Source organism: Desarmillaria tabescens (assembly GCF_030435595.1).
Source record: "Desarmillaria tabescens strain CCBAS 213 chromosome Unknown EV420scaffold_89, whole genome shotgun sequence".
NCBI classification, from domain to species: Eukaryota; Fungi; Basidiomycota; class Agaricomycetes; order Agaricales; family Physalacriaceae; genus Desarmillaria; species Desarmillaria tabescens.
Window position 1 is genome coordinate 1 of NW_026848388.1, and position 138,281 is coordinate 138,281.

The window sequence follows — 138,281 nt, forward strand, 5'->3', positions numbered from 1 at the left end:
TTCTAGACCACGCAATATACTAGCAGTGGAAGCTCGTAGCCACGGAGCTACACTGAAGAACTCGTTCACACAGATGTGCAAGGAACCAGCTCGGTATTCGTGAGACGACGGTACAGATGGTGGTGGTAAACTAAAGAGACGTGACATGGCAATCCCTCGTATCTATGTCACATCGGGAATAGCCGATGTAACCGGCATCCGGGTTACAAGCAGCTTCTTTCGACAACAAAACACAGCCTATTGATATCAGTACGCGCTTATCCTTTTGCGAAGGAGCATCAGCGAGGCAATCAACATACCAACTTCAAGTGACTAGTCTATTCGCGAGAGGCCTAGGCGTAGTCCACAAACTCTCTTCTTCGCATGTTTGTCTTCGTCTGGGCATCACGCAAGCGGATCACTGGATAGCAAAGAGAGAATCCAATCACACTGCGGGGAAGAACTGATCTTGCTGCCACATTAATATTAAAACACGCTAAAAGGCTGCAGCCCGCAAGATAGGTTTCGCCGCTAGACTAGACCATAAGTCTTACCATTACGACAGACTTATCTCATGTTCTCTCGGCTTTATCTATCTGCGTGAGAACTCACAATCACTCTCGAGTATCTGACTCGCAGTGCATAATGCCGTGGATCAAAACACATGCAAGTCCTCTCTTCCACTAACCAGTCATTTCGAAGAATGTACAACTTATGAAGAATCATTCATTAATCATTAATCAACCGGTATATCACAGTCCATCCATCGAGCTTCTTTCATTTTTCATTTTAACGTTCAGCAGCCCATGCGATAGAAGTTTGCATGTGGAAGTTGAGAAACACTCCACACCTCAACGTGAGAAAGTATCACACTGTTGGTCCTCTCTTCACTCTTCAGGAACATGCAAATCCATCCGCAGTAAACGTTGCGCAACGAACATATGGTACACTCGTTACTAAACCTACCACGCATCAAATCAACATCTTTTTTTTTTCTCCAGAGCAACTTAGTGGTGTGCAACACGCGTTATGTCGTGGGAGAGGCATTTCTATATTGTCCGAGCGGCTCGTGGGAAAAGGCGAGGCGGGGGATAAGTGCGCCCGAGTGCGACTCGACTCTACCATCAATCACATTAGAATCCAGACTGCGCATGCGAGCCACCGTTATTTCTCCCCTCTCTGGGTGGTATAAATCTGGTGTTTGCCGAGCGTGCGAAGGGTGTGGCAAGAGGCGGGGGGGATAAGTCCGCCCGTCCGACTCACCCATCAATCACAGTGATACAGTATTACAGGACCTAGACTGCGCAAGCATTATTTCTACGTTTGATGCGTAGAAAAGTATCTCCGAAGATTATGTTGTTGCAACTAACGTCGGGATTCGTGGCGAACATAACGGGACTTTGGTGAGAAGCAAGAGCGGTATCCCCGATAATAATACATGGCTGGACCGGATACCCCAGACGCAGCAAGAGTGTTTTATCGACGTTGATGCGTTAGAAAGTCCGTATGGTCGGCGCCCTGATTAGCAGGCTGGGTTGCATATGACGAGGCGGCTAATACACAGGGGTTAAAGCTGTGATTTATACGTATATTATGCGGACCTACGGAAACGGCCAGAGATAACACCTGCTGCAAAGCTCATCGACATCAGAAAGCCGGTTGTTGTCAAGCGGTTCGGTGGGAAAGGCGTTTGGGTGGGTGGATTGTTGTCGCGGATATAAGGTCGAAACAGCCAGGTAAGTAGAGACCATGGGTTCCTAGATGACGACACAAGGCAGTTAAAGCAATTTGACAGTATGTATCTTCGAAGAGAAAAAGCTCCCAAGTCCACGGGCTCACCTGTAAGTAGATATCACCACGACCTAGAACCTCGCCGTCACATCATGGGTTTTACCCACAATTGATGAAAAGAAGCGGAAGGCCATTCGCGGGTAATCCGAAAGCCAATTAGAATAGGACATGAGGAGAGAGAGAAGGTTGAAATTGCAACAGATTAGTAGTGGAGAGTTATGTAGTATCTTAGGGGCAAGGGCGTGGCGTGGTGGGAATTTAAATGCGCTGACGTTTTGGGAAAGACCAGGGCACGGCGGCGTTTAGGCGGAGGGTGAGGGAATTTCATACTATGACAGGTTTCATGACGCTCGCAGGAATGCAACGGTTTATTCGAACCGTTACTAATATACCACATCACACACCTTTTTGTACAATTAAACACCAACTATATAGACAGGGACCCTAAGTAGTAGTAATAACGACGAGAGGATAGTAAGAAGCTTGAGCATGTCGATGGTGAGGGTGTTGTACTTTAGACTGCAGCAACAGCAAGACAGAAGAGAGGGGAAATGGTCATATCTTACTCCACCGCTTCTATGTTATGTTTGTTGGACCAACCGCCTTTCAAGCCGCCTTTCCACGCCCGTGACCTAGACTCACATCTGCTGGTCATACGGGCCTGGGGCTGGATGGATATAGTGGCCTCTCTGCCAACACCCAGGGGAATCTCTCCGCCCGCCCTGTATGGGAGCCAACACCGGTGGGGGGGCTCTCGTACCGGTACTCCGCCTGGTCGTACACCGCAGGATAGGACGCAGGTGTCGGTGGGCCCAGAACTATTGCTCTCTGGCGAGGGAGGGGAGATATGGGATATAGAATGCCGCGAGGACGCCCCCGAAGAAGCGACCTCGTAGTACTGTGTCGGGGGAGAAGGTGTCGTGTGGACATAGGTGTACCCCGAGCCAGGCTGCTCCTGATACGTAGACGTGCCATTCCGATATGAATAATTCGTAGCGGACGTCGGGGTGGGCGGCATGGAGAGATGGGAGTAGGGCGAATCGGGAGAGGCGGGCTCGGAGGACCGGAGGGCGGCGGCGGTGGCGGGGAGCGTGGCTTGTGTGAGCGGCGGTGGGGAGTCAGGCGGGGATTGGGAGTGGTGGGCGTACAGCCTCGCAGGTTCTAGAGCAGGAGGAGGGGACACGCCGCGTTTAGCACCGCCACCCGTGGGACTGTTCATGACGCGTGAGATGACGGAGCGCGCAGAGTTGCGCCGCGAGCCCGGAGAGAGATGGATACGATAACTTTGAGCGGGGACCCGTCAGCGGGCGGTGCAAGGATTAGCTAATGCAACTCACTGCTGTTGGAGGTTGTCCTGCCTCGAACACCTCGTCTCACAGCCTGGGAACGGACACTTGTGGTTCCGCTCCCCAGTGTGGACACGCGAGTGCCGTGCGAGATGGCCGCTCGTCGTAAACGCGCGGTCGCACGTCCCGCATATGTGCTTCTTCTTAGCGCCACCAGTAGTAGTCGCAGTCGCAGTCGCTACCGTCGAAGACATTCCAGATAGTGTCAAAGTCGTCGTCTTTGTGGGTTCTGCTCGGGGCATAAGTCTGGCCCTGCTCAGAGGTGGTATTATAAGAAAAACCAGAAAGAGAGAGAGAGGTGGAAATCGAGATACAGCCTCAAAAAGGCGCGACCCGTTTATGTTTCCTCCTCCGTGTTCTCTAGTACGTAACTCTTCCAATTTGCATTTGGGTACAACCAATTCAATAAAAAATCATTTTCTCAAAAAGTCCCGGTGAACCGAACTGGTTCGTTTGGCTTCTCGAAGTGCCTCGCGACCAAGTTACCCGTAGTTTCACGTGTTGGATGGAGGGTGCTTCATTTGTTTCCCTCGTTCATTGCCGACAAACAGACATCGAATCGCAGCAATCCACCATCCGTCCATCTCTTCACCCACGTTTTCCCTCCTCACTCTTCCTTCTTTCCTTCTTTCTCTCTCCAACGTAATAGCGTCATTCAATACTCCGTCGACGACACCACCACCCACCTTCCTTGTCTCGTCCTCATATACATTTTACGACAACCCCACACACATCTATCCAAACCGAAATGTTTATTTCCCTCCACGCACGCCCAATTCCTGGCTAAACCTTTTTCGGTGGCGGACGGATTTTCAATTTTGGTATTCTGTCCTTCCTGTCGTGTCGTTTTTTTCCCATCTGCCAAAAATCCTATCGTGATCAGATCTCGATTCTCGATTATTTCTCAGGTAGCCTTTTCCAACTTTTTTTTTTTCGCTCCCTTCTCGTCTTCTTTCTAAACTTCCTCGAATGTTCTCATGTAAGTAATGTGTGCAACTCGCGGGTGCTTTGGTCTTCGTAACGGAACCCTCCGAATTCATGCTCCCCCCCTCCATCTCAATTTCCAACGCCTCCCCCTCTTCTGTCACCGGCCCCAATGGAGCCTCCCGAAATTTCGGAATATTCCTTCTTCGCACTCTAATGCGGCAAGTGGGAGCCGACGAGTTGGTATATACTCGTTGCAGTCGTCTATCATTGTTCGAATGAAAAATCCATCTCCTGCCTTACCTTATGACCGACGACGACATCAGACCCTGATCAACAAAATCTAACTGGCACTGTCAATTAGTTGGTAAGTTGTATCTGTCTGCAACATATACGAACGAGTCCAGAAGGTTCGAGAGCAAAAACCTTCAACCCGTAACGTTTTTTTTTATTCAAGCTTCGGGTGGCGCAGCAGAAGTACCTTTCTTTCGCGGCAGAAGGTCGTTGCAATCGTGGGTTCACCCTACGAAGTACTTTTACAAATTCGACGGTTCCGTTGGAAAAGATGTGGCCACGGTATCGTTTGCCTAAACTTCGAACCTTGAGATTTACGCGACTTTTGAATCTTGGAGGTAATACCTTGGAAAAACATGCCCGCTTTCCCCGGTGGGGGCGGTCCATCAAATTACGGTATTCACAACGGTGAACGGTAGCTTGTTCTCCCGTCGCATTCGTGCGCCCCATGGAGTCTACGCTCTCCTTAGCATTGGGCACGACGAACACGAACGCGAGCTTGAGGCGAACCCCGAGTCCAAAGATAAAATCCTTTCTTACGACTTGTCCAACCCGGGGCAGTGATGCGCCTCTGACTTCCGCGCTCCTTGTCAATTGCTTTCTTGCTCTCCCCCCTATGAACGATGCGATATTAATAGCGTCCTTTCACGTTTTAATTATGGCTTGTCAGAATACGTCGCTGGAGCATTGCGTGAGATTGGGACGTAAATACATGGAATGAAATTGAAACGAACTTTTTTGGGAGAGCTGCTGCTGCTCCGCGGCTGGTCAACCGCCACTGTTCACAGTTCCTCGGTTATCCAGAGTACGTATTTGAAAAGTCAAACTCCTTACCATCTGCATTGTGATGGCGCCCTCTTGGACCCGCCTCTCTGCCTTTCGGAGAATCCTGAAATTCCAATGATGTCACAGCTCTGATGTGAGTTCGACCCTCCCAACGACTGATAACCGTGGGCTCGTTCAGGCACGCGCATCATCAAATGACTATCGCATCCCTTGCCTTGAAGGAGATAAATCCAAGGGAAAGCGGAGGCTTTTAATTTTGATTTGCATGGCTTGGCTGAAGGTGAAACCTGTAATGGACCAACATTCAAGTTTCGCATGGGAGGCTAGTAAGAAAGAAAGGAAAACAATATTGACCATTGTTCGCAACGCGATGTCGACATGAGAAGAATCGCACGCTTGACGTTCCGGGGCCCATAGCACTGGCATGGAATGGACTTAAAGCTGCAATAGTAGTACATACGTCCAAGTCAATCACCGGTCCGAACATCCTGACAACGAACGTTTCACTTACCCATAATGGGCAGCTCAGACTGAATACATTGTGAGCGAACAGAACGGACGCTTTAGCCAGATCGGCGTGTACACTCCATAGCGGCAACCAAAGAAATTAAGAAGAAAATGAGCTTCGCTGGAGAGACGTGAGTGCGTCAAACAACACTCAGTAACGAAACAGTTCACCTCGAACATCTCCGAGAGAGGCGGAATTGAGGAGGTACGCAGCCTAACGACAGGCTGCAACGAGCTCCCTGATTTCCCTGTCCCTGCCTTATGACCGACGAGAATGTATCGACATCAGTCCCTGAACCCTGATCACCCAGATAGGCGCATCGAGCAAGAATAACGCCCTGAAGCATTCCTGAGCCCCGTGTTGCTTATACGAGTTCAGGACACGGGACCGACATTCTGAACGTTTCACTAGGGAAAAAAGCACGTTGGAGATAAGATAAGGACATAAGTAAACCGTGCATACTTGGGTCTTGATGTTTCACGAACGAAAGAGGCCTAACTCAAAAACCAGTTCCAACTGCTGTGCTTTGATATCATAAGAATCAGATGGTGGGAAGAATCACGGGGTAAACGTACATAGATATTCATGATCCCTTATCCCGTAACCTCTGCTTCTTTTCATCTCTTGGCGGCGAATTCTCTGGTGCGTATTGATCACCATATATAGAGAGAATCCTACGCGGAGATTAGAACCAATATGAATGCCTTCGATAAATTGGATGTCACTTGCGTCCTTCAGTCAAGGTTCTGCCAATGCCAGGAGATGCACGGTCCAAATGTCCGTCGCTATAACACGATAGCCGGGGTAGGCTCAGACGTTTGCGGACGCTTTCATGAAAATGGTCAGTTTATGACCCGAAGTACTAGTAGCGTGTATATCACTGTCAGAGTGAGACTTTGCAAACAAGAGAGAGATGCTCACAAATAAATGATGGAGTGCATCGTCGGGGGTGATAGCATTTCCGTCATCTAGCCCTTGATGTGAATGACTGTCCCACACTATGAGGCACTAGATGATACACCACAATCCTTAGCACTCACACATATCCGCAGATAAGATCTCTCGCTTATGTCCTTGGAACACTTTCATTGGCCCCAGATGGCATCGCAGCCGTTCAACCGCGTAACAATTGATGTCGAATCCAGAGAGCAGAATCTGTCTAAAATTGCCGGCGCTTGAAAGTTATATAATGGCGATATTTGTGTGCGCATATACGAGCGTCGGTGGAGATAACGAAGAGTACGACATGGCAACCTGGGGCCTAAACTACGACGACATGAATCGGTTTGAGATATCCAGAGCCGGCGTCCACTTCGACGTCCGGCGGCCATGAGGAAGTTGTTGGTATTTCCAGAACCGAGTCCGACATCCCGATATCAAAAGAACTAAAAAGAGCGAGTTAGTGGAGACGCCGGCTCAGTACGAACAAACAATTCACGGAGCTTTTTCCCAGATGGATAACCCCAGATTCCCCGCCGGTTAGAATCGCAACACTCCGGTAAAATCACGCTATGACAGGATCATTACAGTGCCCGCTGATGCAGATGCTCCACTGCATGGACGAAAATGAAGTCGCCGTAGCGTGGAAAGAGGACGTTACCAAGCCATCGGAGAGTATCATAGTTATGCAGCGGGATTCATTGACAAAGCGAGACGAGGGAGAACATCAATGGAGGGAAGGAAGAAGGAATCAGAAGAGCCGAGACCAGCTACGTCACGCGTTGTTTGTCTGAGCTTGGCAGATATGTGGCCAAGTACAGGCACTGACGCGCCACTTACCTTCTTCCATCCGCAATGAACAGGGCGGCAAACATCCTTTCTTCGGCAGTGCTATCCATATCACTGCAGGAGACGGTACAACTTAGCGAGAACGAATACCACACCTCCGTTCATAGCACTCTCAATTCTGGCTAAAAACATCCATGCGGTAAAAAAAAGTCTAGCCCTTGTAGTGATATACATTTCTCTGCTGCAATGCGACGTCTTTCTCTCAATTGGGTAACCGTTATGATCATCATTCTCAAGGTTGCTTTGTAAGGTAGCAGGACAAGGGCTCTCTCTCGGTGGCGAATAGTCGGCATGGAGATGTCAGAAAGGCAAGCGTGGCTGTTTCCTTCCCTTTGTCTTCATACTCATATAAAAGCCTTTGCAATACTGTCAAAATCTACATCTGCTCTTTCCCACCTCTTCCCATTTCTGCCTTTGTCTCTGGTAAGGACGTGTTTCTGTCCGCCATTTCGTATCTCAAGAAGTTTGACTCTAGTGCTCTAATTGAGAAGATCGAAGAACCATGACCGGGAAATCATCGCAGTACGTTCTTCTCGAATAACTCGATGGGTTTTGTACTCACGCCGGTAGTAGGACATCCCATGAGCCTATTGTTCTTTGCGATCAGTGTGAACACGCATTCTTCCCATCCGATACTCGCTCGCCTGCTTCTTTTGTAGACCAATGTCGCGGTTTCTACACCCCTTCGAGCAGGCAACGCGAAGAGATCCTCCGCGAGAAATCGCGTCTTGAAGGCGTTGCCGATGATTACGACCGCGAATTAACACGACTGCGCGACCTCGTCACCCAGCTTGAATCGGGAAGAGCCCAAGTACAGACCCATATCGACGACTACACTAGCCTAGCTTCAGCGCCTATCCGTCGTCTGCGCAATCCCCTTTCCCAGTCAAATAATTATCAGCCTTTCTTTTCTTCACTTGCGCAACATGACCCAGACAAGATTCTCAAGCGCATATTCACGTTCGCCTGCTACCGCGGCGAAGACGACGCCCTCGACTCTCACCTTCAATGGCTGAATCCTTTGGTAATATCACACGTCTGCTCTCACTGGCGCAAGGTATCCTTGGATATGCCTGAGATGTGGTCATACCTAGACGTCACCTGGGACCTAAACCCGAAGTCCAATCTGGAACTCTTACGCATGTATATCGCCCGCACTAAAACGGACACGCCATTATCGATCAGGATTAATTCGGACATGGAGCTCTTCAACCTCCACTACCACGCCTTTAGTCTCGTCCTGGAGCATGCCAAACGTTGGAGGGAGGCAATCATCATCGTTGATCATCAGCTACTTTGGCAGTTCCTCCCTGACTCCTTTGACATCTTGGAGAAGCTAGTGCTTCGTATTCTGAACATTCAAAGAGACCAAGTTGTCGAGTATTTTAAATTTGTCCCGAAACTTCGCCATGTCAAAATAGACGCAGCGTTTAGCGATTTATTATCTCCTTTCTATGCGGAAAGCCCGGGCCTAATGGGTGGGACAGATGTCCCGGACGTTGTTTGTTTTGAGTCATGCCAACTCGATGCACCAGGTCTTCATCTCTCGCTCTTCCCCCCGTTCCGCAGCGGCTCTCTCCAGTGGACCAACCTACAAGCGCTGACCCTCCATTCCCTCTCTTCCGACTTCGAGATGCTCTTAGACACCATAACCATGCCCAACTTGGATCGGTTCAGCCTAGTCTTAGACCGAGACTACAAGTTCGACATCTCTCTATTTCTTTCCCTTCTCTCCCTTGTTGAGCGCTCCGAATGCAAGCTTAGCGCTTTTACTCTGGACATGACATATTGTCGTGGGGAACACGTCCAGTCACACATAGAGAAACTTGAGTATGAAAATGAGCTACGGGAATTTTTGGAAGCGATTCCTTCGATTACGGAGCTCCGGGTCGTCGCGCCGCTAGGCTCGGGGTGTAGACATTGTGGTCATATATTATCGTTAGTGATCGAGTGGCTCCTCGTCTTGGGTAACGATGATCCAAGCATGATTCTCCCCCATCTGAGGAATCTGGAGTTTGTCTGGGCGGCTTTGACGACTCGGAATGTGATGCCGCTCAGGTCTATGGTGGAGAGTCGGGTGGAAGAACGTGTTATGTTTGGAGATGGAGAAGACGGGAAAGCGAGTGGAGACGTAAGTGTGGGCGGGTTTGGAGATGACATTAGCATGGGTGATGCTTCTTCCGAGACAAGTGCTCTTTCGAGTGAGAGCAACAGCGGTGATCCTGTCGTTGTCAGCGCTCTTCAGTCTCTCGTTATGGAATCACGAGGAGAAATAGATGTGGACAATTTCCTGTGGGAGTGGATGAAGGATGTAAGAACTCGAGGCATGGTTGTGTATCTACGGTAGTCTTTACCTTCTTGTTCTTCAGTCGCATGTTGATTTACATTTTCATTGGTACACTATGACTTAATAATAATGGCATCATACGAACTGTATAGTATACGTCTTTCGTAACTGATGCGTTCTTACAAAATAACCGTACTTTCTGTCCATCATTGAATAGCCACTAGGGATCGTCTTTGCCTGGTTCCTCGGCGCGATTCACCACTCGTTATGTCGCTCTCACCATCGGTCAGAGACCTGGTTTACAGGTTCAGTCAAGTTATACATTTTCCATCGTCTTGAGCTGCAATGCGACGCCAAAACCCCTATGAAGCCGAAGGGCCGAAGATCACTTACGTCACGCGTTGTTTGCTTGAGCTTGGTCAGTCAACAAATACCCCAGCCCATCTTTCCTCTCTCTTCCATCTCACCGCATGACAGACAGCGTCTCGACTCTTGCTTCAAGCATCGATGGTTACAGATCAATATGCCGTGCTCCTTGTCCAACGACGATGCGGTATGTTCTGCTATGGTGATCTATTTTCATCGCTGAAGATTCCGTTTAGGTAGCAGGACAAAGGCTCTCTTTCAATCAGGAGATTAGACGGCGAATTTTCTTTTATACGCGTTAAGATGGAGATAGGGAATCATGGAAATGAGTCAGGTGCGGAACCTTTTCTCTCCCTTTGTCTCCATTCTCATATATATCGCCTTACAGGACTGTCGACTACCTTCGCTGCATCTGCACTTTCTCACCTTTCCCCATTTTCGCTCCCATCTCAGGTATCGACCTATTTATCTGTACCATCTCATGTCTAAAACAGTTTAACTCTAGCGTTTCAACTGAGAGGATTGTTCGCTTCTTTGTACCATGACCGGGAAAAGAAAGTCAAGGTCGCGGTATGTTCTTCTTGAATAACTCAGATGGCTGTTTTACTCACATTCGCAGTAGAAATGTTCCTCATCCTATTGTTCTTTGTGATCGATGCAAACATACATTCTCCCTAGCCGACGCTCGCCCACCGGTTTCTTTCGCAGAGCAATGTCGCGCTTTCTATACCCCATCAAACAGGCAACGCAAAACTATCTTCCGCGAGAGATTGCGTCTTGAAGGTGTTGCCGCCGATTACGACCGCGAACTAACGCGATTGCGCGACATCGTCGCTCAACTCGAATCAAGAAGAGCAGATGTGCAAACCCACATCAACATCTGCGTCAGCCTATCTTCTGCGCCAGTTCGTCGCCTGCGCAATCCCCTTTCCCAGCCAGATGATTCACTTACCCTTTCCTTATCTTTACAACATGACCCAGACAAGATTCTCAAGCGCATACTCACCTTTGCCTGCAAACGTGACGACGACGACGCTAACTCTCATCTGCAATGGCTAACCCCGTTGGTAATATCACACGTCTGCTCTCACTGGCGCAAACTATCGTTGGATATGCCCGAGATGTGGTCATACCTCGATGTCACCCAGAACCTTCACCCAGATTCAAATCTGGAACTCTTACACCTGTACATCGCTCGTGCTAGAAGGAACACCCCATTATCTGTCAGGATCGAGTTGGACATCCACCACGCTTACGCCCGTCGGCACGTCCTCAATCTGGTCCTGGGTCATGCCGGGCGATGGAAGGAGGCAATCATCAGCGTTGATCACGGACAGCTGTGGCGCTTCCTCTCTTGCCCCTTTGACATCCTAGAGAGTCTGGTGCTTCGCATCGGGGGCATCCCAAGCGATCATCCCATCGAGCAATTCAAATTCGTCCCTCGGCTTCGCTATGTCAAAGTGGGCGTAGCGCTGGGCGCTTTGTCACTTCCGTACGGCGTACGATGTATGGACCTAAGGGGTCGGGCAGACGACTCCGAGGTGGTTCGTCTAGGGGCATACCAGCTTGACGCACCAGACCTTCATCTCTCGTTCTTCCCCATATTTACCGATGCGCCCGTCCGGTTGATCCATCTCCAAGCGTTGACCCTTCATGCCCTCCCCTCGAATTTCGACACGTTCACACAGACAGTGACTATCCCTTTCCTGGACCGTCTCAGCATCGTCTTCGGCGAAGACTATACATTCGACGTCTCTTCCTTCCATTCCCTTCTTTCCCTCATTAAGCGCTCCAAATGCCAGCTTAGCGCGTTCAGCCTTGACATGACGCAGTGTCCAGGGGATCACTATTCCTCGCACATCTCGCACATACAGAAGCTCCAGAGCGGAGACATCGTGTTGTGGGACTTTTTGGATGGGGTTTCTTCAATTAGGGAGCTCCGCGTCATCGAACCTCGCGATTCGGAGTGTGTACATTGTAATATGGTTACGATGCTGTTGCGGTGGCTCGTGGTCGATGATGCACGTAGGACTCCTCTGATTCTCCCCCATCTGAGGATGTTGGAGCTCGTTTGGACGGCTTTGCCAGATGTGGATTCGCTCAAGACTATGGTGGAGAGTCGGGCGGAGGAGCGTGTCGTAGTAAGAAGGAACACAACTCCGGTCGACGTCGAAGCTGAGGAAGGGAGTAGAAACGCGAATGAGGGTGACGAGACCAGTATGAGCGATGATTCTTTCGAGACTTGTCGCTCGAGTATCCCTTCGAGTGAATGCGACAGCGACGATGATGTCATTGTCAGCCCTCTGGAGTTTCTGGTTATCGGGACTCGAGCAGAAATAGAGGGGAACGATAATATGGCGGAATGGATGGGCGAGCTGAGAGCTCGCGGTATGACGGTGTATTTATGGTAGTCTTTTTTCTCCTTGTTCTCTCAACATGTTTACCCGATTTCTTACTGGTACATTATATCACATTATACCTCTAGGATACATACACTTTTCGACGTTTAATTAATTATATGTAGCCTTCCGATAACAGACCCTTGTGTCGCGTGCGTCATTGGATGACTAGGACCGGTTTCGAACGGCTTTGATAATCGATCTCTACTTATGACGAGGAAGAAGGATCATGGTGACGTTTGGGGGGCTTTGTCTCGGGTCTATGCATACGCCTGGAAACGACATATGGGTTCACGGGATGGGTCAACAGTGAGCCTCGCTTAAGCTTTAGTGCGTCAACCACGGCGCACGCTAGCCTTGCAAACTGGTTCAGTAGTATCAATCACTGTCCAGAACGCGTCGAATGCATCATACATGGCTTTGTCGGCGCGTGCGTGACTCGGTACTTCTGAAACCGACGGAGATTGCGGAAACCTCGCTAATAGCCAGTGGCCATATATTACAAGGGTGACTTCTATGGATGGGTTCTCTCTCGGAGCTCAAGTTCCAGTGTCGATGACTTTGATCTGCTACTAGGCCGAGAAGCCTCGGGAAATGGGATACGACGGTCCTGATCTCTTGGTAGTTCGTATTCGCGTGCTAGTAATGAGATTCGCAGGAAACTGGTAAGCGGGCCCGATCTCAAGTCGTCGCACTTTTTCCGAAGCAGGTGATATTGTCGGCTCCGAACAAGTCATTAGGTATGTACTACATTTCTATTAGTGTTGTTAGAACAAGTAACTTATATGTACTCTAGATATTACTAAGTTATCTCTTTGCTATCTCCTTAAGCCGTAAATGCGACACCATAAAATCAGTATCGGCCATTAATACTCCCCCGCCTTCCTCTCCCCCAATCCAAGCGGATGCTTCCGCCCTAAACGCCCTGGTCTGCTTGACCCTGAACAGCGAGACAGGTATGGGTATCATAAATTTGAGGTACCACCCATCCTGCATCAGCTCCTCCGCGTCATCCCAGTCCTCTTCCTCCTCCCCGTCCGAAAATTCGAATTCGTAATTCTTCCGCACAGGTAAACACCTAACTTTGCAACGCCGTTTTCTCATAAACCAGTTCACCCTGGTAGTCTTCCTCCACACGGGGAACGCGCAGATGCCTTGAGAGCCATCGGATTTTCCCCATGCAATCGGCCCTCGATAGTCGACGTAGAAGTCTGATTGCATGTAGTTGGGTTCAAGATCGGGATTCGGATTCGGAGGAGTCTTTGAAAGCGCAAGAGGATCGTAGTCGAACGACTGGCATCGAAAGTCGATGTACCGAATGTCTGGGGTGTTCTCCATGGGGACACCATCCCACCGTTCTGGATCTTTGAGAATGAAGTGCATTCGTGCTGGAACCGCGATCACTTGGCTAGACAGGAAGCGCAGATCAGTACAGGAAGAAGAATATAGGAAGAAAACACACAACGAACCTGTCATCCATATCCCAAATATCAAAGAACTGTCCGCTCTTCTCGTAGAATGTCAGAGAGACATTCATATCCCAGACCGTCGGACGGATAGGAGCGGTCTTGGAACGGCAGGAACCGCTATCTTCTGCATTGGGTTCATTGTCGTCCGCGCAAACGTCGTGCACACGAAGCTTCTGGGGGAGACTGAACCGCTCTGGAACAAGGCGCTTACTCGTCAGGGAACAAAGATCGGCACGACGAGAAAAGGGTAGCTTCTGGCCGAAAAAATGGGTCGGTAGTGGTAGTCTGGGGACCAAGAAGGTTCTGGGTGGAGGAATGGGGACTGGAGGACTGTCTTCGTCAGGGATAGTAGGAATGACATCGTCAGGACAAGGATAGACGACGATGTCATCTCCATTTTCGAGAGCGCTGTCTTCGGTATTAAGCCCTTTCCCTGGTGGTTTTTGACCACGAATAGTGTCTGTGGACGAGCTTCTCTTCTTTGGGAATTTGTACAGAGATTCTTCATCTTTATGGCCGTTTAATGTTACGCGGCTTCGTGAATGTTGTCTATGTGGGCGTCCTCGATTACGAGTGGCAGTGGCACGGAGAGTTTCCGTTGGGTCCGTTCTTCGAAGTGGAGGTAGAAAAGGCTCTGGAGTACATGGACGGTCATAGATCTCTGGCTTGAGCGGCTGTGCGGGTGTAGCATGGAGTAGGTTGCTCGAGGCGTACGTTCTGATGATGCGGGCCATGTAGGGAGCCAGGAAATCGAGAGCAGATGAAAGTCAAGGCTTAAAGCCAAGTGTTAAAGGTGGCTACTGGTTAACTATAAGTAGATTAACAATCGGACACAAAGTATACATGTCACTCACGGAACAAAGGCCAGCCTCAAGGCCTTTGTTTGTGTATTTGCTGTTGTAATATACTTCCCGTGATCACGGACATGAGGCGTGGATATATGTACTTTGGAGAGAAATTCCAGTGGGTGGTGTCGCGGTGAGTACTGACCATCCTCCAAAGCAGCGGAAGCTGCAACTTGCGATGTGCCGCCTGTCGGAGCCGTGCGGCGCGAGCATTTACCGTCGAAAATGTTGATAACTGTTTCTGGGACCTCGTTGCCCCACAAAAAGATACTTCTGTTATGATACTGATCCAAGTCAATATCTGATGGTGACCAGGCTATTCAAAGATCGTCATGGCAGTCAAGTTTTCGATCGTTTACTTGATCGTGGTCGCTGCGAAATTTCGTCGGCCCGGCATCTTCCGATCATCCATGCCGCGCCCACTTCGTATTACGTGAGTGACCCTGATCCTCCCTTTAACCACCAGCACCGGGACAAGGAAGTCAGGACCCGGATAATCTTCTTCAGTACTACCTACATTCATTGTCTCTCGAACGCTCTCCGGACATATTGATTCATGTTTTTCAAGGGCTGGCCTATAGTGCGCACATAGTCGTCGTCTTTTCAAGTCAAAAGCATGTTTCCGAGAAGCCTGCAGTTCCATGGTTCCCGAAAGGATCTCTCCAACCTACAACGCGTCGGTAGTACGTGAGCTCGCGTGCGGTACGATCATCCCTTCGCGATTACACGAATTAACAACGTAATACGGGAGCCTTGTTCCGGGCGCAGTAATAATGGAGCCGGGCATATGTAGTTGTCCTCGTGCTGGACTTCTTTCTCACACTGATATATTTTCACTCAGCGCCTCCAGGACCCGAGATACAGCGTCATGCCAGCGGGCCATTCATCTACGCAACAGCGATTGTCCTTTTCGCAAAGGATAACACTTCTCTCCGTAATCTGTCGTCTTCGTGAGTGATCCTTGTTGGGGAAATGAAAATCAGCCGATATTTCTCGAATTCAGTGGTCTATCTTCCATGGCGTCTCTTCGCTTCGTTCTTCACATACGAGCGCAACAAGAGCTGGCGGCAAATCTGGTCTTTGGCGGTATTCAACGTTTTTCTGATACATGGCAAAGGATTACCTATGCCGGATTCTCTCAGTAACTATGAAGCCTGGACGACGACGACTGGTCTGAAGCCATCCGTTGAAGAGCTTTGTAATGGCGCCAAGCTTCTCTGGGTTGGTCCAAAACGTCTAGATAAGGTGCTCTTTTACTGCCATGGTAAGTTCTTCCTCGTGTTCTCTCTGGCTAAGGCGGCTTGTACATCCGAGCCTAAGTGTGGACCAGCCTTTCTCACGTCGGTTGCTCTCGTGACCACGAATCTCCTCTGCCTTCTAAATTAAACAACGTCGCTGTAAATAGCAAGTCGTTGACGCGATTGGGGTTACTAATGTATCTTCACAGGAGGAGGATACAAGCTTAGCCTTGGCGAAAAACAGCTCTCTTGGTTGCGTTACATGCAGCTAGAACTCGAAAAACGAGGTGTCAATATCGGCATTGCCATCGTTTCATACAGTACGTACAACCCTCATGAACTTCTTCTAAACAGGTACTAATTACATCCCATTGCAGATCTCCTCCCCAACGCCGTTTTCCCCAGCCAATTACGCGAGGCAACAGACGGGCTTCAGCACCTCATAGCTGCCGGCGTCTTACCGGAGAATATCATCATTGGCGGTGACTCTGCAGGAGGGAACCTCGCACTTCAGCTCCTCTCCCACATACTCTATCCCTTACTCTCGATCGAAGCACCCCCAGTCCGCTCGGATGCGCACTTTCGTGGACTACTCCTCGTTTCTCCTTTTGTCGGAGCGATGGAGGACGCACAGATGCCTCTACCACTCCTGGCGCCCCGACACGAACGCGACTTTATCCCGGCCGAATACCACAGCAGCGTCTGTCAGGATCTTCTCAGGGACGTCCCTAAGGATGACATCGCGTACGTGGATGTATTAGAGGCGCCAGAGGAGTGGTTCAAGCCTCTGAGTAAAACTGTCGGCCGCGTCCTCGTTACAGCGGGGGAATGGGATTTCCTTCGGGAGAAGGGCGAGCGGTTTTATGAGAGGTATTTGAAACCATTTCATGGCGATTCCAGGTTCGTGCTGGAGAAGGGTGGGATTCATGTTACGCCGATATTTGACTTTATCGCGAAGGAGAAACGGTTGAGCGAGTTGACACCGTTAATGATCGAGTGGCTTGCTGATACTATGAAGGAGTCCTGATGAAGTTGTAAAGCTCATATTGTGACAGATATAAGCTGTAGATACTATTTATGTACAGAAATATGGTATTCGATTCTGTCATGTTCTCGGGAAACAACTTGTACCCGTGATAGAGGGGTACTGACTTTGCCTTAGTTCGACACTGCTGATTGAGAGTATGGCGCAGGAATATCATGGGCTGAATTCTCGGTACACGATAAGCACGAGTGCAGATGCGTCTCAAAAAAAGCTCCGTAATTAATAATCCTGAATATCTTTTGCAGTTTCTCATTATCAGTTTTGGCGATCTAAATCCCAAAGTTCTTCCAATAGTGTGATCCCTGGAAAATCCTTGGAAAGAACGAGTTGTGCGAGCCACGGTCCACCATTCGTCATGCAGAAGAATAATAACCTCATTCGCAAGACAGGCACACGGCAATAGGTTTACAGAGCAAAGTTAGACTCAAGTACTTATTTCTCGTCATTCGCCTTACCGACACCCTATGTAACATGACTACTCAATAATATTATCTCCAATGCGACAATAATACCTGGGATAAAATTGACTTCAGTGTGGATTTGAATGTCATCAGTGTACGGTTTCCCATTTCTCCGTGCTTACATAGATTCGAGGAAGGGTCCGCCGCATCCACTCAGGGCATGGAACAGTGGTGACCTCATGTCCTGGCAGCCTCCGGGACCAAACGCGAAGGGTCACAGGCATCGCGATCACGTGGATTCTGTCACGCTGGCAGCACACAGAGGATAGCATGATATTGGCATGATATGAAACGGTATTATATATGACGCCATATTTCAGGGGACCTCACATTAATTGTAGTCTCAAGGTTTCGGAGAACCATCTTGGACTGCTTGCTTAAACAGTAAACTTCGCTATAACGAGACCTTCGTAGGTGTAAGAGGTGTGCAGGATGCCAATGATAAAAATGAGGGATCAGAATTACTAGTATAAAGACAGCGTTGTCGCAAACTACGGGAAAGAACCAGCCCTAACCAGTGACAGAGAGCCAGCAAGTCAATTCCTGGTTTATGAGCTCATTTGAGTACTGCTTCTGTGTCGTCTTCAGAATTGCGATGGCCAACGGAGAAGGAAGGAAACCAATAGAATACGGAGCAAACGTCGCCGCAGAATAATTTCGGATTTCATGAGGGCCTGGAAAACGGGAAATGAATTGGGATGAACTAAGTCGGAAAACACTCAATATGGATGCAAACGCATTGGCAGCCTCGCGGCACATGTATTCCACGTTGTAAGTAAGGCACCGAACACCGCCAAGGAATGTGAAAGGCCTAAAAACGTGTTAGATCGTCTAATAGTTAAGTACTAGGATCTCTGAAGAGGCCGTTTATAGTCAACGGATGGGAGTCGTAAGCGATTCTTGAGCCAGTTCTTGTATTCCATAGTGGTCCAGATGTTGCGGATTTAGAAGTGCGAAGTCGTCAAATGAACTGGAAATTATTCCAGCAGGTTTGTGCGGTTTAATGACGAAGGAAGCCAATCGGGTGCAATTAGCGTCGAGAAGACGGCTGTCCCGAATCGGAATGTCAGTAAGCGTAGAGTAGAAACCAAGACTAAGGAACTGCTTTCTGGTGTACATATAACTCGACTCTTCTGCTTGGAAGAAATCAGTCAATGTGGCGGGGAGGGACGGGAGGAAGCTAAGAATATCAAGGCACTGATGATAGCTTCAAGGGGTCCATGCTTCGAACTCAAGGGTTCAAACTTCATCGACATCTGTGAAGATATAATATGTTTTATGAATAAAGCGTGACGCAGCATGGATAGCTCAAGACCCACAAGACTGACTGGCGTTTTCGGGTTTGAAATCAAAAGGTCCGAGTGTCTGCATCAGGCAAGGACATATCGAAGGCCTGAGTCGAGCTTGGTTAGCCCAATTGAACGGCTGCCGTGATTCGCAGTCGTGCTCACAAGCGCCTCGGTTCGTTCCTGCAGGGTAAGAACGCTAAGATATCGTGTCTGCGTACAAACCGGAAGATCTGGTGACTGAGATTCGATGTTAAAAAGGCGTAACATTCGCGTAGGATATCAGGCGACATATGAGATTTCTTCGCGGAAACATATGGGCATGACACGTTCTTAGTCGAAGGTAAGTTGTCATAGTCATCGACCGAGACTAAATCGAGGCCCGCGAACCTAGCAACGCGAGGCACCATGCCATCTACGTGATGCGAGTCCGGATGAGACGCCGCGTCCGATAAGCGGCGTAGAAAGCTACACTGAGTCCGATATACCATCAGTTGCGCTTGTAACCAGTGGAAGAAATATACCTAGCGTTCTGTAGTATGTCAAACTGACCGGGCTATGACAGTGGACTAACTCGCGCCCGTCACAGTAAAAGGAGAATGAGCGGAACCAAACTTATGAACAAAGAAATTGTTTCGTACCCTTTAACGATAAAACTGGGGGATCTCCCTATGTTTTCGATAGGACCAAAATAGTTGCCTGCCAGGAATGAGCTCGTCATGGCTAGCAGCTACTCAGATAGGCGTGCCACGTTAAATTAATTCCTTCATCTCCGAGTCAGGGTGACGATGTCCTATACCTACTTATGTCGAAACTCGACCATAAGAGGTACGGGCGAAATGACTGGTGCAGGAAGAATCGGCGGCCCTGGGGAAAAGAATCGGCAATGGAAATCGCATTTCCACCGTATTGCTGAGATATCAGATTATCGCTTTATGTTTAGTGGATAATGACGGCGATTCGTTCGGTGGATCAAAATCTGGGCATGTGGCGAAGCATAGAAAATGTGGGGATACGGAGGAAGATCTTCAGAGTTCGGCTACTAGTAGGACGTGTATCGTCATTGCTACGGTCTCCCAGAGTCATGACATAAGGATGAGTACAGCTCAGATGATATGCAAAAGGAAAGGTGGTCCCAGCGCCATAGATATCTGGTGTCAGTCCGCGGGAGATCCGTCGGAACGGCAAAAAGCAGAAAATAAACCTCCACCATTGTAGTAGTCGCCATTTTCAAGGCTGTGTATGGCGATGAGTGTGATGAGATGCGGCGCCCATCACTTCGGCTGCTGCTCGACTACATTGTCAACCAGCGCGATAAGCAACGGGACCGGAAAGCGTCCGTCCCTAAAGCAGCGCCAGCCGCGATGACAAAAGGCTCTTGCCTTATCCAGGCGGCGCGCTGCAGCTTCCCCTTCGAAGAGGTCACAGCACGGTCTTTGATGCAATACCTGACAACGAGCATAAAGCTACCCGGCTATCTGAAATCTTTTTTCCTACTCAGAGAAAGGGGCCGTAAGATACGGCTGCGAATCGTCGGCAAGGAGCAGTCACCGTGATGGGTACAATCACAATCGAACGCGGCTAGCGCTGTGTGGAACTTCTGACAGTGTGTGGGCGTGGCCGAGAAACAGCGTCTCGCGAATGGTGATACAGCGGTGCTGCACTAGCCGGAGAGCGCGTTCCAAGAGTTACATGTGGCCTGTCCCATGATGAGTCCTATCCTTTTGAATACGGCCATTGAATCTCCCCGTTGCGTATTTCTTCAAGTTGTAGCAAAATTGCATGACCATTTTCAGAGTTTGCAGGTGGTCGAACATTCGTGATACACAGAAACACTCGTCGATCAAAATGAGAAAGCTGCTGGCACCGTCAACGTCTTAAGGAAGACTGGGGGTACGGTCAATGTCACGCTTCGAGCCGGCTAATGTGCGAGTAACTCACTTGCACTAATGAACCGTGCCAAAAATATAATGCTAAAATGCCGAGATACATCATACACGCCTTCCGGTGTGAATACGGCCGTGGTCATTAATCCAGCATGGTGAAGAAGCTCTCTTCTTCTAGACAGATGTCGTCGAAGATACGCGCAACCAAAAATAGTGGTAAGGACGCTCTGGAAACTTCACCGACCAACCCCAGTGTTGAATACCGGCATTCCAGGAGGTAGCACGGGGTGAATAAGAGCCTGCGATGGCACACGCCGAATGGTAGGCTTCACGATGAAGGCGAGGTATCCTGCTTAACACAAAAATCTTAGCGATAGTTACAGAATGATACACAAAACACGAACCGATGAGGAGGAACAGATGCGGCAGGCCGCTGAGGTTAAAGCAAGGGCAGAGTAAATCTCGTTATCTCTGCAGGATGCCACGGCTTTGAGCAATTAGGGCAGCTGTGTAGGCTCGATATTCCGATTGGTCACGGATGAAGCCGACGAACATAACAATCGGCCTAGTGCTAGGGCTTTGTGTGGGTAATTGAGGCAGGAAGCGGTTGATTTGAATCGGTTTGAGAGAGAAGGTCCAGTATTACGGGCTTCTATTTGCACTGATTCACGAGTAGTTAGTTACTCTCTGAAATGAATGTTCCTTGTCGGCCACTATAATAGCGAGCCTCAACTGAGAAGATCATCAATATCCTTCTAGCAGGACAAAACACGGAAGTCTACTTGCCCACAGCCCCGCCGCGAGACATGACTAGTCGTTGATGGCTTTCTTGCGAAGAGATTGTGAGTAAGAAGTCTGGCGCCATTATTCATGACTCGCTGTGTGATCTCTAAGCATAGTTCCCTTGCTAGCATCAATGTTATCACGTCGGCAAATGAGTGGGATATGGGCCTCATTGCGAGCTTAATGAGGGTGGTGATCGTCCGTCTGTATGTTGGGATGGGGATAGCACTTCAGCCGAGAGGAAGGTTTACAAAGCGGTGGAGCTGTTCGCACTCAAGGGTGACTAAGGAGTCACAAGAGAGATGAAAGGTTACCGGCCGTCTCTGCTGAGCGTTATTAGAAAACGCGTCCTCGAACTATGCGCGTCTTGGCAGCGAACAGGCATGGTCATTCCTAAGATTTTCGGAGGATAAGGTTTGGGCCGTGAAAAGACGCAATAACCCTTCACGTCTTCCTTCTACACGAAGGAAAAGGGTCATCCCTTGCTGCTTGCGTTTCCTCGGGAGTAGAAAGCATGGCTATCATCAGAATCGTCTTATCAGGCCTCCAGCTTCGATCAAGAGAAGTGCTGGCGTAGATGCAGAGATCTTATTGCCTCAAGGTGATGTACATGATATGACGGGCGCTTGTCGTAATAAGCGGCGCGTCGTCTGACTTGTGAGTTTGAAAAAGCTTGGGTCCGGGGACCACAGGCCATCCACGTCCACTCTACTCGCATCCTTTCGGAGACAAGACATTGGCAGACGAGAAATGGGAGGCTGAGGAGGAATGACAACATGTACAGGATAATGCAAGACAGCATTGGAACCTGCAGGCCGCGACTGCCTGGTGATTGTTGTCTTCGTACGTTTGGAGTACCGATGGATAGTGCCAGAGAACGATTCGATACGGTGTAACAGAATGATGAAGGCAACCAAAAAGACTGAGCTAGAGCCTGCAAGAAAGGTGTCAGTTGACATAAATTTCTGTTAGCATTCGGCTGGTTGACCTTATCAGAGAAGCGATCGTGGTGAGGCCGACATCATGAACCCTTCATCTCGACGGGTCGGAATAGAAGTTTAATAACGAACTGTCAGCTCTGTTGTAACTAGTACCCAGAAGGAACCTATGGCGGAAATGAGCGTAAGGTTCAGAAGCGGTGAAACCACGTACCGACAGATGCCAGACATCCGTCTCGATGGAGACGCAGAGATGACTGTCATCGACGAACGACGAAGGGCAATACGATAACGGGACAAGTGTTCAGGGCTATACACAATGGTTCCGGTCATTGACACAGATTTTCATGACGAAAGCCTCAATGCTTTCCAAAACAGACAAACAGACACGCCTACAAGAATGCCCGCCACTGAACCTGAACGTCACTGTAAACTGGGCAGAATCTGACGCGGACGGATGGTCACACGTACCTATTATCACGTTCCTACAGTTATTTCGGGTTTGACGCAGACAGCTATGGCTCGTTACGATGTCTTGACTTCAAAAGGTCTCTTGGCGGTAAGTAGTCGGCTACACCTGGTGTCAGCGAGAACGAAGACATGAATGACGGATGTACGCACGTTATACCTGCTGCTTCACCTAAGAATTCAAGTTCAATAGATGTGCTTAAAGTTCTTTCTTTTGGTATCAAACAACGGGGGCTAAATGAGCTCGAAGAGTTGGGGTCCTTCTTGCTTGATGACCAAAGAAGAAAGATTTTCCAGGGAGCAGAGCGATGGAACAATTGCCATAATAAAAGTGAGGAAAATTTGGGGAACCTCGACATTCGACCTTTCTTTGTTTTTACTGTGTCACAAGAGACTCGCTCAATCCTGCTCAATCGCAACTTGAAAAACTAGCATTTTTCCTGCGACGGCTTGGCCCATTCCTGTTAAGAGATGTACGAGCCATAGAAGGAAGAGCTTAATAACATCCGCCATACTCCCTATACGACAAGGATGTAGAGAAGGACACTGGGAAGAACAATGTTGGGAGAAGACAAAAGGCAAGTCATACTAGGGTTAGGGTTACAACTGTTCAATGAAAGCGATCAATTGGAAATTATATCCTCCCACCCTCACGCGAATTACAACGATCTGGGCGGCTTAACTGTAATTAGCCCTCTTACTCGTGTTGTTGATTCAGGTGCGCAAGCGAACTAGCTGGTGCTAGCATACTTAGTCTTGCTCCCGGGCTCAACTTTATTCTGATTGTTTCGCAGAATACAATGGCAGACGCTCAGCCTTGGCCGCAAAAGTTTTTAATGAAGTCCTTTCCCTACGCTGTTCATGACAGCACCACTGGCGAGAGCGTTTTCTATGGTCCGTACATGCGTCTGCTGTATCATTTTCCCCCCCTCGATGGACCGTTTGAGATCATTCCGCAATTCCGTGTTCTTGCTACTCCTCGGGACAGCGTCGACAGCGTCGTAACGTTTACTGTCGAATTGAACAAGCACCCGGTCCTGTTCATTCTGATCAAACTGCTCGCACCATTTCGTCTGGATTCCAAACGCCAAGAAGCTGACAGACAGATGCGGGAGCGTTTCCGTGACCTCCACTCCGACGTCGTCACTCCAGCTCTCCCTGGCATCGGAACTCTTCTCTCATTCTACCGCCATGACAAGGCAACTAAATCCCTCACCTCTCCCCCAATTGCTGCTGATCCCAATATTATGACCGATGCAGTGCCCAAGAGTCTCTGGGATTGCGAGATTTTGGATGCTGCTAGTGCAACTCGTTTTCGCGAGATGGTCAACGAGGTTAAGGGAGATGTGTGCTCATACCGGAATATTCCGCAGATCTAGTGACACAGTAGATGGCTCGACGTAATCGCATTCAGGGATGCAGACTTCAGCAAAAACGGCTTCCTGGACCAAAGCGGTGGAGAAAGCTCGTTTTGCCGCAGGAAAAGCTGGAATTACAAGAAGCTCGTGCCTTTCGTTGTCCGCGCGCCTATGTTCAGATGGGAAAGCATCTGCATGGACGGCGCGGTCGACATGTATACGTTAATAGAATACCCATGCAGCTTTCAGGCCGGTTTCGTTCACGTAAACGAAACTTCCTCCCAAGATACTGTCTATGAGTACCCACGTCAAAGTACGAGTTGCCTTCATTTATTTTTGTGTCCTGATATATCGTCATCTCTGTGAACTTTGAAGGCTCGCATCCTCCATGGACTAATGAGTCGCAGGATCTCCTTATGATGGATACTTTCTAACCATTTATGAGATTTGATTTTTAGACGACCGACCTAACTTCTGATGATTCTTATACTACTATCACTTGATCACTTGATACCAGTGACCGGGTCATTATTCAGGCTGTTGCTAGCCGCAAAGCGTCGAACCGCATCGGACCATGAGGACCGACATCGCGCTTTTCTTTACATGTTCTAGTCTTAAAACTGTGCAAGCGGTAGTGGCTCTTGGGTCTCCATCATTGATGGCCCTTACTCTGAGCTGGCTCTGAATTCGAGGCTCCCGCCGGCAGCTAGCCACGGGCACTAGTGGTATATATTCTAATGACATCGGATGCATTAGCCCATTACGAATCTCTTTCCAAGGTTAATCTCCTCATCCGATCTTTCCTGAGAACCATGCCCGTCTAATCTTGGGGAGATAGGTTTTCAATCAGTAATTTCTCAATCTCTTCACTTGAACTGAAACCGTATAGACTTGCTGTCCATTCGACAAAAGTTGGAAATGTTATTTGGCCAAATACGGCATTGGCTACTCTCACAGCTGCGTAAACATTTAATTAATCGCCTATTCTTGCGAAGGCTATTGATTCTGGGATGCTGTCATCTGCAATTCGAATAACCGATCTAATTTTGACTGTGATAAAAAAGGACTCAGGGGTAAACAAGGCTGTGAATCCTTGTTTCAGGATCTTATGCCGACCTAGAAGCGACTGCTCGAAACCTTACCGTTACGAGATTCGAAAGTGCCTTATTTCCTCCTAGATTTCACTCAAATCTCACTGAACACTTCGAAGGTCCGTCGTATCCGAAGCCTGCTTCTGGGAGAGCGAAACGATGTTGACTTCTATTTCAGATGGTCACAGCAAGTGTTTACACTTCAACGTATCAGAGTTTCCGTCCCGCACTGAATTCATACCCAAATTATTCTCCGTGAGCTGAGCTGAATTGACTCGATTCAGCTCACGCAGAGATCATTTTGCCTCAGATTCATCCATTTCCCGTCGAATCCTGAATTCTGATCCAATTTTTGTTACACGCAGTCCACAACCCGTAGGATTTTTTCGACTTGACAACCGGTTCTTGGAACCTTGCGCGTGTATACAGCTAATAGAAATCAGTCACCGAATATCAAGGCTATTTTGATCCAGTATGGTGATTCACTATCTCAGCCAGAAGGATAGACAGGGAAGGATCGCTATGCTCCAGCATGCTCTGACTACGCCTGGGAATCAGTCCTTCTCCTTTTCCTTTTCCTCATATGTCCCGCATTTGGAGCACTGGTGTCTAACTCCCATCGCTGGACCTTTGTTTCTCCCTCAATTGGGCAAGGACTGATCTCGGGATAGTATTCGGTCTATGGAAGGTTTCCGTCTCTAAAGCTATCTCAAAGTTCGCAACGTCTTTCCACTCTGTCATGATCCTCTATTCGCTGCCTTCCATGTTCCAAAATGCTCCAAACCTAACAGTATGTGAATCCTTATCGATGAACGGCCTCATTCTTCCGTCTCTGGATGCTGTTTACTTACGCATACCCTCCCCAACCGAACTGGACGTATGAACGAGGGGCTTATTGTTTTACACCTCCTTATAGAAAGATTCAGCCGCTCGGTTGTCAAATTTCCTGTTCATGACGTCGAAACTAACATTATCGGACAAAAGAATATCGTTAACATACTAAAGTCAAGCCTACACTTCCGTGAACTAGCCGTTGAACGGAACCAATTGCGGTATTTAGTGAAGGAAATATCAGCTGTGCAGGATATTGTCCCGGGATTGGAGCGTTTCACATTTTACATACATACAACTCCGAGTGGAGACCCATTTGTTAATGCCCAAGTCCGTGTCAATATCGGCAAGGCATTCGTCGATATAATCTCGCTTCGTTCCAGTTTATGTATGAGGATATCAGTGTGGGTCATGGGTCTTCCGTTGGAAGGATTATGATTGCGGATGAAGAAAGTCCGGCATTTGAAACAGTTGAAGGAGAGTGGAAGCAACATTTCTATCGTTACATACGAGGAAAATATGGCTGCGACTGCTCCTTAGTACAAGTCATTGTTAAACTGTCGGCTACCATGACTACAGCGTGAAATATTCTCGCGCCAGTTACGACATGCGTACTAGAGTTTGCAAGATACCGAGACCTTGTTTAGTTAGTATTCTGTGTTGTCAGCACAGATGGTCTTTAGTTCAATACGATACGACTCGTGACCCCTGCTAGGAATAGAATATGGAGGACACGGGAGGAAATGCAACTTGTTAATAGTTACCTGGTACGCGATGACGGTTGTTCCCTGCAACGGTGCTAAAACTTTCGGCTTTCAAATCACGATGCAGTTGCGGCGAGGTCTGGTTCAAGGTGGATACGACGAAGATAGACAAGAACTGCTCGAGTGGAAAATTTAACAATTATTGATAGCCAAAGATATTAGACGATCGTCACCATTGCTGTGATATATCAGAGCTGTTAAATAAAGATGCATACATGACGATGTGTCAGATATGCGGAAGGAAGCTAATCCACGCGATATCCTGTGATACGCCAGCTGGGAGATCCCTTAGCGCCAGAAACGGCTCCACGAGTGAAAAAGCCCTCGCCATATCATGCACTATCCAGAGTAAGATATAGAGGGATCGATACGTGAAACTGAACAAGTGACTATCCCTCTCAGGTTCGTTAAAACCAAACCAACCGGCTGTCTTTTCAACCACAAATGTAAGTAGGATGGCAGAGGGAGGGGCAAGCATGAAGATGAAAGAGCACCCCCTCCAGAGAATTCGCTCGATGGATGTTACGAAGGGGTAGTGCCAGGCAGCGCAATAAATGGCGCCGAATATGCCAATGCAATTTCCGCATGCGACAATATAAAACAGCCTTGTGTTGTTCGGATGTCCTGACCAAAGACGGGGGACTCCTTCTTCGCTAGAGGGACCAGCGACATCTGGGATTATGTCCCCGCCGAAGAATATGGACAGAAGGCGAAAATTCACCCAGTCCTTAAGATGTTCGGCGTCTAGGCTCGTGGGGAAAAGGCTAGGGAGTGGCCGCGGTGTTTTCCATCCTTCAGGTGGGTAGTCGGAAGTCATGGTGTTCACTGGCGTGGATGGAGTATTCAGAGTCGTCGGTGAAGTGATGGCTACTCTAAACGGGACAGAAATTCCTAGAGGTTTGTGCCACCAAACTGCATAGTTGATAATAGTGAAAATGGCGTAACCGACGGCTACTATTTCGAGAACGGTGAGAGGGAGGTGTTGCGCTACCCTGGCAACGCATTGCAGGAGGAACCATGTGGCTTGACCCACGGCCACTGCTTCGGACAGACCATCGCCTTTATCTCGGTCATCGATTTCCTTCTTTTTTATTTCACCGAGCGACTTCACGAGGCTTGTGTGTTGTTTCAGCTTTTCCAGAGTTATCGGACATCCATCAGAGTCCACAAACGCGCCCATGGAAACGAGGAAACCGTGCGACATACTGAGCTTCTCCGGACAAACTAGGCTTACAGTCAGTATCCTGCTCTAAGCAAACATCGGATTAGAGTGCTAGTACTCACGCGCACGAATAAGCCGAGCGACAGAATGTTGACGTAGAGCCCAGATGGTGACGTGCTCTGGGGAGAAAATAGTGAACACCATTAACTCCGCGTGACGAAGAACATTGAAGTAGAACCATCCTTTCTTCTCCATTTTTGGCCCTGGGACGTTCGGATGGACAGAAACCCAAATACAAGCGAAAATGGTGGCCAATGAACTCCAGAGAATGGATAGTACGGTTCTGCCACCGCCCAAATCGAAAATGGGTTCTTCGTTGGTCGGCGAGTCGGTCCCCTGAGTGTCAAGGGGCAAGCACGAACCAATGATGGAATAGAGTAGAAGGTATAGGGGTGCTAGCCTCAGTGCAGATGCAAGGCTCTTCCGACGAAGGAATAAGAATCAGCAGTCATCAAAGGATGATACAAAGAGCTCACCAGAGAGGAGGATCTAGCCATCGGTTGTACTAAGCGAGGTGGTAACAGTGGCGCACTGAAATCCCTTTAAAACGGATAGCGAGGCCCGTTCTAGGGAGACTGTATGACTTTGGTGCGGTCGGGTCGATCTACGGCCGTATTGTAGGTGGCTGTTATATCGGTGGCCGGGCGGTGGGAGTCATAGCTTCATTCCAAAGCCTCCGTAACCCGTAGGACGCTGATCGGCTGCACGGAACTGAAAGAATGAACAATTTAAGTACTAGAACTTGTCCTGCATGTGCCAGATTTTTGTATAGGGGAGCGGGCTGCACGGATGACCCATGCTGGTCGGAGATAGAATACGTGTTTGCATCGGTATCCCGGACAAAGGTGATCAACTAGCCCGGTCACTGGTCAATGGATGCATATCGTGTGTACGTGGGCGGTGATGAGCCATTACTTGCCCATGAGTGTTTGGGCGCCTGTTTAGACATATCATATATGCGGGCGATTCAACCGCCTCAGCCCTTGACGCGACGCTGTAGCAGTGACGAATATGAGGCCAGAAAGTGGATCAAATACCGGAGCTTCGAGTTACAAGTGGAGTGCCGTGAAAGAGCACAGACGATCCATGCTGCTGGCATATCCGTCATCGCCGTAGAGATGCAAGTTGTTTCTTTCCGTATTGGAAAAGTGTGAAATTGGAAGATTTCGGCGTGGTGCCCGCGGTGAGGGGTATTCATTGGTCTGGAATGAAGGATATAAGCGCCTTGTTATGCAAACCGTAGTAAGAATGCCTTGGACACTACGTCGGTAATGAAAATCGGGGTGTCTCCTGGGACGTTGAACAGGGAGAAACATACACCCCTTCCCTAGATCCGAAACGAAGGCCACGGGTCATCGGCATCATGGGAGGAGGTATAGAAAGCGCTAAAACGTTACAGCGTGAGAAGTGCACCTTGAGTTTGCATCAGCTTCTTTGGAAGCAGCACGAAAGATACGAAGACTTACGGAATGTCTTATTGGTGCTGTGACGCGCTGAGTTCGTTAGTGAGCACACACAATGGGGAGGAGCATATGTATTGTCCTGATTATTGGAAAATTTTCAAAGTAACGTCCCCGGTAATGCCGTGTTGAAAAGAAAGACGATTTATGCTAATCTTTTTTCAACACGCTGTGGCGAGATTGTACTCGAAGTTTGGCTAGCGAAGGATATTTTTGCTACCAATACTGCAATGCAAAGAAGCATACCCTTTCGAAATCTCACCAAATTAATTGGTGTAAGAGAATTATGAACAAAATCTCACGAGGCTGATATAGCAGATCGCATTTGCCTGCCATTGAGTCGTTTGGTGCCATTCCTGCATCGATGCAGGGTTGCGATGACCACGCCGTTCATATGAAGGTTACAACATAAGCGCCCTGTGAAAGACAGCATTCAGTGGGTGTAAACATGCCAGAGGTATAATAAACTTACGTCGCGTGTTTTCTCTTCCGAGCAACACGAACATGGTCCGAGAGGGTAGTCGCCTACAGGCTTGATGTTTCTGAGGGTAGTAAGGCTGCGACAAGTGCTCCGTTGATTGACGTTCGTCATGTGTCTGCGTCCTTCACTGATTCGGAATGATCCGTCTTCGAAGAGCATAGAGGGGCACCCATACAACGTATGGCTCGTTGTTATTCGCTACAGCGATCCGGGCCGGAGTATATCTCAATGAAAATTCTACAACGGCGGACCAACAACTGACTGTATGGACTTGGTGGGTTTTCTATGGCTTTGTCAGTCTTAGGTATTCTGCGAAAAATATCCAGCCATACCTTGTACCGCAGTCAGGCTCCAGTGAATCAGAGGATTAACATGTGAAAAAAGCAGCCTATAAAACTAAGAGACTGATTTTGTATGCTTGGATGCCAGATGGGGAGCGAAGGGAAATCCTCGCGTAGCCTGTGGGCTGAGTTTCCTCTGCAGAAAGATGCGGTTAGCTTCCTATTGAAGTCGTTAATAGCTGAGGACGCAATGGAGACAATTGCAAGGTCTTCTCTTCCTGGTAAAGCTGCACACAGAGCTGAGAGGAAGGGGGTTGGAGGTTCGGAGTCACAGAGAAGGTCTACGGTACAAAATAATTGAAGAACATGACCTTTAACAAGCGCCGTTCCATCTCGATCCGAAATTTTCATTGGTGCGGAATAACAAGAAAGTGAGTAGAATAATGTTGATTGAGCAGTTGCTGGTGGTGGTTAATGCGCCGGATGGCCGGGCCGTGCATCTAAACAAATCAAAGCAAACAAGACACGCCGGAGCCTCGCGCGCCCCTTTCCTTCTTACCGCCATCATCTTCTCCCTCATATCAGCGTTGTCTTTTCCTGGTATCCTCTTCTCCTAGGCGAGATATTGTTAGAGTCTCACTATGAATATTCGCTCAATTCAGTTTGGTCGGGGTCGAGACACATTAACAGTACGACATTCAACAACGGAATAGTCAGGTATCGGTATTATCAGGGAGTTGTGACGCGTCGTGATGTAACTTGTAGTGTTCTCAAGCCAGCATGTACCGTGCCGCACTACTTCGTTGGTGAGAGTCCCCGTGCATCCACCCTTTTCGCCTCTCATACCCTCCGCGCTCCTTTAGGATATTCATTACCGAAGCAAAGCTCAAACTCGTGTGAAGGACTTTCAAAGTGATGATGCCTGTAGAAAGGATCTTAGAAAGGTGCGTGAACCTCACTCCGCCTTCGTTTGGTTTCCTCACCTTCTCATAGACCGTTATGATTCGTCCTTGTTGCCTTGATACTAACTTGTCCGCAGAGCGAGAGCTGGAGGCATGTCGAATCTTTCCCTGGATGCCCGTGTGCAACACTGAACTTCTGACTTTGGCAGTGACAATCATCCACCAGATTGCGCGGAATCCTCCGAGAACTAGGAGAGAAGCGACATCATTAGCGTGTCAACAGAAAGTGTGACATCATCGGCTTGCCACCAGTATAAAGTGCCTATGGCAATTCCTGCTTTGTTTGGGCTCTCGACCTCTCTTTACGTCATCCCAAGTCCATCGTCTTCTATGCTTTTCTCCGTCCTCGCCTTTCTTGTATTATGCCCCGTCGTGCTTGGCGCCATATATGAAAGCTATGATAGCCTTCCCAGGAAAGATTTCCATTATATCATCGTCGGAGGTGAGTGGTACAGACGTACGTGGCTCCTCGCTAATATCAAGTTCAAGGCGGGACGGCAGGCAATGTACTTGCCAATCGTTTAACCGAAGATCTGAATGCCTCTGTTCTTGTTCTCGAAGCGGGCGAATCGTGTGTATGCTCTCTTTCCAGCCGTTCAATGTTTGATGGGTTCCATAGAACAGCAGACGTCCTTCTCTCGCAGGTCCCGTTCTTTTCTCCTCGTGCAATAAAATCATCATTAGATTGGAACTTTACCACCACGGAGCAGCCAGGATTGAACCGACGGTCTATCCCATACCCTCGTGGATACGGTTTGGGAGGAAGCAGCGCCATCAGTATGTCGTCTTGCCTTTGAATGTTAACTGGACTGATGATGTGTATGTTTGTGTGCTCTCAGATTCTATGTTCTATACCCGTGGTTCCTCGCAAGACTATGACCGTTACGCTCGGATCAGTGGTGACCCGGGATGGGGATGGGACGCTCTACGACCGTATATTCGTAAGGTAAGTCGTAACTTCTTTTACTTTACCCATTGCTATGCTGACCTTACGATAATCTGTCAGAATGAACGTTTCCTCACTCCTGCCGACCATCACAATGCTACCGGCAAGTTCAACCCCAAGGTCCATGGCTTCAATGGAGTCACGTCCGTCTCTCTGCCCGAATATCCGCGTGCCACGGACGACCGCGTCATTCAAACAACGATGGATCATGCTAGCGAGTTCCCGTTCAACTTGGATTATAATTCCGGGTACCAGCTGGGTATTGGTAAGAAATCCTAGTTGACTGGACCATGAGCTTCGCTGAGTACGACGTAGGATGGGCACCCTTAACGATTGGAAATGGTACCAGAAGCAGCTCACAGACGTCGTATCTCGGTCCTGAGTTCATCGACCGACCGAATCTGCATGTCTTGATTCGCGCCCGTGTTACCCGGATTCTCCAAAGCAAGAACAACAACGCATCGCCCTACCTACCCTCATTTATCGCCGTTGAGTTTACTCAGGATGCTGGAGGCAAATCATCATCCAAGGCATTGTGACTACTAGCTGACATGTGCTTCCTAGTAACCAAGCACGTCCTGGCACCTTCGGGTTTGAAAGAGATCATTCTCTCTGCCGGATCCATCGGCACACCGCATATACTCCTTCATTCTGGTATAGGTGATAGCGACCCTCCTTTCAGCTCTAGGAATTGCTTCCATTGTTCACCTCCCCGATGTTGGCAAGAACTTGTCGGACCATGTCCTATGGGACATCCCCTTTATCGCTACCGACCCCAATACGATCGACAACATTTATTACAGAAATACTACTTTCCAAGCGGAGGTTTTGGCCGAGTGGCAAGCCAATCGAACAGGCTTTTTGACAGCGGGTTCGGCAAACCAGTTAGCCTTCCTTCGTATCCCCGATACTGCCAAAGTTCTGAATGAAGAACCGTCCGCGGGGAATGAAACGGCGCATTACGAGCTGGCCTTTTTGGTGTGTTGAGTGTTTAATAAATCTTGCATAGGTTGAATCTGTGCTGTAGAACGGTCTTGTCAATGGTCCTACCAACGCCGGGAACTTCTTTGTAGTTGTATCCTCACTTCTTTGTCCTTTGTCGCGTGCGTGCTCAGTATAATACCCTTACTAATACTAATGATTATGTGAATATAGGCGGGGATGTTACCATCAACAGCTTGAACCCATTGGACCCACCTCTGATCGACCCGAATTATCTCTCACATCCACAAGACCTCGCTGTCATAAAGTATGCCATCGAGAGCGTGAAAAGGTTTGTCAATACCACGGCGTGGGAAGGATATATTCTCGAGATGGCGACGAATACCACCGATGATGATATCAAGAGTAGGGCATCAAGCGTATATCATCCGGTTGGCACTGCGAGTATGTCCCCGGTTGGTGCCGACTGGGGTGTGGTTAACCCGGATTTGACGATGAAGGGCGCGATGGGGGTGAGGATTGTGGATGCTTCGGTTTTGGTGGGCTTTTTTTTCGATTGGGTGTATTTCTGGCAGGCTGACGTTGCGTCTTAGCCGTTCGTGCCTGCAGGACATACTATGGCGCCGGTGTATGCCTTTGCGGAGAGGGCAGCGGATTTGATCAAAGCTAGCTCGACAAAAAACAGCGGAAAATAGAGATGTTGTTTGGCGCTTATCGTACACATTTTGTACTACTGTTATCTGCTTCTTTGGCTCACCACTTGTTCTGTCATTGAATACCGCCTCTCTTGACTCTGAGCCCTTACGTATTTGAGAGCTCTCAGCTCAATGTCTAGTACGGATGGATGCCGGAAAGACGTAAGTTATTCGTTAGACCTATTCAGACAGCTCTAGAATGCTACTGCGTGCAACACAGTTTTGCCAATACTAGTGGATTTGAAGTAACATTTGAACTCGAGGCTCTTTCCTTAGAGCCGTTTTAGGCTTCGAGGAAGGTATCCTAAATCTCCGACGCCGTCCTTTAGTAAATTAAGGTAACTAATAACGATCTTTCTTGTACGCACTGTGTTCTCAGGGTCTGGTACTGTCTCTGCAACAGGGATCACCCTTCAACTCGATGTTGGCATGCCGCTAGAGCTCGAAAGACAAGGTATCGCACACATTAATACGTGTGAGACCTAACCAAGTATCGACTGCAGCTCTTTTCTCCCCAACGCGCGTTTCCTGGCCACCCAGCGTTGATTCTATGGGGGAAAAAGGTTTCAAAGCCCCTTCGGGGCGACGTCAGATCTGTGCTAGGGAAGGATAAAAGGTATGTTACACCAATGTGTTCGACTTCATTGCGAAGGAGAAGCGGCTGAGTTGATACCATAGAAGAGTCCCTATGAAGGTCACGATGATTCTAGAATGACAACATATTATCTGTATGCAGAATGATATTTATCGGATTTGATCGTACAGGGTCGTGAATTAGAATACAAGGAAGGAATATACAGACATCAACATACTGAGAGCATCGCATATAGTGACTCGAAAAGTCTGTGCAAGATAACAACAATAACAACAAAAAACAGCGAAAGCAGGTCGAAATCAAGCGAGAACATTAATAATCTTGAACATCTTCTGGCATTCCATCTCTTCTACGGCTCTCGAATTCCCAAAGTTCCTCCTGGACTCCCCGGGAGGAAAATATTGCGATCGTCCGAAATCTATGAGACGGAAGCGTCGATCTTCTTTCTTCCGGAAGATTGGCCAATCAGTCATGTCGCCGTGCTGCATGAGGATGTTCCTTGGGAAGAACGAATTGTGCAGCCACCCCTCGCAATGCATGCGGAAGAGCAAAGAAGCGCATTCGTGTCTGAAACGGATACTGTTAGCCCGGATGTCCCAGAAGGAAGAAACAAACGTACCGGTCATCCAGGTCCAGCTCGTCGACGTTGACAGGTGCGCCGCAATCTTCCAGGAGCATAATTGGACTGAGGTATTCCCCCTCTTTCGCTTCACCCTCCTCCGGAACATAATAGCCGTAAAACTGGGGTACGACCGCAAGCGCAGGCGTAGGATCGTGAAGGGGATCAATAACATTATACCCGCTCCAGTGCTGGAAGAAATGCTCGGGGAATTTTTGGTAGTTCCTCGCCTCGCGTTCGAGATGGCCGTCGTTCTGAACAGAAAGTTTGGCTCCGACGCTGACTTTGAACGTTGTCGGGGCTTGGTTACGTATCTCTTCGTGCTGGCAGAAATTCCCGGGAGTTGTCCACTTGACGTCAACAAGGACCCGACGGGAGGGACCTTCATAACACGTACGGGAATCTTGACCGCCCTCAGTGATGATGGTCTTCCGTGGTTCACCCGTGCCATCGACAATCTCCAGTTCCTCGCCAGGCCTCATCCTTTCCTCGATCCACATCTTTCCCTGCCTCCCGTGCTTCGTAGCGATAGCTATCATCAGGTCCTCGATCTGCATATCAAGAGGCTGCGTCTCGTCGATCTTGGCTTCGGGTTCTTCCTCTCTGAGCTTTTTGAAGAGCGCCTCCTGGATGCATGTTTCGCAGAGGGACGGTTTCATTACCAGGCTGCATGGAATCTCCCACGCGACACGATAGACATACGAGTGGTGGCCTTCGCCAAGGTGGTCGTGAGAATTGATGTACAGGTGAGCTTCGGAAGTAGAAAGAGGTGTAGGTGGGGCGCGGGGGAACACTGCGAAAGTCGCTTCAATGACTGGACCCTCCTTCACTTTGCCAGTCCTTATTTCCTCGGAAGCGGTGGTATAAATGCGAGCTTCCCTGGGTTTGTCTTTAGCAGCCGCAGTGAGCCTTGCTCGTTCCTTGGTAATGGCGTCCTGAGTCTCCTGGGTGAGATGAAGCTTGTAGGTGCGGGGAATAGAGCGTTCTTCCGCGGGTCGACAGTTATCAGGATGTACGTGCAGAGTATCGTCCGGATCATGAACGATTAATTTCTCGGGAAGTAAATGAAGTGGAAGATGGTTTTGGAATTGAACGTAGCGCTGGGGCGGAAATTCTGCCTCCTTCCTAGGAAAAACTTATGAGTTTACTTACAAGAGGGAGATCTTCTAACGTACGATTTTAAACTTTTCATCGAACCCTTTTTGTATGAAAGGTGGTCGATGGTCATCATCCCTGAGTATCAGTGCCATATCACATGGGAATAGCTCCTCAGGTTCCGCCTCCTGCTCAGCCCAGGCGATCTCGTCTTTCGCATGCTCAAGCTCTCCAATCTCTTTCATCCATGCACAGAGCTTGCTCCCAGTAGAGATCGTCGATAGATATGGACAATCTGGCATACGCATCGTGCGGAAAAAATCCAGTACAGTGGCACCCCACAAAGGCTGGTTATTGCCTGCGAATTTACCGGGAGGTGTCGATTTCATGACGGGGCCCTTGGGATCTCGAGGCCAGTCTCGAAGAATGGCACGCTTCCGGACATTCTGAATAGCTGAGCTTGGAGCTTTGGGAAGGTCCTTCTGCTCCGAGTCCTTCTGTTTCTGTCGACTATTGTGATCCTTCACAATTGCTTCTGCAAATTTTGCCTTTGAGAACATGCCTCGAAAACCGGTTTCGAGATCATCAGCGAACATTACGGGCAAGTACCATAGAGCAATGGTAAGAGTGAACAGAGGCAAGGAAGTGGCGAGCACTGCAAATCCAATGGTAGGGAGTACGGATATGTGAATGGAACAATGGTAGAGTGGGTGGCAACTCACGAAACTTCGAAAAGGGGGTCGAAAACGCGAACTGTCACAAGCATTGTCGGGATCACGTGTATTCCGTCACCAATAGCAACGTGTCACGAATCTAATACGAGACCACGAAAGATTGTGCTATAAGAGTCAAGACGGTATATAGGCGAAACTGCACTTCGAATCCCAGATTTACTGTTGTTCCCAAGAACGATCTTAACCCGAATCAAGGCACAACTCAACTCCGTCCTTAAACTGATGTCTGAGAAGAGGCTTCAGTTTTCAGGCATTCTGTATCGGAAGACTGTCCTACTCACTCGTGATTTTGGGTCACCAAAGTACTTTCGACCGTTCTTCTGCAAGTCATAAGACGGGAACGCAAAACGTCAGCGCAGAATCAGATTTGGCATGAATACAATGTCATCGCAAAACACTGCCAAGCATCAGCGGTAAAGAATGGCAGAAATCCAGAAAGTCAATTTGTGTATTAAGAGTATCACACGTCCGCTTCTTTACTTTACTTCTCGGCATGGATAGCGAACGAAGAAGGAAGGAGATCCAACAGAAGGCTGAAGAAATTCTACCGCGCCACCATTTCAGACTCGGATCCCAACAGGGTCTGGAAAATAGCGAATGAATTGGGATCTTCGAAGGATTGGCAATGATCACATAAGTGTTGTCGTGAGCACGCCTCCTCACAGCGATCAGTGGAAACAGGATGATGGAGATGAACCAGGTCGTTGAGAAGTGTTCGAGATGGATGTAACTGCACTGGCAGCCTGGCGGCGTATGGCCTACGCGCTGTGCATCTGGTAAGGCACCGAATATCGCCAAGGAGGAAAGTGAAAAGGCCCCAAAATGCGGCAGATCATCCAATACATCAGTGTTAGCAGAATCTCTGAGGACGCTGTTTATAGTCAATGGATGATGCACAATGGGGAGTACTATTGAGCTAGTTCCTGTATTCCATGCCAGCGGTTCGGGTGTCGCGGGTTTAGAAGTGCGAAGTTCTCAAATGAACAAGAAATCTTCCGGCACGTTGTGCGGAGAGGTGAGAATCCGGTTTAATGAGGAAGCTAGCCAATCGGGTGCAATTGGCGTCGGGAAGACGGCTGCGCTAAATCGGCATGTCGATAAGCGTAGAGTAGGGACCGAGAATAAGGAACTCTTGGCACTGCTTTCAGGTGTACATATACCTTGACCCTTCTGTCTGGATGAAAACAGTAAATTGTGGCAGGGAGGGAAAAGAGGAAGCCTAAGAATATCAAGGCACTGATGATAGCGTCAAGGGGTTAGGTTTCGAATTCAAGGGTTCAAATCAAACTTCATCGATATCTGTGAAGATGTATGTTTCATTAATAAAGCGTGATGCAGCATGGATAGCTAAAGACCCACAAGGCTTACTGAAACCAAAAGATCCGAACATCTGAAAGCATATTTAAAGCCGATTCCTGAGCTTGGTCCAACTGAACAGCTGCCGTGATTCGCAGTTGCACTCACAAGCGCCTCGGTTCGTTCCTGATTCAAGGGCAAGAACATTAAGATGTCGTGCGTACAAACCGGAAGATCTGGTGGCTGAGATTCGATGTTAAAAAGGCGCAACAGTCGCGTAGGATATCAGGCGACATGCGAGATTTCTTCGCGGAAGCACGGACGTAACACATTCTTAGTCGAAGGGAAGTTGCCATAGTTGTCGACCGAGACAAAATCGAGACCTACGAAGCCTAGCAACGCGAGGCACCATGCCGTCTATGCGAAGAGACGCCACCCCCGATGAGCGGCGTGGAAAACTATATTGAAGTCCGATATAACATCAATACAAACTGCAACCAGTGGAAAGAACACACCTCTGTCAAAGTTCCATCCTGACATCGTGGGCCACGGAGAGGCCTATGGCAGGCGACTGATTCGAACCAGTCATGATACGAGGAGAACAAGTGAATTAGAGATAAAATCTTTTGGACTACAGAAAATACATACGTCATTCCTTCAACGATAAAGCCGACAGATCTCCCTGTTCAGTGTTCAAGATGTCTAAACAGAAGCCCGTGTGTTATCCACAAGTTGTCGACGAATTTTCGCCAGTTCTTGCCCCGAAATAGCTGCTTACTACGAGTGAGCTAGTCATGGCTGGTCGGTTACTCAGATGAGCGCGCCGCGTTAAATTAATTCCTTCGCATTCTGAGTCAGGACGATGATGCCCTACGTCTAGCCGTGGACAGAAAGCCGGGGCCGGAAAGAGGTATGGACGAAATCAAGTGGTACAAGAAGATTGTACAGACCTGACCGCTTGATCCTCGTGGAAAGCATGACAATGAGAATCGCATTTTGGCCAAGTTGCTGAGATATCAGATCGTCGCTTCACGCTTAGTCGACAATGACGACGATTCGTCCTGTGGATCATAATCAGGGCACGAAGGGATCATGCGGCAAGACATACAAATTGTGGTGATACAGAGGAAGATCTTCAGAGTTCGGCTAGGATGAATATCGTCATTGCTACGGTCTATGACATAAAGACGAACATAGCTTAGATGATATGTGAAAGGAAAGCGGTCTCAGGGATATTCGGTGAGAGTCCGCGGGAGATCCGACAAGAAGCAAGGAAAAAAAGCTCGGTCATAGTAGTGGAGTCAGCGGGTCGTGTATAGCAATGAGGATAATGAGATGCGGCGCCCATCACTTGGACTGCTTGACTATCCCGCCAGCCAGCGTCCCTAAACCAGCGCCACTTGAGACGACAAAAGATCTCGCCTTGTCCAGAAGCCCTGTTGTCGAAGAGGCCGCAGCACGCAGAGTCTTGGATGCTAGACACACCAACGAGCTCAAAGCCCGCCCAACCATACGAGATCTTTCTTCTCCTGGGAGATATAGCTGCGAATTGTCGGCGAGGAACAGTCACCGTGATTGGCCCCAATCATGGTTCAAGTCGGCTAATGCTGCCAGACTGTGGAGCTGATGACAGTGCTAAGGGAATGCCCGAGAGACAGCGTCCCGAAAATGGTGATACGGCGGTGCTGCGCTGCCGCAGAGCGCGTACCATGTGGCTTGTCTTATCACGAGTCTTGTCCTTTTCTATACGGCCACGAATTTGCTTGCCGCATGCTCCTCCAACTGTGGTAAACTGCATGATCAGTTTTACAGAATTTGTGGATGATCGACCTTTCGCGGGACACAAAAAAAACACTTCGATAAAAATGAGGAACTACTGCCATTGTAAGCGTCTCTGGAAACGATGGTCAGTGTCGTGCCCGGTAACGTGCAAGTAGCTCACCTGTACCAATGAAATGCACCATAAATAATGGACAATTGCCGAGATATCATCATACACGCTTTCCGGTGTGAAAACGGCCGTGGTTATGAATTCAGCACGAAGAAAAATCGAGGCAAAGAAGCTGTCTTCTTCTAGACAGATGTCGTGGAAGATACGCGCGACCAAAAATAGTCGCCAGGACGCTCTGGAAAGTTCATCGGCCATGCAGACTAGCTGCTCGAGCTCCATCAAGGTAACATGGCGAACGGGAGTCTGCGACGGCACAGGCCGAAATGCTTAACCTCAATATGAAAGCGAGGTTTCCTGGTCAACGTAAAATGTGAGCAGGAATCATGAAATGATACAGAGAAATGCTAACAAATGGGGACTAGCAGATGCGGCAGGCCGCTACAGTTCATCTAGGGGCAATGTGAATCTCCTTATGTCTGCAGACCGCTTCCCTACCAACGGACATCATGGAGTTGAGCATTCTGGGCAATTGCATAGCGTCGATATCCCAAGTCTGGTCTGTATTCTTCCACGATGCGTCGCAGGACTGTCGTGGATCAAGCCGAAGAACGAACGGTCCCAGGATTTTCGAAGGTAGTGAAGGCCTGCGGAACTGGCTCATTTGGTTCGGTTTGAGAGAACAAGACCAAGACTGTGGGCTTCTATTTGCATCGATACATGACTGTTTACATTCTCAAATGAATACCCCATTGTCGGTTGTTATAATCGCAAGCTGAGAAGGTCATCAATATCCTGCCAAAAACAAAGAAGTGTATTGACCCATGGAACTGTTACCGATATTATATTGTTCCTTGAGGATAGTCGTCGCCACGTCTGCGAAACGTGGCGAGCTTTCTTTTGAGAAGCGACCGGATGCAGTGAAGGACCGTCGCTCCATGATGAGCTCTGCGCCGACTTGCGCTATCGATACTACTTCGTCACGAATGTCCAGGAGGTTGCCAAAACATCGATCATCACTAATGTGACGGCATTGTGAGCAAGAAGTTGTACATCGTTATTTATGACTCACTATGCGATTCCCCAAGCACATTAAGAAACAGTTCATTGCGTAGCACTACCGTTATCACATTGGCAAATGACTGGTGGTCGTTGGAAATGAGAAAATGGCGGCGGCAGATGCTCAGCATCATACTGACAATCGAGTCAGGTCATTGGTGCATGAATGCGACATGCATCTGATTCCGTGGCTTCGTAAAGGCAGCGCTTGTTCAATGGTGTTTCGTGATGGGGAGAACACTTCATCCGCAAGGAAGTTTCATGAAAAATGGAGTAGTGACCCGCCCTTTACAAGCGAAATGAGAAGTTTTACTGGCGTTTACATCTTCTGTCGAACGAGGTAATACTCGTGAAGAGCAGAACACGCGTCCCGTATGTTTTGCAGAGCGTTCAATACGCTGTGCGAGTTCCACCGGCACAATCCATTGCCATTGATGAGATTTTCAGAAGACAGTGTTTGGAGTGGGAACGGACGGAACTCCTCGCGTTTTCTTTCTAAGCGAAAGAAGAACACACATCCCCTGCTGTGTTTAGGGTTAATGATCACGCCTATCACCGGAATCGTCTCGTCAAGCTCAAACAGGAGACGATTCGTCTACACTTTCCCCAGTCTTCCGTACGAAATTTATCCACGACGGCGGGAAACGAGGCTTAGCTCCAATTCCATCCTTCCCCTCCTGTCATCTCGAAGCGAGTCCAACAGAAGTCTCTCGTATATGTTAAGATCCTGCCGCCTCGAGGCGATGTCCAAGACGCGACTGACGCCTTGTCGTCTTAAGCGACATATCGTCTGACTCATGAGTTCGGAGGAGCTTGGAAACGAAGACAGTAGTTCGTTGACGCCCGCTCTACCTGCGTGCTCTCGGAGACAAGATACCGGTACACGAGAAATGGGAGTTTGGTTCTGTGGGGCGCTCAGTAAAGCGTATGACCGAGGAGCATCAACGTGGACAGCATAGTGCAAATAAAGGTCGGAGACTCCGAAACTACGGTTGCTTGGCGAGTACTGTTTTTGTATCGTTGCGGTGCTGATGGACTGTGCCAGAGTAATCTGATGCGATACTGCAAACTGGGGACAGAACGACCGAAGGCGGCCAGAGAACTGGGGAAATCTACAAGAAAGGATTTAGTCAACATTATTTTCAGTAATTATTCAACAGGCTCACCTTATTAGAGAAGCGAGCATGGGGGTTGCTGTTATAAACCCTGGCCTTCACCGGCGGAAGAATGGTTGAATGATGAACCATCTCCCTGGTTGTAACTAGAAAGTAGCGGGAATGAATATGGGCCCCGCGAGAGATAAAGCCACGAACCAATACACGCCAAACATGAGCGCTTCATGGCCATCTTGAAGAAAATGAGGACATTATCATGATCATTCCAGAGGTCCAAAGTAGGGTAAACGGAATCGGTGCAGTGATCCCTGACGAGGCAGGCGCCGAGGGTAAACAAAATGATTCTAGTCGTTGAACACGACAACCTTCTGCGAGGAACGTCTCGATACTCTCAAAGAAGACATCTAGATACGCCTGTAAGAATACTCGTCACATCAAGGCTGGAGTATATGCGCCTGTACATCGCTGTGAGCCCAGGAGAGCCCGAGGAATAGTGACTAGTCACACATACATAGTACCACTCTCCAATCATTCTGGGCTGAGCTCAGCGTGCACCACGACGGTACTGGTTCACCGCAGTGTATTGACCTCAAGGACCTCCGACTTACGGTGGCTGGCCGCAGCACCGATTTCGTATGAATGTGGCACCGATGAACAGTGTCTAAAGATGCTCTGATACGACGTTGCGATCTGGAGACACAATTGCGGAATGCGGAAAACATTGAGCCAAAGCCTGCAAAGAAGGAGTCAGTTGACATGACTTCTAGCAGATGTTCGATTGGCTCACTTCATGAGAGAAGCAAGCATGACAGGGCTACCGGTATGAACCCCTGGGTTTCACTGGCGGAAGAACGAACTGTCGCCTCGGGTGTAACCAGTGGAAATCTATAGCGGGAATGAATATTGGTTCAGTAAGTGGTGAAGCTTGAAACCAAGTACCGATTGACACCAGACAACCGTCTCGATGGATAAATGGCGCTAGTCTTTGGTACGACAATTCTTTTCCGACAAACGCCTCAACGCTCTCAAGGAATACACCTAGACACGCCCGGAAGCATAATCGTTACTTCAAGAGCTGGAATCTCTCATCCTGCATCCGTGCATCCCTGTGAGCACGAGAGAGCTTGACAAATGGTCACACATACCTAGTATACTGTATTACTTTCCAACATTTTGAGCTGAGCCCTGCGTACACGCGACGGTAACGGCAGTATATTGATTATTGACCTCAAGGGTCTCTTCCTTAGCGGTAATCGGCTGCACCTGAGGTAAGCGAAACGAAGACATGAATAACGGTGAGTACGCACAGTGTACTCTGCTGTCTCAAGAATGCAATACACTTGCTGATTTTTTGTTTCTGTTGGTACCAGATATCCAATCACGCTACACCGGCCATCTGTACGAAGTCAAGATCGAGAGAGACGCGTTTGAAATGCCTTTTCATTGAGCTCGATGACCGGAGAAGAAATGTCTTCCAAGTTCCAGGAAATAGAGTAGTTAATCGGAGTAACTGCCATAGACATGCTAAGATATATCCAAGCTGGAGAATTTCGAGAGGCTTAGCATTCGTCCTTTTTTGCGTATTTTAAGAGGTTTGTTCAAATCGCATTCGGCCCCAGTCGCAATTTGAATAAAAGGGCATTTTTCTGAATCCTGCAGTGTATTGGCCCGGTGCTGTATTCTTTGCGAAAGTGAGCGAGACAAGTATAGAAGGAAACAATAAGATACCCAGGATACAATCCCGTATGGCGAGGGTATAGAGAGGACACTGGGAAGAAGAGTGTAGAAGACAAGTCGCGAGTCAGAGGGTTAGGGTTACAACGGTCACGCGATGAATTGGAAATTACGCCTTCCTCACGGACCGGAATAGCCAGTGCCGAAGGTGCCGGTACCACAATTCAAGGTCCGCATCCGTACGGGCCTATCGGCATCATAGTTGACGTTCATCACCGTCATCAGAATCTAGCCAACGACGAACTGTAGGTGCACTAATCTCGTCATTCTTGTTGTAGATTCACTCAATCCTAGGCAATTTGTAGAAACTATATATCAGGTGTATTTCTATGGCAGCAGTGGGCGAAGTAGCATGCATGAGCTATGTTTTACCTCAAATATGCTACGGAGACATAGTGATTGAATGATTGAATGGAAGGTGTTATGTGAGTAATTCTTCCTTGTTTCGACGCGTTTACATATTCAACTAGGTCAAAGTCAATCTGACCATCACCGGGTGCAGTTGGGAAGTTTTCACCATTCAGGATCCTGTGCAAGCGAGAACCAGGCCTACTAGGGCTAAGGAACGGAACGAGACTACGATAATTTCGGGGAGTGAGTGCCAAATGATGCAGCGTAGTACTTTGACCAGGATGATAATTCAGGTCAGTGCATTTTTCTTGATCATCTATACATCCTGACAGGTATTCTAGTGCGAGGAGAAGCGCCCAGTAGTGACGCTTGAGAGGGAATATCGATAATGATAGAATAATACGATGGTGGAATGTTAGACGGAAAAAATGCCAGCAGTACGTAACTTTCAATTGTGATGAAGTTAACGCTCATCTGTCTGTCCAACAAGGTAGTCCTGTACCCCTTCCCACGCTTTTCACGAATACTGGTTCTCTTCTTCCGCAACTGACGGCTTGCTTGTTCTCTCTGCCATCAATGCGGAACGGCGCTTCCCGCCTGCGCCCCTTCAGCAAGTGCCGGCTCCACCACTCCGCCCAGCAGCACTTTATTTTCGTCTCCATACATGGACGCGTCGCTGGGCGTACTGAACAGCACTTCGTGATCATCCCCGGCCGATTCCCAGCGCCCCACCCTAACCTTCAGCTTTTGGATCTTCAATACCAACAGAGTGGTAAGGATAAGCATACCGATGGCGAAGAATACTGCCACGGTAGCGAGACTGCGCGCAACGGGGTCATGGCACTGTATGATGGTCGGCTGCACATATGCTCCTGGGTTTGGACGAGTGGTTGCCATCGGTAGGGGGGAGACGCTTGGCATGTCAAGAGTTTTTTCAATGGTGGTAGCAGCCTGTGTGATCATCGCAACAGGGGAAACGCTCTGAGAGAATGCTGCGCTCATATTGCAGTGGGGTAAAGTGAGTGTGGGTGCTGTTCTGAAGTCCTTAAATTCTGATGGTGGCGTTTTTGTAGTTTGATCAAACCGGTGCAAGCGGTCCGTTTTACCAAGTATATCATTCCGCACCTGGGCGCCTCCCGGTGCCTCTTTTTGATACAATTCAGATATTTTCTGCTTTTGTCGCGCTTGGCTCACGTTCTCCATCCCATATTGGCCCGGTATCCGCAAGCGGCGGAGAATCAAATCCATTCCAGTCCCAACAAACGGAAGTCTTCTCACTGGCCTCGAACAAAGATACAGCGTCTTTCTTTCATGCTCACGAATTCTTCCCTGCTTCGGGTCTCAACAACCAATTCTACCCACCCACGAAAAGGTAACGCTTGTCATGCAATTGACGAAGCACTTGTTTTAACATGTTTCAGAACCAACATCTCCCCATTCATCAGCATGCCTGACTTCTTGGTCCGCGGGTACCTATCTACGCTCTAGATTTTCACCAGCAAGATCTTCCCGAAAAAATTTCTATTTGTGTAGGTCGAAGGCCAAGCTTTCTTGGGTCAAATTGTCGTTGTCGTTGAATTGGGATATCTCCTTCTGCTTCTTTCAATGGTACCAACTGTTTACCACAGCGAGATAGTTTGTATCAGCAGGTGTTGTTGCATCCTCAAGTACTTCCCGCATCTTTATTTCTCTAGCGGCAGGCTAACAGGTCCTTAGATAGGGTAAACTCTTCAGCACGTATTCGTCTGGCGCTAACAAGATCAAAATGACAAGATTTGGATGACGTGGTGTTGCGATTGCAATACCAACTTTGCACGACTCTCATTTTATCGGATTAGGCTGTCATCATGCTCGCCCCTCCGGGGTAGCGCTGTGTGACTGGGCGCTTGGCGCACTGGTGATTCATGATATACAGGGAAAGCAGACCAATGTCTGTACGGGAAAGACGCGGAGGCCTTTTGACTACCTCACGTTGGATGAAGTGAATAGCAGTAAAAACCTGGAGGGATGCCGACGTACCCCTTCCAGAGAGGACAGACAACCCTAACCCTAGTTTTCTTAGGGTTAAGGGTCGCCCACTCTCAACGTCGTCATCGCCCTTTCATGGGCTAGCATTCACGCAAAAATCACATCAGTGTCGGTAAGTCCTTTGCCTTTTTCTGTCTATCGTAGCTGATGCATGCTTATAGGGCATATGATCGAAGTCTTCAGCTGAACGGATATCCCAGCCCTACCACCCCCACCGTCCATTGTACGCAACACGCCGAGTCTCATAACCTGCATCTTTCTCTTCGCACAAGTCCCTACCGCTGAACCACTTCTCTCTGCATACTTCGGTGTCTTTTCAGAGGCACGTCGTCTTGGTCTTCGAGGAGCGGCAATGTGCAGTGGGGATGCCTAGAGCATGCCATAGAACATTCGCGATGGGAACCGATGCCTCACCTCTTAGCTGTAGAGACAGCGGATGCATAGCAGCCGTTGACGGAAGAGGCGGATTCGTCGTTGTGTCGTTCATGCTACCATTATAATCAACAACTCGGACGCTCGCCAGGCGCTATGGCGGGTCGAATACCATCATCGTCCCTCCACCGTTCGGTCGTAACGGTGAATGTACGACTTCCGGTGTATCACTTTCTGTTTGAGATCGCAGGGGGACATGACGATAGCAGAGTTGAAGAAGAACAGGTAGCAGGAGATCGCGTGATCTGCTGTTGTGTAGGCTTCGTATGCAACGCATCAGGGCAGCGAACAGTGACAGCTGTGCGTCTTCACAGACAGGAACAATGAGAGATCCCTTCCGATCGACGTGGTTGCCAGTGTTAGATGCAATTTAGGCACACACTGCGTTGTCATCTCCGCCACCATCGTCTTCGCGTGGTGGTGAGTTCTCCTCTTATCCATGACGGAATAAAAGGCTTACAGACGAACAGAAGATTTGGTTGGCTGGAATGATAAGGAGTGGGAGGCGCTGAAGCATGGTTCGAGGGAGAGTAGCGAAGGCCTGGGGAAGGACGGGGTTTGTATATCTTCTCTCCTAACGTTGAATGTCAACCTTATCTTACGTTTCTCAGGGTTAGGGTCTTGTGAATCAAGCTTGGTCGGAAGCGCATACATATGCCCTTCAAGAAGCTCCTGCCTGCAATTCTGCGAAGGATCATGTCCGCTCGTTCGTGTCAGCCGTCATCGGTGGGCAGTTCTGCTACATGCTATGCCTCGCAGTTGTATATACAAATGTGCTGTTGTTCAGCATCCCAAAATGCTCTTCAGAACGGTGCGCTAGGGAGGACAAGATGTCGTTTTGAACCCCCCGAGTCGCCAGGGTTCAGCGAACCGTACGCAATATCTCATGGAGGAAAAATGTATTTTATCTGTCAATTCAAGATTTCAAGTTGTCGATGTACAGCTGCGCTGACTCAAACCCAATACTCTCCATGAAAAGTCTCAGGTGGTGATGACCAAATCAGGGAATTTCAAATGTCGCCTCACGTCCATTTACGGACGACTTTCTCGTTTGCTTTCGACCACAACCATCTCACTCTCTGTCCTCTCTACACCATGGTCAATCTTTCTGAACTCGTAGTGGACTTTGAGGTGAATCCGCATGATGAGTGTCCTGAAGTACTGCAGACCATCAGCATGGAGGTCGTGCAGCCTGGCAACTCAGGCGGTCGGATAGCTTCTCTGGACGGGTTCATCATCTCTCGAGGACGCTGTGGCGATGGTTTTCACTCAATTCTGGACGAAGAAAGTGATGAGCTGCACCGGTTCTCTGTAGCTCTGTTCGATAAGTACGGCAAGGTCAAGTCTCACATTGTCTCAGAGGGATTTCGGAGTGGTACTCGCTGCTGGGGGAGGGAACTCAATGTTGGAAAGATTATTTATGTGGTCGATGTTACCGTGCACAAGGTGAGAGACTTTCAAGATCTTTTGATAGGTATTCACTGAGAACTTGTGCAGGATCGACGACAAGGAATTGGATCGTTCGTCCTTCAGAAGCTATTCGAGTCTGAGTACGTGCAAGACGAAGACATCGTCATATCCTGGCCGGTATCGAGAGATGCTTCGAATGACATCCTGGTTGCCTTTTTCCGTAAAGTAAGTTTTCAAATTACATCTTTCGCATAGCATATATGCTGATAATATTGCAGAACGGCTTTCGCCGGATTGGACGTACAAATTTCTTAGGCTACTCTCCCAATCCAAACCACCCATCTCATCGTATTCTACCCGGGAACGACGTCGAGTCTTTGGAAGACAAGTTTCCAGAAAGCCCCTCTATCCCTTCCAACGAACTGATAGCCCGCGGACTCGATGTCATTAATGAGGAGCGCTGGAAGAAGTATCCTCTCCACTATGCTATCGTCAACAAAGACATGCCCGATATCACTACGGTCATTCAGTCTTTCTACGACAAGGATCCTGCAAGTATTCACGTACCAGATGACCGAGGTTTTCTCCCCGTTTTCGTTGCTGCGCGTGCACAAAATGTTCACGCTCTCAACAAGCTCATCGAACTCGGCGTCGCTGAAGACCTGAACAATACCAACAATGCCGAAGGAGTCACTCCCCTAGAGAGCGTGCTGGATAGCATGCAATCAACCCGCGAATTCTGCGAGGCCATGCTCGGCACGTGGCCGGGTAATTCGGAAAAGGACATCAAAATCGTTCGCATACTGAAGACGGCGATGGAACTTCCTGAAGATAGTGATGGTCAGCTTCCGTTTGGCTGCACATGTGGACAGTGCTCCGGCGGCTGGCTCTCTCCTCGGATGCGATTTGCTTTGCAAGGTAGGATCAAGGGATATTTTCCAAGTTGATCGAAAACTGATATCTACCTCTAGTTCAGGCTGCCTTCTATATGGACACTCTACCGATGGACCTAAGCAGCTTCACGCGTGGCGAAGCGCTTGACGCCTCAGAAGAAATGATCGGATGCGGGACGACGGCTTATCTTCCACCGGCGCTTCAAAGAAACATGTTCAAGTCCTTCTACAGGGGGTTCACGACCATATTCGAGGTCATCTATAAGATCCTAAAGAACGACTCTCAAATTCCGAAGCTCCAGGATATTGAACGCGACGCGGTATTTGAGTGGGGTACTTCGTTTTACTTTTCCAAAGGTGGGAGGGTGGAGTATGCTCTGGATGCTGTCACAGCTATTGCAAAGGAGCAGTCAAACTTGGGTGACGGGACGTTCTATGAAACGTTTGGTGGGGATGAGGGCTTTGTTCGGCTTCCCGAGTGTGTGAATGATGAAGAGTTTGAGATGGTGAGAGTGATGCTAGGATTGGATCCGAGGAAGTGTTGGGGTCCGTTCTATTTGGACTAGGTCTCAATGTTTAACCTGTATAGTAGTGTCGATTGTAATTGCTAGCACAAGTATGCCCTCGGTTGGTGCGGATTGGGGATTGGTGGACTAGATTTAATGAGAGGAGTGATGGTTGTGGGTGTTTTCTTTTCAGGTCAATGTTTCCATGGTAGACTGACTATGCGCCTTAGCTGTCTGTTCCTGTATGCTCAGGTGCCGGTGTATGCCTTTGCGGAGAGAATGGCAGATTTGATCATCGTATTCCAATTCAGCTTAGTTTCACGCTTCCTTTGCTCTGATGCTCTTAACAAGCGTTTTCAGCATCATTATCATCAAGATCAATTTCTCTTCAACGACCTCTTTTGCTTCATCCTTTCTTACGCCTTCTAGGCGTTGAGATTGGGTGACTATGACGGTCAACATTGACCTTTTATTTGCTATAACTACCCAGTTAAGGCGATAGCCGCGTATCTGGGTGGCGCTTAACTGAGTACGCTCTTTCCATCCCTGAGACTCTCTGAGAGCCACGGCCGCAACACTGAGTTCAGAAATTCTATGCCCTAGAACGAAGGATGATCCACTGAACCCACGAGATCTTCCCTGTGTTGTTACACATAATTGCGAAAGGCTACGATTGGATGAAAGCTTTTCAACAGCCCTGCTTTCGAAACCACATTCGCCGACCGATATTAATATCATGAGAGAATCAACAGCACTTCAAGCCTGGATTCAATGCTACTGGGCCTCGTGACCAGCTCGCTTCGCACGTGGCTACACTATTTCACCTTCGCAAAAGTGAAATAGTGTAGCCACGTGCGAAGCGAGCTGGTCAGTGGTCGCATTTACAGCATTGATGTGTCATTACTTCTATGCCAGCGTCATTCTCTGGCCTCTGATTGGCTGGACTTCTCATTAGCTGGTGCGTCGTATATATTATCGTCGAACGGACTCTCGTTGAGGCCCATGTTCTAAGAACTTTGGGCGGTGCAGCTTACCCAAGGTATCTCGGAGCAAGTACTACTTAAGAGAAATGATGTTGAACACAACCCTTCCCATTTTCAATGGCTCGCTTCAAGTTGGAAGATTTTGATATTCAAATCCTTTTGTTTCTTGCCTCCATTCTCAACCAGAGCACAGTAATCTCCGTATTTCTTCTTCTCACCCTTGTGGTCCGCATCCTCGTATGGCCTTTGTTGCCACCCTTGATGCCGACCGCACGTCTTGTGGAGCTCAAATCAGTACTGAAGACGATCTACCCACTACTCGAAATGCAAAGCCCGTTATCTAATAATTCACGTATCCACCTTAATGAGTAACTATCCTAGCTTGGCTTTGTGGCGCTGACATTCACCCGATGATCAGGTTCGAGCGGGAGGTCCTTGCATTGTTAAGGGTGCGCTTGAATGTACAACGGCGATTAATTCTCGGCGGGTACTCCTGGAAGGAATATTTTCTTGATATGTGGAATATCTGGCATGGGGCTCAAGCCTGTCGAAAAAGGATCGATGTGTTTCGGGTTGAATTGGAGGTGAGGGTTCTAAAATTCCTGGATCGATTACTGGGCTGGATGACGATTATTGAGTCAGATCGGTATTGTAGAAGACTGGGAGGTTAGGCATGAGGATATTCTGCGCCATTATGGAATGAATGAGGTAACGAGGTCAACCACAGTTTCCCTACAATTCCGTGATCCCTACCGTGCCGTGTAACACTACCTGTCTACATACCAATATTTATTATTGACCATGGAGGCTGACCGGTTTATGAAATCCTTGCGTCGTAAACAACTGTTTCTGAAAGGGCATAGATAGATTACACACGAAGATAATCTGGAATAGCATGCAAGACTTGACAAAAAATAGGGCATTTCGAGAGCAATGCTAGTGCACTAGATGTGCTATGTTTGTTGTTGGGGAAAGGGAGACGACTTCTTTCTTAACAATGTCACATGAACTTGAAATAAGCCAGGCAGATATATGCTAGCACAGAGTCAAGCTTAAATTCGGGGGTGAGGATAAGACAGGGAAATGTACCAATGAAATGAACATGAAGTAAACAAACGAACTAGATGCGAACAAAAGATTAAGAAACGAGTCGCAACCCAGACTCGTACTGAACACACACTCTTGGACTGCTCGAAAGGGCTGAACTTCCAGTGTGCGGTGTACTACGAGTTCGAGCTCTAAAGAGGGGGATTGTGGAGCAAATTCCACGTCGGTGAAATAAAATACAGCTTCTAATGATATGAAGGAGTGGGATGAACCGAGTTGGTACTCGCAAAACAGCTTGAGCGTCTGACTGTACATATTCTCCCTAAAAATTTCCCCCAGTAATCTGGCCATGACGTGAGGAATACTAAAGATAGATGGAAGGAAGTAAGCACCCACACGAGAGTAGGGATGCGCACCGTACCGTATACGGTATACGGCCATAAGGCCATTGTCCCAGACGGTCACGGAACTATCCGTATACTGTGCCGTATGGTCAGTTTCAATGCCTTGTCGGCATCGGTACGGGTACCTTACGGCCGTCTACGGTCGTTGACGACCGTGCACCTGAGTATGGAATTAATTTGCTCATAAAGAAATCAGTCAGATGCCTTTAAGACTGCCAAAAACTGTACAACACATCTGAGTTTAACCTAGTCTTGTAATCAACTATGCCGCGTTGAGCAGGACTAGACATGCCCAAGACCTAAAGGAAAGTCACACTTATTGTCTTGAATGTGTACGAAATTTTGATAAGACAGCTAAAAGAATGAAGTTAGTAAAGCCACGGAATTGAATGATGACTATTTTGTGTCATAAATTTACCCTAAAAAGACTCTTAGCTGAATCAAAAGCAAGATTAAAAAATAAGCCGTATTACGACGTTGTACGGCCGTCTGTAAGAGCTCTCGACGGTAACGGAACAGCCGTACACCGTGCCGTACAAATGGTCAATGTGGTCCTTTCGGCTTCGGTCCGTATAACGGTTACCGAAAACCGTACAATACGGCGACGGCGCGTATCCCCACACGAGAGGGCTGATTTAGAGAAACTTTGAATCTCGCGGACGAGCTAGTTAATTTGAGGTGAACCTGTAAGCTTAGCTTGAACTAGATAGTGTATGTAGGGTGGTAAAAGTGCGAGTGGTCTCTGACAATGGATATGCGATTGAATATATGTGTATGATGGAGTTCAGGTATCCCGGCTAATTCCGGCCTGCAAAGAAACTCGCCCAAACCCTAACCCCAGTTTTCTTTCTGCCACTTAGCTTGCGGTATTTCATTAACTTATGCTCGCTGTCTCTTCCCTAGGGCCCTCATTTTATTCTCTCCTTTGCCTTGAATGGTAAATCCTTCGTTTCCCCACGATTCTAGTAATTCAAGCTTGCCAGTGAGTCCTTGCTCTTTGCTACCACCACCATTGTTGCCTATTCTCCAGCTTCGCTCTGTCTACGCCTACAGCAGCATATGAAACAACACATACCTCTTGCTAAAATATACCACTGTGATACGGTGCTGAATGATTGATTGAACAGATAGCAGCGCCGCCGCAACTGGTAGGCTGTGAGCAATTCTTTCTCGTTTCGACATATTTACAATATCTCATCATTCAATAAGATCACTTGCCACGGTGAAATGCTCGCCATACGGGATTCGATGTGCGCGGTAACCTTGACCAAGGCTAATAAATGGGACTGGGCTTACGGGGAACCTATGTCAAGAATCATGGGAAATAACAACTTAGGTCAGGCATTTTTCTTGGGCATGTACGTATCTGACAAGGTTTTTAGTGCAAGAACAAGTGCCCAGTGTGGACATTTGGGACGGAATATCGATAATGAAGAAGTCGGTAGATATGCAGGTATGCAACTTCCAATAAGTACTGTGGTGAAATCAGCGCTCATGTCTATCCGGTATGACAGCACCGTACCATAGCGCATGCTATGTCCGCAAGCCGGTTTCTTTCTCTCTCAGCCGATAGCTTCAATTTCAAAGCATCGTCCTCCTGAACGTTACTCCCCGCCTGCACCTCTTCAGCAAGTGCCGGTCCACCACACCACCTAGCAGCGCTTTATTATCATCCTCATACATAGCCACGTCGTTAGGTGATCCCAATGGTACCTCGTGGTCATCCCCCGCCATTTCCCAGCGCGTCACCTGAGCCTTCAGCTTTTGGATCCTCGATACCTCTACCAGTAGGACGATAATGACAAGTAAATCAACGACTACGGTGGGGAGACTACGCGCAACGCGGTCGTAGTATTTTACGATTGGTCGGCCGCGCATATTCCCCTGTGTTTGGACGAATAGTCGCCATTGGTAGAGGGAGATGAAACATGGTGGTCCTAACCCTCGGTGAGAGGAAATCGTATGGGGAAATACTGCGGCCATGTCGTAGTAGAGCAAAGTGAATAGTGGGCGTTGTTATGAAATACTCGAGTTCTAATGGCCGCGATTGTGTAGCGAGCTCGAGTTGCCTTCCGGATGCGCTCTGAGATGCCCGTTCTTATGATGTACAAGGTCGAGGGCGAACTACCGAAAGCATCATCGCGTATGTAATGTCGGTGGATGTGGACTGGGATATCAGGATCTGATGCTGTCCAATACCGAGGCGAGACGAGTGTTGCGTAAGTACTTCTTGTCTGAGTCTTCTTTTGCGGCAAGCTAATGAGTATCCAGAATCTTCAGTACGCCCTAAAACGACACGATTAAAACGACATTGTCCTGCGATTGAAATAATGAAACTCCTCTTACTGTGTTAGGCCGTCGTTATGCTCTCTCCTCGGGATGGCTGCGATGCAGCAGGCCGCTTTATACTGTGGTGACTGATGGTCGGGGGACGAAGACCAATGCTTGCATAGCTGACACGTAAAAACCTTTTCCCTGTCTCACGCTGGACGAAGTGCATCGCAACTGCACAACAAGAACTCGTCGGCAATAGGCGTGTTTAGGCATGCCAGCAATGTTGGGACCGCCGACGTCCAATCGGGTGCTTGGAGATGCAACCCTAACCCTTCTTTTCCTCGAGTTAAGGGTCGTCCGATTCACCGGCCGAACAATACTACTCTCGACAAGCTAGGATTCAAACACGAAATCACGTCAGCTTCAGCTCTTCCAAAGGTAGCCCTTCGTCTTTGTCGGTAGACCTCGGCTGATACATGTTGTAGGGTGTAGTGTCGAATGCTCAGCTAAATACGTAAATATCCCGACCACAGCGCCAATCAGTTCTCGAGCGTTACTTTCATTTGCATGGTGTACCATGAACCACGTTCCTTCCCAAATACACCAGGCTCTCGTTCTTCACCTGCCCACTTGCGCATTCCTGCTTTTCGAGGAAGAGTAGTGTCCTCAACAGAACACGCCATGGAAGCAAGCAACGGAAGAGACGGGTTGGTTTCCGCCCTCATAACCAAGAAGTCGTACATCTGTCAAACTCTGGGCGAAGTCGAAAGTCGAGCTCTGTCATCACCTCGATCGTAACAGTGGATGTACCACTGTCAGGCTACCACTTTCCGTTCGAGATGTTTCGCATCGTGAACCTCGAATGAATCAGATAGCAGTTCTACGGTAGATAGCTCTCATGGTGTATCCCGTAATCAGAATCAGACCTCATGAGTTCTGAAAAGCGAGTCTATTCTCGAATGAAGTTAACGGTGCACTACTAACCTACACCCGGAATGCGATAAATAGCAATATACAATCATACAACAAGATAAATAACAAACAAATAAATAATTCCTTCATCAAAAGATTCGTAAAATGACCTAAATAGACGCCCAGAAAATACAAAGAAACCCAGAAAAGCGCTATGACAATGGCGCCAAACAAACCTTCCATGCCCCTGGCTCATCCGTAGCCTCGATCCCGACGAACCTAGTATACCCCAACAAGAAGTCAACTCTCCTAACACCCTTCCTTCTCTCCTCATCCCCCATCCCTTCTACCCGGTTCGCAAACGCCCTCATTACGCCCATCCCTCCTACAGCCTTCAGCTCCTCCTCCGTCACCCTTGTGCGTAGCGCGGTATATAGCGCTACAACCACATCGCTGACCGAACTGGGGGAAATATGAATCCGCCATGGGAGGTATTTGGAAACCAGAATCATGCCTCCGGGAAGGGGAGGAGAGGTAGCAGGATCGTCAGAGAGCTCAGGGATGTACGGCGAAATGTCCTTTGACAAGTCGATGCCGAGGTGAGGCGGGCGGAGGAATTCATGTAGTTCAACGGTGATTGGCTCAAAGTCTTCCTCTACTGACGGGAGGCTGACAGAGTTCCGGAGACCATCGGGCGTTGGCGGTGGGTGGAATGAGGACGACAACGACTGTGAGGAAGGAGAAGATATGGAATTTGGGAACGAAGAGAAGCTCGGCAAAGATGGTAATGGGGATTGATAAAACTCGGGAGACGGGGTATCATTCACCGACCGAGAATGATAATACATGTTGGGTAACTCCTGGCTCACCAACGGGTTTCCAAATAGCCTCTGAGACGACCGAGTTGCGATTGGTGAAGGCGCCTGGTCCGAATCATACGAGTACGTGTCATTGGGCGAATCCGCGAAACGAACTGTCTTCGTAGTGGGCATCTTGGAAGAGATGTGGCGGGGCATTGTGGAGCCGTTCATCGAGAAACGTGGTCTTCTTTTATACCCCGCCACTTTCTCTATGTTGAAAGGGCGGTTCCGATATAGCCTATTAGCAATGCTTAACAGGACGTCATTCCACAGCTTGTGTCCGGCGCAACACAGCCTTGTATGACCCAGTTGAGATGATGGCGCTTCGATGCGCACCGCGCCCCTGGCGTAATGTAATAATGTAGGGATGTTCCCTTGACGACGGAGAGCTTGTACCTTGAACAGTCCTAATGTGCCGTGGTACCTGTAACACCATCTTAGCTTCTATCTAGGTTTGAGAATACGTAGCTATACCACACACCAATGCATAAAAGCCTCATCACCAGATTCTATGGCCCTGGCGGGATACACCAAGTTTCTTTTGTTGATGCCCAAGCTTTCCAACAACGGACGATCCTGACAATCGGGGCTATGCCCGTAAATCATATGCCGATTCACCAACCCTGGGTATATTATCAGTGATCGTGTCGTTTTCAGTCATTCAGATCTTTACCGTAGGTAGTAATGGATACAGAAAGAGTCATCACGACGATTACTGATAGCAATGCGGTACAGTAACACGGGGCAGGGCACCTGTTCATTCTATACAAGCACTACAACAGCGTCATCAATAAATAGTTCGTCAGGGGGTTGTGAAGCGCCTACGATAGGCACTGTCGAAAGCGATGAGGCGCAAGTCGCCGTATCAATCTGGAAGTTCCAATTCCTCATATGTCTGTATAGAAGACGACAAACAGCAGCGGCCGTCACCGGGCATCCGAGCATTCTCGGACCATAGTCTAGTGTTCGAATGACCTCAAACTATCGGAGGATCAGATAGCTTTCATGATGACGCCGTCCTGTTCGAACTGTGCCTTTGTTGTAAGCGCCCATCAGGTTTCCCAGGACATCTTGGTGAAAGTATACAGACGGGATAGGCTGACAATCTCCTTCGTCCTCTATTAGTCGCGAAGAAAGGATACATGATTGCTGAAGACTGGGTGACAGGAAAGGTTAGATCAAAAACGCTGAAATGGAAAACACTCACGGCATACATATAACGTGCTGTTAGCAGGGACTCGGCATGCTAGTCATCGCATCAGACTCTTAGAATACACCTTGATTCATCGGCAAAGCAAAAAAAGTGCGAAGTGAAGAACAAAACGTGGGACTTTCGGAAGTCGGGAGCTCGGGTAGTCGTCCCAAACGATTTGTTGGTGATCAAACATTGATCGCCCATACCAACAACACTTAAGGCTTGGGATTAATGGAACAATGGGGTAACAAGATGTCTAGAGCGTCGCAATGTCTGTGACGTAAACTTGACAATTTATCGGAGTGACTGCGAGAATCGTATTAGCATTAGTGTCATGATAGACAGAGTTATAAACGAATTTTTTTCGGTCTAAACATTCACAGACGAGAGCTTCTGTGGTTAAAGTTACGAATTCGACTTGGATTCTCTGTCCGAGGTTCGCAGCTTTGTTAATCGAGCAAAGAGCGTGCTCAGAATACCGCTGATCATGAGAAATACCTGTGGTAAGCCAGTAAACTTTCAAAAAAACGACAAATACGCACCAGTGCCAAGACTAACAGAACGGTGAAGTTCCACTTCTGTCTGTCGGTGCAAGTCTCCTCATCCTTCTCGTGCTACTGCCCAATGTTGCGATTTGAGTGGTGTATGCCTTCGGATACGCGCATATTGAGGGCAGGGAGTCGCTCCCCGGGGAAACCTTCTGTTATGTCTTTTCCTTCCAACAAGAGTTGGTGAAATAGAAATGACGGCTTTATCGACTTGCACTGATGTAGCCACATTTGTTTTCAGTGGTTTCAAGAAAACGCAAAGGAACCTACCTAGGACAGTATATTGAATACGCGTCGCTAATGATGGACATCTAACTCTGTGACAGAAGCGAATCGATACCTGCCAGAATGTGGGTAAGATAAGAGAAAGAATAAGACAAAAGCGCACCTGCAACATGCGAATCAATTGTTGATCCAATCAAACCAATCCGTTCTTCATGGATATTCCCCAAAGCGCTGATTCTGTGCAAGGATGTGCTACACTTCGTCATGACCTGAATATATGCTCTTCATCAGGAAAGGCCAAAACAATTCAAATATGACAGGGATACATATCGGCAAGATCATGGCAAGTCCTGCATCAACTAGGTCACGCCAGAGTTCCAGAATATAAACACATATCCGTCGTATCTAGGGCTTTCCCAGAAGTGTTTGCCCTGGCGCATCATCTTGGGTCCGGCAAACGCTTGATCTGAAAACTCGGGGCGACAGCAAGGCTTTGTCGTTGACGAGGATATCCTAGACCATCTTCATGCATAACACAAGGATCCAAGGCCACCGATATCTGCGAAGATGTCCTGTGTATCACATTTCCTGCACTAAAAATCAGGCCTGAAGGGCAGCGCAAACGGACCCAAAGTACGAGACCTCGTAGCTATCATTTTCGCTAGTGAACTCTGGAATAGCGTAAGGGCCACATTGTACAGGAGACGAGGTCACGAAAAAGCCGACAGAAATGAAATTTGGTGTCACGGTCGTGGAAGTAGGAGGAAGGCCGCGTTATTTGGTTGAGCTTGGCTGAGATGTCAACAAACATCCAGCCACCGACGTGCTAAGTAGTACTACGGACGTCCATCACAGCAGATACAGACAAAACAACTACCTTCCCTCTACTACCAGTATCGATGCTACATCTTACCATTATCTTCAGATGGCGTGAATCTGGCTCTCCACCTTGAGGCGGACCAGTACCTCAGCGATATGCCGTTCCGTCCTTTTGACGGGGCCTCTTGGTAGATGGCGCTGATCGATGAGTGCTTGTTTTACTGGGCGGATGATGGCGCAAAGTCTTGGGGGATGCATGGGCAGAGGATCATGGTGGTGACTAATGGTGCGAAATCCTTTTCTTCCTTTCCCTTTGTTTCAGTCTATGTGTTGTTTGCCATTGCAGGCGTCATAGATCGCGTGTGATCTTCCTGTCTGTTGGCAGATTAGCCATCTTTCTTCCACAAAAACTATCATAACTGATACTATTAGGTATGCTTGTTACCTTGTCATACTCCTCGGAATTTCATGCAGTACAATTTAGCGATTTGAACAAGAACGTCGAAGAATCAGCGACACGATAGGCGAGGGAAAGTAGGAAGCAAAGTACGCCTGCGTATCACTCTGGTGACGCTTTACTCACCTCGAATCGATAGTCCAAAAAGCTCCTACATATCCTGTCGACCGCTAATCAACATGGCTCCACCCTCTCCTTGAAGCAGGAAGAGCAAATTACAAACGCATATTAACAAGCATGCAGTTCGCTTCGGGGGGGCTTCTCCTCGCCTGCGCAACGTACCCGTTCACTTCCTCACGCGCACCGCCCGAGTCATCCCTTCCTCCCGACTCCAACACGGACTGGGCAGTCAAACGAGGATTCTCTTTCATCTGCTATCGTGATAAGGGCGATATCACAATTCCCACCGCCATTCGCTGACACTATTAAAAGCGTCGCACGGTACGGCCGTTCTCATTGCTGCAAAGCAACGCTAGAGATGGAGTCTTGCTCGATCTACATACTTATTGGGCAGCAGATCCTTCATTTTCGATGACCATACCTCTGCAGCGGCAGCACATTATCAATAGCCGATACGGCTCCTCTCATTGTTGATACCTTTATCTTTTCTTCGTCTTTCAAGCTACCCAAGCCCACCTTCGACGCCCGCTCATAACACGGAGCCGGTAAATTATACGCTCAGAACAATGGCGAAGAGAAATGTCCATCCTCCGAGAGTGCAGCGATCACACACCGTGCTTGTGTCTCTCGCCCTACCTGGCGGCGTGCTTACCTCCATCAGCGTGTCCACACGTTTCCACCTGAGTCTTCTCCAATTTCGGCTCGTTTGAATGGATCGCCACATCTTTGCCTAAACATCCTCCGTGTACCTTCTTCTAACTCCTGACTTCGACCGTGTCGCTCTGACCCAATGCACTCTCTTTCTCGCAGGGAGATATTGTACCATGAGAGCATTGCATATCGTTCAGCCTTACCTTCTGGAGAGGAACTCGCGGATTTGGTACCGTCTGAAGGGATGCCCGCACACACTTTTGCTTCTCTCCCAGTTGCGTGTCTATCCGGTGAAGGGCTGCAATACATAGCCACCTAGTGGAGCGCACTATCACGAGAAAATAGTGTTTCATTATTTTTAGGGAGGCGAACGAAGGTCGCCGTGGGGGGAAAAATGAGAGCAGGAGAGGGGAGCGACGGGACGGTCCTGTCGTGTTCTCTGCCCTATCATCACCGGAGAAACATCAGTCAGCGACTCAACCGAAGATCGGATGAAAAGAGGTAGTCTGGACTTCTTGTTACGAAGGCGCGTTTATTATACTTTACGGTTCACACTTCCCATTGATCTTCTTTTTATTTCCTTGTCCGTTTTACCGAATTTGTAAAGGATACATACATTCTGGATGAACAACCTGAACGTAATATCTTCTGACAGACAAAGACTCGTCTATAAGGTTTCGCGCGACACCCTAACGGTTTCCTTAAGAATCCCAGAAAATCCCTCTCTCACTGGCAATCATAACCGAGGTCAGCATGGTCTCGGCTAAACAAACATCAGCCGATTTCTGAGGCGAGGTTGTCGAGATGTAGGCTCGTGACCAGCCATCCATCGCCACGTGGCTGCGCTTGTCACTTTGGCGAAGCGGCTGGTCCAATTGGTTACGAATTTGGCAGGACCTGCCAAAGATGAGTGCGCACTTAGGATTTCGTCGTCGTATAAGCATGAAAAAAAGTGTCAAAATTGATATAATGAAAAAATGATATTTTTTGATTTCAAGTCGATTGAGACCAACATGTTTTTCTGAAGAAAATGAAAAAATTCTAAGTCTTTCATGTTGAGTGCACCAAAATGGGGTATAAGTGATGTCGTTTGCCTCTCGATATTCCGCCTGTGCTTGTCAGGTATCTGGCAAAGCTCGGTACTGTGCAAACTTCTCATCCTGCACCCAAGAAGACCCCCGCATTGAGGAAGGGGGGGATTTTTCCATGTTGAGGTCGTCAAACTTAGAATTGTTTCATTTTCTTCAGAAAAACATGTTGGTCTCAATCGACTTGAAATCGAAAAATATCATTTTTTCATTATATCAATTTTGACACTTTTTTTCATGATTATACGACGACGAAATCCTAAGTGCGCACTCACCTTTAGCAGGTCCTGCCAAATTCGTAACGTATCGGACCAGTCCTTCGTAGGCTCATGTCCCTTGATCTCGTGACGTGAGCCGAAGATGGAAACTGGTTGCGAGTCTAGTCGAGATGTATGGCCTCGAGAAGGGAGTGCACGTGACACGTCCGTGGCAAAAGGACACGAGAAGCCAAAGAACATGCCGTAGGATCAGAGATACGGTCAGTGGATTTGTCAGTCACCTTGTCCAGTAGCTCTGGAGGCGGAGAGGACATGCCATGTTTAGTAAGTGAATTGAACAACTGACGAACTCGTAATATGTTCTGACAGATGGAGACTTCATAGTTATCACTGCAGAGAATCCTTTCACATGTCAACACGTATCTTGAACCACGACGACGACGACGACTGCTCAAACGTTTATCAGCAATGGCGAAACAACTGACTTTTTCCCAAATAGCAACACTTGCCCTCGCAGTTTGCCACTTCGGTAAGTAATCGTATCGATTCGACCTCAAATTTCGCTGATATCTCTTGGATTCAGCAATACATTTCTCATGGCGTCTTTGCACTTCATTTTTAACAAGCGAACGTAACAAGACCTGGAAGCAAATCTGCACTTCGGTGATCATGACCACCCTTGTGAGATATCGCAAAGCGCTACCTATGCCAGAGTCCCTCACCAACTACACCACCTGGACGGCAGCGACTGGTCTGGAAGCCAACGTCGAAGAGCTATGTAATGGTGCTAAGCTCTTATGGGTCGGACCAAAACGCGTGGATAAAGTGATGTTGTGGTGCCACGGTGAGTCACTCTCGTCTTACCTCATACATCCAAGAGCAAGTAATAATCGAACAATTACAGGAGGCGGGTACACGATCGGCGTTGGTCCGGAAACATTCTCTTGGCTCCGATACATACAATTAGAGCTCAAGAAGCGTGACATCGACCTCGGTATCGCTATCGTCGCATACAGTGCGTATAATTGTCTTAACAAATCCACCCACATGTTAATCTCGCTACCTCAGATCTTCTTCCCAAAGCCGTCTTCCCGAGCCAGCTCCGTGAAGCAACCGATGGCTTCAACCACCTCGTAGCAGCGGGTGTCCGTCCCGAGAACATAATCCTCGGAGGTGACTCCGCAGGAGGGAACCTCGCGCTGCAGCTTCTCTCCCACATTCTCTACCCCCTACCCTCCGCCCAGCCAACGTTAAAGACCATGGCACATATCGGTGGTTTGATCCTTCTTTCTCCTTTCGTGGGAATTAAGAAGACCTTGGAAGTGCCCTCGTCACAGCTAGAAGCCCTATACGAGCGTGATTTCATACCGTCTGAATTCCACCGCGAGGTTTGTCGAACATTTCTCAAGGACGTTCCAGAGGGCGAGATCGCGTACGCAGATGGTTTAGAGGCTCCCGAGGAGTGGTTCAAGCCGTCAGACGAGCTTGTTGGTCGGATCCTCATCATGGCGGGCGAATGGGATTATTCGAAAGAAAGTTGTCGACGGTTTTATGAGAAGCGTCTGAAGCCGTTCCATCGAGATGTTGAGTTTGTGGTGGAGAAGGACGGCGAGCATATTGCACCGATACTTGACTTTATTCTGAAGGAAGAGAAGTTAAGCGTGTTGACACCATTGATGGTCGAGTGGCTGGTGGATACCTTCAAGGCTGCTCGTTAACAAGTTTGATAAATAAATAATGGACAATGACATATGATATTGGCTCAAAGCAATCAACGTCAACACTATCGTTCTTTAGAATTGCGAGGCTGTATAAACTTGGCCACAATTTAGCCGTATTCTATTATTATAAAATGTCCTGCCCTTTTCCCGTCCATTACACGTAGTTAATATTATCGCCTTCACCACTGGCCGCTATGGCCTTAATTTCAATCTCAAGACCCCCTGCCTTGCAATCCTTCAAGACCCGGATTCCCTCGTCTGACAGCCTCTTGAACTTCGCACCGGGAGTAATTGCCTTTACAACCACCTTCGATAATTGGGTCCGCTCGGATAACGCATCCCGGCGCACTTTCGTCATGGCCACAGAGGTGTCATCCACGAAACCAAGCTCTTCATCGAGTCGCTTACTTATCGTCACCTCCAGGACGCTCAGCATTGGAAGGAAATTGAACTGCGGAGAGCCCTGATTATCACATTCGTTATCGCGTCGTCGACCTCGGTCTCGGAAATGGAGAGATGAAAAACGTAGCCTTCGGACTTGTGGCTGGCCCGGTCGAGTGCCTCACTGAGGATGGATGAATAGTCTCTCTTCATCATCTCACCGAGCTGGGGAGTATGGATGCTCATGCTATTCCAGATAACTTGTTTGCTCCGCTTCAGCCATATTCTCGACTTCGTCTTTGAGTTCAGCAAAGCAGCGTAAAAGTTCCAGATATTCATTTAGCTGAGGGACGGTCACAAATGGCTCGGGGAGGAGACGACGACCAATGGATATCTTGAACGGCAGGTTGGAGGTTGGCTGCTGCGTAGTCATACTCTTCTGAATCCGAGGAAGAGATAAGGCCTTCTCATCGGCTCTTTGGACACGATGAGGCATAGGTGTAGTGTTTGTCGGTTAGCGTCAAATGAAATGAGAAAACTGATGAATATCGAGCAGACGGAGGTGGTGAACTAGTGGCTGCGAATAAACTGCGGCATCTTCCGGCACACCAAAATGGGATGTTAGCTTAGCATGGCCGGTCTCGGCTAAACAAGCTTCCGATTTCTGAGGCGAGATGTAAGTATGGCTTCGAGAAGGGTGGTACACGTGACACGTCCGTGGCAAAAGGACACGAGAAGTCAAAGAATATGCCGTAGGATTAGAGATACAGTCGAAGGATTTGTCAGTCACCTTGTCCAGTAGCTCTGGAGGCGGAGGGGGACATGCCGTGTTTACTAAGTGAGCCTTGGTTGTTGATCCCTTGCATCTGGCGAATCTGCTGCGCCTACCAGATGGGTGACGGGTATATATATATCCGGATGAACGACTAACGAACTCGTAATATGTTCTGACAGATGAAGACTCCTTATATACTTAATCTGCAGAGAATTTTTTTTACATGCCAACAGGTATCTTGAAGCACGACTTGAACGACGATTCTATGTCGTTTTTCAAACGCGTTTCAGCAATGGCGAAACAACTGACCTTTTCCCAAATAGCAGCACTTTTCCTCGCAGTGTGCAGCTTCGGTAAGGAATCGTATCGATCCGACCTCACATTTCGCTGACATATCTTATATCCAGCAATACATTTCCCATGGCGTCTTTGCAACTCATTTTTTACACGCGAACGCAACAAAACCTGGAAGCAAATCTGCACTTCGGTGATCATGACCACCCTTGCGAGATATCGCAAAACGCTACCTATGCCAGAGTCCCTCACCAGCTACACTGCTTGGACGACGGCGACTGGCCTAGAAGCCAACGTCGAAGAACTGTGTGATGGTGCTAAGCTCTTATGGGTCGGACCAAAACGCGTGGATAAAGTGATGTTGTGGTGCCACGGTGAGTCACTCACTCTCGTCTTACCTCATGCTTCCAAGAGCAAGTAATAACTGAAAATTTACAGGAGGCGGATACATGCTCAGCGTTGGTCCGAATTCATTCTCTTGGTTGCGATACATACAATTAGAGCTCAAGAAGCGTGACATCGACCTCGGTATCGCTATCGTCGCATACAGTGCGCATAATTATCTTAACAAATCCACCCGCATGTTGACTCCGGTACCTCAGATCTCCTTCCCAAATTCGTCTTCCCGAGTCAGCTCCGTGAAGCAACCGACGGCTTCAACCACCTCATAGCAGCGGGTGTTCGTCCCGAAAACATAATCCTCGGAGGCGACTCCACAGGAGGGAACCTCGCACTTCAGCTTCTCTCCCACATTCTCTACCCCCTTCCCTCCGTCCAGCCAACGCTAAAGACCGTGGCGCATCTCGGTGGTTTGATCCTTCTTTCTCCTTTGGTGGGAGCCAAGAGGACATTGGAAATGTCCTCATCACAGCTAGAAGCCCTACACGAGCGCGATTTCCTACCGGCGGAATTCCACCGTGAAGTTTGTCGAACGTTTCTCAAGGATGTTCCAGAGGGTGAGACCGCGTACGCAGATGGTTTGGAGGCTCCCGAGGAGTGGTTCAAGCCGTCAGACGAGCTTGTTGGTCGGATCCTCATCATGGCGGGCGAATGGGATTTTTTGAAAGAGAGTTCTCGACGGTTTTATGAGAACCGTCTGAAGCCGCTCCATCGGGATGTTAAGTTTGTCGTGGAGAAGGACGGCGAGCATATTGCACCGATACTTGACTTTATTCTGAAGGAAGAGAAGTTAAGCGTGTTGACACCATTGATGGTCGAGTGGCTGGCGGATACCTTCCAGGCTGCCCGTCGACAAGTTTGATAGATAAATCATGATAGACAATGACATATAATGTAGCGGATGTACATGTGACATGTCCGTGGCAAAAGGACACGAGAAGCCAAAGAAGATGCCGTATGATCAGAGAGAGGGTCAAAGGATTTATCAGTCACCTTGTCTATTAGCTCTGGAGTTTCAGCAAGTGGATTATACCATACCTCGATTGTCTGGTCTATTGGTCGCTTGCATCACGCGACTCTGAAGTTGCGCAGGAACGGGTATATTCCGGATGAACAACTGATGAACTCGTGATATGTTCTGACAGACAGAGACTTCTTCATATATTTATTACTGCGATGTCAACAGGTATCTTGAACAGCAACAACAACAACCACGACGACGGATTATGTCTTTCGAACGCGTTTCAGCAATGGCGAAACAGCTGTCCCTTTCCCAGATAGCAACACTTTTCCTTGCAGTGTGCAGCTTCGGTAAGTAATCGTATCGATTCGACCTCAAATTTGCTGACATCTCTCTTAAATCTAGCAATACATTTCCCATGGCGTCTTTGCACCTCATTTTTTACACGCGAACGCAACAAAACCTGGAAGCAAATCTGCATCTCGGTGATCATGACCACCTTTGTGAGATATCGCAAAACGCTACCTATGCCAGAATCCCTCACCAACTACACCACCTGGACGGCAGCGACTGGCCTGGAAGCCAATGTCGAAGAGCTGTGTAATGGCGCTAAGCTCTTATGGGTCGGACCAAAACGCGTGGATAAAGTGATGTTGTGGTGCCACGGTGAGTCAATCACTCTCGTCTTGCCTCATACTTCCAAGAGCAAGTAATAATTGGAAATTTGCAGGAGGTGGATACATGCTCAGCGTTGGTCCGAATGCATTCTCTTGGTTGCGATACATACAATTAGAGCTCAAGAAGCGTGACATTGACCTCGGTATCGCTATCGTCGCATACAGTGCGCATAATCATCTCAACACATCCCCCCACATGTTGACTCCGGTACCTCAGATCTCCTTCCCAGAGCTGTCTTCCCAAGCCAGCTCCGTGAAGCAACCGACGGCTTCAACCACCTCATAGCAGCGGGTGTCCGTCCCGAGAACATAATCCTCGGGGGAGACTCCACAGGAGGGAACCTCGCACTGCAGCTTCTCTCCCACATTCTCTACCCCCTTCCCTCCGTCCAGCCAACGCCAAAGACCGTGGCGCATCTCGGTGGTTTGCTCCTTCTTTCTCCTTTTGTTGGAGCTAAGAGGACCTTGGAAATGCCTTCATCACAGCTGGAAGCCCTACACGAGCGCGATTTCCTACCGGCGGAATTCCATCGTGAAGTTTGCCAAACATTTCTCAAAGACGTTCCAGAGGGTGAGATCGCGTACGCAGATGGTTTAGAGGCTCCCGAGGAGTGGTTTAAGCCATCAGACGAGCTTATGGGTCGGATTCTCATCATGGCGGGCGAATGGGATTTCTTGAAAGAGAGTTGTCGACGGTTTTATGAGAACCGTCTGAAGCCGCTCCATCGGGATGTTAAGTTTGTCGTGGAGAAGGACGGTGAGCATGTTGCACCAATACATGACTTTATTCTGAAGGAAGAGAAGTTAAGTGTGTTGACACCATTGATGGTCGAGTGGCTGGCGGATACCTTCAAGGCTGCCCGTCGACAAGTTAGATAGATAAATCATAATAGACAATGGCATATGATATGGTTCAAAGAAATCAATGTCAACACTGTTGTTCTTTTCCGATACTATAAACTTGAGCACAATTTCGCTGTATTCTATTATAATAAGTAACATAAACTACTTCAAGCACCGATTTATATGATAATGCCCTTTTCTTGTCCATTACACGTAGTTAATATACTTGTCGCCTTGACCACTGGCCGCTGTAGCCTTAATTTCAATCTCAAGGCCGCCTGCCTTGCAATCCTTCAAAGCTCGAATTCCCTCGTCTGACAGCCTCTTGAACTTCGCACTGGGAGTAATCGCCTTTACAACCACCTTCGATAATCGGGCACGCTCGGATAACACATCCCGCCGCGCTTTTATCATGGCCACAAAGGCGTCATCCACGAAACCAAGCCCTTCGTTCATCGAATCGCTTATCGTCACCTCCAGAATGCTCAGCATTGGAAGGAAATTGAACTGCGGAGAGCCCTGGTTATCAGGCGTCGACTGTCCCATGCGCAAGATGACATCCTTGATAACATTGTCATTATCTTGGATCCAAAGGCCTAAGCTGAGCTGCAGCTGTACGAGTCGTGGGGTTATCTCGAGGATAGGAACGACAAACTCGTCGAGAAGCGCGTTCGTGATCTTCAAACGTCGTAACCGGCAGTGTGAATTCATGATGAAGGTATGTAAACCGGAGAGTGAATCCCGAGGGCATGTAAATGCTCCCGGACTAGGAGCGAGTCTGAAGGATCGGAGCGCCGGAAATTCCACGCTCTCCAAGAGCGCGGTTTCGCAGGCAGTGAATTCGCGTACCATGGGATGAACGATTCGCGGCTGCGCGGGTGGGATCATTCCGATTCCCTCTTTCCTGTAATTGGTATTGAATATGACGAGATGTGGGGCGGTTTCGACGATGCTGAGGAAATGGTCATGAGCATCTCGACGGCAGACTTGTCTGTCGTCAGTATACACGACCAACTTGGATGTTTGCAAGCGTATCAGTGGACCATCTCCAAATCCTTTCAGTACAACCTCGCTGAGGTTTGGAGCAGCGGATAAGAAATCAAACTCCCTGTCATGAGCCTGCGCCCAGATGTCTGCAAGGTAGATGTGACAGCACGTCAAAGTGTCCAGCTTGCCAGTGATGGCGGAGAGTGCTGGAAACATCGTCATCGGGATGGACAGTCGGGCGTCTTCCCAGCTGTGTGATCTCTGCAGAAGGAGGTCCAGGACCCCATTCGTCACCGCCTCGTCGGCATCGGTCTCGGAAACGAAGAGATGAAAAACGTAGCCTTCGGACTTGTGGCTGGCCCGGTCGAGTGCCGCGCTGAGGATGGATGAATAGTCTCTCTTCACCATCTCACCGAGCTGGGGAGTATGGATGCTCATGCTATTCCAGATGCTGGGGCAGAAATTGAGAGCAGCGACTCCCCATGTACGGCATACCTGGCTCAACGACCAGGGTTCTGTTGCTAGATTGAAGGTGTTATAGAACGAGGGATTGGTCTCGACCGCATAGAGAAAGATCTCTGTGAGGATCTCGAGGGGAACACGACGCGCAGGAGAAAGCACAGTATCATATTGGGATGATATTTCCTGGATTCGAGCACGCTCAGCTTCTAGCTTTGCAATGGCGACGTTGAGTTCGGCAAGCGAGGCGCGGACTTCAGCTCGACATGCATTGAGAGTGCGGGTATCCGAGGAAGACGGAAGATCGTTGTTCCGTAGAAGGGAAGACAGGAAAGGAGGTGAGGCGAACTCTTTATCGCAGTGGTAGATCACCATGCTCGAGTTGGACAAGACACGATTGGAGCATTGTTCGCACTGTGCCGGCATCTGGTATTAACTTTCAATAGGAAGAAGGCAGCTTAGAAAATGTCGCGACGTCCACAAGAAAAATATCCACTCACCACTACGACAGAAGCTAAAGAGAAAGACAAGGTGGATATTATAAGAAAAGAATGAGTGTGGTTATCTGGGAAGGTGAGAAGTATGTCGCTGAACTGGTAGTTAAAGATGGTGGTCGCAAAGAGAGTATTGGAAGATTCGGAATGGAAAGCTTCAGGGGGGCCTGCGCCGATATGGAAGTGATCGAAAGACTAGCCGTTAGCTCCTTTCACATTTAGATAGATAACCGGTCTAGATCCCAAAAAGGAACGCCGGGGCTCTGTGCCGACACGGAACGTGTCACACAGTCCCTCATGCCGCTGTGATATCCCAATATGTACCAGAAGGAAGACATCGCAGTGAGATAATTGCAGTGTAAGGACTTCACATCGGGGACATCACGGCACTTGTATAGAGCGTTGCTAGTGTAGCATCATGAACGATGCGGGGAGCAACAATAAGGACAGTATACTAGGGTGTGAAATACGGAGGTGTGCGATGTCTTCTTTCTGTGTACAGTGAAAAGGCTCAGCAGCTTTCAACGAGCAAAGAGGAAGAGATAGCGCCAAAGACGACAACGAAGATACGAAACCCGTCGACGAAGCATACAAACAACGAATGAAGAAATAGCGTCCAAAGACGACATCTAGCAGAAGGAGTAATTAATTGTGAGCGTGGCGAGTAGAAAGAAAGACCAGTAATGGACCGAGTTTCCGTTCGCCCCGCTCAACGGGGGGAGATGAGATTGAAAGTGTGTGAATCACAGTGATCACTGTCGCTCGCACACCCAGATTCAGGAAGAAAACACTCTCCGGCTATCATCATGAATTCGTCGATATGATCTGTCATCGACCACAGTTGTCTACGAGGGTCTCAGCACGCTGACTTGTAGACCTTTTGTGATTGGGGACAGCGAGCTCGGCCGTCTAAAAGAGAGATGCGAGGAGATGGGTATGATACCTGTATCGAGGTGTGTGAAGGGAATACTATTTTGGTTGTACTGTTAGTGGCAAGAAGTTCGTAATCCAAGAAAATCATGTCGAGTTATTCATATAGATGGGGTATCACGACTGGTCGACGCAGTCGCTAAAGCCTGTTAATAGACTGAGGGTTGGGTGTTACGCTGAATATGTACTGGCACTTGATGGAAATTTTCTCGATTGGGGTTCCCATGAACTGCAAGTGAATCGTGGACCTGAAATATGGGAACGGTTTTGGCATGGAAAGCGTCCTCGTAATCAATTGACTTGTTTTTCGTTGCCCTGCAGGATATGGATTTTAGCATGACACACTTTCGCCAGGATCTCAAAAGTTACTTACCTTCGCAATTCAGCTCGCCTGGCTATTGCCAGAGTGTACATTTTTGAGTGCTTCAATATAGCCCATCAATTTCATGTACTTTGCCGGGGACGACGAAACGCCTTTCCCTCGCGCACCCACGAATTCTTCCAGCTTCGCGTTTCCATCCAAGCCGGTCTGATATTCTGCCATATAGGCATTCAAGGTCTTGTCCTTCAATCCAGAGAGCTCCTTGCGTGGGAGAACACCGAGAAGTGTCTGTGCTCGTCCATTTGCTGTCAATTCCTCGGGGTGAACGAAATAGCGGTAAGGCTGGGATATGAAATCCACCCGGGGGTGGGTAAGAGATGCTGTGGTGCCAGGATGGGAGAGATCGAGGCCGATGCGAGGGGATTTATATATGTGGGGTGTGTGGTTTACGATTGGGATTGGGCAAAGGAACATGCACGTTTTTCTTTCACCAGCATATGCGCTTTTGAACGCGTTAATGTCGCTCTCCCAGAGATTCTCGACCAGGTCTGAGATCCTTTCTGCCCCGCTGAGATGTAGGATATGATCCACTAGAAGAGACGGACCAGAGATGACTGTTCCAGAACTCAAGTTACGGAGGGTGCGTAAAAGCACGCCGCCGTATGCTTGGTTCTCGTCAGGACGCGACCCTGAAGAAAAGTATGGTGATTTGGTAGGGGCGTTGCAGCTTATCGTGAGATCCAATCCCTTGCGCGTCCCGCCTCTATATCCAGAGGTGCTAATCAGAGTCTGCGTAGAATCGTCAGACCGTCTTGGAGTGCGGTGAAAATACCTGTACATCGTTTTGCTGGATCAGTTTTCGCGTAGGTAATGGCAGCAGAAAGAGGTTCCCTACCATTGACCTGCGGTTTTCTGCTCCTGGCTTCCGTGAGTAAACGGGTCACGATGGCAAGCTGAATTCCAGAAATAAAACTCCATCTCCATGATTTGAAGTTTGGTTTCTACGAAGTCTAACTCTCTGTCTGATCCCAGACGCGTCTGAACCACAATGAGAAAGTTGTGTAGTAGCGCAGAGCTAATATCACTGAAACGTTGTCGGATAGATGACGGCTCCTGAAGATGAGAGAAGTCAAGAAGACGCTGAAAGGCATGCAAGCTCTCCTCGTCAGAGTTGTTCTTTGCCTTCTTTGTTGGATTTGGAGGGTCTGATAATCCTGGAGACGTCTTCCTCTTGCATCTGCTCGTCATTATGATTTCGCTTCAACAGGCCAGGTGACGAACCGATACACAACTGAGGTAAGTATGCTCGTACGGCCGGGCCGAAAGACCGAAGTCAACAGTGCGTGCTGCCAAATAGAACCAAATACCTTCAAAATTCGGAATTTTTGGTCCGTGCTCACTCTTGGCAGCGAACGACGCTGTTGTATATTTCCTTTTGCTTCTTCCCCAGATTTCCTGCTAGTTAGCTGCGTAAAAATGCTGCCATTTTCTCTGTTGTGCCTTGGCGATTCCTATCAAGTACGTTATCACGGCTGTGAATCTTGCTTTTCATGATGTGCAGCCTCCAGCGGTAGCCGTAAAGCGTGCCATCAGACTGAGCACGGCAACTCTTGTGGAGTACTGGTGAGAAAAATCTATACCATGCTTGTTTTATTTACTCAATGTGCATATGTGCACTCTAGGGCCCGATATATGCGCATGTATTAGGGTATAAGGGTCATAGCCCGGAATGCACAGCATTCACAGTAACGCCGTGTTGGTACATGTGCATGCTCCGCTTTCGGAACTACCCTCGAAGAGCAGATATTCCAGGAGAGGATTGCAGATAATAACGACGCTAGCGCTGTTTATCGGCTGGTTGACGGAAGTTAGTGTTTGCGCCATTGCCTTCTCCCTCCGAACGCAAGCGTTACTCTACCATCTGGTGCCCGGGGCAGTTGCCACATCGACGACACGCGTGACGGAATGGGATAAACGGGCCTGATGCATGATACTCCGAGATACTTGTCAAAAGCGATGAAAAAACGTTGAACTCGACAGCAATTCCATTCGTAACGGCAGTGCTTTTTGTTTCGGAATATCCACTGATATTGCTTTTCCAGGCGTCGAGCAGACAAGTGATCCTTGAGACTTGAGATTGCCTTTCGGAAGAATTGAGCTCTTTAATTCGGGTACGTGGGTAGTTCGTTTTTCATTTTCTCAGATGTATGTTGTACTGATGTTAATCCGGCAGGTTAACATGGGTTAACAGCTCGATATGGTTTCACCTGGCATAGTCATTTGTCATGTGCATCGCTTTAGATGCCGTTAGACGCTTAACCTCAAATGGTAATAGGAGCAAATAATATAAACCTTTGACCATCTCTCCCACTCAATCTAATGGACGTCCCACCAACATATTCCGCACAACCGAGCCGTGGGGATGAAGCCGCCGTCGAGCCACCCTCATATGAACTACCTTATCCATTGCTTGTGGGCCGCCGTGCCGTTCAGACATCCTTTGTCAGCATATCTCAACTTAAGGGTCACCTATCCCTCTTGAAGCACTTTGCTTCCCTCAAGGAACGAGTCGAAGGGATGGACCGATCCAGATACGGAGACGCGCCTGAAGATAAGGAACGTAGGTGGTCATGGTTTGTTGGATTGGCTGTCGAGAGGTATGTTCCTTGATAACCGATAGACTTTCGAGAAACCAACCTTGTTCATTAGGTTCGAAAGGTGGTGCAAGGAGCTGACAGTTTACGACGCATTGGATTTCGCTGACCACCGGTTGCCTCCTGTTGATGTTATCATGGTGAGTAACGTATTTTGATATTTAAAACTTTGTTAATCTAAAGATTTATAGGTGTGGCATGCCTACTTATTAAATCCTGCGTATGTTGCACAACGTTTCTTCTGTGATGTAATGCTGATAGTATTCCAGGCGGTATTCTGAGGACTTCCTGCGAAACGAGCATATCAAGATACTTGCAGGTATGGGTGACTGGTTCCAGGCCCTGGTATGCTTCCTCGCATATATTTGCTCAGCCCTTGAGCTGATTGGGCGCATTAGGAGCGGACATGCTATACCATTGGCTCACCTCCATCGAACGCTCGAGCTCAGGACTGGCTGCAGAAGACCCATCTCCCCTACGATCCTTTCGAGTCGGCAATGGTGTTGACACAGCGAGAAATAGTGTGCCCTCAATGTCTCACGAAGACCAACGTTCGTGAGTAAGGTTTCCGGTTTTGATAACAATCTCTGAACGAGATCTAGGCCTGGCAAATTCTACCGGGAGCGGATATCTCCAGCAGGACTTCAAGGGCAACTGCTCGGGATGTTGGCTGACGATTACGAAAGAAAAATTGGCTTTCCATAAACTCGTGAAGGACTTGGTAGGGACCAATGCTGTCCTTGCGTACGTTCTGACTGTTACCTTTTTCTTTCTGCTGACTGATATCTTTCACTCTAGCGGAACTCTTCACACCTCTTATAATATAGACAATTCGCATCGTGCGAAGGTGATCAAGACCGGGATTTTGGAGTTAAGGCCGCGTGTCTTCCAGAAGGGAGATGCGAAAACCGAACAGGAATGGGCGGTCAACATACAGAAGCACATGGATTATAGTATGCAGAAGATTCAAACCGCTATGGCGCAGCGGATGAGAACATATGGAGGACACTTGTACGTCAGTATTTTTCATTGCTCTAGCTGTTCTAATATCAAAACGATAGGTTATCTCGGATCATGAGCTCATACGAAGACGATAAGATATTTTCATTGGATCTCGTAGGAGCAGTAGGTATATTCGTGACTGTTGTACGTTCGGAGCGCTCACATCATGAAGGTACTCCGACAAGGCTCCTTTGTCGACAAGATGCATAAGCTGGGTTGGACTGATCCAGAATTTTTTTCGTCATCCGAGGATGAAGTGGCCTTGAAGCACTGCATGGCTCGTTATCATGCGTAAGCAGAGCTTATCCTTTTGTACTTCTTCCTCAATGAAATTGGCACTTCAGATTCTTGGATCTCATGTCTTCGTCACCGGCTGGTTTCTTCGTCCCGACACTGGACATTGATCTAGTGTGGCATACCCACCAGCTCATGGCTCGACAGTACTCCAGCGACTGCCTCGAATATGTCTGTCGGTTCGTCGACCATGATGATAAGGTTGCTGAGAACAGACTTTCAAGAGCTTTCGACATCACTTGTCGGGCGTGGCAAGTACGACATTGACCACCTCCCCTTTCTCAGCCTTACTGACGCTTTTCAGGACCGTTTCGGGATCCCATATACGCACTGTGGGTGTCCACTCCCAGGTGATACGATTGGGCAGAAGATAAGCAGACTGGTATCGATACATAAGCAGTCAGGAACGCCGTCTCACCTTGTCCCACCTCGGGATCGCCGTGATCTTCTGGCAGCTACCCACCCGAGTGATCATAATGCTGTGTATTCGTTTCAGCACCAGGGGCAGGTCGATGCCATGAGACGGGCAAGGCTGGAGAAGCGGGAAAGGAGGATCAGACGAGAGGAAGGGAAGGGAATAAGTCGGAACAGGAGTGTTGGTCATGATCCAGCTTTTTTGGTGCCCGTGCCGTTGTATTATGGTGTAGGCTGTGTAGCGACAACGGGGCATGTAGTTGGTGGGGGTGGTGGTGTCGGGGGATGTGTGGCTGCTGTGGGTCGCTTTTCTATCATGATTTTGTTCTGCTTGGGACTCACTTTTTTGTTTCGAAGGGCGCTGGTGGTTGTGGAAGTGGTGGTGAGTTTGAACGTAGGCGAATGTTGAGTGACATCTAATTTGATTTTCGTCTAGGTGCTGGATGTGGTGGAGGAAGTAGCGCAGGTTGTGGTAGTAGTAGTGGTACTGGCTGTGGTGGAGGCGGAGGAGGCTGCGGTGGAGGTGGTGGGGGATGTGGAGGAGGAGGCGGAGGATGTGGTGGTGGCGGTGGTGGAAGTTAAATGTTCAGTGTCTGCCATTCGAAGTTATCGACTGAAAATGTTTTAAATATTTTTTTGGCCACCCACACACGATCGTTCTAAATAATATACGGTTGTATATTATTTAGAACGATCGTGTGTGGGTGGACAGTTGTAGAAAATATGTACGGATGCAATTTAGTGTAGTCTTAGAGCACCCTTAGCACCGCGTCATTTAGTTGCCCCCTGAACCCACCTGTGTAGCGACGACGGGGCATGTAGTTGGTGGAAGTGGTGGTGTGGGGGGATGTGTGGCTGCTGTGCGCCGTTTCTCTATCATGATTTTGCTTAATTGGGACTTACTTTTTGTTTCGAAGGGCGCTGGCGTGGAAGCGGTTGTGAGTTCGAACGTAGGTGAATGTTGAGTATCGTCTGATTTGATCTTCATCTAGGTGCCAGATGTGGTAGGGGAAGTAGCGCAGGTTGTGGTAGTGGTGGGACTGGCTGTGGTGGTGGTGGAGGCGGAGGATGTGGAGGAGACGGCGGCGGCGGAAATTAGACGTTCGATGTCTGCCATTGCATCGTTCTCATGAGGCCGAAGTTGTTGACTGAAAATGTTTCCAATATTTTTTTCGGCGTAATTTTACAGTAAAATCATATTCAGATTTAGACCTTTCTGCAGGTCCATACCAGTAGCCACGTCCGCGCGTTCTGGCGCCAGGTCGTCAATCTCCCATCACGAGCGATGCAGGGATGGGTTCTACTTCTACGTAGCCCTTAAGCATCGAAGTCGCAGGTGGGGAAGTATCGAGCGATGGAAGGCCCGTTTGGAAGAAAGACTGGACGAGAAGGCGAAGAATGTGATGTACGAGCACTCTGCGAATTTCCCATGGGAACAAAGAGGTTGCAAACCAAAAGGGAACCCGGAAAATCAATGAAGTGAGAAGGTATGCTGGTACAACACCTTGAGTGGCTGGCGACGCAGTCCAAAATCCATCCTCTGGATAGGAGGGAGCCTAAGATGCACCGGATAAGGCCCGTTTCATTAATGAAACTCTCTCGTAAGACTCGGAGCTTCTAAGTTTTTTAAAAAACGCCTCTCCCTCTCAGCCTTCATCAACATCAATCATCGATTCATCATTAATGAATCCCTCTGAGGCTCAGAGACTACTCTCCTCCCTATTCCCATGCATCCCATCCTCTGCTCGGAATTTTGTATTATTATCAAATAAAATGGATATATTTAAAATACAATACAATACAAAATGTAAATAAAATGTGGTGCAGGCGGGCGTGGCGAGACGTAAGTGTCGATAGCACCCATGAAGCCTCGTGTAGAGGGAAGCAATGATATTGGTGGCGGGGTGGTCATTGCATTGTTATGGGGGGTGACGTGAGCGGAAAAAGGCGGGCGTCGGGATAGGGAGCGGGCAGACGATGACGACGGCATCGAAGGGGTAAACGGAGCTCATATCCATGTTACCCTATCCAAATAATGGGGGATGCATGAGTTTGAGGTTGGTGGGTGAGCTGGGCGGCGCGCGGGAGGCCGATGTTGGATGGGATGCAGCAGGCGGCGGCAGGGGTATCCGGGATCGCGTAGCCATGAATGTGGGTTCGTTCACAACGCCTTCGAGCCCTCATTCGATGCCTTAAATGGCACGGTCGTCGTCAGTGTCGTTCACCGTCAGCATCCCGACTTTGCTCTCGCCCTCCTGCCTGTACCCTTTCGCCCTCCCAGCCCTCCCCAGCCCCCCCAACTTCCACACCATCCTTAATCTGCTATTTGGCATGGTCATGCACTATACTCTAGTCCTCCTACCCCTCACGCCATCACTGTTGTCGTCGTCCTGGTCATCGTGACGGTTGGTTGTGCATATATACACCCTCCTAGCGGCAGATGGAGGTAGATCTTGCGTTATCGAGTGAATGAGGCATCGTTAACGCATTCGGAAGCCGTAGTGAACAGCGATTGGCCCCGATTTCGATGTGGGGGATGCTAGGTGGGTCGCAACGGCAACAGGACGGGGTTTAATGGCAGTGGCAAGAATTGACGAGCACCGTAGTAAAAGGGTGATGGTGGTAGTGCAACTCTCCATCGTTTGGAGGGGGGAAATGATGCTGCCTTGCAGGAGGGCTTACGCGCAAGTGAGTGGGGCACGATGCACGATATCCAGGCCATCTGGGGCCACCAGATGGATGAAAAGTATCTATAAAACTTATGTTAGCATTGAAAGTAATGAAACATACCTTTATTCCATTCAAACAAGCAGCGGGGGCAGGCAGGCAACTACGCGATGGACCGATGGTGATGGTCAGACCAAAGGTCAGAAGAGAAAAGAAGGGGTACAGCCACTCGATCACTATACGGTTTACTGGACCGGAGCAATTGAGCGAGCGGAATGGATGCTCGGGATGCATCCTCTGCTCGACTTCATTGCTCCGAAGTCCTTTGAACTGATGGAATATACTATACTAGTGCTCTACTATACATTTATGTACTTTTTAGTATATTTAATGTATCACAACCTTGATTAATCTGCCTTTTGCAGTGAATATCACAAATTTCAGGACATTTCAAGGATGCATCCTTTGTACACAGATGTGTGCAACCTTTCCAAAGGTAAGATTGGTTTAATATGCAATAGTATATATTCCATTGTCCAAAACATGTGTCTGATCCATGGCGATCTGCCTGCATAGGCCTTGTAATCACTTTTCTCATCGAAGTGATTTCTTTGAGAATGGTATATGCACAGTTTCATCTGGTGCAATTTTGTCTGACTGAAGAATATTCTGGTCAGGGCAGGCATGCCTATTGACATATAACACTTTAAATAAGTACAGACTATGCTTTTCCGGGCAATATACTTCAATTTGAGCATGTACTGTGGGATATGTCTTTCACACATGCTTGTTGTATACTTTTCACATTATAATTCATGCCTATGTTGGCATAGGATAGAAAATATGTGCTGAGACGATGCCTAGAGCATTAAAAAAGACAACATACTCTCTACATTATATATCCAAGCACTGAGAAAGGTTTGGGACCATACAATCTTGACCTATTTGCTTACTGGGACCGAGTTAGGGGTGTTTTGAAAACTCCGGAAATCATCAAAATACTTTTTGACCTTAACTATCCATGCATTAAGAGATATAAACAAGATGGAATAATTATACATGACTGCCATTATCATATTACATTTTGAATAAGTGCAATGTACTATCTGCTATCCCAGAAAATTTGCCTGCTTTCCGAAATTCCAAAGCATATACCAAACTGAGAATGGTATATTCCCACAGTATGTTGCCGATGACTCAGCTTGAATCAGCTTAACAATGAAGTCGTTTTCGAGCCGTTTGCTCTGGGTGCATTGATATTAAAAACAGAAATTGATTTGATGTCTGCATTTAATCACTGGACATACTAGTAGTATTAGTTACAGTGTAGCTGCTAGTCCTGTCCTTCTATCATTAACAGCTTGAAATTGACTTTGGCATTAAGCCGATTCAAGCTGAGTCATCAGCAACACTATCCCACAGTAAGTACATCCTAGCCACACCAGCATTCAGTCAAATATACAGTAAGCATAGATGTAGAGTAGTACCAGCATGTGAAATAAGATTTTCTGACCTGCTCTGTTTTGGGGCCCCCCTGGCAATGAGCAAGAGGGCGGGAAATCCATTGCCACCCAAGCCGTTATCAAAACAGGAGCATTGAATATCATGTGAGTGAAAAATGATGTCAATAATTAATCATTGGCAATTGTGCCCAGTGCCGGGTGTTTTTGAGGGCTGGGACTGAGAGGCTTTTCTTAATAAAACTAATTCCTCTCGCTTAGAGGTTTTCATTGATAAAATGGTCCTCATGGGTTGTAAGATGAGGTTCATACACACCCTGCAAGGTCACATGATCAAATCATGACAAAAGGTGATGAAATCAGTATTTTGCTATATGATACTGTGTTAGCCACTAACTCTATCGACTTAGATCGTACTAGGATCGCTACTCGCACTTCGGTAGACGATACTCTAGCAAGTCAAAGGCGATGAAAGTCGATGGGACAGATAGTCACGAAGAACGGAGTTCGATGTTAGGTAGATTGAACCTTAGCCGAAGCTGGGGTTTAGACCAGCTGAGGCTCTACTTAAATACACGTTGCGTAAGCTAAAAATAGTAACGTGAGAATGTCCGATCAGAACCGCAGCATAGAGTAAGCATAAATGCGTAAGAAAAGGAAGAGAAAAGAAAAAAGAAAAGAATAACCGTAACATTACCCCCTCCTTAAGACTCATTCGTCCCGAATGAGAATATATCTTCATCCCTCCTCAAGAGCGAGACGAGGGGCTCCCTTCTGCTTTAAAACAGCTCTGCTTGGGCCTCCGCTATGCCTCAAAAAAGTCACTTCGTGCGTTCGGCCTCTGACCCGTACATTACCTGGACTCAGGTTCCTATAAATCCTGAGCCGCCTTGCGCCGGTTAGGCCTCGTCTGTCTGTCGGGATCCGCGATCCCTAAGGGTTCAATGCTCGTGAATGAGCGGTGGAAATCCCCTTCTACACCGTTGATATGTTTTTTTCTAATTTTCGCTCATTCCGGTCGATCCGCCGGAGTCCCATTCATCGTCCTCGCCGTCTGAAGATGAGTTCCTGGATTCGGAGTAAAACGAGGATGGATGATCATGATCATCGTTGTCATCATCTTTGTTTTTGTCCCAATTTTCAGCGACTCGTTGTAAGGTTTCGAGGTCGAGCTCGGAGTCCTCATCATCCGAGGTCGTCTCAACGACGGGTACCCCATCTGCCTCCTCTGCAGTAACTTCTTGAATTTCCGCGTACGACTGTGAGTCTGAGTGCCTTGGGTTGGTACAGTCGGAGGAGTAGACGGTTTCGATGTCCGTGGTACATGGGGTATCTGGGTCGTGATAGATCATCCCCACACCTGGGGGTATCTTGTCGTCTCTGCCTACCGTCCTCCCATGCTTGTCGACCTCCCAATGAATCCTTTGGAGATGGGCTTCGTATTCATTTACCAGCTCCTCGGCATTCGCCATATCTGAGCGTTTTACCCAGGAATTCTCCTCTCTCGGGTATCCTTTCCACTTTACTAGATATTCAGTTATGGCGCGCCGGGTTCGGCCGCGACCTATAACTTTATCTCGTTGTTCCACAATCTCCTCTATCTCGTATTCCTCTTCCTCGTCGATCAGCTCTGGCGGCGGTCACTCCGGGCGGGGTTGATTTGGAAACATAGGAGCGACATACGGGGTCAGGAGTGATTCGTTGAAACGGTTGTGAATCCTCCATTTAACTGGGAGAGTTAGCTCATACGCTGAGGCCCCCTTCTTTGCGATGATAGTGAAGGGTCCAACACGACGGTCTCCAAGTTTCTTGGTGGGGCGGGGAAGATTTAGGTTAGTCGTGTCCAGCCACACCTTGTCTCCCGGTTGATACTCCATCGCTTGGCCTTTGTGCTTATCATAAGCCTTCTTCATCGACTCAGCCACCTTTTCTAAAGACGCCTTTGCTTCCCTCTGTGCCTTTTCGATCTCGGTGACCAATTTTGTCGCTGCCGGGACAATGGTTGGCTTTCGGGATGTGGTGATGACCTGCCCGTCTCTCCCGAATACTACCTTGTATGGGGAATAACCAGTGGACGAGTGTTGGCGATTATTATGGGTGAAGGCCGCTAAGGGCAGCCATTCACTCCAGTCGTCTTGTCGATCGTTGACAAACATCCTCAGGTATTTCTCAATCTCCTGGTTCACCCTCTCCGTTTGTCCGTCCGTCTGCGGATGATATGCGGTGGAGGGATTTCCCTCGACATGAATGAGGGTATAGAACTCCCTCATGAATTTGGAGACGAAGACCGAGCCACGGTCAGAGATGACCTTCTCCGGCATTACTCCATAGGGTACGTAGACGTGATCCCTCAGGATCTTGGCAAAACCGAGGGAGGTGAGCTCTTCCGTACAGGCAATAGGAATGATGGTCTTGGAGAACCGGTCGACGATGACCAGAATAGAGTCGAAGCCTTTCGAATTCGGTAATTTGGTGATCATATCTACTGAAATGTGAGTCCAAGGACGGAGGGGAACGTCGTTGGGGTGCAAGGGAGCTTTCTTCGGACGACGATCCGCCTTTGTTCGTTGGCAGACTTCACATCCTTTTACGTAGGCTTCCACATCTCGCCTCATTCTCAGCCACCAGTAATCGTGGAGTACCAACTCTTTGGTCTTTTCAATGCCCGGGTGGCCAGCGGTAGCGTGATCGTGTTTGAGACCTATAATTCTTCCTCGAAGGTCACGATCTACCGGCACGTAGATTCGTCCGTCATACCATAGTAGGTCCTGATCGTGGGAAACCCCTTTTTCGTGATTCAGGGAGTCCGAGATCCCTTTATCCCAACGTCTGGGGTTATGGGTTGCCACCTTGATCTGTTCGTGTAGTTCTTCGGTGCTGGGCATAATTAGGGCTCGAAAATGTTCTGCCTTGAGTACCACGATGTCTCGATTGTCTTCTCTGCCTTGGTCATGATCCGCCCTCCTCGACAAGAGGTCCGCCTTACGATTTTGGGTTCCGGGCTTGTGATGTAACGTGAACTGATATTCTGCCAGCTCCGTTACCCACCGCGCTTGTCGTCGGTTAAACTTCTGGGGCTTACGGAAGTATTGGAGATTGGAGTGGTCCGTCCAAATCTCGAAGTCCTCCCTTGCTCCCATGAGGTACTGGCGCCAGTCTTCGAGAGCAATCATAATGGCTAAGAGTTCCTTGTCGTAGATTTCGTAGTTTCGTTCGGTAGTGGAGAGCGCCTTGGAGAGGAAGGCTACCGGTCGCCACTTCTCATCCTGCCACTGGGAGAGTACGGCTCCCACTGCTCCTTCGCTAGAGTCTGCCTCTACCCGAAACCGTCCCTTGTCTAGTGGGATGGCCAACACCACATCTTCGCGGAACAGCTGTTTGAGCTTATCGAACGCTTCCTGTTGAGCCGTTCCCCACTTCCACTCCTGCTTTCCCGTCAGGGAAGTGAGTGGCTTGACGTGTTTGCTATAATCTCGAATGAAGCGTCGATAGAAGTTGCAGAATCCAAGGAAGGACTGCAGCTCCTGTTTCCTCCTGGGCATCGGCCAGTCCAGGAGGCCCGCGATTTTAACGGGATCCATACGAATCTTGCCTTTGCTAACAATCACCCCCAGATACTCCGTTTCTTCTACCTCGAATTCGCACTTTTCTGCTTTGAGGAAGAGTTGGTTGTTGCGTAAAATCTGTAGCACCTTCCTCACAATCTGTTTGTGCTCCGCTTTGGTTTTGGAAGCGATGAGTATGTCGTCCAGATACACTGAAACCTCTCCTGCCACGATGAGGTCTTTGAAAATGTCATTCATCATCCATTGGAAGGTGGCGGGAGAATTGGTGAGTCCGAAAAACATCACCAAGGGCTCATAGAGGCCGCGGTTTGTTCTGAACGCTGCTTTCCACTCGTCCCCCTGTTTTATCCTCACATTGTTGTACCCCCATCGTACGTCCAGCTTGGTGAAGTATTTGGCATTCTTCAGCCGGTCCATTAGTTCTCCGATAAGCGGCAGCGGATAACGATTCTTGATAGTCATCTCGTTCAGCTTACGGTAGTCCTGTACGGGACGCAGCTTCCCATCTTTCTTTTTTACAAAAAAGAAAGGGGATGCCATGGGCGATTTCGAAGGTTGAATTCGCCCAGTGGACAAGTTCTCGTCGAGGAATTTATCCAATTCCTCCTGTTCCGTCGGGTTAAGAGGGTAGACTTTGCAATCTAAATTGGCGTTGGCATTTGGAATCAGTTCGATGGCATGATCCCAGGGCTTCCGTGGGGGTAGTTCATCGAAACTCCCCTTGTCGAAGATGTCTTTGAACTCGCGGTATTCTTCGGGCACAATCTCTTCGAAGGACTTGGAAGTCTTTTTGGCGTGGGCCCGGGCTGCCAGCTCATTGGCTTTAGTCCCCATGGCTCGTACGTGAAAGGCTTCTTCGAAGTCGATTACCAAGATGGTATCTCCTTCCTCATACTCTTCCCATCGCGCAGAAGGATCGGTATCTGGTAAGGAGAATGGGATTCTGCGGCAGGTGCAGCGGGCGAGAGTAACCGCTCCGGTGTTCCAGTCGATCAGGGGGTTATGACGCTGTAACCAATTGTGACCTAGGAAAAGCGGGGTAGAGCCTAGATCGACTACAGCTAGTTTGATCCGTTCCTCGTGATCTCCGATACGTAGCCTTACTTCGGCATATTCCGTGATGTCCCCCCCTTTGTTTTGAGTGCCGTCGGCATTGTACACCGGTACGGGCTGGGCCGCCTTTTTCAGATTGAGGCCACGTGCCCGAGCCCAGCCTCGATCGATGGAGCTGCCCATCGCCCTGCTGTCTACCAGGGCGCTGACTTCATGAATCTCCCGGGTATCTAGGGCTTCCACTTGCACTTTTATTGAAACGTTCCGCCCCTTTCGCCCTCGTATATACATGGGAGGCTTTCGCAAGTCCTCCATCCACTGCCATTTCTCTCTAGCTTGGACCGCTGTCTCCGTCTGCTCTTCCAGTTGGCGGCACAGTTTGTCGGTGACTTCCCCTAATCGCCGGGGGTGGATCCACCCGTTGAGGACAGCTCTGGCCGCTGCGTCTCCGGGCGTGATACGTAATGCTCGACGAGTCCACAGGACGCCATGCAGCTCATAGTACATTTCCGCGATGACTTTCTTGTCGTTAGGGGTGGCGGAAAGGGACGGAGTTGGTGACGTCGACTTTCTTTGCGGCATGTGGACTGGAATGTCGGACTGAAGGTAAGCTTCTTCATCTTCCACCTCTTCCAACGTGACTGAAGGGGTCTTCCCTCGAAGTGGCATTTGGTCACTGGGACGAGAAAGGTCCCGAGGCGGCACTTGGGTGCCTTTGGTAGTCGAGGTGGTGGGGGAGGGCTCGCTGCCCTTGGTTCGGCCCTGGCCACGGGCGCTTGTGCGCAGCGTTGTAACCCCCACGGAGTTCCTTCCCTTAGCGCTCTTCCTAGACCCAGCGGTACTTCGGGTAACCCTTCGTGGACGCACACATATCGGCTCCCTCGAGGGGTCTGCACTGTTGGCCACCGGAATGCCCTCGGCTACTAGGGGCAGGTGGTCCCTCGAGTTCCCGGCCTCAGCTGCTTTTCCGTCGCTTCCCGCTGGAACAGACGGCTCCACAAACGAAGACGCAGGCCCAGCAGGCTGGGTTGTCGGCCTTTCTCCCTCTCCGGGATGACCTCCCCACGTCTGGGGTGCAGTCGGGACTCGACCTAGGGGGCTCTGCCCTCGAGGGGCTTTCCCTGTGCGGTGAGCCGGGGGTTCCTGAGCTCGGACGGCCCCTAGGGGTTCAGTACTGGGCGCAGGCTGCGCGGAGTGGCGGAAATCCCCTCCTACGCCGTTGGTGTTTTGCGATTCATCATCCTTAGTTTCTTCAATGGGTAACGCGGCGAAAAAGTTGTGATATTGCTCATAGGGAGTACCTACATACGTAGTATAAGTCCGGCTAGAAGTACATGTGTGCGCACCGATAGAAACTAAGTCCTTTGCCGACGCCGTCGAATCGCTTATTTCGACGCCGGCTCATCTTTTGACGACTTCTCCTTCTCCTCCTTGACTTCTTCCACCTTTGTGTCCTTCCCAAGTTCTTCTTTCTCTGCTTCAGCGAGGAGTTGATGGAGGCGCTGGGCGTTGGGCTTTTTGCGAGGTGGGAGTTTAACAGGAAGCCACTTCGATTTGTCATCGGGGCATTTATGCTTTGGGGTCCACCCGGTATTCCCGCACTTGAAGCACCGCTTATTGGACCGCAGCTTGTCGATTTCCATCGGCTGCCCGGCTCCCCCATAGGTCGTTCCCGTGGCATCCTTCTTATCGCCACTAGACCCGCTTCCCTTCCCTTTGATTGATTTTGGCTGCCTCGACCTGAACCGCCTTGGTTCGGGGAGGACTTATTGGCGAGGCCCTGGGCCAAGTCGTATCGATAATTGGCGTCGATCCTTAGGACTCGCGCCTTCCACTGTGCGTAGGTTGTGGGGCGCTCGTTGTCCCCATGCATAACCGTCTTCCGCACCGTCTGCCTGATCACAGCTTCTACTGCTTCAAACATCTGCTTCTCGTCGTGGAATTCTCCGCACTTATGGGCCAGGCGTTCGAACTTCGCGAAGAACTCGACTGCGGATTTGAAGTCCGACTGTCGGACCTTCTTCCATTCGGCCTTCCAGATCGCGAGTTCCGCTACTTCTCGGAATTCTCTGGTGATGTCGTCGGAGAATTCCGCCCACGTCGGGAATCTCCAATGCCCGTTTTCATCCCTGTAGCGATAGTATTGGTCTCCCCACCAGTCTTTAGCCTTCTCCCGTAGGTACCCTTGCGCGAATGTGATGCGATAAGGGTTCTGCCCTTGGCTGTTCATTGTGAAATGAAGCGGGAATACCTGAAAGTACATTTCACAGTGGTGAAGGAACCGATTGATATCGGTTGCCTCCCCAGTGAAGTACTCTGGCTGCGTGATGAGCTTGGGCTTCACGTCGTTCCAGGGATTGTTGTCCTTTCCCCCGGCCAGCGTCCATGGCGGGATAGGGTCCGGGGGTGACGGGATCGGAGGGGGAACAGGCGGATTCGGCGGCCTCGGGAGAGAACGGAGGCAATAGTTGTCACCCGGCGGAGGGTATCCGCCGGGGTACGCGGGTTGGCGCGGTGGCTGAGGCGGCGGCAGACGAGAGAACTCGGGCTGCTTGCCCTTGTCAGAGGGTCCTGCGCCTGGATCGTCCATCTCGTCGTCGTCGGGCCCTGCCCCTGCCCAAAACTCTTCGGTTTCGAGTGGGTTGGGCATGGGCTGTGGCCACCGGTAGGGCTCACACCCCCGTTGCGACTGGTCGGGGTTTGCTATGTTCCAAACTATCGCGGCCCGGTGCCACGTTTCCACTTCCAGGATGTTCTTCATCAAATATACGTCTCCCATGGCCTTCGCGGCGCGATAGTCTTCGCCCGCCTCCATTAGGAGCCACTGGGAGTCCTTCTCCATGTCTTCCATCATGATTTCGTATAGGCCGTGCCATGGTAAAATGTTAAATATTGTCGGACGAGGTTGGTGAGGGTGGACCAGGAGGGTCCTGACCGCCGTCATCACCTCCGTTTCGAGTGCGCTGTTGGGCGGCCGACTCGGCATCCTTTGCCTCCTGCCTCTCTCTGGCGATTCGGTCGTTGATCTCCTTGTTTCTCCTCTGTCTGACGATATCGGAATCGGGGTCGCCGATTTCTGACTCATAGGCTTCCCAGGCTCTTCGACGGGCCTCGAGATCGGTGCCGGCTCGTTCTGCCAGACCGGCGTATCGAAGGGCAGCTGCTCGCTGCCGGTTCTCGATCTCGGCGCGTGTGGCATCGGGCTCGAGAGGGAGGTCGTAGAAGGCGTTGGGCCTGATAAGGGCAGCAACCTCAGCACGGCGAGTGCGTCGGTCTGCCGCTCTTGCTCTGTCCATTCGGGCCTCCCAGTCTGCGGACTGCCTGGTGCCTCGCAAGTGCTGGAGGGACTCGACGAGCGTGTGGTAGAGGAGCGTCCAGGGACGCTGGGTATCAGGGACGGGGTTGGCAAATGCTCTTCCTGTGACCGACGGCTCCCAATCGGTGACTCCAGCACGTCGCTCGGAGGCGGTAATTGTGCTAAGGTCTTCGGTGTCGTACTCTGGGAACTCGCCCCAAAGCTGCCCACTCATCGGCTCGTGCACGGTGACGGCGGGCTCGACCGCAGGGGTCTCGGTCCTTTCAGGGAGCGGGTCGGACTCTCCTCCGGTCTGGACTCGGGCCAGAGGAGTCTCTTCCCTCCGGTCGGCGTAGACCCAACTCGTCCTAGGGTGCCAACCGACAGGCTCTCCTCGATCGGGTGGCCAGGACCCTGAAACAAGGTGTGGCTCAGTTGTATGGGTGGTAGCCACGGAGGCTCCGAGGCCAAGCTCTCCGGAATCACTGTCGTAGTCATCCTCTTGCCTCTGAATAAACCTCCTTCGCTCAGCTCCGAGGTCTGGGTCTCCCCAGTTGGCGGCGACCCGCTTTGTGGAGGACCTCCCACTCCAGCTGTCTCCGGTATAGGCTGCATCTTCCTCCGTGTTCGGATAGAGGTCGTCGAGCCGGGTCTGTTCCCACTCGGTGAGCTCGTCCCCTTCGAACTCGGTGTCAGGGCTTTCTTCGCCCGCGACCAGATGCCTGGTGCCTTGTCCTCGGATTCCGTGGGTGCTTGACTCGCCCTCGATTGGAGCGACATCGAAGAGGCCTGGTAGGGGCGAGTCTCCTCTGTCGAGGAGTACGCCCCTGGTATCGGTGATGTCGACGGAGTCGGTTGACTCGTCGGTGGCGCTTCTGTAGGAGTCGGTGCTCGACTCTGAGGATCGCGAGCTGGGTCGCGACGATCCGTAGAGGGACTCTCCATAGAGGGAGTCTAGCTCTGAGTGGGGTGGTTGTAGAGTTTGTTGAGATGCCGTGGGGATATCGATTACCGGCGGCGGGTATGCGGGTTGGCTGGGTACGTAGTGGAAGGGTAGTTGCGGTTGAACCCTCCTTTGTCGTCGACAGCAATGAATAAGACGGTACAAGAAGAGAGATAAGAAAAAGGCGATAAAAGTGACGAAGATGATGGGAATGGTGTCGGACCAGGGCATCCGTGCGTAAATCTATCCTTGTCGTAGGTCGACGATTGACCATGTGAGCTGGTAGACCGCAAGGATGGTGAGAACGATGAGGATGGCGATAATCAGGCTGAGGTCGGTCTCGTAGTTAGAGCCGTTCATCAACAAGATCTCGCAGTCGTCGGAGGTGCTCGTTAATATCAACAACAGAATTGTTAATATCGAGGCGAGCTGAAGGGCGAGAACGAAGGGTTGCGTGTTTTTAGAGATGATGTAGAGAATGTTGGGCAACGGTGAGTCGTTGGGCAACAGAAGACGAGCTTCGGCTAAATGTTAGCCACTAACTCTATCGACTTAGATCGTACTAGGATCGCTACTCGCACTTCGGTAGACGATACTCTAGCAAGTCAAAGGCGATGAAAGTCGATGGGACAGATAGTCACGAAGAACGGAGTTCGATGTTAGGTAGATTGAACCTTAGCCGAAGCTGGGGTTTAGACCAGCTGAGGCTCTACTTAAATACACGTTGCGTAAGCTAAAAATAGTAACGTGAGAATGTCCGATCAGAACCGCAGCATAGAGTAAGCATAAATGCGTAAGAAAAGGAAGAGAAAAGAAAAAAGAAAAGAATAACCGTAACATACTGGTATTACGATTCTGCAGCTTATCTTATTTTATCCATCTCATCGTAATCCTCATATGCTAATACTCCAACTCCAATCGCACAAAACATCCTGGAACCGCGTGTTTAACATGCCACTACAGACTCTTGTACTATATTTAGGATACCCAAACTTGTATATAAGTATCTTGACTGCAGGTCCTAAACCTCAGTCTCAAACTAAAGTTTATTCACCCAATAACTTAGTCTGAACTCACTCTTGATTAACTAGTCGAAAGCTCCCTGCACATAAACCTGCGAGCAACTCATAAGTGCCTGACCAAAGTGCAAGTCATGCTTAGTTGTTTGATCTTGTTTGTGTAATTGGTTGCTAACAACTGGAATTGGGCATTTATGCCAAATTGGCTACAGCCAGATTGTTAAAAAAGTCCTGCTGAGCAACTTGGCCATGCCCGATCATTGATTTTTGCACACCTCATTGAGTATGGAGCAATCAGCTTAGTCATCACTATTTTTGGACAGTGGCCATTTCGGGTTGGTAAAAAATTTTTTTGTGAACATCTCTTATTCTGTGTGTACCAACTGTAAACTGCACCTTCATTCCTCATAAGTGCTGTGTTGGGATTTTGCTGGAAAGTTCTAGAAGAGGCAATCTGGCATCATGCTGAGAGTCACTGAGTAAGCACAAGACTAGTAGAATAGTGTAGTACATTCTAGATTACATTGTGAAGTAGTATAAATACAGGCTCTGTAGGAGCCTAGGAATAACAAGTTCATATCAACTGGCCTTACCATCCAAGAGTCTACCTTGTGCAACACTGAGGATTCCAACATGCTGTTAAGACATTCTGCTATTGGGAATACCACACACACAGATAGATAGTAGTCTAGTACTGAGATGGTTTGTCAGCTAAGGATACATCATGTGGCTGAAACCCTAACCTTATACTTCCTTTTAAGAAAGGTGTGGCCATTTCAACTAAACCAACTTTATTAATTTTCATTGTATGGTTAATTGCTCTTGTGGTGATGTGGATACATCTAAAACAATGTCTTTTACAAGAGCAATTAATTTTCCGAGAAAAGTTGCCAGACTAGTTTCTGTTGTTTAAAAGTAGTGGTGACTAAGTTGATTACTCCATAGATAGTTTTTTCCTTGTTTTTCTCCCAATGTAGTCATTTCTCAGAAAATGCTGTCTCCCCTGATATGCATTGTGTCCCAACCAATTAATACAAAGTAACAGGCTTGATGCCAGGTTCATGGATGCATATCACCATGGGCTTGATGGAAAATGGGCCACTTGGGCAGCAAAGAAGTACTGAGGCCATTATATTCTCCCAGAGACAATTACTTATGGATGAGATAGAAAAGCAGAAAGAAAAGGGAAAAAAAGTAGTCAACTTAGAATTATCTATGCTCATAATTATGTACTGTACATTAGTATTATCTCGCTATGTGGGCATGCTATGTATAAAGAATACCAGACTGATACTTAATTAATCGGGTTTAAAATGGTGTTTACACAAGGCTAATTGGTAAGAGTTTTGTGATCGCTCTTTTCTCCTTCTCACATCTGCCATGCAGACACTGTTTCTGCCATCCTGGTGCATATCTGCTGTCCAGCATGTATTCAGACCTCCACTGAGGGCTGATCTTTCCTTGATGTCATGTGAGTACTGAGTTTCTGTCCTTAGCATGCTTGCTGAGGTCTCAGATCTCTGTCATAGTCTCACCTTTTGTCATGGATTTTCTTCTTCCAATGGCATGGTCATCGCCCTGAAGTGTTTGGGCATTAGGACTACGATATCTTGGTTGTCTTCCTTTCCTTGTTCATGATCTGCTCATCTACTCAGGAGGTCGGCCTTCCGATTTGCACTCCCTGGCTTGTGGTGGAGCGTGAAGTGGTATTTGGCCAGTTCAGTCACCCATCGAGCTTGCCAACGGTTGAGCTTCTGGGGCTTGCAGAAGTACTGGAGGTTCTGATGGTCGCTCCATATCTTGATGTCCTGCTGGGCCCCCAGTAAGTAATGGTGCCATTCCGAGAGCGCGAGCACGATGGCTAGTAGCTCTTTGTCATAGATCTCATAGTTGCATTCCGTGGTGGTTAGCACTTTGGAGAGGAATGCCAGTGGCCTCCACACACCCTCCTGTTTTTGAGATAATACGGCCCCAGTGGTGCCATCGCTGGAGTCGGCCTCTAGGCGATACGGTTTGGTTACGTCGGCCATACCCAACACCACCCCTTTCTCAAAGCAGGCCTTGATGCCCTTGAACGCCGCTATTTGCTCAGGTCCCCATTGCCATGTCACCTTTCCCATGAGTTTGGTGAGAGGTTGGACCTTGTCACTGTAGTGCTTGATGAAGCACCGGTAAAAATTGGTGAATCCAAGAAACAACTGTAACTCCTGCTTCTTGGTGGGTTCAGGCTTTTCAAGTATACCGGCTATTTTTACTGGGTCCATCCTGACCTTCCCCTCGCTGACTATCACCCTGAGGTATTCTGTCTCCAGTACCTCAAACTCGCATTTAGCTGTTTTAAGGAACAACTTGTTTTCCCACAATATTCATAACACCCTCCTCACTATCTGCCAATGCTCGTCCTTGGTCTTTGTAAAGATTAAAATGTCATTGAGGTATACTGTGACCTTTCCTTCTGCAATGAGGTCCTTGAACAAGTCATTCATCATCCACTGGAAGATGGCTGGTGTTACGGTTTATTCATTTCTTTTCTTTTCTTTGTTTTACTCAGCCTGATTACTCATATGCGATCACCACAGACACATTCTCATGATACCATTATTAGCTTATCAACGTGTATTTAAGTAGAGCCTCCGCTGGTCTAAACCCCAGCTTCGGCTAAGGTTTAATCTACCTAACTCAAAGCTCCCTGCTCCGAGACTATTTGCTTCATCGCTTGCTCGTTCCGCAAGACTTTGACCTCTATCGTATCATCCACCGAAGTGCGAGTGGCGATCCCTAGTTGATCTAAGTTTTGAGAGTTAGTGGCTAACATTTAGCCAAAGCTCGTCCTACGTTGCCCAACGTTATATGTCACCCAGCATTTATCCCATCATCCTAATCGCAGCAGTTACCCTTTGGGTTCTGCCCTTCCTATTGCAAGACCCATTAACCTCAGTGTTGATGAGGGTAGCAATCACCATTATCCTGTGTTGATACTATGTACCGGCCCCCTTACTCGTGGCCTACCTTGTAGGACTCTACATTGGGATCATCCGAATCTAAAGACGCACCTTTTCACCCTACTCCTCCGCCTTGCTTCATTGCTGGCAGTCGTACTGCTGGCACTAACAAGCACCTCTCAAACAAGCGAAATCCTGTTGATGACCGGTTCCAACTATGAAACTGACCTCAGCCTGATTATCGCTATTCTCATTGCCCTCACCATCCTTGTCATTCGACAACTCGTATGCCACTTGCTGAACTGCTACCAACTGTAGCGGTGGCCTTTGGATTACTCGCAGGGGCGCTCCTAGCGCTAGCACTCAGAGCGCTTTTGTTACGGTTTATTCATTTTTCTTCGTTTTACTCAGCTTGATTACTCATATGCGATCACCACGGACGTATTCTCACAGTACTATTTTTAGTGTTACAAACGTGTATTTAAGAAGAGCCTCCGCTGGCCTAAAACCCAGCTTCGGCTAAGGTTTAATCTACCCAACTCAAACTCCGTTCTTCGTGTCTATGTGCCCGCAGTTGACTTTGACACCGCCTTTGACTTGCTAGAGTATCATCCACCGAAGTGCGAGTGGTGATCCTAGTACGATCTAAGTCGGTTATTAGTTGGTTGCCAACATTTAGCCGAAGCTCGTCCTACGTTGCCCGACGACCACACGTTGCCCAACATTTACACTCTTATCATTTTACTCCTGGTGGTCGATTGGATCCTACCATTGGTTCTACCGGATCCCATCCTCACTGTTGCCCTTATCGTCCTAACTGTTATTCTCTTGGTTCAAGTAACCATCCCAGCACCACTACTAGCCGCCTTGCTCATGGTGGCCTATGTTGGTTGTCTTCGAATCTGAATCCCTTCACCTTCCTTTTCCGACTCGTTTCATTGTTAACAATTTTACTGTTGACATTAACGAGTACCTCCGAAACAAGTGAAATCCTGCTGATGACTGGTTCCAACTATGAAACTGACCTCAGCCTGATTATCGCCATCCTCATTGTACTCACCATTCTTACCATCCAACTCCTGATTAACCACCTGCTAAGCCACTACCAATTGTAGCGGTTGCATGGTTAATCGCAACCGTCGAGTTTTACAAAGAATAGACGCCCGAATGGATGCCCTGGTCCGACGCCATTCCCGCAGTCTTCGTAACTTTTATACTCTTTTTCTTATCCATCTCCTTGTACCAACTACTTCGCTGTTGCCATCAGCAGAGGAGGGTACGACCACAGCTACCCTTCCATTACGTGCCCAGCACACCCGCATACCCCCCACAAATAATCGACATTCCCGAAGCGTCCCAACAGTCCCTGCACAATGGATGACCCCTACCAGAACCTCCCAGAGGGCCAGACGAGTCCCTCTATGGAGAGTCCCTCTACGGATCGTCACGATCCAGCTCGCGATCCTCAGAGTCGAGCACCGACTCCTACAGAAGCGCTACTGCCGAGTCAGTCGACTCCATCGACATCACCGATACCCAGGGCATATTCCTTGACAGAGGAGACTCGCCCTTACCAGGTCTCTTTGACCAGTCTCCAGTCCAAGGCGAGTCAGGTACTGATGGAGCCAGAGGACAAGGGTCCGGGCCTGTGGACGAGGGCGAAGAAAGCCCTGACACCGAGTACGAAGGGGACGAGCTCACAGAGCTTGAAAGGATCCGACTCGAAGACCTCCTTGGTGACCTCTACCCGAACGAGGAGGAAGATGCAACCTATACCGGAGATAATTTCAGTGGAAGGTCAGCAACGAGGTGGACAGACACCGACTGGGGGAGCGAGCGGAGGAGATACACTGAGTCCACAAGAGAGGACTATGCCAGCGATTCCGGAGAGCTTGCCCTCGGGGCCTCCACCGCAACTACCTCCCGTTCAGATGGAACAGGACCCGTTCTTCCTTCTTGGCCGGCAGACAGGGGGACCCCAGTCGGCTGGCACCCCAGCACCAGTTGGGTCTACGCCGACCCAGGGGAAGAGGCTCCTGTGGCCTGAGTCCCGACCCCGAGGAGCATCCCTATCTCCGACTGCCCAGAGGCCCCAATGCCCACTACCGCCGTCATCAGGCCTGAACCGACGGATCAGCAGCTCTGGGAGGAGTTCCCAAGCTACAGTCCTGAGGAACTTGGAACAATTGCTGGGGCCGGAGACCTCGCCCCCATCCCCACTTTCACACCGTCGGTTGCGGGTCGAGCATTCACCGATCCCGTCCCTAGCAACCAGCGTCCATGGACGCTTCTCTACCACACACTCGTCGAGTCGCTCAACGTCCCTCGAAATGCCCGGCTCACCCCAGACATCAAGGCCAGAATGGACCGAGCAAGAGCGGCAGACACACGCACTCGACGTGCCAAAATCGCTGCCCTTATCGGGCCCAATGGCTTCTACAACCTCCCCCTTGAGCCCGACGCCACCCACGCCGAAGTCGAAAACTGACAACGAGCCGCCGTGCTCAGATATTCCGGAATGGTCAAATGAGCCGGACTTGACCTCAAGGCCCATTGAAGAGCCTGGCAGGCCTACGACTCCGAAATATCCAACCCCAACTCAGACATCGGGCGGTGGCGAAGGAACAAAGAGATCGACCGAGTCGCCCGAGAGAGGAAGAAGGCCAAGGATGCCGAGTCGGCCGCCAAACAGCTCCCTCGAGACCGAGGTGATGAGGGCGGTCCGGACGGTCCTAATCGATCCAGCGGCCCCGGTGCCAACAATCTTTAATATACTACCCTGGCATGGCCTGTACGAAATAATGATGGAGGACATGGAGCGCGACTCCCAGTGGCTCCTTACGGAGGCTGGTGAGGACTATCGTCATGCAAAATATATCGGGGACGTTTATCTGATGAAGAACATTCTGGAAGTCGAGATGTGGCACAAGGCTGCTCTCATGTGGAATCAGGTGCACCACGATGCCACCAAACCAGGGTGCGAGGCATATCGACGGCCGTAGCCGATGCCTAACCCGCTCGAGACAGAGGAGTTCTGGGCAGGCGCAGGACCTGAGGACCCCGACGATGCCTGGGGCGACCCTGGCGCAGGATCGTCCAAGAAGGGGAAAGAATCCACAGTGCCAAAGCTGCCACTATCGGCACCGCCACCACCAAAGTACCCGGAAGGGTATCCCCCGCCGGGTGATAACCCGCACCTACGCTCTTTATCACGACCGCCCAATGCACCGATCCCGCCGGTTCCGCCTCTGCCCCCGGACCCCATTCCTCCTTGGGAGTTGGCACCAGGAGCGGTAAACAACCCCTGGAACGACGTCAAGCCCAAACTCATCACCCAGCCAGAGTATTTCTTCAGGGTCTCCTCGGACATAACCCGCTTCCTTCATCACTGCGAAGTTTATTTCCAGGTATTCCCCATGTACTACACTATGAACGCAGAAGGGCAAAACCCTTACCGCATCACGTTCACACAAGGGTATCTGCAGGGTGAGGCACAACAGTGGTGGGTGGATCAGTACTATCGCTACCGGGACCCACGGGGGCACTGGCGATTCCCTATGTGGGACGAATTTTCTCACGATTTGATGGTGCAGTTCCGAGAAGTCGCAGAGCTCACAATATGGAAGGCAGAATGGAAGAAGGTCCGACAATCTGACTTCAAGTCCGTGGTAGAATTCTTCGCAAAGTTTGAGCGGCTGGCTCACAAGTGCGAAGAGTTCGGAGACGAGAAGCAAATGTTCGAGACCGTCGAAGTGGCGATTAGGCCGACAGTCCGCAGAACGGTTATGCATGGGGACAATGAGTGCCCCACAACCTACGTGCAGTGGAAGGCACGAGTCCTTAGGATTGACGCCAATTATCAATACGACGTCGCCCAAGGTCTGGGCAGTAAGCCCTCCTCGAACCAGAGTGGTTTGGGTCGAGGCAACCAAAATCAGTCGAAGGGAAGCAGGTCCAGTGGCGATAAGAAGGACGCCACGGGGACGACCTATGGAGGTGCCGGGCAGCCGATGGAGATTGACAAACTGCGATCCGACAAGCGGTGCTTCAAGTGTGGGAATACTGGGTGGAGCCGGAGCCATAAATGCCCGACTGACAAGTCGAAGTGGCTCCCTGTTAAACTCCCACCTCGTAAAAAACCCAACATCCAGCGCCTCCGCCAATTACTTGCAGAAGCCGAGAAAGAGGAGTTAGGAAAGGACACGAAGGTCGAGGAGGTCAAGGACGATAAGTCGTCAAAAGACGAGCCGGCGTCGAAATAAGTGATTCGATGATGTTGGCTAAGGACTTAGTTTCATCTGGTGCGTGCCCCTGTACTACTAGCCGGACTTATACTACGTATGTAGGTACCCCATACGAACAATATCACCATATTTTTGCCGCAGAAGAAACTAAGAATGAAGAATCGCAAAACGCCAATGGCGTAGGAGGGGATTTCCGCCTCTTGATGCAGCCTGCATCGGGAAATGAACCCTTAGGGGCCGGTCCACCTCTGACACCCCCGCCTGACCGAATGGGGGAAGTTCTGGAGTACCCAGCGAGTGCCTCAGGTCAGGACAAGATGGACGCCAGACGTGGTGGTCGTCGCCCTGGCAGGGAGAATCAGCCAACGACTCCGATGGGTGGGCCTTCCCTTCAGGTTGTTTCTCCCATCAGTGGCAGAAAAGCAGCTGAGGCTGGGAACCAAGGGGACCACCTGCATTTAGTAGTGGCCTCCGCCACAAACGATGTCGACCCCCTCGGGGAGCCAATATGTGTGCGTCTGCCTCGAGTTTCTGAGAGTACCGCCGGCGTTAGGAATGAGGATAAGTACAGGATAACAGTGGAGGTTACAACGCTGAGCACAAGCACCCTTGGCCAGGGCCGAACACAGGGCAGCGAGCCCTCCTCCCTCAACTCGACGGAAGGTGACCAAATGCCGCCGAGGGGCCTTTCCGACCGGCCCGGTGACCAACTGCCACCTTGAGGCAAGAAATCTCGCATTTCGTTGGAAGAAGTAGAAGATGAAGAAGCCCACCTTCAGTCCGACATCCCGATCACAATGCCTAAGGGGAAGTCGTCGGTGACCCCCGACCCCGAGCTAACGCCTGAGGTCAAAAAGGCAGTCCTGGATACATACTACGAACCCTTTGGGACGCATTGGACCCGGAGGGCGTTACGGCTCGCTAACAACGAGTCGGCCGCCTTTGCCACCCTTAAGCGATGGGTACACCCCTGTCGAATAGGAGAAGTAACTGTCGAATTATGGGAGGCGCTCAAGGAACAGCCTGAGACCGCCGCAGAAGCCAGGGACAGGTGGGAATGGATGGAAGACCTGAAGAAGTCACCGATGTATATACGAGGAAGGAAGGGGCGTAACATGTCAATTAATGTACAATTGGAGACGTTGGACTCTCAAGAGGTGCACGCTCTAAAGGCGCTAGTAGACAGTGGGGCCACTGGCAGTTCTATCGACTGCGCCTGGGCCAGGAGTCACGCCATAAATTGCAAAAAGGCGGCCCGACCTGTCCCGGTTTACAATGCTGATGGCACCAGGAACAAGGGGGGTGATATCACCGAGTACGCCGAGGTACGCTTGCAAATCGGGGATCACGTGGAAAGGATCGAATTGGCGGTAGTGGACCTAGGTTCCACGCCCCTATTCCTCAGACATGACTGGCTACAGAGACACAATCCCTTGATCGATTGGGACATGAGAGCAGTCACATTAGCTCGCTGCCCTTGTTGAAAGATTCCCTTCTCCCTTCCCGACACGGACCCCTCGTCACGATGGGAAGAGTATGAAGAAGGGGACACTATTCTAGTGATAGATTTTGAAGAAGCTTTCCACATCCGAGCAATGGGCACTAAGGCCAATGAATTAGCTGCCCAAGCTAACACCTGAAAAGCAACGAAATCCTTCGAAGAAATAGTGCCCGAGGAGTATAGGGAGTTCGAAGACGTTTTCGCCAAAGAAAATTTCGACGAACTACCCCCGTGGAAACCTTGGGATCATGCCATTGAGTTAATCCCCAATGCGAATGCCAACTTAGACTGTAAAGTCTATCCCCTTAATCCGGCGGAACAAGAGGAGTTGGATAGATTCCTGGATGAAAATCTCTCTACGGGCCGGATACAAGTGTCGAAATCCCCTATGGCATCCCCCTTCTTCTTCGTCAAAAAGAAAGACGGGAAGCTTCGCCCAGTTCAAGATTATCGCAAACTCAATGAAATGACTATCAAGAATTGGTATCCGTTGCCGCTCATTGGAGAACTGATGGACCGGCTGAAGAGAGCCAAATACTTTACCAAACTGGATGTGCGGTGGGGATATAACAATGTTAGGATCAAACAAGGGGATGAGTGGAAGGCCGCTTTTCGAACGAATCATGGCCTCTACGAACCCCTAGTGATGTTCTTTGGCCTTATGAACTCGCCCACCACGTTCCAGTGGATGATGAATGATATTTTCAAGGATCTCATAATCGCCGGGGAAGTGTCGGTCTATCTGGACAATATACTCATTGCGTCCTGAACCAAAGAGGAGCACAGGCGCATAGTACACAAAGTACTAAAGATTCTTCGTGAGAACAAGCTGTTCTTGAAGGCTGAGAAGTGCGAGTTTGAAGTGGAGGAAACCGAGTACTTGGGCGTGCTCATTAGCGAGGGAAGAATTCGCATGGACTCCGTAAAAATCGCAGGACTGTTAAACTGGCCAGTTCCGTCCAAGAAACAAGAATTGCAGTCTTTCTTAGGCTTCTGCAACTTTTACCGGCGCTTTATTCGCGACTATAGCAAACATGTCAGACCTCTCACCGCCCTCACAGGCAAGGTCGAGTGGAAGTGGGAAAAGGCCCAGCAAGAAGCCTTTGATAAGCTGAAGGAACTGTTTCGTGAGGATGTAGTCCTAACCATCCCGCTGGATGAAGGGAAATTCTGAGTGGAGGCGGATTCCAGCGAAGGAGCAGTAGGGGCGGTACTGTCTCAATGGCAGGAGGAGAAGTGGCGGCCCGTGGCTTTTCTCTCCAAAGCCCTCTCTGTCACCGAACGCAATTATGAGATTTATGACAAGGAACTCCTCGCCATCATGATCGCGTTGGAAGAATGGCGCCAGTACCTTATGGGCACACGAGAGGACTTTGAGATCTGGACGGACCACTCCAATCTCCAGTACTTCTGAAAGCCCCAAAAACTCAATCGTCGGCAAGCACAATGGGTGACCGAATTGGCTGAATACCAGTTTACCCTGCATCACAAACCAGGAGCCCAAAATCGCAAAGCCGATTTGTTGTCGAGACGGGTGGATCACAACCAAGGGAAAGAGGATAATAAAGATATAACAGTCTTAAAACCGGCGCATTTCCGAGCCCTGGTCATGCCCACTGAGGAAGACCTTCACGAGAAAATCAGGCTGGCCATGCATAACCCTCACAAGTGGGATCGAGGTATTGCTGATTCCCTCAATCATGAAAAGGGCATCTCACGAGATCAAGAACTATTGTGGTATGATGGATGCATCTATGTCCCTATGGATCAATGACTACATGGGGAGATCATAGCCTTGCGACACGATCATGTAACCGTGGGGCACCCCAGGATAGAAAAGACCAAAGAGCTTGTTTTACGAGACTACTGGTGGCCTAGGATGCACCGAGACGTGGAGGCCTACGTCAAGGGGTGTGAGGTCTGTCAACGAACTAAGGTGGACCGACGTCCATGGAAGGCTCCTCTTCATCCAAATGAAGTCCCCGCAAAGCCTTGGACCCATATATCGGTCGACATGATCACCAAGCTCCCGAATTCGAAGGGGTTTGACTCCATTCTGGTAATCGTCGACCGATTCTCCAAAACGATCATCCCAATCGCATGCACCGAGGGGCTTACCTCCCTGGACTTTGCCAAAATCCTGAGGGATCACGTTTATGTGCCCTACGGGGTAATGCCAGAGAAGGTCATCTCCGACCGGGGTGCTATCTTCGTCTCGAAATTCATGAAGGAATTCTACAAACTCATTCAAGTGGAGGGTAACCTGTCTACAGCCTACCACCCTCAGACAGACGGACAAACCGAGAGAGTCAATCAGGAGATAGAGAAATACCTCAAAATGTTCGTCAACTACCGACAAGATGATTGGAGCGAGTGGCTACCACTGGCCGCCTTTACCCACAACAACCGCAAGCATTCGGCCACGGGATACTCACCTTACAAAGTAGTCTTCGGAAGGGATGGACAGGTCATTAAAACTGCCCAACGGCCGGATAGCATCCCGGCGGCGTCCAAGTTGGTTAAAGGAATCAAGGAGGTTCAAGAAAGGGCCAAGGAATCGTTAGAACGAGCCGCGGAATCGATGAAGAAGATGTATGACAAACACCGAGGCAAAGCCGTAGAATACGAAGTCAGCAATAAGGTATGGTTGGATTCCACCAACCTGAACCTTCCATGCCCCACGAAGAAACTCGGAGACCGACATGTGGGACCATTCGTCATTACGGCCAAGAAAGGCGCTTCCGCCTATGAGCTCAAACTCCCCGTAGGCTGGAAGATTCATAATCGATTCAATGAATCGCTCCTGACCCCTTACCAACCTCCCGAATTCGCAAACCAACCGTGGCCTGAAAGACCACCTCCCGAGTTAATCGATGAGGAGGAAGAGTACGAAATAGAGGAGATCGTGAAGCAACAAGACAGGGCTGTAGGACGAGGGCGAGACCGCCACCTAATAACCGAATACCTGGTCAAGTGGAAAGGGTACCCGATGGAAGAAAACTCATGGGTAAAACGTTCCGACATGGCCAATGTGGAAGAACTCGTGAACGACTACGAGGCACACATTCAAAAGGTGGTGTGGACGGTCAACAGCAGAGGAAAGGTGGTCAGCCAAGACAATAAAATACCGCCTAATTCCATCGCCCAGTATCATGAACCAGATACCCCATGCGTCTCCGACATCATCACGGTCTACTCATCTCAGTGCTCCAATCCCACACACTCGGAGGAAATTAATGTTGTAGGCGAAGCGGCTGCATCGGATGCAGGCAGGGGCATAGGGCCCATCTCCACTTCGAGCTCATTCCAACGCCTAATAGTCGATATATCTCAGGCGATGAATGACGTGCTCATAAAAGAAAACACCCGATACCAAGAGGAACACCCTAGTGAGGGTTATTCATCACCAAAATCATCTCGTCCCCACGCACAGACAGACCCATGATTACATGATCCCCGAGTAAGGGACTCATATCTAAAAAGGCGAAAGAGGGAAATCGAAGCCTCACGTCGGGAGGACAGACAGTACCGAAACCCGCCAATACTATTCGACCCACCCAGTGACGATGAATCCGACATAAAACTCCTACAACATGTCACCGAAAACTGGAATGACGACGAGCGGACCTCGGATGTCAGGGACTACGAGTCGGAAGGGGAGGAATCCAATGCCTCATTCGGGACGAACGAGTCTTAGGGAGGGGGTAATGTTACGGTTTATTCATTTTTCTTTGTTTTACTCAGCTTGATTACTCATATGCGATCACCATGGATGTATTCTCACAGTACTATTTTTAGTGTTACAAACGTGTATTTAAGAAGAGCCTCCGCTGGCCTAAAACCCAGCTTCGGCTAAGGTTTAATCTACCCAACTCAAACTCTGTTCTTCGTGTCTACGTGCCCGCAGTTGACTTTGACACCGCCTTTGACTTGCTAGAGTATCATCCACTGAAGTGCGAGTGGTGATCCTAGTATGATCTAAGTTGGTTATTAGTTGGTTGCCAACAGCTTTACAGGTGCTGCACCCGCAATCAAAGAGCAAGGCTCCCATTCCACTACATTCCACATCTTCCGATCCCATATCCCATCATGCCGTACCCTCACATTCCGGCCCAGCCGACCCTACATGATGGACGACCCATCACACCCCGAGGAGAATCCTCAAGTTCCGGGGAGTCTTCCCCAACCCCAAGAGCCGCCTCCATTGACATCACAGATGTACGAGGCATCGATACATTCAGAGACATCCATGTCTCGCCCCCAGAAATCATCGACCTCCCTCCCATTGGATGAGAGGAAGGAGGGCATATGGTCAAGGACGAAGAGAGCGATCCTGACACCGAGTTCGAAGGGGATGAGCTCACAGAGTTTGAAAGAATCAGACTCGAAGACCTCCTCAGTGAGCTCTACCCGTCGGAAGAAGAAGATGCAACCTATACCGGAGACAACTGGTCTGGACAATCCGGCAACAGGTGGACAGAAGTCCACCCCACTCCCCGCCGCTACCACCGTGGCACTATCACCTCCGACGACGACGCCTGTGAATACCTGGGTGACTCGGAGGAAGGCCGGAGGATCCTCGATTGGTTTGGAAGAGGTTCCCCCGCCGACCAACTCCCCCGTGTCTGAACGTTCACCAGAAGTGTCCAGGCGAGGGCCTTTGCCACCCCCGTCCCCGTCACCCAGTGGCCATGGCCACTTCTCTACCACACGCTCGTCCAACAGCTCGAGCTCCCTCGACCTGCCCGGCTCACCCCAGAAGAGCAGGCCCGACTGGACTGAGCACGAGAGGACGACGCACGCATCTGAAGGGCCGAGATCGCCAGCCTCCAGGGGATATACCCCGATGGAAACTGGGACTTACCCCTCGAGCCCAACGCCACGGAGGCCGAAATCGCAAACCGGGTTGGAACAGCCCACCTTCGATATGCCAGAGCCATACGAAGAGCAGGAGCCGACCCAGAGGAGCAAAGATATGCCTGGTCAAACTACCAGCACGAGCTCTACGATGAGGATGGGGACCTCTACTGAGCAGGATACTGGGGTGTTCCCCCCGATGAGACCCCCCACTTCGGCGATAGCCCAAGAAATCCTAAGGCAGGTCGGCACCCTCCTCACTAGGCACGTTCAGCAGGTCCCAGCCATACTCGCTTTCATGAGCTGGGACCTTTTATATGAAGTATTAGTGACAGATATGATTCAGGACCCCCAGTGGCTCCTCTCCGAAGGGGGGGAGGACTATGAAGCAGCCAAAGCATCGGGGGATGTAATCATGATGAAGAACATCGTCGAGGTAGACGGTTGGCACCAAACCACCGCGGTTTGGAACCGTTGCCATCCAGAGGACCAACGAGAAGGGTGCGCCCCTTATCGACGGCCAGCCGTCATGCCATACCCGCATCCCCTCAGCATGTATGGTGCCGCAGGAGGCGGAGGGGACCAAGAGTTCACAGACGAAGGAGCGGGACCCTCTACCATCGATAAGGGGAAAGGGTCCATCGTACCAAACCCACCCCCGCCGGGACCACCAGTGCCACCACCTGGTTACCCCGGGGGGCACCCTCCACCTAACCAAAACCTGCGACTGAGGTCATTACCCCGACCACCGAACCCGCCGATCCCACCAGTACCGCCCTCCCCTCCAGAACCGATTCCACCTTGGCAACTGGCGCCAGGAGCGGTGAATAACCCCTGGAATGACATCAAGCCCAAGTTAGTCACCCAACTGGAGTACTTCACCAGAGTATCCTTGGATATCACTCGCTTCCTCCATCACTGCGAAGTATACTTCGCGGTATTCCCGATGTATTATACGATGAACGATCAAGGGAAAAACCCTTACTGTATCACGTTCGCACAAGGATACCTATGAGGAGAGGCACAGCAGTGGTGGGTTGATCAATACTACCGGTACAGAGACCCACAAGGACATTGGAGATTTCCCACCTGGGCAGAATTCTCCCATGACCTCACGGTGGAGTTCCGTGAAGTAGCAGAATTGACCATCTGGAAGACGGAATGGAAGAAGCTCCAACAATCGGACTTCAAATCGGTGGTAGAGTTCTTCGCGAAGTTCGAACGCTTAGCCCACAAGTGCGAAGAATTCGGGGACGAGAAGCAGATGTTCGAAACCGTGGAAGTGGCCATAAGGCCCACGGTATGAAATATGGTTATGCATGGGGACAATGAGCACCCCACAACCTATGCCGAATGGAAGGCGCGAGTCCTGAGGATCGACGCCAATTATCGATACAACATGGCCCAGGGAATGGGCAATAAGTCCTCCCAGAACCAGGGTGGTGGTTCGGGTCGAGGCAATCAGAATCAATCAAGGAGAAGCGGCCAGGGCTTGGGTGGTGATAAGAAGGATGCCACCAGGACAACCTATGGGGGAGCCGGGCAGCCGATGGAAATCGACAAGCTGCGGGCCGACAAGCGATGCTTCAAGTGTGGGAACACCGGATGGAGCCGAGACCATAAATGCCCAACGGACAAATCCAAGTGGATCCCCGTCAAACTTCCACCTCGCAAGAAGATTCCCACTCAACGACTATGACAGTTACTCGCAGAGGCCGAGAAGGAAGAGTTGGGCAAGGACACGAAGGTCGAGGAGGTCAAGGAGGAGAAGTCGTCAAAAGACGAGCCGGCGTCGAAGTAAGCGATTCGACGATGTCGGCCAAGGACATAGTTTCTACTGGTGCGCACTCCTGTACTTCTAGTCAGACTTATACTACGTATGTAGGTACTCCGTATGAACAATATACCAATTTTTTCGCCGCATTACCAGTTGAAGAAATTAAGGATGAAGAATCGCAAAACCCCGATGGCGTAGGAGGGGATTTCCGCCTCCCGACGCAGTCTGCATCAGGAAAAGAACCCTTAGGGGCTGGTCCACCTCTGACACCCCCGCTTGACCGAATGGGGAAAGTTCTGGAGAACCCAGCGAGCGCCTCAGGTCAAGACAAGATGGATGCCAGACATGGTGGTCGTCGCCCTGGCAGGGAGAACCGGCCGACCGCTTCGACCGGTGGGCCTTCCATACAAGTTGTTCCTCCCGTCAGTGGCGGCAAAGCAGCTGAGGCTGGGAACCAAGGGGACCACCTACATTTAGTAGTGGACTCATCCGCAAACGATGCCGACCCCCTTGGCAAGCCAATATGTGTGCGGCTGCCTAGAGCTTCCGGGAGTACCGCCAGCATTAGGAATGAGGGTGAGTATGGATCCAGCATAGAGGTTACAACGCTGAGCACAAGTGCCCTTGGCCAGGGCCGAATACAGGGCAGCGAGCCCTCCTCTACCCACTCGACGGAAGGTGACCAAATGCCGCCGAGAGGCCTTATCGACTGGCCCGGTGACCAACTGCCACCTCGAGGCAAGACCTCTTCGGTTTCGTTGGAAGAAGTAGAAGATGAAGAAGCCTATCTCCGATCCAATATCCCGACTACCGCACCCAAGGGGAAGTCTCGCGTGACCCCCGAACCCAAGCTGGCACCCGAAGCCAAACGAGCAATCGTAGACATGTACTATGAACCCTTCGGGATGCACTGGACACGTCGGGCACTTAGGCTCGCCAAAGACAAATCCGCCGCCATTGCCATCCTAAAACGGTGGGTTCATCCGAGGAGAACCGGAGAAGTGACCGTTGAACTATGGGAGTTGCTGAAGGAACAACTGGAGATGCCCCAGGAATACCGAGAATGGTGGGAGTGGATGGAGGATTTAAAGAAACCTCCCATGTACATACGAGGGCAGAAGGGGCATAATATATCCATCACCGTGCAATTGGAAACATTGGATACCCGGGAAGTGCACGCTGTAAAGGTGCTGGTAGATAGCGGGGCCACCGGAAGCTCCATCGACCATGACTGGGTTCAGGAGCATGGGATCAATCTTAAATGGGCAGCCCGCCCCGTCCCGGTCTACAATGCCGACGGCACCAGGAATAAGGGGGGTGACATCACCGAATACGCCGAGGTGCAGTTGTGAATTGGAGACCACGTGGAGAGAATCGAACTGGCAGTAGTAGATTTAGGTGCCACGCCCCTCTTCTTGGGACATGATTGGCTACAGAGGCACAACCCGCTGATCGATTGGAATATGGGGGCTGTTACTTTAGCTCGCTGCACTTGCTGCAAAATTCCTTTTTCCTTACTGGATACGGACCCCTCCTCACGATGGGAAGAATACAAAGAAGGGGACACCATCTTAGTAGTCGACTTTGAAGAAGCCTTTCATGTGCGGGCCATGGGGACTAAGGCCAATGAATTAGCCACCCAGGCCAACGCCAAGAAAGTAGCCAAATCCTTCAAAGAAATTGTACCAGAAGAGTACCAGGAATTCCAGGACGTCTTTGACAAAGAGAATTTCGACGAGTTACCCTCATGAAAACCTTGGGATCATGCCATTGAGCTGATTCCTAATGCCAACGCCAACTTAGACTGCAAAGTTTATCCCCTCAACCCTGCAGAACAGGAGGAGTTGGACAAATTCCTTGATGAAAACCTGTCTACGGGTCGTATTCAAGCATCGAAGTCCCCCATGGCGTCACCCTTCTTCTTCGTCAAGAAAAAGGATGGGAAACTCCGCCCGGTACAGGATTATCGAAAGCTTAACGAGATGACCATCAAAAATCGATACCCGTTGCCGCTCATCGGGGAACTAATGGACAGGCTGAAGAAAGCGAAGTATTTCACTAAGCTGGATGTGCAGTGGGGGTATAACAATGTCAGGATTAAACAAGGGGATGAGTGGAAGGCAGCATTTCGAACAAATCGTGGCCTCTACGAACCCCTCGTAATGTTCTTCGGACTCATGAACTCCCCCGCCACCTTCCAGTGGATGATGAATGACATCTTCAAAGATCTCATCGTGGCAGGGGAGGTATCCGTGTACCTAGATGACATACTCATCGCGTCCCAGACTAAGGCCGACCACCACCGAATCGTTCGAAAGGTACTAAAGATACTTCGGGACAATAAGTTATTCCTGAAGGCCGAGAAATGTGAATTTGAGGTTGAGGAAACCGAGTACTTGGGAGTACTCATCAGCGAAGGGAGGATCTGCATGGACCCCATAAAGATCGCGGGCCTACTCGATTGGCCAGTTCCGTCCAAGAAACAGGAACTGCAATCGTTTTTGGGTTTGTGCAATTTTTATCAACGCTTCATTCGCGACTACAGCAAGCATGTCAAGCCTCTTACTGCTCTCACGGGAAAGGTCAAGTGGAAGTGGGGAGAGGCCCAACAAAAGGCGTTTGAGGAACTAAAAAGGCTGTTCCGTAAAGATGTGGTCTTGGCCATCCCGCTCGACGAGGGGAAGTTTCGAGTAGAAGTGGACTCCAGCGAAGGAGCAATCGGGGCCGTACTATCTCAGTGGCAGGACGAAAAGTGGCAGCCGGTAGCTTTCCTCTCTAAAGCTCTAGCTGCTACCGAATGCAACTACGAGATCTATGATAAGGAACTCTTAGCCATCATGATTGCCTTGGAAGAGTGGCGCCAGTATCTCATGGGGGCCCGTGAGGACTTTGAGATTTGGACCGACCACTCTAATCTCCAATACTTCCGTAAACCGCAGAAGTTAAACCGAAGACAAGCCCGGTGGGTAATGGAGCTGGCAGAATACCAGTTCACCCTACATCATAAACCGGGAGCTCAAAACCGCAAGGCAGACTTATTATCAAGGCGGGCAGACCACAATCAGGGAAAAGGGGACAACAAGGATGTAGTCGTCCTCAAAGCCGAACACTTCCGGGCCCTGGTTATGCCCACGCAAGAGGAACTCTATGAAAAGATCAAACTAGCTACCCATGATCCTCGCAAGTGGGATCGCGGTATTTCCGACTCCCTCAATCATGAAAAGGGGGTCTCTTGTGACCAGGAACTACTTTGGTATGACGGACGCATCTACGTTCCGATGGACCGAAGACTGCGGGGGGAGATCATAGCACTACGACACGATCATGTAACTGTGGGACATCCTGGGATAGAAAAAACCAAAGAGCTCATTTTACGAGACTACTGGTGGCCTCAAATGCGTCGAGAAGTGGAGGCGTATGTCAAAGGGTGCGAAGTCTGTCAGCGAACTAAGGCTGACCATCGACCCAAAAAGACGCCTCTTCACCCTAATGAGGTACCCAATCGACCCTGGACCCACATTTCTGTCGACATGATCACAAAGCTCCCCAGCTCAAAGGGGTTCGACTCCATACTGGTCATAGTCGATCGATTTTCAAAAACAATCATTCCGATCGCCTGCACCGAGGAACTTACGTCCCTCAGATTCGCCAAAATCCTTCAAGACCACGTCTACATACCATACGGGGTAATGCCGGAGAAGATTATATTGGATAGAGGAGCCATTTTCGTATCCAAATTCATGTGAGAATTTTACACCCTGATTCAAGTTGAGGGAAATCCCTCCACTGCCTACCACCCTCAGACAGATGGGCAGACGGAACGAGTCAACCAGGAGATCAAGAAGTACCTCAAAATGTTCGTGAACTACCGACAGGATGACTGGAGTGAATGGTTGGCGTTGGCCGCCTTCACCCATAACAATCGAAAACATTCGGCGACAGGCTTTTCTCCTTATAAAGTCGTCTTTGGAAGGGATGGACAGGTCATCAAGACGGCCCAACGTCCCGATGTCGTTCCTGCGGCTTCCAAGTTGGTCCGAGGAATTCAAGAGGTGCAGGAGAGGGCAAAAGAATCACTGGAGCGGGTGGCCGAATCCATGAAAAGGGCCTATGACAAGCATAAGGACAAGGCCATAGAATATCAAGTTGGCGACAAGGTATGGTTGGATTCCATCAACCTAAATCTACCCTGACCTACCAAAAAACTCGGGGATCGACGGGTAGGCCCCTTTACCGTCATTGCCAAAAAGGGCGCTTCCGCTTACGAACTCAAACTTCCCACTGGTTGGAAAATTCATAACCGGTTCAATGAGTCCCTCCTAACTCCGTACCACGTCCCCGAATTTCCCAACCAACCATGTCCGGAGAGGCCACCACCTGAATTGATCGATGATGAAGAGGAATACGAGATTGAGGAAATTGTAGAGCAGAGAGATAAAGTCGTTGGTCGAGGACGAACTCGTCGAACAATAACCGAATACCTGGTCAAATGGAAAGGGTACCCCTCAGAAGAAAACTCGTGGGTGAAGCAGTCCAATATGGCCAATGCAGAGGAACTGGTTAACGAATATGAGGCTCGCCTCCAAAGGATCCAATGGGAAGTTGATAAACACGGAAGGACAGTGGGGATTGACACCAAAATACCCTGGAACCTCCCTGTGACATACCACAAACCAGAAATTCCCTGTCTGACTGACATAGTCACAGTCCTATCATCCCAATGCTCAGCGATAGCTCACTCGGAGGAAATTGACAGGATAGTCGGTGACATACCTATCAATTGGCATCTGGCTTTTAATCCGGAGCTAGAGAACGACTTCATTGAAGGAAAATGGCCGAAAGTAACCACAGATGAAGCAGACAGAACACCAGTCATCGACGAAGAAGACAACACAGAAGAAGAGGTAAACCTTCAAAACCTCCAACGTATTCATGAAAACTGGAACGTGGATGAAGAGAAAGATGACAATGATATACCATCTTTCTACTCTGAATCCAAACATTCAACTTCGGATGATGACGAGTGGGAGTCTGATGACTCATTCGGGATGAACGAGTCTTAGGGAGGGGGTAATGTTACGGTTTATTCATTTCTTTTCTTTTCTTTGTTTTACTCAGCCTGATTACTCATATGCGATCACCACAGACACATTCTCATGGTACCATTATTAGCTTATCAACGTGTATTTAAGTAGAGCCTCCGCTGGTCTAAACCCCAGCTTCGGCTAAGGTTTAATCTACCTAACTCAAAGCTCCCTGCTCCAAGACTATTTGCTTCGTCGCTCGCTCGTTCTGCAAGACTTTGACCTCTATCGTATCGTCCACCGAAGTGCGAGTGGCAATCCCTAGTTGATCTAAGTTTTGAGAGTTAGTGGCTAACAGCTGGGAAGTTGGTGAGTCCAAAGAACATGACCAATGGTTCAAACAGCCCTTGGTTAGTGTGAAAGGCAGCCTTCCATTTGTCTCCATCTCAAATCCTCACATTGTTGTATCCCCACCATATGTCCAATTTGGTGAAGTACCTGGCTTCTTGGAGCTTGTCCATGAGCTCCCTGATGAGTGGCAAGGGGTACCAATTCTTAATTGTCATCTCATTCAGCTTTCTGTAATCCTGCACCGGCCTGAGCTTCCCATCCTTTTTCTTGACAAAGAAGAATGGGGATGCCATCGGCGACTTCAATGGTCGAATGTGCCTGCTTTCCAGGTTTTCAGCCAGGAACACATCCAGTTCAGCCTGTTCCTGGGGGTTCAGAGGGTAGACCTTGCAGTCCAGGCTAGCTCAGGCATTGGGTATGAGTTCAATGGCATGATCCCAGGGTTTAGTGTGAGGTAACTCGTCGAAGTTCTCCTTTGCAAATACATCCTGGTAGTCCTGATAGGCCTCAGGTACCATGTTCTTAAATTCCTTTTCTACCTTGCCCTGGTTGGCTTTCACTGCTAGGTCATTGGCTCAGGTGCCTGTGGCCCTGAGGTATTCCCCCCTTGTCATATCTACCATGAGGATCCTATCCCCTTCCTCGTACTCCGTCCATCGTAGGGTATCCTTGTCAGGTAGTTGGAAGGGTACTGGCCTACAGTCACACCAGGCTAGGTGCACTGTTCTGGTGCTCCAGTCGATGATGGGGTTGTGCCATTGTAGCCAGTCATAGCCTAAGAATATCGGGGTCGTCCCAAGGTCTATGATGGCCAGTTCTATGTGTTTGGTGTGGTCACCTATGGTGAGCCTTACTTCTGTGTACTCTGTGATATCTCTGCCTTTGTTCCTCGTTCCATCAGTGTTGTATACTGGAGTGGGGTGTCTTGCTTGTGTGAGGGTAAGGCCTTGTTGGTTTGCCCATTTTTGGTCTATGGCACTACCGGTACAACCACTGTCAACTAGGGCTCGGGTGGGGCACTGAGTTGTGGTGCCTATGGCTTCCAGCTGCAGGTCTATGGTGACGCTGCACCCCTTTCCTCCCTGGATGTACTGTGGGGGTGTCCGAAGGTCTTCAAGTTCCCAGAGGGCAGCCTGGGTTTCCTCAGGAGCCTCTCTGGGTCGTTCCTGCAGTCGCCATACATTGTCAGCAGTAACCTCCTTCTGCTTGGCTGGGTGTATCCATTTCCGCAGTATATCTTTCTGAGTGTCAAGATTGGAGGCCTGCTTTAGCCCCTTGCAGATCCATTCAGGTTGGTCTTGAGTGGGTTGGTAACCTTGTGGACACTTGGTACTGGTATGCAGCAGGTACTCCATGATTGATGATCGGGTCTTCGCCTCCACATAGGCCTCCTTTGGGTGCAGGTAGCTATAGTCATCCTCCTCGTTGGGTACCTCTTCCACCATAACCCTCGTCTGGGTAGGGCTTCCTCGTGGAGTGGAGTGGGACATAGAGGGCTCCATGCTGCAGCGCACTCTGTTAGGGCCCTCAGTGAGTATGGGCTCACCTGTGCATAGACCCAAGCACTTCATCACTCCTCCTGTTTCCCTTATTCCACTGCTGCTGCCCCCTAGACCCTCTGAGGGCACAGGCAATTCTAACTTACTCCTTTCTGATGATGACAGTAGCGATGGTATATTCAAATGCACTGATGTATGTACATTAAAAGAAATTGAAGTCCTTGCTGATGAAGTGGAATCGCTTAGTTCTTCATCGGCTGTTCTTTTACCTCCTCGATCTTTGTCCCTCCTGATAACTCTTCTGGCCTATTTGGATCATCTAGCATCGCACGAATCATGGACTTGGATAATTTGTAATTCTCAAGACCTGTTACTGCTGGCTTGGGCTTGATTTTCCACATGGACTTATCGAGAGGACATTTGTTGTCCTGAGTCATGTGATTTGGCAATCCACATCGGAAACATAACCTGTCCTGCTTGAGGCGGTCTATTTCCATGGGAAGTCCCTGCCCTCCATATGTGGTGCCCGTGGCATCCTTCTTGTGGTCAAGGATACTGGGGTTACTGGGTTTTGGAGTGTTGGGTTTGGGATTCATCATTCCTTGCAATCCTCCTGTCTCCTCAGCATGGTGGACATGGTAGTTTTCGTCGATCTGCTTCACCCTCCACTTCCATTCTTTGTAACTCCTTGGTCGGTCGTTATCGCCATGCATAATGATGTCCTTTGTTTTGATATGGATGGCCTGTTTCACTGTATCCATCATTTCCTCCTCGTTGTCATACTTCTCTGCTTCTATTGCGAGTTCTTTGAAGTCGGTGAAGAATTCCATGGCCATTTTATAATTTGCCTGCCATAATGCCTTCCATTTGATCCTTTTGAGCTCTATCTCTGTGGCTTCTCGGAATCTAGCCTTCAGATCCTCAGTGAACTTGGGCCACGTAGGGTACCTGGTGTGCTGGCAGATTGGGTCATACAAGTGCCCCCTAATTTGGACCCACCACTCAAGCACCTTCCCTTCTAGCAGAGAGGTGGCAAATACTATTTGCAATGGTGCATATGGAATTCCTGGGGGAATATGGTGAAGTAGTCTTCGCATCCCCCCAGGAATCTCTTAATGTTGCTTGATATCCCAGAGAACGGGGCAGGGTCTTCATCATCTTGGGCTGCATGGTTCCCCATGGTAGTTCGCTTCCCTCCAACTCCCAGGATTCTGGACTGTCTGGAGGTGGTCCTGGGGGCTCTGGAGGTAGTTCCAGATCTATTAGCTCTGGTAGGGATCAGAGTTCATAGTCATGGTGGGGATTGTATGGGGGTGATGGTGGCAGTGGCAGTGGGGGTCGTATTGATTTCTGTATGGTTTTCTTCAATTCCGGCTGGGGTTCTGGGGGTATTTCTGGTTCTTCTTCTGGCATGCCCCCTATTAGTCTAGAACCCAGGGGTAGCATGGGTACATGAGCTGGTGGCAGCTTCAGAATGTTTGCCCAATGGTATGGCAGGTAACTCCATTGTTTGAATGGTCGTAAGACATCTGCCTGGTCAGCGTGAAGTCGGTTCCATAGCTTTGCGGTGTAGTGAAGCACTTTATCTGCATATATTGAGTCCCTTACTTCCTTTGGTACCTCCTTTTGATACATTAATTTAGCCACTGCCAATGTTACCCATGATCCTTCATTGGCCAGGGACTGACCCTGCCATTCCAGAAGCTCCTCCCAATCTATTTCCATCACCTCCTTCGTCATCTTTGTCTGCTGGATAGGTGTGAGGGTAGAGGGTGCCCAGGGTCAAGTTGCCCCCTTGGAACCAGTACCTGAAGTTGGTGAGTTCTGCATGCTGCCATGGTAGGAGGTGGTTCCACCGGGTGGTCTCAGTATTGCGAGGCCAGAAATAGAGAGGCTGGTCCTCAGGTCAGGGATCAATGGGTTGTTCAGGGGGGTCCCGAACGATTGCTCCCCCTGCCCGCACCATCTCTCAGTTTTGATTCCTGATGGCTCTGGTGAAGTCTTGGAACCTTCGGTGTAAGACATCCCAGTGGGAATGTATGGGTTGATGGAAGAAGAACTCGGCCAGTTGGGGTTCTGGCCCATATCTCTCTGGTACCCACTGGACATATGGGATGAGTGGCTCAGGGGTCTCATATTCCCCTCATTGGTCTTCAGCAATGGCTTGAAGCTGGCAGCATAGGCCTCCATGGCACTCTCTGTATGGCCTGATGGCATGGTCCTTAAGCTCCTTTCAGATGTCACAGGGGTTATGCTCCTCATCATCGGTGACCCAGGAGTCATACTGGTCCGAGCTGTCGGATGCACTATCAGTGTCTCCTCCCTGAGTTGTGGCTGTGCTGGCACCCCTGGCGATGCTGGGATTTGCCCTTCTGGGGATGGTAGGAGAGTCTGGGTACTGTAGGTTGAACTCTGGAATCTCCCTGTCCTTGAGTGGGGGGAGGCGGTTGGCTTGGTGCCATGTGTCCATGATCTCCCAGTCACACTGGTATATACTGAACTCATCCAGGTTGGGGATCTCTTTGGGGTCTGGGGCTCAGCTTCTGAACCCATCGTAGGCTACAAAAGGTGTTTCCCCATCCCCGGTGCTGATGTAGAGTCGGTTGGAGTAGGGGTGTCTTCCGGGACCAACGATGATCCCTCTGGTACTCAGGTCGACCCTGATTTCTTTGAGTCCATACTCTTGATCTGTTGAGTCTGCTGACAACCAAAGAGGCCCATCCATGAGGACTTGCTGCTCTCTTCGCTCTGCATCTTCTCGCTCTTCTCTGCCAGACCCAACACCCCTCTCCACGTCCTCTTCTTCTTGCTGGATTGGGAGGTCGGCATGGACGTTCTCATCCTGACTCGTTGTAGCGCTGTGTCAGAAGCGGATTGTGCTTGCGGTATGGTAGTGGAATGGGGTTCGTCAAGGTTGTCTGTCGAGCCCATAGTATACTCTCCCGGTAGCAGGGGTCTGCAGGACTCATGCTCAGTGCCTTCACTTGTATTGGAGGTATCCATACAGGAAGCAGAATGCGAGGACAATGATGGCAGTTAGAAAACCAGTGAAGACATTAAATGTGTTGGAGGTCGTACTGCTCATTGGCAATGTTCACTGTCGTGGTTGACAATGAAGATCCCTGAGAGAAGCTTTGACTAAATGTTATCCACTAGTATGACAAACAAGGTCAAACTCATGATGTGACTTGCACTTTGGTCAAGCATGCAATGAGCAGGTGAAGTCTGCCTCCTGGGGGATAGCTTAGATAGCATTCAGTGAGGATGATGGAGTCAACAACTAGGTATATAAACCTTAGTCAAAGCTGGGGTCCGTACAGCATAGTATGTGCTACTTAAATACTAAAGGTCCTGTCCTAATAATAGTATCAATGAGTCTGAGAGTCGTATGATAAGAACTGACTAGAAGGCCTGTGTGTGATGCCCGTGGGCATGGTACTAAGTGGGTATGAGTAAGTAAGGTACGTGGACATGGTCCAATAGAAAAATAAAGAAAATCCATGACACCTTTCCCACATAAGCCTGGTACAAATGACGAGCCCATTCAATGCTCTCCTCATCTTGCCAGGTGTGTAATCTTCTTCTTAGTTATGTCCTCTGTGCTGACACTCTCCTTATCTTGCCAGGGATTTGTTCCTGCACTGTGTTTTTGTCTATTATTGAATAAAATATCAATTTCTTCTGTCAATCCATATTTCTCTTCATGTCTCAGAATGCCAACACTTGAGGAACAGCTGAAAATATGTCCCAATCCACTGTCAGGACTGTCGATGGACCATGAGTGCATAGCGCTACCTCAGGATCACCCCCAGCACTCAACCTAGCACAGCAGCAGATCATTCAGTGCTGTGAGTCCATCATGGAGGAGTTTCAATGGGGGAATACTACTAAGGTCCATGCAATTCAACTCCTGGCAGACCAGCTCTCAGCCAAACCTCTTGAACTGCATGAAGATCCCTTTCAGAGGGAGCAAGCCTTACAAGTCTACTTGAATATGCTCACAGAGCATGAGTGGGATAATGAGGAAGCCATTCATCATGGAGCAGTGCAGGGAGGTCAAGACAGATCAGTTGAAGGATGGGCAGGGGGAGAAGGTCAGCAAGCTCATGCACCTGCCAGAGGAGAAGAACCTCACCATGGTGCAAGGTCAGTCTCCAATGCCTCTGTTGACAATGATGATGACCTTGACACTGATGATGAAGAGGGAACTCGAGTGAAGAGACCAAGGGGTGACAAATCTAACTATCCTTGGGTGGCCGTTGGAGAAATCACTTGAGCCATCCTTCGACCTGAACTCCAGCAGACCCTGCAGCTCATTGACACCTATGCCCTCGATATCTGGACAGCCAAACACAGCTTTCTCAACAGTGTGTCCTGTCCAGATTTTCCAGAGTACGAAGTCCATAACCTTCTGTCCAGAAGAGCAGTCAACCTCAATGTCATGTTTGCCACAACACATTCAACCTCTATCAACAAGGTCAAAACTCACTCAGTGTCTGATAGAGTTGCAATCCGACTCTCGAATGGCATGTCATCATCAGACCTCAAAAAGACAATCAGAACGGCATCAGAGTGGAGTGCCACCTGGCACATATACACTAATGCTGTCCTCATTGCCTTCTCACATCGAGCCCAAGAGCTCAACAGCTATCATGACTATATCTTATCCCTCTTTGACAGCAATGTTGCTGACTTCCATCCCTGAATATTTAACCTGGACTGCACAATTTGCAGTAGAGTCAGGAGATGCCACAACATTTATCTTGCTGACTTTATTAGGTTCATAGACCTTGAGCAGTCACATCTCACCATCTCAGGAACAGCTTACAATGAGTACAACATTGATCAGGCAAAAAAGAAAGGACCTGAGAGAGCACAAAGTCAGAACCCATGCCATAGATGGAATGCTGGTGTTGTGCCTGCAGCCTGTTTACGCATGTAATTTTGCAATCTGACACATTATACATGCATACTGAGATACAGTGAATGAGCAGGCTAAATGGATGCATTGACACTGAAACTATGCAATGTATGGAGATGATAACTAGTGGTATCATAAGAAGCATGGGAACATTAACAGGACTTAGCCATAGCATTGTACCTGATGGGCATGCTTGACAGGAAGGCCACACCATAAACCCAGTTGCTGCATGATATGACTAGAGCTCACTGTTATGGGAGCTGAGAAACCAACTCAGATTGTATAAGGATTGATGATATTTAGCAAGCTCACTAACTATGACACATCATACCTGAAAATCTGGAAAAATCCTTATGCAAGATGACAGATATCACTGGCATGAACTTGGACAGTGGGTTTTGGCTGAAGTCCATGAGCCTGCATTCCATTGTCCTGAGTCCCATTGTTTGAAGACTCACTTGTTGCTATGTCTACAAGAAGCCTCTGTGAATCCAAAAAAGAAGTACTGAAGGACATATGCTAGAACTGATAGGTCCATATGCCTAGACCTGTCAGTTGTCAGAGAACAAGCCTGTGGGTGTTGGGAGAGCACCTCTTGGCATGTGATTAGCAAGCTCACTAGAGAAATGAGACTAAAACTGGGAAGTCCAACTCAGATGCTCAGTAAGGTGGTGGTGGCAATGTGCTATGCACATAGGAGTCTGGGTACTGCACAATGTTTGTAATTCTAAATTCCCTGTAGTATAAGTAGGATGGTTCCAGTAGATAGAAGCAAAGTTTCGAGCCCCTGAGTTCCTGTGCATGTGTTGAAGGCGGTACTGTAACAGAGGATCAGTTTGTGACTTCGAGCTTTGCATAAAATTAGCAAGCTCACTCAGAGAAATACGAGATACCCTTTTGATAAGACTTTTGAGAACTTAGTCAGAGTGAATATGAATCAGTGATGCTGTTTCTGTTCTGTTAAGTGTGATAAGTCTGTTTGGAGAATGTGTTGAAGTGGAAATCTGAGTTCTGTTCTGTTCTGTTCTGTTTCAGTCTGTTCCATGTCAGTTCTGTTTGAAGTTCCATATCAGTTCTGTTCAAAGTTCCATTTCTGAATCTGTTTCCGAGTGCTTCTGAAGTGTTCTCAAGTCAAGATAACCTGCTGGAGTTAGTTGGAGAACCCCTACATACAGTTGTGTAGTGAGTGGGCTAAGTCAGTGCTTGCCTGTGGTGTTCTTTTAGCGAGCTCACTATTGTTTTGACATGTATCATCTCTGTTTCTGTTGGGATCAGTGTCCCTTGTGTATTTTAATTTGAATCTGCCTTGAAGGCTGCATCATGCCAGTGAATGACCTTCCTGTAAAAGTTCCTAGACTCAGGAATTCATTAGAGAAAGTTTAGCTTTGTTAAGAGCATTGAGAATAAGAGAAACTCTTTGAGATATTGAAGTATAGTTGGATCACATTAGAAATAATTGCTCCCCCTAGAACTTACGAGGGTGATTGTAGTTTGTGTAGTTGTGTGAGTGTGTGTGTGGGTTTTTGAGGTTTGCCTTTTAGCCCGCTCACTATTTCACAGGTGCCCACAGCCAGCCTCTTCACTGGGTGATGCCCATCCTCTGCAGCAAAGTGCCAATACTGATATGTGTGCTCAATCTGCAAGGGCTCACACACCTCTGATAAACACCCTGGTGGATCCACTTGAGTGTCCAGTGACATGCACACAACACATTCATATGTGTAATTTTGTGAATCCTGTGAATCCAAACATGTGTCAATCCACTAAGTAATATTAGAGTGCATACCTGGCATGGAGTGACACCTGTTGAGGCAGAAGCAGCATATAATAAAATAATCTGAGTGGAGCGCATGGCTTAGACTTAGAGCGGCACACTGGTGTCATTTAAGTGTGGAGTCTCAGTGCCCTGACTCACACCCTATGCATCCCTCAGCAGCGTCTTGCTCAAATAAAATATACTGAAAAGATAATATATTTATGGAGCTTCGTGCAACATTGATCTATGACGCATGAACCCTGCCGATCCGGCAATCACCGAGAGATGTCATTCAGAACCGAGGACCACCCAGTCCAAGCCTCCTGAGAGGGCTTCGGCTGACACAAGAGAAACCCTGTACCCAGAATGAAATATTAAACTAAGAAAAGGTTGTGCAGCAACCAAATATAAATACCAACTCACTAGCGATGTGCATGACAGAGGAATTAAAAACAAGGAGCCAATTAGGAGAAATATTCTGCATGATGTGGCAACTCTAGACCTTGCCAAGAAGAAAGAGCAGCATGTTATCAAGCACTAATTCGGATGATTGACTCAGGATATTAATTAGTGACCATGCAGTTGACGTGTCACAGAGAGAAAATGGCTCCAGGGTGGAGCGTATCTATTTTCGATATTTATATTTATATAATTAGCTGTAGATAAAAGCACGGTAATTAGAAGTAGGTAAAAAGCTTTCGAACCCCCGCAGTTGTGACACGAAGCAGAGAGCCTAGTGTGCAACCAAAGGAATTGTGTTTGTAGCTTTGAGCGAGAGAATATTATTGGATCTAGAATTATTTTGAAACTCTTGAGAGGTCGCGAGGTATGCCTTGCTTGCATGCGATGCTTAGCTTGATTCTGGACAATAATTGATTGTGCTCAACTCGGAGAAATATTGTATTGTGATAACTTGAATGTGCATTTGTGTTTGCAGAACGTGTTTGTGAATTCTGAGTTGTTGCAAGTGGCAGAGGTTTGAACCCTTTGGCTTGTCAATACTCTTTGAGGGTTTTTGGTTTATTCCCAAGTAGCATAGGTTCAAACCCTGTGGCTTGCAGACGTGTTTCTGTGTTTCTGTGTCTCTGGATCGCATAGGTTTGAACCCTGTGGATCTATGAAAGGTTTCTGAAGTGTTTTCTGCTTAGAGCGTGAAGCTTTAAGTTGTGGGTAATTTGTTTGATGGGTTGTGGCCACCTGTGTGTTGCGCGCAACATCAATTGAGGGTTGTACATTCTTGTGGGATGTTTGTGGGCTTGTGAAATATTACTTTTGCCTCGAGGCCGAGCGATACATATTGCTCACCTCCTGTCCTAAAAGCATTTGGACTTAGAGAATTCTTTTGAGCTAGCATGCTATTATATCTTGAAGAGCACATGTAACCCACTAGTATGACAAACAAGGTCAAACTCGTGATGTGACTCGCACTTCGGTCAAGCATACAATGAGCAGGCGCAAGTAGTCTTTGGTAGGTAACTTAGACAGCCTAGGTGAGAGCAATAGAGTTGATAACTAGGTATATGAACCTTAGCCAAAGCTGGGGCTTAAGGCCACAGCTTGGCTGGTTTAAATACATGAAGGAGGTCCTAAATATAGTAACTAATGGATCCGTGAGTCGTACGATAAGCTGGTACTTTGGTCCGAATAGAAGTGTGAATGTGACATCTGCATGTCGTAGTACTAAGCACGTATGAGTCAGTAAGGTACCTAGAGAGAAAATAAGAAACAAAGGAAATATCCGTAATATTACCCCCTCCTGTAACGAGCATGCCGATGGAAACCTGACTTCCACTCAACCCAACAAACCACAGCCCGGAATCCTACGGATTCCAATTCCCACTTTCTATTTCAGATTCCATTTCATATTCCTTTTTATATTTCACTTCTCCATTACAATTTATCAATAGCCCGACATCGGTAGCGAACATGTCATCGGACCCCATCGGCTACCAACCGGTAGAATACATCCTCCGACAACCCTAGAATGTAGACCACTCTGAGTAGGAACTAGATCGGACTCCTAACTAGTATATAAGCCTTAGAATTACACTGTAGATACTCAGTTCGAATATCAACTTGGTTCAGCCCAATCTCTCTCTCTGACTCTAGTCTAAACTCTCGTTCTCCAGTCCGCGGAACTCCGATCCGTTGGACTTATCTCTTACCTCGTCTCTGCCACTCCGTGGACTTCCGTCTGTATCCATCTTAGGGCTTCGGCTCAGGGGTGACGTTGCTAATAGCTTCGCCTATGCCCAACGCATCCCACGGCATTCCGCTACGTGCACTCTCTGCCACAATCCTATTGGCACGATCCTAACACCTCCTCAAGACTCAGTCATCCTGATTGAGTCCATGTCCCCGACACTGTCTGTCTCCCCCTCATCATCTGAGTCAGTAGCATACTCGCTATTGAGGTTGTTGATAGTTTCTCCTATCCAGGCCTCATAGTCCAATACTAGTTCTTCCGCATTTCCTAGGTTGGCCTGTGTCACCCAGGAATTTTCCTCTGGACCGTACCCCTTCCATTTGACTAAGAAGTCAGTCATCCTCTTCCAACCCATCAATTGCGATTGTTGAGTAGTTCTTCAATTTCGTATTCCTCTTCTCCGTCTACTAACTCTGGTGGTGGAGCCGGGGGTTGTTGTTGGTTAGGAAACTTGGGCTCGTGGAAGGGGGAGAGGAGAGATTCGTTAAAGTGATTGTGGATTTGCCAAGCAGTCGGTAGTGCCAGTTCATAAGCGCTGGCACCGTATTTGGCCATGATCGTGAAGGGACCAACCTGTTGAAGAGGCTGGCTGTGGGCACCTGTGGAATAGTGAGCGGGCTAAAAGGCAAACCTCAAAAACCCACACACACACTCACACAACTACACAAACTACAATCACCCTCGTAAGTTCTAGGGGGAGCAATTATTTCTAATGTGATCCAACTATACTTCAATATCTCAAAGAGTTTCTCTTATCCTCAGTGCTCTTAGTGAAGCTAAGCTTTCTCTAATGAATTCCTAAGTCTAGGAACTTTTTACAGGAAGGTCATTCACTGGCGTGACGCAACCTTCAAGGCAGATTTGAGTTATAATACACAAGGGACACTGATCCTGACAGAAACAGAGGCAATACATGCCGAAACTTTAGTGAGCTCGCTAAAAGAACACCACAGGCAAGCACTGACTTAGCCCACTCACTACACAACTGTATGTAGGGGTTCTCCAACTAACTCCAGCAGGTTATCTTGACTTGAGAACACTTCAGAAGCACTCGGAAACAGATTCAGAAATGGAACTTTGAACAGAACTGATATGGAACTTCAAACAGAACTGACATGGAACAGACTGAAACAGAACAGAACAGAACAGAACTCAGATTTCCACTTCAACACATTCTCCAAACAGACTTATCACACTTAACAGAACAGAAACAGCATCACTGATTCATATTCACTCTGACTAAGTTCTCAAAAGCCTTATCAAAAGGGTATCTCGTATTTCTCTGAGTGAGCTCACTAATTCTATGCACAGCTCAAAGTCACAAACTGATCCTTTGTTACAGTACCACCTTCAATGCATGCATGGGAACTCGGGGGCTTGAAACTTGGCCTCTACCTACTGTAACCAGCCTACTTATACTACAGGGAAATTAGAATTACAAACATCGCGCAGTACCCAGACTCCTACATGTGTAGCACATTGCCACCGCCACCTTACTGAGCATCTGAGTTGGACTTCCCAGTTTTAGTCTCATTTCTATAGTGAGCTCACTAAACGCATGCCAAGAGGTGCTCTCCCGACACCTGCGGGCTTGTTCTCTAGCGACCGACAGGTCTAGGCGCATGGAACTATCAGTTCTGGCGTATGTTGTTCAGGACTTCTTTCTTGGATTCACAGAGGCTTCTTGTAGACACAGCAACAAGTGAGTCTTCGAACAATGGGACTCAGAACAATGGAACGCGGGCTCGCAGACTTTGGCCAAAGCCCATTGCCCAAGCTTGTGCCAATGATATCTGTCATCTCGCTTAAGGATTTCCTCAGATTTTCAGGTACGACGCGTCACAGTTAGCGAGCGCGCTAAGTGTTCTCAGTGTCAGTGCAATCTTCAAGGTTTTATCTAGCTCCCACGAGTGTGCTTGTAAGTTAGAGCCTAAGGCATTGGGTATAGGGTTTGGCCTTCTCATCACACATGCCTGTCAGGTACAGTGCTGTGACTAAGTCCTGTTTAGAATCCCATTGCTTCTTATGCCATAAGTTATATTCCATATCATTGCACCACGTAGCATTAGTGTCGACACGTAGTTTTAGTCCGCTCGCTCACTATATCTCAGTATGCATGTAAAACACTCTAGATTGCAAAATTACATGCATAAATAGGCTGCAGTCACAACACCGTTTATCGTCCAGCTTTTTCTTTGGGCATGGTAGATGTAGATTTCTTGTGTCCAACCACACTTTCTCACCTATCTGATATGGCTGGCTGGGGCCTTTGTGTTGGTCATAGTTTCATTTCATGGTTTTAGCGGCCTCCTGGAGGGCAGTTTTTGCAGAGCAATGGATCTCGGTGATGTAATCTGTGAACTCTTGTGCAGCAGGGACATTGCTCTGATGCGAGTGAGTGTCAGGGAATAAATCTCTGTTTCTCCCAAATATTACTTTGAATGGGGAGAATCTGGTAGCAGAATGCTGTTGATTATTGTGGGCGAATGTGGCTAAGGGTAGCCACTCACTCCAGTCATTTTGGCGGTATGAAACGAATATGCGTAGGTATTTTTCGACCTCCTGATTGGCTCTCTCTATTTGTCCGTCTGTCTGGGGGTGGTATGTGGTGGAGGGGTTACTCTGGATTCCTAGGAGTTGGTACAGTTCTCAAGTAAACCTGGCGACGAATTGGGGTCCACGATCTGAGATAATTTTGGAAGGTATGTGTCTGTACTTGCAGCAGACTTCATCTTGGAGAATTCTTGCCCAGCCTTTTGCCGATAGCTCCTTGGAGCATGGGACCAGTATTAAGGTTTTTGAGCATCAATCGACAATGTTAAGTATCGCATTATGACCATTTGACTCGGGCAGGTCAGTAATTAGGTTGACTGTAACGATGTCCCAGGGTCTGTCTGGGGCCTCATTGGGATACAGGGGAGCATTGCGGGCTTGAGTATGGGCCTTGGTACATTGACAGGTCTCGCATCCTTGTACATAATCCTCCACATCCTTTCGCATTTTGGGCCACCAGTATTCCTGGAGTATTAATTCCTTTGTCTTTTCTATCCCTGGGTGGCCTGCCAGTATGTGGTCGTGATGTCGTGCTATGATGTCACCTCGTAGAGGGAAGTTGTGAGGTATGTAGATGCAACTGTCATGAAGGAGTAGACCCTCCTCTTTAGTCACTCCCTCGTCGTGGTTTAGGGAGGTGGTGACACCCTGATCCCAATTGCACAGATCTTGGCTCGCACGGCAGATACAGCCATGAATCTCCTCTTTAGCAGGCATTTTCAGGGCCCGAAAGTGTTCTGGGGTGAGAACAATTATGTCCTGATTGTCGTCTTTTCCTTGCTCATGGTCTGCCCTGCAGCTGAGTAGATCCACCTTTTTGTTGGACGCTCCTGGTTTGTGATGAAGACTGAAGTGGTACTTGGCTAGTTCCGTAACCCACTGAGCTTGCCTGCGGTTGAGCTTTTGTGGCTTTCGGAAATACTGGAGATTTTGGTGGTCGCTCCAGATTTTGAAATCGAGTTGGGCCCCTAGCAAGTAATGTCACCATTCTGACAGGGCTATTATGATGGCGAGAAGCTCTTTGTCATATATCTCATAATTGCACTCAGTGGTTGTAAGCACTTTAGAGAGAAATGCTAAGGGTCTCCAACGCCTGTTGTCCTCTTGAGATAACACTGCCCCTATGGCCCCGTCACTGGAGTCGGCTTCTACTCAGAAGGGTTTGGTGATGTCAGCCATTCCTAGTACTACTCCATTTTGAAAACACCTCTTAATCTCCTGGAATGCTTCCTGTTGCCCCTTTCCCCATTCCCAGGGTACTTTCCCTGTCAGACATGTCAATGGGTGTACTTTATCACTGTAGTGTTTGATGAATTGTCGGTAGAAGTTGGTGAAGCCCAGGAATGACTGTAGTTCTTGCTTTTTGGTGGGTTCTGGCCATTCTAGAATTCCAGTGATCTTGACAGGGTCCATGCATACCTTTCCTTCGCTGATGAGTACCCCTAGGTATTCGGTTTCGAGTACTTCGAACTCGCACTTTGGTGCTTTCAGGAACAATTTGTGTTCACAAAGTAGTTGAAGTACCCACCTAGTCACTTGATGGTGTTCTGCGAGTGTTTGAGTGAAGATGAGGATATCATCAAGGTAAACGGTAACCTTTCCCTCGGCGATGAGGTCTTTGAATCTATCGTTCATCATCCACTGGAACGTGGCTGGTGAATTAGTGAGCCCAAAGAACATTACTAGTGGTTCAAACAGTCCTCGGTTGGTGCGGAACATGGCCTTCCACTCATCTCCTTCTTGGATCCTAACATTGTTGTATCCCCATCATATGTCCAGTTTGGTGAAGTATCGGGCCCCTTGGAGCTTGTCCATCAGTTCTCCAATCAGGGGTAGGGGTACCAATTCTTTATCATCATCTCATTGAGCTTTCGGTAGTCCTGAACAGGCCTTAGCCTCCCATCCTTTTTCTTTACAAAGAAGAATGGGGATGCCATGGGAGATTTAGACAGACGAATCCTCCCACTTTCTAAGTTCTCAGCAAGAAATACGTCCAGCTCCTCCTGTTCTCAGGGGTTGAGAGGGTACACCTTGCAATCTAGACTGGCTTTCACATTGGGGATCAGTTCGATGGCGTGGTCCCAGGGCTTGTTGGGGGGTAGTTCATCGAAGTTCTCCTTGGCGAAGACATCATAGTAGTCTTGGTATGCAGTGGGTACAATTTCTTTGAATGTTTGGTTTGGTTTGTTCTTGTTTGCCTGAGCTGCTAAGTCGTTGGATAAGGTTCCCGCAGCCCATAGGTGCATGGCCTGCTCCATGTTGACTACCAGAATTCTATCTCCCTCCTCATACTCTGTCCAGCGTAAGGAGTCCTCATCTGGTAGTCAGAATGGGATAGGCCTGCAGTCACATCATGCTAGGGTTACAGCCCCCATAGTCCAGTCAATAACCAGGTTGTGTTGTTGCAACCAGTCGTATCTGAGAAATATAGGGGTGGTCCCCAAGTCCACAATGGCTAGTTCGATGCGCTCTTCGTGGTCTCTGATCACCAGCCTAACCTCTGCATACTCTGTTATGTCCCCTCCCTTATTTTGAGTTCTGTCCGCATTATAAACCGGGGTGGGGCACACGGTTCGTTGTAAGTTCAGGCCATGTGCTTTAGCCTATTCTCGGTCTATGGCACTCCTGGTGCATCCACTGTCTACCAATGCCATTACCTGGTGGAGATCCCAACTGTCCAGGGTCTCAAGTCGTAGCTTGATGGTGACATGGTGCCCCTTTTCCCCACATATGTACTGCAGGGGCACGCATAGCTCTTCTAGTTCTTCCAACCTCTGTTCCCTCTATTCTTGGCTTTCTGTCTCCTTTTCTTCCAGCCTCCATACTGTCTCAGCTATCACATCTTTGGTCTTCGAGGGGTGCATCCACCGCCGAAGGATCTCCTTCTTGGCTTTGAGGCCCTGAGTGTTTCTTAACCCTCATCGTATCCACTCTGGTCGATCCTGGTAGGGGTCATATGCTTGTGGACACTTGGTGCCTGTCTGCTGAGGGTACTCCACGATCTTGGTTTGGGTCTTTGCCTCAGCATAGGCTTCCTTGGGGTGTAGGTAGCTGTAGTTGTCCTCTTCATCGGGTATCTCTTCTACCATGACTCTCGTCTGGGTAGGGGTTTCACATGAGGTGGAGTGGGACATAAAGGCCTCCGTGTCGTGGCATGTTCCATTAGGGTCCTCGGCAGGTATGGGCCCACCTGTGCATAGACCCGGACCTTTCATTGGCACTTCTGTTTCCCTTATTCCACCATCAGTGGCCCCTTGCTCCTCTGAGGTGTCAGACAATTCATTCTTCGTTTCTGCAGGATATAACGGCAATGGGGGTATATTCGAATGCGTTATGGGACGTACATATAATGCAGAAACTAAAGTCCTGGCCGGCGAGATCGAATCGCTTACTTTCTCACCAGCTAGTCTTTTACCTCCTCTACTCCAGTAGTGTCCACCAGTTCTTCGGGTCGGTTGGGGTCATTGAGCATTGCACGTATCATAGATTTGGATAATTTGTACTGGCCAGCCCAGGAGTGGCCTTCGGCTTGATCTTCCACAGGGATTTGTCAGTAGGGCACTTATTGTCTCTCGCCATGTGGTTGGGAAGACTGCAACGGAAGCATAGCCCATCCTTCTTGAGGCAGTCTACTTCCATTGGGAGTCCCTGGCCCCCGTAGGTGGTCCCCATGGCATCCTTCCGATGATTGGTGGTGCCGGGGTTGCTAGCTTTTGGGGTGGTGTTCTTGGGCAGTGGTCCCTTACCTGCTCCCATCTTTTCTGCCCAATGTACATGATAGTTTTTGTCAATCTGCTTTACTCTCCATTTCCATTCTTCATAGTTGCGGGGTCAATTATTGTCTCCGTGCATAATGATGTCTTTGGTCTTCATTCAGATGGCCCTTTTCACCATGTCGGTCATTTCCTCCTCATTTCTGAACTTCTTGGCCTCAATGGCAAGTTCTTCGAAGTCCACAAAGAATTCAACAGCATTTTTGTAATTCGCCTGTTGTAGTGTCTTCCACTTGATCCTTTTTAGCTCAATCTCAGCTGCTTCCCTAAATCTTTCCCTGAAGTTGGCATCGAAGCTGGGCCAGGTGGGATACCTGGTGTGCCAACAAGTGGCATCATACAGGTGTCTCTTCTTCTGGACCCACCACTCTAGTACCTTCCCTTCCAGTAAGGAGGTAGCGAATACTACCTTAAAAGGGGCATAGCCTCTGTTGCTCATTGGGAATTCTCAGGGAAAGATCGCAAAATAGTCCTCGCACCCAGACAGGAACCGTTTTACATCGCTCAAGGCTCCTGAGAAGGGGGCCAGGGTCTTCATCATTTTTGGTCTAACGGCTCCCCAGGGAAGCTCGCTTCCTTCTAATTCCCATGGTCCAGGGCTATCCAGTGGGGGTCCTGGCAGCTCAGGAGGTAGCTCCAGGTCTACTAACTCGGGTAGAGATCATAGTTCATAATCATGATGGGGATCATAGGGTGGTGATGGAGGAGATGGGGGTGGTGGGGGCCTTCGAGTGGGACAGACATTCTTCTTCACATGCTGGGAGGTTTGTTCTATGGGGACATCTGACAGTCCTTCTTCTTTGGTCGGCATTCCTTCCAGAAGTCTGCTTCCCAGGGGTAAGGTGTGTCGTTCCAGGCTGGGGTCCTTGGGAATTAGTGCCCAGTGATATGGTGGGTAACTCCGCTGTTTGAAGGGTTGTAGAATGTCTGCATGATCATCATGCAGTTGGTTCCATAATTTGGCAGCATGGTAACGGACTTCATCTTCGTAAATAGCATTTCAGACTGTATTCGGCGCTTGGGGTTGGTACATTAATTTAGCGGCTTCCATAGTGATCCATGCTCCCTCATTAGCCAGGGATCTACCCTGCCATTCCACTAGTTCCTCCCAATCCATTTCTGTTACCGCTTTCATCATTGCGGGATTCAGGGGTTGATCTGGGGTAGGGTGTAGACTCCTCAGTGTTGGGTCCCTGGAGCCAGTAGCAGAAATTGGTGAGGTCTGTGCACTGCCATGGTAGGAGGTGGTTCCAGCAGGTGGTTTCAGTATTGTGAGGCCAGAAATAGAGGGGCTGATCCTCAGGTCACAGTAGTATGGGATGTTTGAGTCTTTCCAGTACATGGGCACCTCCTGCTCTCGTGAGGGCCCAGTTTCTGTTTCGTATGGCATGGGTGAAGTTCTGGAATCTTCTGTGTAATACATCCCACTCTGAATGGACAGGTTGATTGAAGAAGAAGCTGGCCAATTCTGGCTCGGCTCCATACTCTCCAAGGGTCCACCTGACATAGGGGACAAGGGGCTCAGGTGTGTCATACTCCCTTCTTCAGTCCTCAGCAATGGCTTGAAGCTGGCAGCATAAATCTCCGTGGCACTCGCCATATGGCCCAAGATGGTGGGTGGCAAGCTCATCTCTGACTGTGTAGGGGTTATGTTCTTCATCGTCAGTGACCCATGAGTCATAGGGGTCTGACTCAGATGTGTCTCTGGGGTTGGGTCTAGTATTCTCCCCTCTGGTCACGGTGTTGCTTCTCCCAGTGGCAACACTGAGATCTGGGAAGCCAGGGATAGTGGGTGAGTCTGGGTACTGGAGGTCAAACTCTGGTATCTCCCCATCCTCGAGTGGGGGGAGCCGGTTGGCTTGGTGCCATGCATCCATGACCGTCCAGTCACGCTGGTAGGCATTGAACTCTTCTGGCTCGGGGACCTTGTCTGGGTCGGGGGCATGGGGGGGGAATCCATGGTAGGCCATAAAAGTTTCTTCCCCGTCATTGGTGCAGGTGTAGAGTCAGATGGCATGGGGACAAGTTCCTGGGCCAATGATGACTCCTCCGGTGCTTGGATCGATCCTGGTTTCAGCGATCCTGTATTCTTCGTCCGAGGGGTCTGCAGATGCCCAAAGAATCCTGTCTGTGAGGACTTGCTGCTCCCTTTGGTTGGCGTCGTTTTGCTCTTCGACTCCGCCAACCTGAACCTCGCCTTCCATGTGCTCTTCGATTCACTCGACTGGGATGTCAGCATGGATGTCCTCGTTCCTTGATGTTGAAGCGCTGTGCCGGAATCTGAAGGTACTGGCATTTCAATAGTGGAACGGGGTGCGTCTGGGTTGCCCGTCGAGCCCATAGTATACTCTCCCAGGATTGGGGGTCTGCGGGACTCTGGCATGATGTCATCATTTGTATCGGAGGTATCCATATAGGAAACAAAATACGAGGATGATGATGGTGGTTAGGAAACTGGCAAAGACATTAAAGGTGTTGGATGATGTACTGCTCATAGGTGACGTTTACTGTCGTGGTTGACAATGAAGGTCCTTGAGAGAAGCTTTGGCTAAATGTAACCCACTAGTACAACAAACAAGGTCAAACTCATGATGTGACTTGCACTTCAGTCAAGTATACAATGAGCAGGCACAAGTAGTCTTTGATAGGTAACTTAGACAGCCTAGGTGAGAGCGATAGAGTTGATAACTAGGTATATGAACCTTAGCCAAAGCTGGGGCTTAAGGCCACAGCTTGGCTGGTTTAAATACATGAAGGAGGTCTTAAATATAGTAACTAATGGATCCGTGAGTCATACGATAAGCTGGTACTTTGGTCTGAATAGAAGTGTGAATATGACGTCCGCATGTCATAGTACTAAGCACGTATGAGTCAGTAAGGTACCTAGAGAGAAAATAAGAAACAAAGAAAATATCCGTAATAGCACAAGACATCTTTTAATTCTACTGTTATTGTGTGCTTGCATCGCACATCTCCCCCAAACTACTGAGATTCTGTGTGTGTGTGAGAGTGAGAGTGGGTGTGTTTAGTGTGTCTATGCTATCACATTTCGAGCTTGGCATGCACAGAGCCTCTTCACCAGCTAAGAGGCCTCCATCAGATGTCTATCAAGGGTTTCATTGCAATTGGTTGGACTTGGATGGTTTCTCTAACTCTTTTTGCACTAATGATGATGTTGTACCAGTTTCTTATGCACCATGGTCTATGCATCAATTAGTCTTTTCACCTTGTAGTAAATATACAATTCAAACAGCAGCCTACACCAAACATGATCCTCTACTGCCCAGACCTCTGGCGGTGGAGTATCAGAATGAGGCCATGGTTGCTATGATTCATGACAATCCTGAATTATTCAAGGTTGTCACTCCCATCAATGTCAATGCCTTTGAGGCAGCCTTGTCTCAACACCCTAACCAGCCTTTTGTAAAGTCGGTCCTGGTCAGCCTGCGAGAAGGCTTCTGGCCTTGGGCTAACACCACACTGACTTCAGACTATCTGGTAACCTGGGACCATTCTCGCATGCCCCCATGCTCTGAGATGGAACAGCAGTTCATCATCAGATACAGGGACAGTGAGATGGCTGCAGGCCAGTTTTCTCCAGTGTTTGGACCTGACTTGTTACCAGGAATGTACAGTACACCTGTGCATGCTGTGCCTAAGCCTCACTCTGATGACCTATGCCTAGTTTCTAACATGTTGGTGGGTACTTTTTCTCCCAATACAATGATTTCTCATGATGATATTGTGGGAGCTTGTCTCGATACACTTCACAACTTTTTTGCTGCCTTGTTGAGATTCAGACAGTCATCACCAGCCAATGCAAATGCTGACTTAGTTGTCTGGAAGTTGGATGTCACCAAGGCATACTGTAATTGCCCTATGCAACTGCTCTGGCAGCTCAAACAGATTGTTACAACTGGCTATCTCACAGATGAGCAAAAGGCCACTGGCACTAAGGAAGTTATCCAGAGGTGTGTGGACCATGACAACAACTTTGGTGGGCACGGTTCATACAGAGTTTGGTACAGCATGAATGGTCTCATAACCTGGATCACGATCCATGTAGAAGACATCAAGGACATTTTTACCTATAGCAATGATGATGATGATCTGGATTGGTTACTCACAACATGCCTCATAATGGGTGAAGACGTGGGGGTATAGTATACTACTGTAATGTAAGCCTATACCACTACTCATTTGAATGCTCTTCTACTTTTCAGCTCTATGGACTGTATAATTATCTGGTAAAATTCTACATAACTTTTTTTTTGTGGTCTCGTTGTTTCCATTGTATGGGTACTCTAACTACTGAGAGGGAGAAAAATAAATAAGTTGGGTGGGAGATGGGCCTTGCTCAGGCCTAGTTGACGCTGCATTGGTTCTATCACTCTTCATCTTCTGGTTCATGTGGCTTGGGCTTGTCTTCCCATAGCAGCATGCCCACTTCTTGCCTCAGATTTCCGGTCTTCATGAAGGCTCCTGACTCTGCTAGGAAGCTCACCACTGCTTTGATGCCTTCTTTTGTACCCAAGAGGTCACACATGATTAGGTTCTGTGACTCTTCCCATAGGATGTGTCGATAATTGCTGTATCTTGGGCACGTTCATATGATATATTCTCGTGTTTGTAATTGCTCACCACATTCGCAGTCAGTTGCCTCTGGAATATTGAAAAGTTCATAGTACTTGCCTATGTGTGCATGTCCTGTTCTGCACTGTACAAGTCTCCCAAACACCTCACGTGGTGTGTCCTTAAATCTCTGCATCAGTTATAGCAATGATGACTTCTCATGGGAACTTGCTTTGGTGAAGTCGTTTTATGAGCCATATGGAGAATACTTCCCTACCAAGCAAGCAAACCTACTCCACCCCTGGGACCAGCTAGGTATCCCTCATACTTGCCCTAAGCAGGTGTCAGGCAGAGTTCTTGGTTTCATTGGGTATGATGTTGACATCAATGAAATGATGGCGACTTTGTCACCTGAATCCAAGTCCGACCTCATCTCAAATATTCATGTGTTCATCACATCTACACGTTGTCCTTTGAAGGACTTTCAATGTATGACTGGTTGGTCCAATTGGTCATTCAACGTGTTCCTGCTCATGAAGCCAGGATTGTGCAACCTCTATGCCAAGATGTCAGGCAAGCAGAATGGTCATGCCCTCATTTGAGTCAGTCAGGCTATCAAGGACGATCTCAAGTGGATGGCTGAGCATATCAAGAAGTTACCCAGTGTGCTCTGCTTCAAGTTGTGAGATTGGAATTCTTACTTGGAGTCAATAACTATTATAGAGTGTGATGTATGCCTCACAGGTATGGGTTTTTGGGTGCCTGACTTAGGTGTAGGGTTTGTCTGCCCAATACCAGGAGTAGCAGATGAAGACTCTTTGATCCTCTTTCAAAGCTTTGTGTGTGTGCTCAGCAGTACATTGGACTGGCCAAGATGTTGACCACTCTCTGTATGGGGTCCATTGCCTCACAGTCAAGACTGACAGTCATGACACCATTGATATCTTTAACACACTCAAAACTGCACTGTTTTACAGTCGATGTTCTCATATCCCATGGAATTGATCTGCATGTTGTGCACTATCACGATCGAAGCTTGACAAAGCCAGGCACCTAAACCCTGGAATCATTATCAATTCTTTTAAACTCCCATCAGACATTATGGTGGGGGCAGGCTCATGTTGATTGAACTCTCACCAGGGTCCAGACAAAAGGTCCATGAGCCTTGGACCCCGGCACATCTGCATCACAAACAAGCTCTTGCCCTTGGCTTTGCAATTGACAAATCTTCATTTTCATCATACACATCTGTGCTCAATTCCTATATCACATTCTGCAGGATGCACAATATGTCCATAGAACTGACCATTGACACTCTTAGCTTCTACACCATTCTATCTTTCCAGTATTTGCAATAAGCTTGAACCCTTTTCCTTGACACTCATTCGATCTGGAAGAGTCCCATGGTCACCTGCACTCTAAAGGGCTGCTGTTGACTGCATGGCACCCAGGTCAAGTGTAAGCTTCCTCTGTCTCATGACCATCTTATCTTTGCAGTCCAAGAGCTCATCCACTCACCACACTTTGATGACTGTCTGTTTCTTGCAATGCTTCTCACTGGCTTCAGTGGGCTGTTGAGACTGGGTGAAATGTGCATGCTGGACACCAAGGCATTGAGGAGTTCAAGGAAAGTCATTCAGTGTGCTTTGGTTAAATGGCTTCCAGAGGGGTATGCATTCTTCCTGCCTGCTCACAAGGCTAACTTTGTGTATGAAGGAAATAGAGTCATCATTTCAGCTATGCCAGATCTCTCCTATGACCCAGTCCCAATCTTCATGAGATATGACCAGCTTTGCAATATCAGATTCCTGCTCATCCCCAGCCTTTGGCTAACCTCTGCTGGTTCTGTCCCACATGATCCTGGTTCATCACCTACATGTGCAAGCTTTTCCCCAATCCAAAATTTGCAGGCCAGTCCATTCATGCTGGTGGAGCCACCGCTTTTGCAGAGGATGGTGTCCCACCTTACTTGATCCAAGCCCATGGCCAGTGGACCTCTGATGCTTTCTTCATCTACATTCACAAGAACCCTGTTCTCATTGCCACCCATCACTAACCCCATTGTTCTGCTGTCTTGTCCTCTTCATGTCCTCTCATATTTCCAACTCCTTTTCTCGACCAACTCTCTGAAATACCCATTAGTGCTCACACACGAAGGTGCCAAGGGTTGTAATTGTATGCCCTGTTGGGCAATTTTTTTCTACAAAATCCCTGAGCTCTCAGCGAATCTTGGATACCAATTAGTCAGGTTTAAAATGGTGTTTACACAAGGCTAATTGGTAAGAGTTTTGTGATTGCTCTTTTCTCCTTCTCACACCTGCCATGCAGACACTGTTGATGAGCCTAAACTTTCATGGCAACGGCAAAAACCAAAACTCTAGAGGAGTTCATGGAAAATGATGTGTAGCAGCAATACAGGCTTCATTGTTGTGCAAGTGTTTCGGTGCACCTCCATGTGATGAATTCCTCAAGAATGCAAGTATACACTGTGACTTTTCAGTCAGCAAAGTAGTATCCTTAATGATCAAGTACTAGAAAGTGTTGGCTGTAAGCCAGGAAGGGTCTCAATAGATGAGAAGGAATGGAATCTGGTATAACTGGGAATACTGGCAAGCCATGAACAAAGTGATGGCAATTAACTAGTAAAAGCCATGGGTGGAATTGGCAGAATTAATGAAAATGCCATCAAAGAGAAATACCATTTGGCAAGATAACAAATACCAGGATGGCAATAGACAAAGACTGTAGTTGGAAAACTGACAGTAAAGCAAAGAGAGACTGGCTGGTGGAAATGTGAAGAGGAAGCTAGTGGTGGCAAAACAATGACTGATACTGGGCGAGGCTGAGACTAAAACTGGGCTGAGGTTAACTGCGGTAAAATGAAACTGATACTGATCCTGAGTCTACATGGAGACTATCCTATACTGAAGCTGATGGCAAGATACCAAATACCATGACTGAAGGTCCTATACTGAAACTGCTATCCAAAATTCCATGACAGACACTGCTGGCAGCAATAACAATCCTAATCTGAGTCCACATGGGGATGTAACTGTACTGAGCTGAACTGGGGTGAAACGATGGCGACGTAGAAAGTGAAGACTGGTAAAATGATGCTGGCTGGTGAAAGTGAAGTGATGCTGGCAGAATAAAAGATAAAAGTGAGTTGTGGACATGAAATTTCATGTATTGGCACAATATGAGCATACACCAATACCGTTTAGAAGAAAAGCTGTGACAGAGAGTATAACTCGGAGTGACTATGCTGTTATTATCTGTCTCCTGGTGAGTACAAACAGTGACAGTGGTCGATAACATGTGCGATAACTTGTGTCCAGTAACTTGTATCTCTAGCAACTACTTATTTTCCATGGTGTATACTAGCTTTTATACTACAAGTTCGGAATAAATTTAGCATACTTGAAGCAAGTCCTTAGTAAGTCTGTAGTACATAGATTGGTAAGAAATGATACAAAACACATGTTCCCAAGGTTCTAAAGTAACAGCACCCATATGGATTTACTGCATATAGATGAAGTGATTAGCAAGAATGCCACTGATCTCCGGAATTTTGAGCTGCTGTGTTGCTGCAGCAAAGTACATTGAAGCAAGTGTACTGAAGTAGATGCTTGCAGCAATCTCTTGGTGGTATAACAGCCTTAGTAAAGACTGAGGAAAGGTCATGGCATTAGAGCTAATGCCATGGAATTGCTATTTGAGCTGCAGAATTGCAGCTGTGCTAGGCAATCAGATGGGATTCTAAATCCATGAGATCAACTGTTATGGTTTATTTATTTTTCTTTGTCTTACTCAACCTGATTACTCATATGCGATCACCATGGACAGTTTCACACAGTACTATTGTTAGCGTACCCAAGATGTATTTAAGTAGTAGCCTCGCTGGTCTAAACCCCAGCTTCGGCTAAGGTTTAATCTACCCAACATCGAACTCCTTGTTTTGTGACTATCTAAGTCATCGATCGACTTCTATACATCTCCTTTGACCTCTAAGAGTATCGTCCACCAAAGTGTGAGTGGCGATCCTTAGTTGATCTAAGTCGATTATAGTTGGTTGTTGACATTTAGCCGAAGCTCGACCAACGTTACTCGGCGCCACGTCAGAGAATGAACACCACCCAACATTCTACCCATCTTTCTCCTGGTCACAGTAGTCATCTGGGTTTTGCCCATTGTACTACTCGATCCAGCGTTCCCGATCCTAACCACCCTTCTTATCATGTTCATCATCCGAATCTATATCGTGGCCCTGGTGCTAGCAGCATTGCTTCTAGTAGCGTATATGGGATATCTTCGGATTTAGAACAACGAAACTCTTTATACTATTCCTCAAGCTTGCTTCACTGTTAGCAGTCGTACTGCTGACACTGACGGGCACCCTCGATCTAAACGATTCCCCATTGATGACTGGTTCCAACTACAAAACCGACCTCAGCCTGATTATCGCCATACTCATCACACTCACCATTCTCGTCATCTGACAGCTCATATGCCACTTGCTGAACTGCTACCAACTGTTGCAGTAGCTTTTGGATTACTCGCAGGGGCACTCCTAGCGCTAGAAATTAGGGCAGTCTATAGGTGTTGTACCCACACTCGAAGAGCAAGACTCCCATTTCACTACATCCTGCACCTCCTGATTCCATACCCCACAGTTCTGTACCCGCACATCCCAGTGCAACCCACGCTACACGATGGATGACCCATCACACCCAGAGGAGAATCCTCAGATTCCGGGGAGTCTTCCCCAACCCCAAGAGCAGCCTCCGTTGACATCACAGACATACGAGGCATCGACCTACTCGGCGACGTCCACGTCTCACCCCCAGGAATCATCGACCTCCCTTCCATTGGAGGAGAAGAAGGAGGGCCTATGGACCAAGGCCAAGAAAGCGATGTCGAAACCGAGTATGAAGGGGATGACCTCACAGATCTCGAAAGAATCCGTCTCCAAAATGTCCTTGACGGCCTCCTCACAGAGAATGAGGGGGATGAGGATGATTCCGGAGAGAGGAGGATCGACAGAGAAGGAGGCTACTTCAGCGGAAGCTGCTATGAGGAGGGTAATGGAGAGCTCAGCCTTGGGGCCTCCGCCGCAACTACCGCCTGTCCAGTTGGAGCAGACCCCTATAACGGTCGAATCACGCCAGGCATGGGAAGAGAGTCACAAGGGATTCCCATGGCCTGGCACCCCGCCACCAGTTGGGTCTTCACCAGGGAAGAAGCTCCTGTGGCCAGCGTATCAACCGCCGCCACAGGACCCGAGGACACCCCCATCTAGAGGGCCATTACCCTCCCCGCCGAAACAGAAGAATGTATCTGGAACACCATCGAGGCATACTCCCCAGATACTCACCCCGATTTATATGTCCAAGGAACTGCCGACGCCGCAGGAAGAGAGGAGATCGAGTGGACAGAGTACCCAGGTGACACTGAGGAAGGAAGAAGGATACTCCGTGAGTTTGGAGGAGATTCCTCCTCTGACCAACTCACCGGAATCCCCCCTTTCACTCCGTCGGTCGCACCAAGAGCGTTCGCAGTCCCCCAGCCCATCAATCAACGTCCCTGGACCGACGAGTACAACACGCTCGTCCAGTCCAACTTCGACCTTCGAGCTGCCCAGGTCACCCCAGAAGGAGTGGCCCTCATGGACCGAGGAAGAGCGGCAAGCGCACGGACTCAAAATGTGGAGCGAAGGGCCGTCCGAGACTTATCATTTACCCTCCCTATCGAGCCAGATGCAACGGATAATGAGGCCTGCCGAAGGATCGGGGTCGCAGAGTTACGACTATGTGAAGAGTCCCGACGAGCCGGGGACAACCTCGAGCAACACGAGGAGATTAGGGAGGATTTCCTCTTCAAGGTCCTCGATGAGGATTGCTCCGCCTTATCAGAGTGGAGGAGGGAGTACTGTCGAAGGCAGAGGCAGAGAAGAGAGCATCCAAGCCCGTGGAGGACCCGAGGGAGTAGACAGTGGAGCCCCGAAGAGGTTGCCCAGTGGAATGCCGAACAGGCCGCCTCTCAGCGTGATAATGAAGGAGGTGATGAGGGACATCCGGAGGGTACTCACTGAACTGATAGCGGTGGTACCCCCCGCCCTGAACCTGCTCACCTGGGATAACCTATACGAATTAATAGCAGAAGATATGGTAACCGACCTCCAGTGGCTGCTTATGGAGGCAGGAGAGGATTACCTAAATGCTTGACTTGACAGGGACGAGTATTTAATGAAGAACATCGTAGAGGTTGACACCTGGCACCGGGCAGCGATAGTGTGGAATATTTGCCACCCCAACTATGCCAAGCAGGGCTGTGCAGCCTACCGACGACCGGCACCAATGCCGCACCCCCTTGAAACGATGAAGTTTGTGGCAGGGGGAGGTGGCGACAATAAAGACGAGGGATGGGCAGATGCGGGGGCTGGACCCTCTAACCCTGACAAAGGAAAGGGGTTGACGGTACCTCCGCAACCACCAAAAGGACCGCCACTGCTACCGCCTAACTATCCAGGAGGATACCCCCTGCCAGGAGACAATCCACATCTACGGTTGTTACCACGACCCCCGAACCCACCCATACCGCCTGTACCACCTTCGCCACCAGACCCTATTCCCCCATGGCAGCTGGCCCCGGGAGCGGTAAATAACCCCTGGAATGACGTTAAACCCAAGCTCATCATGCAGTCAGAATACTTCACTGGGGTATCTTCAGATATCAACTGCTTCCTTCATCACTGCGAGATGTATTTCCAAGTATTCCCTATGTATTACACCATGAACGACCAAGGGCAAAATCCATATCGAATTACATTTGCCCAAGGGTACCTACGAGGAAAGGCCCAGGAATGGTGGGGCGACCAATACTATCGCTACAGGGATGGACGGGGGCATTGGAGATTCCCAACATGGGAGGAGTTCTCTCATGGCCTCACTGTCCAGTTCCATGAAGTAGCAGAATTAGCCATCTGGAAGCAGGAGTGGAAGAAGATCTGTCAGGCGGACTTCAAATTGGCAGTGGAGTTCTTCGTGCAATTTGAAAGGTTGGCTCACAAGTGCGAGGAGTTCGGAGATGAGAAGCAGATGTTCGAAGCCGTGGAAGCCGCTATACGCCCCACGGTTCGAAACACGGTTATGCATGGGGACAATGCGTGCCCCACAACCTATGCAGAATGGAAGTGGCGCGTCGAAAGGATTGACACCAA

At 49.0% G+C, this 138,281-nt stretch overlaps 23 protein-coding genes across 23 annotated transcripts; 12 read left to right on the plus strand and 11 right to left on the minus strand.

The window, feature by feature from the left end:
• Nucleotides 1-2,332: 2,332 nt before the first annotated feature.
• Nucleotides 2,333-3,310, minus strand: EV420DRAFT_1651074 (uncharacterized protein; the record flags this gene model as incomplete). Its single annotated transcript, XM_060478516.1, has 2 exons — nt 2,333-3,053; nt 3,108-3,310. The coding sequence occupies 2 exons, from the start codon at nt 3,308-3,310 to the stop codon at nt 2,333-2,335; spliced, it is 924 nt and encodes a 307-aa protein (XP_060323165.1).
• A 4,495-nt stretch (nt 3,311-7,805) lies between these two features.
• EV420DRAFT_1177739 (uncharacterized protein) lies at nt 7,806-9,968 on the plus strand. Its single transcript, XM_060466209.1, has 2 exons — nt 7,806-7,938; nt 7,990-9,968. Exons 1-2 carry the CDS (start codon nt 7,919-7,921, stop codon nt 9,761-9,763), a joined length of 1,794 nt encoding a protein of 597 aa, XP_060323166.1. The 5' UTR covers nt 7,806-7,918; the 3' UTR covers nt 9,764-9,968.
• Nucleotides 9,969-10,610: 642 nt separating this feature from the next.
• On the plus strand, nt 10,611-12,480 carry EV420DRAFT_1651076 (uncharacterized protein; the record flags this gene model as incomplete). The annotated part of the gene is made up of 2 exons (XM_060478517.1): nt 10,611-10,639; nt 10,692-12,480. The coding sequence occupies 2 exons, from the start codon at nt 10,611-10,613 to the stop codon at nt 12,478-12,480; spliced, it is 1,818 nt and encodes a 605-aa protein (XP_060323167.1).
• Nucleotides 12,481-13,175: 695 nt separating this feature from the next.
• On the minus strand, nt 13,176-15,112 carry EV420DRAFT_1584468 (uncharacterized protein). Its single transcript, XM_060474760.1, has 2 exons — nt 13,938-15,112; nt 13,176-13,876 (listed from the first exon to the last, which is right to left on the minus strand). The coding sequence occupies exons 1-2, from the start codon at nt 14,669-14,671 to the stop codon at nt 13,276-13,278; spliced, it is 1,335 nt and encodes a 444-aa protein (XP_060323168.1). The 5' UTR covers nt 14,672-15,112; the 3' UTR covers nt 13,176-13,275.
• Nucleotides 15,113-15,516: 404 nt separating this feature from the next.
• Nucleotides 15,517-17,190, plus strand: EV420DRAFT_1584476 (Alpha/Beta hydrolase protein). The gene is made up of 4 exons (XM_060474761.1): nt 15,517-15,571; nt 15,624-16,046; nt 16,230-16,340; nt 16,398-17,190. The coding sequence occupies exons 2-4, from the start codon at nt 15,755-15,757 to the stop codon at nt 17,045-17,047; spliced, it is 1,053 nt and encodes a 350-aa protein (XP_060323169.1). The 5' UTR covers nt 15,517-15,571; nt 15,624-15,754; the 3' UTR covers nt 17,048-17,190.
• Nucleotides 17,191-23,535: 6,345 nt separating this feature from the next.
• On the plus strand, nt 23,536-24,282 carry EV420DRAFT_1584483 (uncharacterized protein). The gene is made up of 2 exons (XM_060474762.1): nt 23,536-23,625; nt 23,682-24,282. The coding sequence occupies exon 2, from the start codon at nt 23,688-23,690 to the stop codon at nt 24,264-24,266; it is 579 nt and encodes a 192-aa protein (XP_060323170.1). The 5' UTR covers nt 23,536-23,625; nt 23,682-23,687; the 3' UTR covers nt 24,267-24,282.
• Nucleotides 24,283-27,049: 2,767 nt separating this feature from the next.
• EV420DRAFT_1177922 (uncharacterized protein) lies at nt 27,050-28,901 on the minus strand. Its single transcript, XM_060466210.1, has 3 exons — nt 28,630-28,901; nt 28,216-28,573; nt 27,050-28,155 (listed from the first exon to the last, which is right to left on the minus strand). The coding sequence occupies exons 1-3, from the start codon at nt 28,648-28,650 to the stop codon at nt 27,158-27,160; spliced, it is 1,377 nt and encodes a 458-aa protein (XP_060323171.1). The 5' UTR covers nt 28,651-28,901; the 3' UTR covers nt 27,050-27,157.
• Nucleotides 28,902-31,667: 2,766 nt separating this feature from the next.
• On the plus strand, nt 31,668-33,920 carry EV420DRAFT_1623209 (aryl-alcohol oxidase precursor; the record flags this gene model as incomplete). Its single annotated transcript, XM_060475916.1, has 11 exons — nt 31,668-31,779; nt 31,827-31,908; nt 31,957-32,114; nt 32,177-32,283; nt 32,344-32,548; nt 32,599-32,771; nt 32,886-32,943; nt 32,966-33,261; nt 33,311-33,386; nt 33,439-33,764; nt 33,819-33,920. The coding sequence occupies 11 exons, from the start codon at nt 31,668-31,670 to the stop codon at nt 33,918-33,920; spliced, it is 1,695 nt and encodes a 564-aa protein (XP_060323172.1).
• Nucleotides 33,921-34,814: 894 nt separating this feature from the next.
• On the minus strand, nt 34,815-36,825 carry EV420DRAFT_1651082 (uncharacterized protein; the record flags this gene model as incomplete). The annotated part of the gene is made up of 3 exons (XM_060478518.1): nt 34,815-35,082; nt 35,135-36,255; nt 36,310-36,825. The coding sequence occupies 3 exons, from the start codon at nt 36,823-36,825 to the stop codon at nt 34,815-34,817; spliced, it is 1,905 nt and encodes a 634-aa protein (XP_060323173.1).
• An 8,154-nt stretch (nt 36,826-44,979) lies between these two features.
• On the minus strand, nt 44,980-45,443 carry EV420DRAFT_1769536 (uncharacterized protein; the record flags this gene model as incomplete). The annotated part of the gene is made up of 1 exon (XM_060481032.1): nt 44,980-45,443. The coding sequence occupies exon 1, from the start codon at nt 45,406-45,408 to the stop codon at nt 44,980-44,982; it is 429 nt and encodes a 142-aa protein (XP_060323174.1). The 5' UTR covers nt 45,409-45,443.
• Nucleotides 45,444-47,961: 2,518 nt separating this feature from the next.
• EV420DRAFT_1279725 (ankyrin repeat family protein) lies at nt 47,962-49,735 on the plus strand (the record flags this gene model as incomplete). The annotated part of the gene is made up of 4 exons (XM_060468157.1): nt 47,962-48,312; nt 48,364-48,501; nt 48,555-49,194; nt 49,248-49,735. The coding sequence occupies 4 exons, from the start codon at nt 47,962-47,964 to the stop codon at nt 49,733-49,735; spliced, it is 1,617 nt and encodes a 538-aa protein (XP_060323175.1).
• An 818-nt stretch (nt 49,736-50,553) lies between these two features.
• On the plus strand, nt 50,554-51,491 carry EV420DRAFT_1178244 (uncharacterized protein). The gene is made up of 4 exons (XM_060466211.1): nt 50,554-50,633; nt 50,688-51,026; nt 51,077-51,242; nt 51,301-51,491. Exons 2-4 carry the CDS (start codon nt 50,776-50,778, stop codon nt 51,421-51,423), a joined length of 540 nt encoding a protein of 179 aa, XP_060323176.1. The 5' UTR covers nt 50,554-50,633; nt 50,688-50,775; the 3' UTR covers nt 51,424-51,491.
• A 4,046-nt stretch (nt 51,492-55,537) lies between these two features.
• Nucleotides 55,538-55,849, minus strand: EV420DRAFT_1236993 (uncharacterized protein; the record flags this gene model as incomplete). Its single annotated transcript, XM_060466594.1, has 1 exon — nt 55,538-55,849. A coding segment is annotated over one exon (312 nt), but the record flags the coding sequence as incomplete, so codon positions are not given.
• A 6,332-nt stretch (nt 55,850-62,181) lies between these two features.
• Nucleotides 62,182-63,194, plus strand: EV420DRAFT_1279704 (Alpha/Beta hydrolase protein; the record flags this gene model as incomplete). The annotated part of the gene is made up of 3 exons (XM_060468156.1): nt 62,182-62,320; nt 62,381-62,491; nt 62,545-63,194. The coding sequence occupies 3 exons, from the start codon at nt 62,182-62,184 to the stop codon at nt 63,192-63,194; spliced, it is 900 nt and encodes a 299-aa protein (XP_060323178.1).
• Nucleotides 63,195-63,351: 157 nt separating this feature from the next.
• EV420DRAFT_1753022 (uncharacterized protein) lies at nt 63,352-64,146 on the minus strand (the record flags this gene model as incomplete). The annotated part of the gene is made up of 2 exons (XM_060480434.1): nt 63,840-64,146; nt 63,352-63,698 (listed from the first exon to the last, which is right to left on the minus strand). The coding sequence occupies exons 1-2, from the start codon at nt 64,072-64,074 to the stop codon at nt 63,352-63,354; spliced, it is 582 nt and encodes a 193-aa protein (XP_060323179.1). The 5' UTR covers nt 64,075-64,146.
• Nucleotides 64,147-64,645: 499 nt separating this feature from the next.
• Nucleotides 64,646-65,908, plus strand: EV420DRAFT_1486430 (Alpha/Beta hydrolase protein; the record flags this gene model as incomplete). Its single annotated transcript, XM_060470387.1, has 4 exons — nt 64,646-64,706; nt 64,761-65,021; nt 65,086-65,196; nt 65,250-65,908. 4 exons carry the CDS (start codon nt 64,646-64,648, stop codon nt 65,906-65,908), a joined length of 1,092 nt encoding a protein of 363 aa, XP_060323180.1.
• Nucleotides 65,909-66,296: 388 nt separating this feature from the next.
• Nucleotides 66,297-67,614, plus strand: EV420DRAFT_1734196 (Alpha/Beta hydrolase protein; the record flags this gene model as incomplete). The annotated part of the gene is made up of 4 exons (XM_060479975.1): nt 66,297-66,357; nt 66,413-66,673; nt 66,738-66,848; nt 66,902-67,614. The coding sequence occupies 4 exons, from the start codon at nt 66,297-66,299 to the stop codon at nt 67,561-67,563; spliced, it is 1,095 nt and encodes a 364-aa protein (XP_060323181.1). The 3' UTR covers nt 67,564-67,614.
• Nucleotide 67,615: 1 nt separating this feature from the next.
• On the minus strand, nt 67,616-69,893 carry EV420DRAFT_1178436 (uncharacterized protein). Its single transcript, XM_060466213.1, has 2 exons — nt 69,474-69,893; nt 67,616-69,409 (listed from the first exon to the last, which is right to left on the minus strand). Exon 2 carries the CDS (start codon nt 69,397-69,399, stop codon nt 67,735-67,737), a length of 1,665 nt encoding a protein of 554 aa, XP_060323182.1. The 5' UTR covers nt 69,400-69,409; nt 69,474-69,893; the 3' UTR covers nt 67,616-67,734.
• Nucleotides 69,894-70,604: 711 nt separating this feature from the next.
• On the minus strand, nt 70,605-72,011 carry EV420DRAFT_1178434 (uncharacterized protein). The gene is made up of 3 exons (XM_060466212.1): nt 71,615-72,011; nt 70,771-71,551; nt 70,605-70,712 (listed from the first exon to the last, which is right to left on the minus strand). The coding sequence occupies exons 1-2, from the start codon at nt 71,965-71,967 to the stop codon at nt 70,780-70,782; spliced, it is 1,125 nt and encodes a 374-aa protein (XP_060323183.1). The 5' UTR covers nt 71,968-72,011; the 3' UTR covers nt 70,605-70,712; nt 70,771-70,779.
• Nucleotides 72,012-73,098: 1,087 nt separating this feature from the next.
• On the plus strand, nt 73,099-75,492 carry EV420DRAFT_1279692 (uncharacterized protein; the record flags this gene model as incomplete). The annotated part of the gene is made up of 10 exons (XM_060468155.1): nt 73,099-73,352; nt 73,429-73,513; nt 73,565-73,633; nt 73,775-73,928; nt 73,976-74,117; nt 74,172-74,384; nt 74,435-74,498; nt 74,548-74,666; nt 74,720-74,924; nt 74,974-75,492. The coding sequence occupies 10 exons, from the start codon at nt 73,099-73,101 to the stop codon at nt 75,490-75,492; spliced, it is 1,824 nt and encodes a 607-aa protein (XP_060323184.1).
• Nucleotides 75,493-77,264: 1,772 nt separating this feature from the next.
• EV420DRAFT_1584544 (uncharacterized protein) lies at nt 77,265-77,770 on the plus strand. The gene has a single exon (XM_060474763.1). The coding sequence runs from the start codon at nt 77,280-77,282 to the stop codon at nt 77,484-77,486; it is 207 nt and encodes a 68-aa protein (XP_060323185.1). The 5' UTR covers nt 77,265-77,279; the 3' UTR covers nt 77,487-77,770.
• A 34,789-nt stretch (nt 77,771-112,559) lies between these two features.
• EV420DRAFT_1486436 (uncharacterized protein) lies at nt 112,560-114,366 on the minus strand (the record flags this gene model as incomplete). The annotated part of the gene is made up of 5 exons (XM_060470388.1): nt 112,560-112,996; nt 113,090-113,488; nt 113,526-113,776; nt 113,831-114,139; nt 114,266-114,366. The coding sequence occupies 5 exons, from the start codon at nt 114,364-114,366 to the stop codon at nt 112,560-112,562; spliced, it is 1,497 nt and encodes a 498-aa protein (XP_060323186.1).
• A 13,124-nt stretch (nt 114,367-127,490) lies between these two features.
• EV420DRAFT_1486437 (uncharacterized protein) lies at nt 127,491-128,460 on the minus strand (the record flags this gene model as incomplete). Its single annotated transcript, XM_060470389.1, has 2 exons — nt 127,491-128,126; nt 128,161-128,460. 2 exons carry the CDS (start codon nt 128,458-128,460, stop codon nt 127,491-127,493), a joined length of 936 nt encoding a protein of 311 aa, XP_060323187.1.
• Nucleotides 128,461-138,281: the final 9,821 nt, after the last annotated feature.

Excerpts from the sequence above, each read along its gene's own strand:
- EV420DRAFT_1177739 (XM_060466209.1), top strand. The coding sequence starts at position 7,919 with ATGACCGGGAAATCATCGCA. Across the intron at positions 7,939-7,989 it reads ATGACCGGGAAATCATCGCA|GACATCCCATGAGCCTATTG; the intron begins GTACGTTCTTCT and ends CGCCGGTAGTAG.
- EV420DRAFT_1584468 (XM_060474760.1), bottom strand. The coding sequence starts at position 14,671 with ATGGCCCGCATCATCAGAACGTACGCCTCGAGCAACCTACTCCATGCT. Across the intron at positions 13,877-13,937 it reads ATTTGGGATATGGATGACAG|CCAAGTGATCGCGGTTCCAG; the intron begins GTTCGTTGTGTG and ends CTTCCTGTCTAG.
- EV420DRAFT_1584476 (XM_060474761.1), top strand. The coding sequence starts at position 15,755 with ATGAAAATCAGCCGATATTTCTCGAATTCAGTGGTCTATCTTCCATGG. Across the intron at positions 16,047-16,229 it reads GGTGCTCTTTTACTGCCATG|GAGGAGGATACAAGCTTAGC; the intron begins GTAAGTTCTTCC and ends GTATCTTCACAG. Across the intron at positions 16,341-16,397 it reads CATTGCCATCGTTTCATACA|ATCTCCTCCCCAACGCCGTT; the intron begins GTACGTACAACC and ends ATCCCATTGCAG.
- EV420DRAFT_1584483 (XM_060474762.1), top strand. The coding sequence starts at position 23,688 with ATGGCAGACGCTCAGCCTTGGCCGCAAAAGTTTTTAATGAAGTCCTTT.
- EV420DRAFT_1177922 (XM_060466210.1), bottom strand. The coding sequence starts at position 28,650 with ATGGCTAGATCCTCCTCTCTG. Across the intron at positions 28,574-28,629 it reads TGGCTAGATCCTCCTCTCTG|AGCCTTGCATCTGCACTGAG; the intron begins GTGAGCTCTTTG and ends CTTCGTCGGAAG. Across the intron at positions 28,156-28,215 it reads CGCTCGGCTTATTCGTGCGC|TTTGTCCGGAGAAGCTCAGT; the intron begins GTGAGTACTAGC and ends CTGTAAGCCTAG.
- EV420DRAFT_1178244 (XM_060466211.1), top strand. The coding sequence starts at position 50,776 with ATGGCTCGCTTCAAGTTGGAAGATTTTGATATTCAAATCCTTTTGTTT. Across the intron at positions 51,027-51,076 it reads TCACGTATCCACCTTAATGA|GTTCGAGCGGGAGGTCCTTG; the intron begins GTAACTATCCTA and ends CCCGATGATCAG. Across the intron at positions 51,243-51,300 it reads TGTTTCGGGTTGAATTGGAG|ATCGGTATTGTAGAAGACTG; the intron begins GTGAGGGTTCTA and ends TTATTGAGTCAG.
- EV420DRAFT_1178436 (XM_060466213.1), bottom strand. The coding sequence starts at position 69,399 with ATGCCGGCACAGTGCGAACAATGCTCCAATCGTGTCTTGTCCAACTCG.
- EV420DRAFT_1178434 (XM_060466212.1), bottom strand. The coding sequence starts at position 71,967 with ATGACGAGCAGATGCAAGAGGAAGACGTCTCCAGGATTATCAGACCCT. Across the intron at positions 71,552-71,614 it reads CAGAAAACCGCAGGTCAATG|GTATTTTCACCGCACTCCAA; the intron begins GTAGGGAACCTC and ends AACGATGTACAG.
- EV420DRAFT_1584544 (XM_060474763.1), top strand. The coding sequence starts at position 77,280 with ATGGCACGGTCGTCGTCAGTGTCGTTCACCGTCAGCATCCCGACTTTG.